A 121,896-nucleotide genomic window follows, 5' to 3' on the forward strand; every position below is an offset into this window, starting at 1 on the left:
TGTCAGACCGCAATTATTTAGAGCTTATCTCTCTCACACACGAAATGACGCGTTTGTCACGCTTTTGCTCCACGCACAAACACACACATGCAGAAACACACACACACAGGCCAGGCAAGGAGCTTTAGAAATTCCATTGATGCCTACTCGCGATAGGACCTGGTGCCCCCATTTCACCCTCCACCCCCCGTCATCATTACTGCATTGATTACCTTGGTTGGCTTATCATCTCCACATATTCAATCTCATCAAGAGATGCCACACACATGCACGCTGCATATTGTTTACGCGTAGATGAGATTGCATTGTTGTTTATCCCCCGAGTTTGTTTATTCTATTGGCTGATTTGTGTTTAGTAATGTCATCTATCCCCCTCCGGACTCGGAGCCAAGCAGTGGAAAAGAAAAGAAACACAATCTCTCCATTCAGATTGGCTGAGAATAGGATGCATGATATTGGGTTTCTATGATCTTTTGTGAGCTGTAATTTGATGCCACGCAAAGTGTTTAGCGGAACAAATACAGAAATGTTGTTAAATTATATCATAAATTAGTGATCAGGAGGAAACGGCGGAGAGAGGGAAACGGAGATACGTATGTATTTACTCCCGTGATTGGGTTACATTTGCCATAACAAGACCAATGTTCCACTTTTTTTTTGACACCCCAATTTAGTTAGTGTTATTTGGAGAACAAACCAGCCATGTAATACACATAAAAAGTTGGAGTAATGATGTTTTTAGGCAATAAAGCCAATGGATGTGGCTGTTATTAAAGCATCTTTACAATTGCAAAACAATTCTTATCGTCTGGGAAATGCTACATTTTCCGAGGATGAGGAAATGAGGCGGTGAACAAAACTAGCCATCAGATAACGCGCCTCCTTAATTCTCTCATCCCCTGTTAAATAATATCATTATCATTGCCTAATGACGATGGTGCAGCAGTGCTTATGGAATAAGCCGATTAGGACAGAGACAAACAGCATGGGGCCAGGAAGCACGGCGAGGCCATTTACTACTTCACACAGGACAAATGAGAGTTTCCCTACCATCTTTCCTTCTCTCATTCCCTTTTTCAATCTCACATCCCCTCCACATACTTCCCATCTATTCCTTTTTTTTTTACACCAAGTCATCATGAAGTATTTGATTTCCTCTCCTCCCTCCTTCCCTCTCTCTATTCCTCCTCCCCCCCCTATTTCTCCTTTGTGCGGAGGTAATCGTAGATGCAAAGGGAAGGGGGCCGCGGGGCTCTTATCAGCCCATAACATCTGTTGGCGTGTCAGGTGATGAGATGGAGCGCTCGCGGCCTGCCGGCGGCCTGGACGGCTCCTTTAATGCAGAGAGGGGAGTGTGCAAACAAACAGCGGCTGATAGGGTCTATGCTTGTCACAATCGCTCAGGACCGTGATCTATCTTCCCCCTGCCTTTCCCCTCTCTTTCTTTCCCCCGCTCTCCCTTTCTGTCTCCATCTTCCCCTCTCTTGCTCGAGTGTTCATCTTCACTTTCCACCCCCAAAGACCTCTCACTCTTCCATGTTTTTATTTTTAAATCAAATCCTTTTCTCATTACATTTCTATAATTTACCCTCCTATGTTTGTTTCATGATTATGGATGCGCGCCCGGCCTTGATCAGGTTGTAATAATGGTTTTCGGGGAGCCTGCAAACAGACATCAACTTCCCTTTCCTCTCCGACAGTGAGATGAATAAGATAAGATGGTCAGCGGGACGATCAGTGTAGACTTACAGTACTGTTATCAGGAGCCATGCATGCTCAAAGAAAATGTTTCAGGCCTTATCAACATGCTCATTTCCACAATCATCAGCAGCATCAACAGGGCCAGCACCATCACTGGGAGCACCATCATTATCATCATTACCATCATCATATCCATCATCATCACTGTCATTATTAACAGTATTGGCATTGTGATGGAGAAAACCATCAGGATCATTATCGTCATTATCAAGGTCGTACATTTTCCTGTCATTTCTGCTCGATCTGCTTCAAACTCCAGACTTTTTCTGAAACATGACAGGTTCAGCCAAATTAAAAAGACCCTTTAGTTTGTTTATCGACAACCTTCTTATGTATAAGTAAAGATAGAACAGATCAGATTTTGTCAGGATACAACTACATCATGAACATCGAATGTTTTCTATAGTTTGTCTTTTGTTTTGTCTTATTGTCTGTTTTATTTGAATGACATTTGGTTAAAGGGTGCAGCATGGACCAAGAAGACACAAGTATCTGAAAACACGCAGAAGATACACACATTATCTAATGGACACGGCAGTAGTGGAAGTCTAAAAACTGATTACTCTCCACCAACCTTAAACATGATAGAGAAAGTCTTTGTAAGACTAGACACATTAATTGCAGCTGGTTAGCGCTGAACATAAGAAATGGTGAAATGACAATGTGTTCCATGATTAGCTGCAAAGCATACAGTACATTAAGGACACGTCCAGAACATGAACACAAAGTTTCTTTAGCGAAGAAAAGGAAAGACATGGTCAAGAAAAGTGTAAAACTACAATTCTTGCTCTGAGCCACAGTGTATTTCAAAACAAAATGATAAAAACTGAATCAAATTGGAACTTTAACCCGCAGCCAGCAGAAAACCTTTGCTCTGTATCCCATCCCCAAAGAAATAGGATTTCATCCCCATGTCTAAGTGCTTTGCAGGGACAACATCAGCCCTGTGCTCCACTGTACTGCTGCTTCTGAAGCTACACAACTATAATGTCATTGTCAGATGGCTTGTGGCAGCAAGATCAATAGTTAGTAATTCCTTGGCCGGGGGTCTGAGAGTCCTCACCCTCTCTCCCTGTCTGTCCCCCCCTGAGCTAGAATGTCCTCTAATGGAGCAGGCCAGATCTAATCACTGCAGTAATTGAAGTTTACTTTGAAGCTTTCAATCTAGGGGAATATTTAAAGACAAAGCCACCATGAAACACTATCTACTGTCCCAGGCCTGATGTGATCTGGATCTAGTGGCTTCTTTAATAATAGATGAGAGTCTCAAACATACTTTTATCCCTCGTTCGTCACATGTGTGTATTAGATTTTACTTAATTCAAGGTTCAAGGGTCTGACCGTCATGAGCTTTATTGAAGGCCAACAGTAATGCATCCCTTGCAGCTTGCTTGATTTATGCTTTAAAGAAAGAAAAAGAAAACGGGAACAGAGTGTGGACAGGATCAGGAACATGGTGAATGATGAGTTGTTTTAAGATATAATATACTGGTCCAGGGTTAGTTAAGAGGTTGCTGTGGCTCAGGAAAGTTTCTGAGAAAAATGGAAAAAATACGAAAGTAAAAAAATAAATATACTCCTAATAAAGCTAAATACAATCAACACAAACATCAGTGCAATTGTATGACATATCTTTGGATGGCGGACATTCATTTATGTTTATGAGTTTGAAAGGAACACAAAAATGCGGTTGTAGAATTATACTGCATAAAGTAGTTGTCTGATTTACTCTTGCACTGATTTCAAAGCCAAAGATATTAAGAAATGTGTTGCCACATACAAAGATCTGAACCTTAACAATGAAAACCATAACCTAACTATGTACAAACAGTACATTCAATGATCTTATTCCAGCTATAAACAACTATTGTTGTTGTTTAGAAGTTGAGAAAAAAAGCAACTGACATGGAAAAGATAAATCAAATCAACAAATGAACAGAATACATAATTGTTTACTACAACAAGCTTTGCACAGCAGACTGATGATAATATTCCCTCCAGAAATAAGATTCTGAGCCTACAGGTGCATGTTGGGTAGGGGGGGACTCCAACAGCAACAATCAGAGCAAAGGCAACAACAAGCAGCAACACAATTCAGACATTATTGATTATGTAAATCAATATAGAAAGAAGCATCATATTGCACATGAAACAACCAGAGCAAAATGAGATGGTACACCTTATCAATGCAATATAATAAGCAGCAGCACAACGGCAATTACCAGCCAACAGAACCAAAATATATTAAAGGCTATCACAAGCAGATCTGTAAGACAGCAATGAAACAGCCTAAAGCAGTGGCAATACACAAACATCAGCTGAAACAACCAAAGTGACAGCATCAATCTGCAACAAATATCCCATAACACTCATGAAACACGATGATTTAGATTTCAACACTGGGTAAATCAACCGTAATGCAAAAAAAAACATCCCTCAAGTGCCATACATCTTCATAACTATTATTATCACAATCAACAGCAACCACATTCAAGCAGAAATTAGCACCAAGTATATCCCTTTAATAAACAGCAGCATCAGAAGCATCAAACAGGGACATAGCAGAAACAGGACATTAGGGGAATAAGCTCTTACCTTTATGAAGTGAAGCAGTCTTCCCCTGGCATCTCAGCAACACAATTTGCATGTGACATTTTAAGTTGTGTGACAAAAGCCATGTGGAGTGTCACATGAGGATTGCATTACTTCAAAACATCGATGTTTACATCCTTAAATCAGCATCAACAGCGCACAACAAAACAACAACAACCTGCAGCACAACCAATTCAGCTCAACTCAGACATGATGTGATTCACATTTGAGCAACATGTAACACCAATGACTTGAAGGCCTCATAATGCACAACAAGCTCAATATACATTTTTTAAAAGTTCATGAATGGCAAGATTTGCAGTTAATGGTTTTGCAAATACAGCACATTGCAAGATGAAAGCAGATAGAAGCAGCCAGAAAGCAGAACGATAACCACAGCAGTGGTAGCAGCCAAGCACACCAACAGCCAGTTCAGATGCAAGACATGAAAAATTCAAGTGTAAGTAAAAGCAGCTCTTACTTTGTTGTAGCGTAGCTCTCTAGCATTTCAACAGGACAGCAAACTCTGAAGTGTTGCAGGCCGCACAAATGTCCTCTTCATAGATGTGCTGATGTAACATAGAGGCACTTTTTGTGAATGGTTGGCTGGCTAGCAAGCTTGCTAAAATGTGAAATACACATTTCAAGCATCAACCCTTTCAACAACAACTTAAAGAGACAATACATGTTGAAGATAAAGGTTAGCAAATGTTAACAACAGCAGCTCTGAACCTGCTTGTTGCCATCCAACAACACAGGAAACTCTCAACCGAAGATGGCCTGAAGTAACATGGAGAAACTGTTGTTTGATAGTTGGCTAGCTACTAGCTACTAAAATGCTAGCTAGCTAAAATGTTTGATGAACATGTGCATCTTCAACAACATAAGAGACAATGTTAGCATGTTTGCAAAAGCAGCTCCTACATTGCTTAGGTGTAGCATTTAGCTCTAGCAATTATGCAGTAAGAAAGGCAACGTGGTAGCCACCCTTATGCTATATTATTATCAGCCAATTACGTTTTTCCAGCAACAACAATAAGATTGCCGTTTTTTGCTGCTAGCCGTTAGTTTAGCAATAATCATGGACAGGTGTGCTCCGATGAAAGTCAGGCTGACCAAACGACAGACTTCTGACAGGTTGATTAGCCCGCCTTTGTGCATCAGGGATGCGTATGATATGTTCCTGCAGGCAGCCTGAGAGGCAGAAGACATCCAGGTTGTTCTCCAGGAAGACCTATTGATATCAAACTTCTTTAGTGTAGCAACCATACAATATCACAACACATTAAAATGCAAGGAACAACGATACACGGATAGATAATTGTCATTGTAAAACAGAGGGTTGTGTGATAAAATGCATTAAAGTCCCATTTTGCTACGTAATAAAAGTGTATTTCGTATCCATAATGTATATTTACAAATCAACTAGTTATAAGTGGACCCAGAAGGGCTCCACTTTTACCAGTTACAAATTTGAATTCAATAGAATAATAAATATTATTCTGAAATGAGCCATAATGAGTATTTTTACTTCTATTAGATCTTATTAGTTTTTTAACTTTTGCTCAACTTGGATTTTGAATTCAGGGCTTTTACTTGAAACTTGAATATTTTTTACACTGTAGTACTGCTACCACTAAACGATCTGGGTACTTCTTCCACTACTGTATGCCAGTTGCATATCCATGATCTTCCAAATGTCACTATACGAAACCTTACAGTATATTATCCAAAACCTGTTTCTGTATTTTATTATACTGACTGAACAAATGTTAATTTTGTTAGCTATGTTGCCATATTGTGCTAGATGCGAGTTGTGTCAGTGGGTGTGTCGGTGGCATCTGTCCTGGCAGTGGCTCTGATTGATAGGCCTGAGCACAGAGGGGCAGTGGGAGATGAAGAGAGGTCTGATAGCAGGCCGCTAGATACTCCCTGATTCACTGTGTGTCAGATACTGATAACACTGGAGGCTCAGAGAGAGAAAGGCAGAGAGGGAAGTGAGAAGAGAAATAAGGGCCTACATGAATACTTGGAAGGGGAGAGGAGGGAAGCGAGAGGAAAAAGAGATGCTTTAGATGTCACCTCAGTGGAGAGTGTGGAGTATGGGATTGTGGTCGGTCGCTTATTTCATCACACTGACAAATCGAGGTGTGAGTCCCATTGCTCTCGACTTCACGTTGTCAGGTGGACAAACCTCCTCACAACATGATCTCCCTCCTTTGTCTCTGCCTTTTCGACTCTCCATTGCTCTTTCTCATCTATTTTTTGTCGCTGCGTGTGTGTGCTCGCCCTGGTTTTTATTAATAACTATCTGTGGGAGATGAAATAAAGGCTGTGTGGTTTTTTTTATGTGCTTGGCGTGGACACAGTCCTGTCATTGTAATGTATGTCTTCCGATAGCACTTTGAGGATGAAAAAATGGAGTGCACCTTCCTCTCCTCTTTCTGCAGCTTCAGTGTATCAATAGCATCACTCTCCCCCCCCCCCCCCCCCACTTCTTCTTTCTCCCTCTCTCTTCTGTCGCAATCTATCCACTTTCCCATTTTTTTTTCTTTTTTCTCAGATGCCCTGACCTTATCTATCCATTTTATCTCCCCCCAGTTTTCGGCGCCATTTCTCCTCTTCTCCGCCTGTCGCTCATCCTGGTGTCACTAGGTTTTCTGTCGCCGGGGGAGGAAGGCAAAAGGTTTCTGGAGGAAGCCAACGCAGTCAGGAGGTCACCGATGACACATGTGCACACGAATGTACAGAGCAGAGCGCCTGATGGTCACGAGTCATTTCGTTTCTGAAACAGATGAACATTTTTGAGGCATACCTGTACATCACATGAGGAAGCATTCCACAAATCACAACCACACCTTAGGGTGTCACATGCTCCTCATCCACACGCAACCACTGCAGACAAAAGTATGCAAGTCATGTAGCTATGTGGTTCTAACCTTTGACATCTTTTCTGTCATCAGCTTAAACTTTGCAGGATCCTCAGTGTCTGAACCAGATATCAGCACTAGTGTGTGTCTTTGCAGGTCTTCCTCTAATAGTATATTACGTGAAGGTTTAGGAAAAAGACATTTTGAGTGTCACGGTCCCATTGTATGGAAGTTAATAAAAAGTATTGAATAAAAAAATATTGATATTAAATAAAGGAAGCATTCAAATCCAAGTTGAAGAGGGTAGACCTTTTTGTCCAGTGTAGTGATTTATTTAAATGTTGCGTTTGAGTTGAGTTGCTTCGTCATATTTCAAAGAAATAAAAACAAGCAGTATTGAATTTTGAATTGTGGGGTTTCATAACAGACATGAAAATATTATAAAACAAGCACTGGAATCTCATATAAAGTGATGTGTCCTGTATAGTGAATAATGAATATTAAATCTACCCATTTCTCCTTATACTTCTATAATACATAATGTGCATATAGTGGCTTCATACATTTCAAGGGCCTTTATAATAAACCAGTAAAACCTAACCAAAAAACGGGCCAACTGTTTTTGCCATTTGATCACATTTGGTGTGAAATATTATGGTTTGATGGAGCAATAAAGGAATAAAAGACCATTTTTGAGCACCTCAGCAAATCAGAGTTAGTGATATGGAAAAAAAGAAGAAATTAAATCTCCTCCTATAAGTTTACATTGTTAAGTTTCCAGAGAAAAGGACAGTAGATATAGACATTACCTTATGTGTCTTTGTTTAAAAGACCTTTAAGGAAACACCAATTATTAATAACCAACTGGTCTCAGCTGTTAACCTTAACAACAGAAATGTATCACAATCAGCATTTCATAGTAACTTTGATTTTCAAAAGAGTCTACTTTAATTCCATCTGGATTCTGCAGAAGGAACATTAGTTTTAAATACAAAAAGTGGATGAACATATTTTCAGGATTTGGTTTCAGGTTGGAAAGAGGATTCCATTGTGGAGATTATTAAACCAGGAAAACTCACAGATGTGAAGAAATTGTCCACAAGATCCTTTTTTCTCTGTGTCAACCATTGAGTGTGAATGCCTCACAAAGCTTGTGTTATCTATCAGCAGAAAGAAAAAGCAGCTCTGGACTAAAGATTCTGTGGAAATTACATCAAATGACCAGCCGGCTCAGATTATGATTTTTTATTTATCATTTGGAAACCATTGTGTGGGGCTTAAATGCAGCTTGGACTTAAAATATGATAGAACATTTTGCCTTCTTAAAGATATTACTTCGGTAATCATTATATATGGATTGAGTTACACACAGGGGATTTCAGGATGTGCATTCAACTCCTGCTTCAAACCACTTAATATCCGCACCACTTAAAGTGTACCACAGGTCGACTGTTGAATATCCGTTTGCCAATATATGAGGATTGTGTCTAAATACTGTATGTGTATTTATGAATATGATCAGGCTTGTTTCATTACATCGTTTTTGTATTATTGATCAATTCGACCTTGTGTGTCTATGGGAGGCCTTTCATTTTAGATCTAGGTTACATCTGCTTGAAATGTTATAATACGTATGCTTCAATTACTTCTTTATTGATTTTTAAAGTACTTGAAAAGTCAGTTGTTAAATCAAATTTGAGCCAAGCATATCTATTAGTTTAAACATAAATGAATATACATATCAACATTTTTGACTTTGTACATGAATAAATTAAATCTTCAGATTGTTAGACATCAGTCTCCAGCATCCTCTTTGTTTTTTTTCAAGTTTACTGCTCCAAGAATTTCCTTTACAGCAGTGACTAAATGTCTTTAAGCCATTCAGGTGTATCGTTCCATGTCCATTATACAAAATTCATGTGAACACAAGTTACAAATAGAAAATACTAGTACCCTAGCAAACCTGAAAGTTGGAAATAGTAAAAACCTATGCAGCAGCAACAACAGATTTAGCTTTAATCCTGACTAAAACAATTGCTGAGCTCCCGGTATATGTATATACATTCTGCAGGTGAGGGTGGGTACAGTATATGGTGGTTGAAGCCCAGAGGATGTGCTCTGTGTTTAGCATCGATCAGCAGGAGATGGAGGTCTGACTCGCAGCCCGGTGTTGTGTCGGCCTGCCCTAATTGATGTAATGAATGTGATTAGGTGCTATCTGAGGGATCGCAGTGCCTGGCCCTCTGCCCTTCTTCCTTATCTCCCAGGGCTTCCTGCATGGGCCCTACTGTGGACCAATAATGCATGAGAATGGGGGGAGATGGGCTGACAGGTCTAAAGATGGAGGGGTTAGCAGACACATACATCAGCATGGCGGAAATATACAAAGATCCTTGCAATGCAAAGAAAGTCTATTGACCACCATCAGCAGCCTTTTACAATTAGAAATTCAGCGTTAAAGTGTTATTTATAATAAAACACCAATGTGTACATTTATTTATTAAAAGTTTTATGTATGTATAAATATTTGTATTTTATTTTGTCGTTTGGACATACAGTATTTAACTTTTATAGTATATGTTTTCTTTTATTGCACATTCTTTCTTCAACTATATATTTACAAAATGTTTTACTTGATGTCTTTTTCTATAGCATTCTTAAATGGTGCAAAACTGAATGACCCCCGGAATGAATAAAGTGTTCTGATTCTGATTCTGAAAGTAATTTGTATTTATTGTCAAGACGGACTTTCGATTTGAGAAAAACTTTGGCTTTACAATATCTGTAAAATGCTGGGCTAACTGTTTCATTTTGCTTTGTGTTTCATATTCAGAAATACTTTTACCCATTTAACCTTTTTTATTTTATCTCTTGTGTCAGTCACCTATGTTGGAGGGCGAGGAGAAGAAAAGAGGCAGAGTGAACACAGTGAATTATCTACAGTGCAACACTGGCATCTTGTGGAGGACTGGAGTCTTGCAGATGTGACACTCCTAAAGACTCTTCAGAAATAATAATGATCAACCTCCATACATGTCATTTGGTGAGGATTTTTGAATGATTCTGGCTTCATCACAGTTCAATACAAAATACTGCAAAGGCCATGGCTATAAGATATGTGAATATATATGTGCAGCAGCCCGCCATCCATATAAACACACTATACTGTATGGGGTATTTTCGTTTGAAACTTTTCTTTTTTTGTGGAGAAATAAATGTCAAATAACACAGTTAATCAATTAAATGTGTATGAGGATAGACATTAAAAGGTTGCATCATTGCTGACTGCAGATTACTTTTTGCCGCTATCTTTTTATTCCTTCAGCAATTATGTGCACCATACGCATATAGATAGATAGAATACACACACAGTGAAATTGGTCCTCTGCATTTAACCCATCCTAGTACTAGGAGCAGTGGGCAGCTATTGTGCAGCGCGCGGGAGCAATGGGGAGGGGGGATTGGAGGTGTCCGGTGCCTTGCTCAAGGGCACCACAGCAGGGCCTAGGAGGTGAACTGGGACCTCTCCAAGTAGCAGTCCACTTTCCATATTTCAAGTCTGTTCGGGGACTTGAACCAGCGACCCTACGATTCCCAGTCCAAGCCCCTACTGACTGAGCCACTGCTGGACAATAATATAAGATGAGGCAGTGATCCAGGTAAGTTGTTTTATTAAACATGTGTTTAACATATTTTTGAGAATGTGGAACATTTGCGTGACTGAATTTCCTTGATCAGAATTAGACACTAGATGGATGGATAACGGTGATGTATCTGTATTCTCAGCAGCTTTGCATAATGTAACAGCCTAAAGGCCTCATTATTTAAAATGGCTTTATTCAAACCTCATTTTTATTTTTTCTTGGAATACGTTTTGTAATTATGAGAGGAAACCTGGTGCATAAAGTTAAGCATTTTCCATCATTTAATTATATATCCATCCGGATTCTGTAGACATTTGGCTCTTGGTTCTCGAAACCGTTTTCATCTCACGAGTTGAATTAACCAATTGATCAAGTTTTCCCTCTTTTGACTCAGACATGCAGCAGTTTTTGCTCTGGATTTATTATTGGCTTGTTCTGATCGAGCTGCTGTTGAATGTTTGGAGTTGTGCATTGCCAAAGATGAATTTGTAGTAACAGAAAAATAGCATAGTTTATTATTTTAGACCTTTGACCTCCTGCCACTATAAAGTAGGGACTTGAAAATTCTCTCTAACCTGATGTTCTATGAGAAATCTACATTTAAAGCAAAACTACAGATTCTTGGTCCCCATGAGTTAATAATAAGGGCATTTTCAGACAGGGTAAAGATATATATATTTGCACGGTTTTTGTGTAAATTCTATTTTCATGTGAACTACAGGGTCAGTTCAGTGCATGATCCTTGGTTCTAATATGAAGTAAAGTTGACAGAAAGATAGCATCAAATGAGAAAATGAGTGATAAATGCATCGTGTGAAGACAATGTTGAGAAATACACACTCTTTTTTTATTTTACGTATGTCTATAATTAAAAATACAAAGAGCAGCTTTTTGCCATGAACAAATAGTGAAATTTTCCAATTTTTAATTGTCAAATAGCATCTTACAGTAATAGTAACTAAACAGGTATAATATAAATAATTTATCTAAATAAAAGAAAATAAAAAATCTAGAGTTTAGATTTTTTTTTTTTTATGTTACAAACTACTTTGTGATTGGACCCCAAATTGATTATAACTTCTCAGGATGTCGCAAAACATAATTTTTCTCCAACTTAATTCATTTGGTAAAATAAAATGGTGGTCACATGTATTGGATAACATACTTGTGCTCTTGTGTGTTCTATGCCATGTCTTCCTACAATAACTCAAACCATACATACGTATATGCTAAAGAGGGCAGTGTTACACAACAAATACTCCCTCTTTCGTTCATGCCTGTTCCTACCTTGAGAAAGAACATTATTCCTGTATGATTGAAAAGATTGAACCTTTCTTTAATATAATCACACTGGAATAAAAAACACTGAAAGCCGTGCAAATGCTGTGTAGACAAGGCAAGGCAAGGCAATTTATATAGCACCTTTCAACACAAGGCAATTCAAAGTGCTTTGCAAAAATGAAAGACATTAAGAGCATTTAGAAGTAGTGCATCATAACACATTATAAAAAGGCATTTAAAAACAGTCATTTAAAAGGAAATACAATCAAATAAACAGGTATAATATATATGAATACAAGTTATAATGCAGAATAAAAGCTACAGTGCAATGTTAGATAAGAACAGATCAATTAAAAGCAGCAAAAATAAATGTTTTCAGCCTGGATTTAAAAGTAATAAGAGAAGTAGATAGAGAGCAGAGAGTCTATATCCTATATCAGCAGATGCTTGTGTCATTTTCCCGTGTTGGAGTCTATTGAATGGTTTCTAAGGTCTTTTTTTGTGTATTTTGTAAATGGTGTGCTCCTTGTATATATTTTTGTTGTATCTTGGGTGTGATATTGTTAAGCTGTCTTTGGCTCTTTCTGCTGTACAAACGAAAATGTGCCCCTCTGTTGGACGAATAAAGGTATTCTGATTCTGATTGACGTTCACAGTGATGCTGGTGATTACAGCTTTTCATGCACATTGATCATAAGCCACCCCACCATGCACTAATGCTATTAATTACAGCAAAACACCACCGAGATTTTATATCATCAGAGGCCAACTCCAATCATTAGATTACTGTGTGTTGTGAAAATGAACTGTGAAGGTCAGTACGTCTCTCATCATAAGACCATTTTCCTTAGGGGTTTAAACACAAGCACAACATTTTCATTTCAAAGCAAAGCTTGGGACATTACAATTGCTGAGTTTTAAAAGGCCTTTGTTGAGGCTCAAAGTGACTCAACATCATGTGGTACAGATATGAAGTTGATAAGGCTTTTTCTACATAAGATAAAGAGTATACTTTCCAATATTCTGTATTTACCAAGCCTCCCGTATGAAGCAAGGAGCTATTCTGGGCTAATGGTGTGATAAACTGATCCGCAAAAGCAAACAGATACAGTAGGTGACACAACAATGTGTCTGTCTGGAAAATGTCTCAGGCTTTAATGTATTTCTTGTAATGGCTGAACAACGTGATAAGTGGGCTCTATGATTCTCAGAAAGTAGGAATCTTCTATAAAGGTTTTTATGTCCTGGGAAAGATTATCATTGTTGAAAAACTGCACTCTCAGTGAGTGCAAATAAAAACATTAATAAAAATAATGTGTGATTTTGTGGGTTGTTTTTTGTGACAGTTGTTCCATTTAAAAAATAAATAAATTAAAGACAAATTAAAACAATAGAACATTTGTAATGAACCTTATAAAATCAACTACAATGTCCAAAGACAAATTATTATTATTATTATAATAATAATAATAATAATAATAATAGTAATAATCTCTATGAAAATAGGATGTTAAAGTAATTGTTGAGTAAAAGACAAAAATAAAACAAAATACAACATCTTCATTTTAACATCTTTATCTTTATAAGGATCCCCATTAGCCCTAAAACAATTATCATTGTTTCAACCATCATTAAGGCAAATTTAAATGTAAATACATACAGAGATATATGTATATCACAACATATACACAACAAATACACTGGTTTAGCATTAGCATTATGGATTTAAAGGGTTTGGCTGCTGATGGTAAAGTGCCAGAGTTGTAATACTAGGATTTCTCCTGTAGATTGTACCTATATGACCCTTTGACAGGTGTTGTGCAGCAGCATGAGGAACGAAACAAAAGAAGTGCCATTAATGAGGCAGGGTGAGAGATGGGATGGAGAAGGAAAGGAAGGGAAAGTGTCAATGAGCAGGACGGAAAGAGCAGATGCATGTTGGACTGCGAGCTGTCGATAGCCACCCCGACATCAGTTGTCTTGTCTCCGTGCAGCTATAACAAGCTGTGGAGCCTCCACCCCCACCCCTTTTCGCTTCCCCTTTGGCCCCGGCTGGGCCTGCTGTCTGGGGCCTAGGTGCCTGAAATCCCGGTTATAACGGTTGCATTGATCTCTGTGCCTGGGATGGCCAATTACACCGTCCATAGAATCTAATGAGGAGAAATCGCTCCGGTGGCAATTACTGGGGCTGGTCATCGCCCCAGAACTGAGATGGAGAGCTGCAAACACAGGGAAGTGCAAGTGAGACAAATAAAGAGCGGCTATTAGGCTACTCCTGCACTCATACACACACAAGGAGAAGATTCATATATAGAATTAAAGCAAAGTATTAAAAAAAAATCTTATTAGTTTAAATCAGAAGATTGAGGCCCCAGATGAGTAACTGTGTAGAATTCTAAATTGAACCTCATATTTTAGTGTATGAGATCCAATTTAATTGCCTCTATGATAGATACACTCTCTATGAGCATGGCTGTATAACATGAGGAAACAGATTATATTTGTACGGATTTAGGGGTATAACCTGAGATTATGTATTTGCTGTAAACAAAATGTAAATATTAGTTTACTTTGTTGTACAACTTTGTAGGTACAACTCAATTCAAAGACAAAAAAGTATTAGACGTTTACTTTGAAAAACAGGCAGATTTAGTTAAAACAGGGAACCTCACTGCAGTGCTTCAATTACCTGACAGAAAGTAGGGCTACTCCCTGCAACAAATGAAACGCACATTTGAAACGATGCCAGCTATTTAATTTGTTGTTCTTTTTTACAATACGGTGCTGTTTGTTTTTTTGCTAACCCTAACGAAAATAACATTTAATAGCCATACTGTAGATGTAGTGTTGACAGTCATTTAACATGTTTAGCTAGCCCTAGATTAGCCTACAGGTAGTACAATTAGCCATCTTTGCACCTGCCTCACTGACTTCATTAATTAGTTAACGTCTGAAGCACGTGCTGGAGTTTTCCTGATCGCTGTCGGCTAACATTGCCTTGGACCAACTCCAAAAACTTCCCAAAGGATGAACACCATGGACTCCCTTCAAAAAAGTAAGAGTTGTTTTAGTGTGTCCACATTTGCTGCGCTGTTTGTGCTAATGGCTATTTCATGCACAACTTGCTATGTGATGTAGCATCATTTGTTTAGCCTTCTCCTTTGTTGCTGTTTGGCACGTTTATAACAGTGCCTTTTATCTAGCAGTGTTGAAATATAAATACCCAGGGTTGGATGTTTTGAGTTTGTTGATTTGACTGTATGTTGTTAGTGTTTTGCTTATTGTTTGGTTCAGTGTAAACTCTGACTACTAATGTAGAGTATGCTAATATTGTGTTTGCTTTATGGATGCATATGGCCCCTGTTTTGCACACGGACCTTTCACGTAGCTTTATTCCTTTCTTCATTTGAAAGCATAGCATTGTTTTTGTTACACTACAGACATATTGGGTGTTATACAGCAACAATTATTCATGCCATGAATCTATTTGGCTACCTTGTTTCAAGCTTGTGCAGCCATGAGTGTTTTGTGAAATGTGTAGCCTATGTAAAATGAATCTGTTGCATAACATGTGTGGAATTGCTGCTGCTGGTCCTATACTCCTCATGTAGATATAGCTCTGTGCTTTAGGGTTGTATGTTTATTGATGTCACTGCTCAGTTTCTGCTGTGTTGTGTTTAATGAACTGGAGGGGCCTATGCTTACACTGCATTAACATATTTAAATGTACCACGTGTGAGATAATGGACTAAATGGACTACATTTCTCAGGCTGTCTGCTGCTTTCTGTACATCTCCTGTGTTGTCTAGAAAGTTCTGAAACACACCTACGGTTGTTGGGCTGACAGCGGCTCATTGGAAGTGGCAAATGGCTTTCATTAGAGGGTACATTTTAAGGTCTAGTAGATTGGTTTATTACTGGCCAATTAGACACTTAAAGCTTGTAAAATATGTGACCTAAAAAATGTGAACTTAGGTTGGCTCAGACTACACAGTATGTATTGACAGCTTTATCCATTGTGTTAATAAGATTACAGTAAGGGTCAGGAGTCAAAGACACAGAGACTAGTCAACACCTTAGCAAAACATGAGTGTGACCAGCTTTGCAAACTAGTGTGCAGGGTGTTATTATTTGTTGGTGTGTTCGTTGTACTAACACACTACATTAAATGGCGGGGATCTGGCAGCAGTAAACCCGCATGAAAAAAATCGAATGTTATGTTAGCATCGCTTCCTGGTCGTGGAAGCTGTCTGCAGATCTAACCACAACTCAGAGTTTGTGATCTGTCTGCTGTTTTTGAATGTCTGACGTTCAGAAACGACTCCTTTTTTTACTCTCCCACACCCTGCTTTCTTTTCTTCTGTTGTGCATAGATCTTCTATCATCTCTCCTCTTTTTCTCGCTGCGTCTTTGCCGCTGTGTAACTTTAATATCTGAGTTTAGAACAAGGACAGAGGCAGCAGCTCCGTGACAGTCAGACATGGGGGAGCAACACAAACACCCTTCAAAGCTCTGTTTTTCTAAAAGCGAGGGATAAGAGAGAACCAGCGCATAGACACAGCCGTGAGAGTGTCTGATTTTAGGCTTTGGCGAACAGAGGCTGTAGCTTTCATTCGAGAAAACACACACACGCACACACACACACACACACACACACACACACACACACACACACATTGACGTTGTTAGCTAAGAGGTAGCGAGGTGTGGAGAGAGGGGTGGAGAGGTTACAAGATAATCAACACTCCCTCTCCTCCGTAAACCCACACAATAAAGACTTGACATCAATATGCCAGTGCAGTGATCTCCACATAGCGCCTGGCACCGGAGGGGGAAAGGCCTCCACAGTACATCCGCACTGATTAAACCATGATGAGTGTCTGTGTGTGTTCTCTGAAATGTAGTGTATAGTTTGACTTCTTTTAATTAGCAGAGAGGAAGTTGGCTGTGTTTTGTTTTGGGCTTGTTTGCGAGTGAGTAGGTGTTCGAATATAAGAAAATAATGGACTGATTATTATTCCGGAGGATTCCACAGGTCAGAATGCATTACACTGTTAATGCCATGATCACTATTAATCTGAACAGGACATGAAACATCACTTTTTCAATAACTGTGCTTAAACAGAATTGAATTTTTTACTTAATTGACATTGTTGTCGAAGAAAATGTTATAGTTTAATTGCATTTTCCGGCTACATTTGCTCTCTGTCTTAATGAGCAGTGGCTCAGTCAGTAGGGACTTGGTCTTGGGACCGAAAGGTCGCCGGTTCACGTCCCGATCGGACCAAAAAAAAATATGGAGTGAGCTGGTAGCTGGAGAGGTGCCAGTTCTCCTCCTAGGCCACTGCCGAGGTGCCCTTGAGCAAGGCACCTAACCTCTATCTGCTCCCTTGGCGCCGGGTACCTGGATGCCTCTCTGCTCTGCCACCTCTCCTCTGCATGTGGTTGTGTGTGCATGTATTTCCTTTGTATTTCCTCTGTGTGTCTAATGTGTGTCAACACAACAGAGTAGAGAAAGCAATTTCCCTGTAAGGAATTAATAAAGTATGTCTTCTTCTTCTTCTTCTTTCTTCTAATGTCATCTAAGATCATTGTTTTCTTTCTCCATGTACTCCGTACCATCAGACAGACATTCATACCTTAGCATTGCTGGGTAATACACTGTCAGACATTCTTTCTTGGATTCAAACCTGGTTTTTACTTTCATTGTTAACTTTAAACAAACTTTAGTTCAACAAGTGGGAAGAGTTGTTTCTTAGTAACCGATGAATTTTCTTCAACAACGTCAAAGCTGTGTTCTTATCTAAAAATAAACCATCAACCAATCAGTGTTCTCTGTAAGGGCGTTAGGACACGTGATGGATAAAGATGTGTATTGTTGCTATGGTATAATACACTGCACAGTTCATCTTGAACATAGAGGCCACATTAATGTTGGTATCAAACTGAATGACTCTGTTTGATAATGGGGTATTTATCAGAGGAGGTTTTTGCACATCCAACCATCTCAGATGCAGCTGGTTTTGTGTTCTAACACAGCTGCTGGACGAGGACTGCACAACGATCAAATGTTGTCAAAATCACAATGAGAACAAGAGGAATATTCAAATTGCAAAAAAACACATTATGAATAAAGTATTTTGGAGACTTAACAAACAGACTTTACAAAACATATTTGTTAGGTGCAGATCCTCTTTAAAAAATGACACGATGATAATTTAGATACATTTTTCAATGATAATGAGGCAAATAATGCAAATATGATCAGTCCCCCATACCCTAATCACAATATCAGTCATGATTGTAGTCTAGAGTTTAAATTAGTGATGCCGAGCAAAAGCAGTGATCGTTTCTCAGTCAAGTATTTTATGTACCATATTATTTCTTAACACAAATAGGTTGTATAGAAGGTATGAGCTCGGTATAATTACATTACCAAACGTGTGTTTGTCCAGCAGTTCTACCGGACCGGAGCCTACAAGGGATTACAGCGATATGACTTGGTGTTATGCCTGTACGTTGGACACAATAGCAATATTTGTCTTATTAAACCCCTCTCATTGGTCCTTCTCAATCTTCCAACCTCCCACAGCCAATCAGATTCACCTCAGTGATAGGAGGCACTCTGAAGCCTGAAGATGTTCATTCACATTTTACACAGGTTGAACATTGTGTCTGATAAACCTGTAATTAAGTGTTTCATAGTCAGACACACACCCCATAGAATAAGTGGTCTTCCACCTTTAGATGGCAGCAGCATGCCACTCCATCACTGAAAGAATCAGACACAGAATCTGATGGAAGTCTGGAGCAGAGCTGAAACAAAGAGGGACAGTTGGAGCTCATTATTTCTTTTGATTTCTTAAAAAAATAAAATATTCATCTAAATTGTTGTTATTGGCAACAGGCCTACTGTTCTAGAGACTGAAAAAATTAAACTTTTGATAAGAAAACCTATTCCCAACCCCTTTAAACGATGGCTGCTTCGCTCGTCTCGTTGTCTGAGTTTGATGTCTCTCTATGGAATTGAACTTGATGAATGTGGCATGGTTTTCTGCGAACACGCTTTGTCCTTTCAACCCCGCCTGCCGTGTTTGGGCCGGATGGTTGTTTTCCATCCGTCTGGAAAAGAGCTATGGTTTGATTCTTGTCCTGAGAAAGTCTCTTGTGATCTCTGCTGCAGGATTAAATGCTGATAGTTGGTAAAAGATTCAAGAAAGATGATACTCGATAAGCATTTCAGCAGATGGATGTGTCAATACATTTGACACTGAAAAACAGTAAACTATTGAAATAAAAATATTCAGAAAATGTTTGAACTCGAATATCTAGGTTGTATTTCCATTCCATGGTGCAGCCATTGATTTCATTTAGTAAACTCATTAATTTCTTTGGCCAATTCACATTTCATGGCCATGGCCAGGATTTCTGAAAATTAAATCAGCATAGCCCAAACAAATGTTTGAATATAACTCTATGCATATTCATGTTGAGTGATTAGTCAATGTACAGAAAAATATATCTGCAATATTTTAATCATCTTATAATGATTTTAAAGCAAAAATGCCATATGTTTACGTGTTGCTCCTTGGGTTTTGAACCAATGGTCAGAACAAATAAGGAATATGAAGATATCAGTGTGAGGTTAAATATGGCAGTTTGCCTTTTTCAATATATTTTTAATATTTCATGGACGAATGATGAGTTAAGATAATCCAGAAACATGACTGTTTATTGCAAGTATGCGGCCACAATTTCATTTCACTGTTCATTATATTCTCTGTTAATGTTATCCCCTATAGAACAGCCTACATTCAGTAGCAAAACATTCTTCACACGCAGCGAGATAGTTCTAGTTATTTTATTTAAGTCCCTCGCACATTTAAAGACAGTGAAGGACATCAGAATAAGCCTTAAGACCCATTATGTCTGCATACTCTTCCTCATATTCCTAGATTCCCAGAAAAATAATGAATACTTGTCATCATTGTCTAGAACGGTGGCTCCAGCCCTGATGAGATTTCAGTGTTGAGGTGTTGCATCTTTCTTTTTTCTAATTCCTGTCTTTGCAGAAGCTGTGTAACATTAGGTCAGCTGAGGCTCACATGAACTGGTTAGACTGTTATTTCGGGCTCTCGGTAATCTAATGAAAAGTTTGGAAGACTGGACACTCAACCTACACCTCCAAAAAGAAAGTAAGCGAGAGCGGGAGAAAAAGGGAGGGGGAAACACCTATGAACTTAATTACCCAATGAATAATTAATGTTTGATTGCACCGTTCCCCCAGGCTGTCAACACAAGATAATTTATCATAAGATTATAATTTATCACTAATTGCTTTGGCAAGAGGTTTATGATTAGAATAATTTGCTTATTAAATGCACAAATTTTATTAAGCGGCAAACTTTTGTGTAAAGTACGTATCGATTCGGCTGCGCCCACACCGTCAGAAAGAGTGCCGTTAATCAAGTCACACGTTCAGGATTAAAAATAGTTGTTTGCTCAGTCATAATGGAGTCCATAATTTAGTTAAACAAAACAGGTGATTATTCTAATGCAGCAAGATGCACACGACCCAGGGAGTCATTTTTAGCACGGAGAGGTGCCTCCGATATCCTCAAAGCCAGAAAAGCACCACAGCATCCCAAAGACTTAAGCTCCTCTGTGAATCCTGTTTACTCCTCTAAGCTGTAATGCCTATTTAGATGAGGGGAATTTGAATTGTTTGTCCCCCCGTATAATGAATGTTTGTTTTCTGGCATGGAAATCTTTGTGGAGTAGTCACAGTATCGCAGCTGTGGGCAGGACAGGTGAAGGGTCCGCGCATTCTTATACGAGCACTCAGTCTGTGCTTCTGTCTCGCGCTGAAGCAAAGACTGTGAAATGTTGTAATAAAACAGAGGAATGAGAAGGAACTGGTAAAGCAATGGAAAATCTGTGCTCAAAGAAATATAAGAACCCCAGTAGGTCACTTTCCAGTGCCAGAAGGAACATTCAAACATCTAGTCTTGGATTATGTCCACATAAATCGTGTATGGTAAATGTCCTGCTGACAACATCTCTGTCCCCTGAAGCCCAATATACGGTATGGATTTCTGGATGTCTTGGAGAGGACTACAATATGAGGGGAAATCATTTTTTGCTGTGCTACCAAAGACTTGTCAGATATATTCACAGCCTCTTATACTATACTATAATGCAGGGGTGTCCAACTTTTTTCACTGAGGGCCACATACAGAAAAACATAGGAAGGTCTGGGCCCCTCACTAGAGGTGAGGTATATTGCCTCATAAGTTAGAAAAATCAATCAAATGTAGGTAAACGATACTTTAAGAAAAAAACAGCCTACATCAAAGCTCTTCATAGGGTTTTATTTATTTAGTTAGAAGCTCATTCCTTAAAACAGAAGCCTCTGATTGCTTATAATAAGGGGAAATATGAAGGGTATATTTCAAGCTTGTTATGTAAATAAGTTATTAGTGTTTTTCTTATCAACTTAGATTTGTTAGAACAGAAATCACAAGTCAAACCTCACATGAAGCGCGACCCTGAACACCAAAAAATGCTAAAGATCCCAACATTACAGCCTTAAAACATACCACAGATTGTATCTAACCCTATGATACTTTTCAGTGAAACGTGTTTGAGTTTTATTGTTGCTGCCACTTGTATCCAATGCTCATATACACTGATTTATAAGAGGAGCGCAACAGCATAAGCTCTGAGTGAGTTTAGCTTTCATGTTTCTTTCCTCCATTCAAACAGATTTATGTACAAAACAATATAAAAATGAGTATAATAACCAACAGCCAGCTGTGGAGGATCTGTTCTATGATGGCAGAGTCCACTGGGAGTCATCGTGTGTTTTAAAAAAGGCTTTAAGAGCCAAGGATTAAGAGGTCTAAGATGCGCCCAGATGCCACCTGTATGAGCTCAGTGACAGGTTACTGTGGGCGATCCCTTCTGTCCACATTCAGCTTGAAGCCTTTTCAAAACCACCATGTATAACACAGATGTAAGGAGCTATAATGTATAAATCAACACTACCATTAAGCTTTGATCAGGCTACAAACCAGCAAACCCCCCCCTTCCCCTAGCGGTCTATGCAATAGGGTATTTTCCTTTTATGTATTTTAAGGATGTTTTTTAAACTTCAGTTAACGTTTGGAACCTCGTTAGAAAGCTTTTCAGGGACAGCAATTGGTTAAATATCAATCAAACAGTAAAATAATCTGTGTTATCACTTTTCACTTTTTAAATTCTTACATTTACATTTTTGTTCTGTGATTCTTTTATCACAGAAACTATTGCCCCTTTTCCACCAAACCGGATCCGGTTCAAGATCCGATCTTTTGCTTTTCTGACGCTTTTCTGGTTCAAGCCTGTAGGACAACCATCTAAAGGCCTTCTTATGAGTCCGGTGATATCAGCAGTGGCCATTTCCCACGTACTGTCCAACTTTCTTTGTACCTATTTCGCCCAAATCCTGAGGAGGTAGTGTGTCTCTTCAGTGTTCCACTGCTGCTTCCGTGTGGTGGCATCCATCATGGTTCGTCATTGTCTGTGTTGCTAAATAACGTTGTTGTTGTTCAGGTTAATCCTGCCCCGCCTGCGACGTAAGAGTGGTGTATTTTGGTTCTTGGATCTTACCGGGCAGCCGAGTTGGGTCAACTATAATCCGGTTTTCAGCGCTTAAAGCCGGCGGCACTGTGGTGGAAACACGAAGAAGCATATCTTTATCAGCTCCGGCTCCGGGTTGGTGGAAAAGCTGCATATGTTGCCCTGACTTAATGCTTCCATCAGTCTATTGCTGCCCCATGCCGGGCCCCATCAACAACACAAATGTATCCATCTAGTGGAAACCCAGTACTCGTAGCAATAAACCAGTTGCTGGATTTCATCTGTACACCGTAAACGTGCAACAGACTGTCTTTCAGCTTGCGAGGACCTGCCATTATGGGACCGTCTAAAGAGCATTTATTTATTCAGTAAGCTGTGGCACGGGGTAAACGGGGTGACATCAGAGGGTCGGTGTTGATCCCCGGTCCTTTCAGTCAACATGTCCAGCGTCCCAGGGCAAGAAACAAAACCCTAAACTGTCCACGGTATTGAAGTGGGTGTAAGACCCTCTGGATGCCATCAGCGTGAGGACATGATGAATTGTGTTATGGTTTTTGATGCAATATAATTTTTCCCAGACAATATTAATCCTGACACACACACAGACACACACACACACACACACACACACAGACACACACACTCACACACACACACTGAGTCTTGGCATTTAGAGGAAGGAGAAGAGTGGAGTGGGCTTTTGGAAGCGATGTGTGTTCCTCGTCCTGCTGTCCAATCAATGTGAGAGGACAGGGGAGGAGGGCTGAGGGCCAGTATAGCACTTTGTAACACTCTCACCTCACACTGTGCACACGTCACTAAACCTTACCCTCAACACACACACACACACACACACACACACACACACACACACACACACACACACACACACACACACACACACACACACACACACACACACACACACACACTTGCACTCAGACCTTTTGTCTCACTGGAGGAAAGATGGTGTGTGTGTATCATTGCAGGTGCTCTTATCAGCCTCCTGAGGATGCTGGACAGATATCAGTTCTGGTGGCATAGACATGGACTACATATGGCACAGATAGCACTCATTTTGACACACACACACACACACACACACAGTAGGAGACCCCCGTATTAAAGGGTTTGGCAGGCGTGTTGAAAGCTTCAGACAGCCAATCAGGAGATCGATGGCAGCCGTGACTTGCCCAATGACCCACACGGTTATCTCCGCTGGCCATCTTCCCACCCTCTCCCCCTTTCCTTTTGCTTTTTTTGCCTTAAACCCCCCCCCCCCCCCTTCAACACCCTCTTCACTTCATCACTCAGTAAAAACTTCTTTCATTTGCAGCGAGGTTCCCCCCCCTCCCTCCTTTCCCTTACTGAACTGGCAGTCTGGTTTTTCTGGTCTAATGAACCTGGGGGGTCTCAGGGCAGCCTCCGCTGGGTTGATTAGGATCCTCATTAAAGAGAGGACCAGACCACAATCCCCCGCCACCATCTCTGTCCTTCTCCGATCTCTCGCCTCCTCCCCCACCCTGCCCTGTCACACAGAGTGGCATTATTTAATTACTGCTTCTCATCATAAAACATATCAGTGTGTGTCCGTGTGTGTTTTTGTCCGTCCTTTCCTCTTTCTTTCTCCACTGATCTATTGTAATGAACTCAGTGTGTGGTGTAAACTCCATGGGAAGGCTCATCATGGAAACAGACATCACCGGCCAACTAGTTGAATACACACATAAACAATGTGGTCTTTAATGCCGTCTTTAGACTCACTTTCATGCTTCCAGAAGGCAGTAATGAGCTAAAAAACAACTTGTGTGGAGGAAAGGAGAAAGACAGAGGCATAGAAAGAAAGGACAAACATAAATGAGGTTGTTTAATAAAGTTTAAGGAAGAAAAAGATGGAGTTGTTGATATACAAGGGTGGAAGGAGCAGGAGTTTAGGATGGAGGAGGGCAGGGTGAGTCTGGGTTTTTGCTGTTGTGCTCATTGACGGGATCAGATCAGATCAGCAATGCTCCAGAGGATGCTCAGGGCCAAAAACTAAATCTGATTATGTTGCCTGAGAAGACTAATCTCTCTTGAATCTGTCTTCGTCTAATTCCAAAAACAATACTGTAATCTGTGTGTGTATGTTAGCAGCCAACTAGGGTCATAGACTGACACGTGGTGTTCCTGTCAGATCTTCTTATGTCTTGTAAGATGTCATGAGATGTCGATTGTACAAAACATCTTTCAGCCTTTGTCTTTTTAAGGTAAAACTAAACTTAACACAATTTATGTAGGATATCAGAGGCATTTTGACACTTTTATTGCTTCTTTTCCTGCATAAAGGTGAATCTCTGCTTAGCTGAGAGGCTTTTTGAACAACGGAAGTTGTCATTAATGAGAACAATGAAACCTATTGAAATGTTAGCTGAAATAAACAATGACGTAATGACATCACTTTGGGCCCTGGGACTGTAATACGGTAATGTTTCAATCTATATACAATATATTGGTAGTTACAGTCTGAATAAGGTACAGTATATACTTTCTTCATAGGGTCCAGAAACCTTTCAAAAAGTTCAGTTATGTAGCTCTCATAGACATGCATGCAAGAACACACACACACACACACACACATATTGTGTCACAAATCATTAGGTATCCAAACTGTTCAGTGAGCAATCGGATAAGCAGCACACACACATGAGTGCTTGTTCTGCTCACTGACTCTCCGTTAGCATACCCGTCCACTAATTAGATTCCATTAAAGGTGGCGTTCATAACTCCGGAGGTTTCTTTGGCTGACACACCACTCCATGTTAAAAATACTGCCAATTAGACACAGCTTCAACATCACGTCCGACCACCCGGCAGGATGAGACCTCGCTCTGCCTCGACAGGCGTTCCATCACCCACCAACGGCCAAAAAGTTCCTCTCCTGTCTGTAATGGTCTGGCAACTCCTGGAAATTGAGGGTATAGATAGAAATCATCCTCACACGGGGGGCGTAGAAGCAGAAGGGTTTATCAACAAAAGCAGCGCCTGGGGATTTAGTGGGCAAATGTTGGACTCCCCAGGTGCCTGAAGGGAAAGCGGAGCAGGTGCTAAATATCAGTGTAGCCTTCTGTGCATTTGTGTCCCTTTGGTCTTCTTAGGTGCCATCTTTACCGCTTCATCAAGGCGTGTAGCATCTTTATTAGCTTGTCCGGCTAACTGCTGATAAAAGCCTTGTGACAGCATCTCCACCCTCTCTCCACCCTCACCTCCTTTTCATCTTGATGAGAAAGAAGAAAGAGTTGGTGCACTGGTATTTGGGGTACTTTCCCCCTGTCTCTACAGCTCCGTCTGTCAGCCAGCCAGCAGCATCTAAGCTAACCCGGGCTGCCGTCGGAAATGTCACCCGTTGCATTAGCATTTAGCCACCGCACTCTGCTGTCAATCTGGGTTTATCTTTGACACCCCCTATGGTCTCTCACCTTAGCTTCCCATCCCTCCCTCCCCAGTTAGTCATTGTACTAATAAGGCAGGGGGACAGTAGAATTTATCAGGCCTAGACACTCCCGCCCCGGCAGCCATTACTCATCCACAGACCAGGACATGCCAACAGTGGCTAATTGCTTTCTTTAACATTGGCACGTGTGACATTCAGCACCGTCTTCACTGAAGGAGGATGGGCTTTTCCTCACAGCAACCATATTGCTAAGTCCAAATGAAGATAGAAAAGTAGTTTTGATTTGTGAACAAATGACACGTTCAATTCAATCAGAACTTATTTCTATAGCACTATATCCCATAAAAGCAGTTCCAAGGGCTTGACGTACAACAAAAAACAAGCAAAATTGGCAGATCAATACATAAAATGTTCATATACAGTATAACAATGCATAACAATACAATCACTGTAGAAATAGGGTTTATTTAAGAAAAGTCTCCAGTGAAAAGGAAGGTCTGTAGTTTGCTTACAAAAGAACACGGTGTCAGAGCAGCTCTAAGATCAGCAGGTAAACCGTTCCATTCCTTTGGTGCATAAATACTGAAATACATCTCACTGGACTTGGAAAGTGCTCTAGGCACATGGGGGATATTTCCACCTTGTGACCAGAGGATCTGCCAGGGTTATAAACTGACAGCATGTCTGAGATGTACCATGGAGCCCGACCAGCTAGTGTTCTGTAAACCAAGTGGAGGATTTTGAATTCTAGCAAAAGCTACCGATAAGGTTTCAGAGGGCAGGAGTTAAATGGCCTTACTGTTTTTGTCCTAGTTAGTATTTCTACTGAGCGGTTGGACAAATTGAAATAAAAAAAACATTGACATATCAATTGACACTTGTTGGTGCACGTCCATAGAGAAATGCAATACAAAGTTTGTTCCAAAACAACCTGATGCAGTTTAACATAAGTTACACTAAACCAGCATTTTATTGAAACATTACCAAATATGAAATAAGAATTGGCCAATTGTTACATTGATTGAGAAGGACTAAGTTTCCTCCATTAAGTTTTTTTGTGCTGACTATGAACTTTTTGTGTTCTGTTCTACAAAAAAGGTATAAAAGGGATTCATATGACACTGCTGAGGTGACCAGGGGGTAAAATTAAAAATGATTTATGTTTAAATTTAGTTTGATAAATTGTAGATGTTGTGAAAATATTCATTATGGTCCCTGGAAACGCTCCTGCATGGCTTGTTCCGTATACCTCTTCATATAAAAGTACAGGTAGGCACAGAGGAGTCTGATTTAGGAGGCAAAATTGTACAATAAGCGATTTCCCTTTTTGTTGTGAGCAGAGGGGGATTATTCATCAGAGCGATGGAGGCAGATCCAATATCTAACAAAGCTCTTTGTTTTGTTTGGTGACAAAAGATTAATGAACAGAGTGGACTGACATTTCCAGCAGGAAGGACATTGATCTGGAGGTCTTCTGAAGATCCTCTTTGTCCTGTTTACCCTGCAAACAATAGATGACAGTGAGGAAATATGTATGCAATCTACACACCGAACGCACAGTATGAACACACACACACTGACACATTCACTAATCTAAAGGGCAAACTCAGAATGTCATAAGCTACTTTATTTGTTGTTAATCAGGAGTTCCTTCATATCATCTGAAGACATTTCCTCCCTGTTGTTTTTCTGTGCTTTATATAAGAAACGGACTGGCGCCTGCTGATAGGATTTTAATGTTTGGCTTCACAAGAAAGTCAACAGGGACCTAAACTATTTCTTTTGGAAATCAAACACATTCTAGCCATTTGGTTTTGTGACCTACAGTAAGGGTAGAAAGAAGTAACAGAACTTTTTGTGGGAGAATTGAAATGAGCCAACTGTCTCGGCTCCCTGTTGACTTGATCTAGTATTGCTAACAAATGCTGAATGGAGGCTGTTGCCAATTTCCGATTGCAAACTTTTTAGATGTCCCCTGCTTTTGGCATGCTGAAAAAAACTGTTCAGCCCATTCTGCCACGATGCGCTCTCTTTGACTTATTTTATGTGGGCATCAATATGGCAAGTTTGGGCATTGAACATGTTTTTGTCCAGATTCATCTTGATTTGAGTTTTTTAAGCAAAAACAAACCATAGTGACGGTTGGTGGTTTTGCCAGATTTGAACCCATGATATGTACGTGTGTCTTCATAGGACATTTGCATAATTGTCTAATGTCAAACTTAAGCACTTCATTGTATCAAGCCTTGGAGAGTACTAACTACAGCCGGGATAATCGGGTTGCTCCGCTCCCTATATTGTGCAACATTTTACAATGTTGGGTACACTGAGTAAAAGCATAACTCCAACAATGAGTTTTCTTTCCCATTTTTCACAAGTTGAAATAAGCGATCTAACACTTTTTTCGTTGCACATAAATTCCTTATTTTTGTCCCATAAGGTTCAGGAGTTTCCCTCCTTTTTATTGACAATACCATCACCTGAGATCTTTTGTAAACCACCAGATAGTGAGGATACATTTGACAGACTAAAGAATAAAAAAATATGTAGAGAAGGACACACATTTCTTTTCATAATGTATGCAGGATATTGCTTTATCTCTTCGTTTATATTTTGTGTACATTTTTAGTCCCAAATGTATATTTTTTCACTTTCTTTTAAAATGCTATTTTATTTCTATTGTAATGTACAATGCCTTGTTTTGATGCTGCTGCAAAGCAAAAAATTCCCAAATCGGGATCTCTGTCTGTCTGTCTGTCTGTCTGTCTGTCTGTCTGTCTGTCTGTCTGTCTGTCTGTCTGTCTGTCGCTTTGGTTAGGGAGGACCCACTTGTGGTATCTTTGTTATATTCAAATGACCCAAATGATAATTATAAATCTGTCCTGTAGAGCTGCACGATTAGGTGGGAAATTATTTTGAAATCACAAAGAAAAGTATCGTAACCTGCTGTAAAAACTAGCAGTTTACAAGTTTTTTTGGGTAAATGACATCAATATATCTACCCAGCTGTTCTTAATAACCAGAATGGGTCCATATTGGCTCCCTCAGAGTGTGTCTCAGGCCCGTTACATCAGTGAATGGACTGTAGTGAAGGAGGCCAACGTACAGCAACCGTCTGTGTTGTGTCTGAAGACGAGGGCCAGAGACTGTCTGACCCCCAGGCTGGGTTAATGGCTCCTCGCCCTGTGCCACTCATATTAACATAACACAGTGCTGTCTGATTACCATGCCTAATGCGGGCAGATGAAAGCCCACTGTTGCTCTGCCAATCAGAATAATGTCATTATAGAGGAATAATGGCTGCCAGTAAAGCCACAGAAGGGGGAGAGATGAAGGGAGGACGGGTTGTTTTTATTGTCCCCGAGAGGCCAGTGAGATCCAATCAGCAGGGTGTGACTTACAGTCTGGGAGCCCAGAGCCCATCCACAGCACCTCCCCTCCTATCCAACTATCACCCACACACAGGGGGGGGGACAGCCTCCATAACGAGGAGAAGGAACTGTACATAAACATGCTGAGAGTACAATGGCCGCTTCTCTGTTTTGATATTTGTGCTGTATGAATTAATAAGCGAGGGTAGATGATATGCATTATTGCTTGTGTAGGACTTTTCACATTCAGCTGATACTGTGTGCTTGTGTGTGTGTCGTTGAAAGTGTGTGTGTGTGTGTGTATTTGGCCAGCTCTCCAGTTATTGCTTTTGAAGTTGTTAATTAAAACCTCAACCATCTGGTAGCTCAATGAAATTACACTGAACTTCTCAGCCATGAAAAAAACATGACTGACTGACTGACTAAATGAATAAATAAATAGATTAATAATTTAATAAATGCTTCAAATATCTCTTGTCTAAGTGAGGGAAAAAACAAGAAGTCTTATTAATGTAAATTCGCTGATCTGTGCTGTCACCCCTGTTGTGGGAGCTGGTGTGTAAGTGTGCCTGTGTGTGTTACTGGCATGAAATCCTCAGTGTGTGTGTGCATACGGAGGCTTACAGGTGAATCAGAGACAGCTGTCAGTGTGTCAACCTTTGATCCCTCTCAATGTCTTCTTCTTCCTCTCCGCCACATGCAGCACGCCACCCTGCACCTTGAGTAGATTTCTGCGTGGATGCATCTCTTTGTAGAACATGAGTACACCCTTTCAGCGAGTGAAATGCTATAGTGTGCTTAATCTTTAATAGCCTGCTTCTGCATTCTGCCGCTACGGTAATGATAATGCAGTCTTCCACATGTTATATTACACTGATGACGTTTCCCATTGGCTCGCTTGCTAAATAATTGAATTTCTGCTAATATCGATGGTGATTAAATCCCCCCTGTAAATGAAGTATTGGCCAGGATTGAACATTGCCTCTTGTGTATCTTCAGCGAATGATAGTTCAATACAGGGAAAGGAAACCAGGTCATGACTGCAAAGTGGACACAATAATTGAATAAACACATCTATTTGGAGACCCTATGAGGGAGCAGCTAATGGCTGGCTGTGTGTACACTTGAGTGTTAGGACCAGAGGTGCTGCTTTTCCACCAACCTGGGGCTGGAGCCGGAGCCGGAGCTGGAGCTGATAAAGATCTGGTTTTTCGTGTTTCCACCGCAGCGATGCCGGCTTTAAGCGCGCGAAAACCAGATTTTAGCTGACCCCACTCGGCTGCCTTGCAAGAGCCAAGAACCAAATACATCACGCTTGCATCTTAAGTGGAGACGGGATTTACCGGATCAACAACAATAAAAAACGCAAGTTTAATACATTAAGTATTTTGAGCTTGGTGCATGCAGAGGCTAACAACAGCTAAAGCTCGGCCTCTGAGCGGCGGAAACACAGGGGGTGCTACAGGATCTTGAACTGGATCCAGTTTGGTCGAAAAGGGGCAAGGGAGACTCATTCTCATACTGCAGCTGAAAGAAATAAGGACTAGTGGATGATGGTTTCAACGCCCTAATAGAGATTTAGGAGATATTTCAGTTGTGTTTCAGGGGGAATCCAAGGAGCTGCAACATTAAAGTTAGAATAGGCCTCAACAGGAAGTGATATCAGAACACATATCCTTTTTTCCATCCACATGGCGTTAGAAACCAATGATGTTTGGGATTTTCACTAGAGGTTAGGTATATTGCCTCATAAGTTAAGTTATAAGATAGACAAATCAATCAAATAGGTAAATGATGCTTGATACTTGAACATGATTTAAGAAAGATAACGCCTACATAACAGCTCTCCGTAGGGGATGTATATATTTTCAGATTTTTATTTAAATAAGTTATTGGGCTTCTTTCTTATCAACTAAGATTTGTTAGAAAATGTTTTCATTTTAATTGACTGAATTTATTTTAAAAGTGCGCTTATTGACACATGAATACTACTGTGTAATATCTGTTTACATATTTATTTAAGAGGGGACAGTATAAGACAAGCACACGTTTAATTTGTGGGCCATATTCCATTATACTTTCTTAATCGACTGAATTCAAATTGGCCTGCGGGCCGTAGTTTGGACACCCCTGCAGTAGTGTGATGTCTTGCATTCACATGTATGTCTTCCGTCCGTCAAACTCTTCCAATAATAGCCATCCATTCATAGCAGTTACTGGTTTGTGGTTCTGGTGTATTCTATTTGTCTGTGGCTGCAGTGAAGAATGAGACGCACAGCAGGGTACATGCTAGGGGCCGTACAGCCTCTGGTCCTGCGACTCACACACTATTGTCTGGTAAAGTGACAGTAATAACAATGTCTGTTGAGCTAGTGTTGGAAAATGGAGAGGTAGACAGTAAGAATTTATTTACAGTAACTTGGAGATGATCAGTCAGGTCACTGTGTGGATGCAGTTATTTCAGAGTCTTTCTGTACATGACCAACGACAGGACATTTTTTTTCCCAGCAGAATGAATTCCTCAGAGCTTCGCATTTCCTACACTTTATTTGTAAGCGTGTCTAAAAGCTTGGTGGCAGCAGACTACCCATTTATGCTCTATATCTCGTCCGTGCCCTTTTGTACCTTCGGATGATGATGACGGGTCACTTAAATCTTCCCGGTGAGCAACAACTGCCTGGATGCGCGTTCTCCTGCGTGTGCATTTGCTCTGCGAAATAGCCGGCTGGCATTTAACCATGACCGCTGACACTGCAACAACCTGTCACTTTTAACTGTACTGAAGAGGCACATTTCAAGATGCGAGTGGGTGGCTTGAACTTATAGCAAAACTGAGAGAGAAATATAAGAAGGCTGCAGAGGGAATTAAAGCATATCAGAGTGAAAGAGTTAGAGATGCTGTCATGTGTTGCTTTAAAAGGGAATCGCAGGAAAATAGTGATGAGAGAAAAATACATAAAAAAACCACTGGAAGTTTATGACTCTATGCATTTGGCTGGCGGGGTTTTAATCCAGCATATTTAAGCATAGGGGCGGACTTGCTGCGGATGATAATAATAGGCGTTGCCAGTAGCTAATGGCGCAAAGTTTACATTGTGTCTTTATTTTGCCTGTTGATTGCATTACTTTATATGACATGGCACAAAAGGAATACTCAAAGTATGGTAAACTGGACCAGGGTTTGTGTTTCAAGACCGTTGGATGAGTTGCCAAATCAAATTCCAATACATTTGTGATATAACAACTTACTTTGACTTATTTCTTCAGTAATAGTGGTAAATAAAATTCTAGGTACATAATGGCTTCCAGTATTAATGATGAACAATCCCAATACCAACTAACAGTATAACAGTAACACTAAAAGAATAAAGAAAGGGCAAAAAGTTCCCTGTGATGATGGAATAGTGTATTTGTTGAGCTGCCTGTCCTGAGCTGTATCCATTGGATTCATGAGGATTGAATGTATGTCAGCTCAGAAATGAGGCTAAACCTTTTAATGCACACACATAAAAATATGCGGCAAATGTTTTATATAAAGTATCATTCAAAAAGGTAATTGCATTGACGGAATTAAGGGCTAACTGCGACACAGAAGTATGTGGAGACATTAGTCAGTGCTCCCTCTCTCTGTTGTTCTGTGATGAGATTCCATTAGACGCCATTAAATCTCTGCCTAAGAGCCCTCTGAAGCTTCACAATTACAGAAATAAAAAAACCACAATCCTCATCGAACGCTCTCCTGCATTAGGGGCTGCCTGGAGTCGCGTGGGAGCTGTTACACGGGGCCCCGGCACAGCCCGAGTCAGAGGCTCTGCAGAGCTGCAAAGAACAGCTCATTAGAATGACTAAGAGCCCCAACGAAGGCCCTTATGTGGACGCCATAATGGAGCGGGGCTCTTGTGCGGGAGCCGTAATGGAGGCTCTTGTGCAGTTGCGCTCGTCTCCCCACCGCACAGCCGAGGCTTGAGCTGAAACTGCGCGGCTGGAGAGGTGACCCCCGCCGAGGGGCCGCTGAGGGGCTCCAAACACAGCGGGGCTTTTGTACTGGCTTTGTGGTCGCAGAGCAGAAGGCTTTCACTGCATCTGTCACTCAGTGAAGTGTGCGGAGGTGGATCAGTAAAGGAATATGTGATCAGGTATAAGGCTAGGTTGAAATATTATTTTTCTTTTTTTGAAACTACCACCGAGGGGGTTAAAATAGGTCATTTTTTCAAGTTCTGCTGTATTTTTGGGACATTTCTCTCCCGAACTGCACAGCTTTTCCACTTAAATTTTGATAGCCTGCCCATATATTATTTTTTTAAGAATAGTTTTTAATTTTACTATATTTATATTTCTTGTTAACAGTACATTTTTTTTTTGTTTATAGTACTTCTGTTTTTGCGTCCTTTAAAAAAAACAAAACATAATTCCACTCACTGTTTATGTATGCACCATTATACACCAAAAAAAAATCAGTTGTGTGTGTGAACCTACTGAAACCTGATTCTGATGCTATAGATTTTGGCTTTAAGGTGAGGGCGAGGTGTATTGAAACATCCAAAAATCTCAAGTTCTTACAGAAAGTAACGCAGGAACAGATATAGATGGAGTGTTTGTTGGTATAATACATCAATAAACTGTGATAGATGATAGGTTTTGGCTGTAGCATTGCCAATTTTCAGAATACTGCTTTGGTTTCTGTGCCAAATATTGCGCCTCCACTGATTTGGATGTTTAACTGATCCATGTTGCCAACTTCCTTGCATCTCCAAATAGCAGTGAGGATGGTCCGCAGCATGAAGCCAAAGATATAGTGTATTGTTCTAGTGGATGGCAGAAATGTGCTGGTAGCAAAGATCAGACTTTCCCTTCAGTCATTCAGTTAGAGTCCCTATGATGGTCGTTGGGGACCACTAACTGGACACTACTTTCAATACAGTGGGATAGGTGGATTAACAATATAGGAAGGAGTAATTCTCAGTTGACATTCTCATGAAAATGGCAACACATTATTAACTGTTTCATAAAAAGTCAGTGATCTTGGATAAAGTTGAGAGTATACTTTCCATATTTTCGAATGTCAAAAGTTTAATTAAGGTTGTTTCAAAAGCCTTTCCATCAACGAAAATAACATTCTGGTGCAAAACAGTGTTTATTCCACTGGCTATTTTTTAATTTGGTTCTTGGATACACAATTATTCTCCACCTCCGTGTAGAAACTTTTCATGACATGATTCCTCATCACCTCGTTAAGTGAGTGTATCTGCGAGACGCCTCTTAATTCAGTCAGGTATTAGCTGTTGCCATAGATGTCTCTTTATAAATACATCCATGGCTCTGAGGGTGACGAGCAGAGTGTTCTCACAGCCTCTCTAATTCCTCTTCCTGTTAAATATCACTCGTCCTCCTGCTGCTTAAATGCAACCCTGTTTTTGGCGGAGTGACATTTAAAAGAAACACAAGACCTTTTGCAACACAGGCGCAGTGGAAAATGAAACTCGGGAAATCTCCTGCATGAAATGCTGATGCTCGGCTTTAATTATAGCCGAGTAAAGTTAAAACTCATATTCATGTCAGCGGAGGTGGGGAAGATTAATTTGGGCAGTCTTAAAATGGATGAAACATTTAACTTGTGAGGGAGCGATGTGTGTATCATTCTCGCTCGTTCCTGTAATATGGACGAGATTGTTGGCAGTCTTGAATGCCAGGTCATCTCACTCTTTACTTTAGTGTGTGTGTGTGTGTGTGTGTGTGTGTGTGTGTGTGTGTGTGTGTGTGTGTGTGTGTGTGTGTGTGTGTGTGTGTGTGTGTGTGTGTGTGTGTGTGTGTGTGTGTGTGTGTGTGTGTGTGTGTGTGTGTGTGTGTGTGTGTGTGTGTGTGTGTGTGTGTGTGTGTGTGTGTGTGTGTGTGTGTGTGTGTGTGTGTGTGTGTGTGTGTGTGTGTGTGTGTGTGTGTGTGTGTGTGTGTGTGTGTGTGTGTGTGTGTGTGTGTGTGTGTGTGTGTGTGTGTGTGTGTGTGTGTGTGTGTGTGTGTGTGTGTTCCTGTCTGCATCTCTAGCTCAGTGTGTGGGCACAGGAGCCGCAAAGCTGTTGCATGGCCTCATCGATTTCATGCCCTCTTCTCACATCTATTCACATCTCCTCTCCGACTCTCCTCCTTCCTCCCGCTCCTCCTCCTCCTCCTCTTTTTGGTCCGTTGCCCATGGCGATGGTTCACCTCGGTAACCGGCGGCTGTGCAGGAAGTGGGAGGCGGCCTGGAGAGAAGAGGACCTCCCGTGAGTGTTGTGTAAGGCGGTGACGTGACGGGGGGGCCTTTGATCTGCGCCGGCGGGTGCGGTGAGGGGTCGATGGTGAGGGGCTTGTTCGCTGCAGGCTTGAAAAAGCGGAGGGAGTATGTTAAACATCTTATCGATTCCTTCGTACCGCGGATAAAGAGAACACAATCAAAAAGCCTGTGCACACAAACTCTCAGATCACACGGAGAGATGCGGACAGAACTCGTTGCAGAAACAAGAACCACAGACTTTGAGGGAATAAGAGCTTTAAAAATAAAGCAGGGGCTCCTCAGAAGCACCTTTACAGGGGTTTCATGTCTCTGCCAGATGTGAGTGCATCGGGAAGTAGGCCAGACAGTGCATCCTGGTGGGAGGCCGGGTTATTTTCAGCCAGGGTATTGTTCCAGATGAAGCCTTCAAATGTTGTTGGCGGGGGGCCGTCATACACGGAGCAATTCCTCTGGAGAAAAGCTAACTGTTCTACTCAGAAAAAAATCAATGGTTCAAAGCTTCTGAAGGATGGCTTCTGTTAGGGGTCGCATTTTAATGCACTCACACTATTAATTGTATTGAAACATGGCAGTATACCTCAGTGGAGCTGGCTGTACCTTTGTCTCTCTACGTGAGATTCTGCAAGCCTTTTTCTCTATCCTGTGACCAAGCATGCCCCCCATTATGTGCGTGTTTGTGCACACATGTTGCTAGGGGCTGCACGGGGCTCGGTGCTTACGCAGTAATTCCCCGGTCCCAGGCTGTGTATTAGCGGCTGATCCGGCCGACTGGGCCAGGCGTCCACATTCAGTCGGTCTGGGATGTGCGGCTCAGAGCGGGATGCTGCCCGGTTCTCTGATGCCTCCCTAAGCTCTCCAGCACAGAGCAATTTACTGGCACCATATTGGCACAAACACTGTGTGTGTGTGTGTGTGTGTGTGTGTGCCGAGTGTTTGTGCCCATTTCAGTCTGCTCCTTCTTTTTGTCATCTCTGTTCGTTTCCTCTGTCATTGGCCTGTCATGGCGTGGCCTGGCTCGGTTTGCTAGCGCAGTGCAGTATCCGCCGCTCCTCTTTCATGACAGGCCAAGCTGACTGACACTGAGAAGCAGAAACATCAGGATTCCTCAGCCCAAGCTCAGCCTCTGTGTTCTAAGATGCTATTCTCTCTCTGGCTTTTCTAATACTTGTGTGGGTCCATGCTGGTTTCTGTTAACTTGTTGATTTTTCTCCTTCGTTTTAAAATATCTGATAATAGCATGACCTCCACGGCCATAACTTCTGGATTAAGAAATCTTTCTGCATCTTTGCAACATAGTAATGTGTTTACAGGCCCCAGTGGACTGGATTATGTTCTCTGTTATGCCATTTAATGTGACTTTCTGTCAGAGTCCATCCATGTCCGTGTGTGGGTACCGCAGCCAGTCGGTCCACTTCTCTGAAATGCAGCTAAATTGGCTCATTTATGTGAACATTCAGTCCAGGGCTGTCTCGCCCAACCTCGGCCTCAAACAACAAGTCTGCAGGGGGAGCTTTGGAAGGCTCCATGTTGCAAAACTACAGACATTGTTAAAAACTGAAACAAAAGAAGCATTGTTTGTCAGGACATACTGTATTCAGGATAATGACACATTTGACCATTATTTTTGATTGTATAGCATTGTTAGACAATCAGGGGGAGCAGTAAGTAAGGGTCATAAAGAGCAACTGAAAAACAGAGCAGCAAAGTCCACTCGTATTACACAGTAGGGATCGCAGGACTCTCAAAATCCACGAGTAAGTATCGCTGACTGCAACGCCGTTATTAGACGATGGAGTCTTGATTCTCAAAGATTCCCCGACAACATTTCATTAAACATGTTACAAATACTTTCCCAAAAAATACATGGTTTATCGCGTTATGTGCCATATTGTTTTTGGAGTGTACCACACTAAGGCCATTTGGCATTTCTCTGTGATGTCCGACACAGGACAAGGCTTAGTGTTTCCCAAAGTGTAGTTGTGGGCTACCCATAACATTAACTGTGTTGTAATTTGAAATCTTTTATCTTAAAAAATATATATTGTGATATCCCTGGAGTAGTGCAGTGTTGATGTATTTTTGTGGGATTTTTCCATTGCATTTCTAAGTATTACACCACGATTATGATCTTTTGAAGCGTAAATGCAATGGCCAGAATCAAAAGCTGACCACATGACAGATGCATGGCTTCATGTCAACATTGCTAAGCTAAAGGAGGCCAATAATTGACGATTAAAAGTCTCATTTATACACTTTTTAGCAAGCGCTGTTGTTATGACGCAAAAGAACTTCAGACATTGAGCAGTGGGGTATTTACTGACATACTTTATGTTGAATAATACTTTGGAGAATCTCCATCACCTTGCTACCTAACCATCTCAACCATACTGTAGTTAGCTGGCACACATTTTTTAGGCAATTCCCCAAAACAGCGAGCTTGCTGTTAGTTGCAATGACTTCTGGAACTGTCAGACTTACATTTTTAAATGCCAGAAATTGTGATTGAGTGTGTTTAATTTCATATGGCCTGCGTTGTTGATAAGACATTGGAATTGCATTAGCATGTGATGTCCCTTTTTGTAGAGAGAGATTGAGTCATTGTGAAGCTTGCTCCAGTCCGATGACAGATCATTACTTATAGCCAGCTGGTGTGGCTTAAAGTCGACAGCAGGACTGAAATCCAGTCAAATTTGTAGAGTTTAGTGGAATTGCTGGATGATACCCTAGTTTCAATCCCCTGGTCCTTATTCATAGCTCTTGAAAATAAACCGAGTTTAGTGCATTTTGCCGTATTTATTTAATTCTAGATTGTTGTTAATGCCAGTGGTTGATGCTTTGAAAAATAGGAGACAGATGTATATTTTATTGCGCATGATACTGAGTTTCCTACATTCTTTACACTGTTTACACACTTATCTATCCTCAGTAGACTTTGCTCTCCATTCATAGCACTAAAACTCATTTCAGAGCACAAGCCAGTTTCATCTGAGAACGATTTCAGGAAGTGAAAACAGGGAAGTCAATGATGCGGCATTGTTTTAAAGCTGCTAATCTAAATTGTTTTCTAACCTGAATGTTTGGTGAGCAACTCACTGTAAATGGCAAACACGATCAACAGCTACTACATCGTACTGTAATAATATGAAACAGTTTTACCCTATTGAAGATGTCACAGTATGCTCTGAATAAAGTTGAGTGAATATGATTTTGAAGCATGACTGGGAAGTCAAATTTAAATCATTTCTCTCTCAGATTAAATAGGATAATTTGTTGTGTTCATTCGTGTGCGCTTACATGAGCAGCACACATACTCTGTGTTTTCTTGTATGATAGATCAGATGTAATAAAAGCCCAGGCAGTCATGGAATAATACACTTTTCTGATTTAAAGTCAATTAAATGTACAGATGCAGGTTTTTCAATAGACTGAGCCATTAATTCATGTGTGGTACATGAAGAAAGGCGTACGTCAGTCCACTCAAAACTCGCCCTTTTATTTAGTTATATACTAATGGGTGGCTATCTTAACCTTCCAAAATCTCATTAAAGAGAGACTCATTGATAAGCCTAGCGACAGAAGATGAAGATGCAATGATTAGTCATTTGACATATTTTGGTTATCAAACAGTCAAATTAAATGTTTTATGCAAAAATGGCATCAAATGAAGCCTCTCAACCTGCTTCACATAATCTTGGAGTGAAATTCTCCTCAGGTTTTTGATTTCTGAAACAAGACATTTAATACATTTCATAAATATGTAGTCTAAAACCATTAATCGGGAACATTTTCAGCAGATCAATGTATAATTAAAATAATTGTTGCAGCTCCAATTTTGGTAGACAATTGCCATTTGGAGTCAGTTTTAAAGCAAAACTAACAAGATGTGTTGGTCTCAGCCTCTGAATTGTGAGGCTCAAAGGCTTTTCTTTGATTTCTTCCTTTTAATCATCACTTCTTTCTTCCAATTCTTTGATATTTTATAAACTACACAATCGAATGGATGAAAAATTAATTGACAAATGACTTTGTAATGAATGGTGACTTCCATGGAATCATTGTTTGACTTTGACACCATTTTCCTGGCTCTTCAATTGGCTGACAGTCTGCAGCCCTCACACTCACCCTCTGGTTAAAAAAACAATGCTGGATATTATTTTTCATTATGTTCCAGATTCATTTTTTTCTTCTTCATCACAAGAGCCAGCAATTCCATCTCCCAGATTAGCTCACTTGACATTTGACGGATCAGAATATATTTGAATATATCTTGGCACAGGTTTTTGCACGTGGAACATGTGATTGTTTGTGTGTTTGTGGCCCTGGCATCCGTCAGGCCCCAGCTGTGTTGGTGTCGCCTCCATCACAGCAAACTTAGCTCTTTGTGAGTTAATTAAAGTGGAAGCATCTGTTCCAACTCTACACATCTCACACCTGAGCTGCTACTAACCCGACCAGCAGCCAGCAGCCAGCCTTTCTCTCTGAGGCCGGGCACAGGACATCAATGGCCGTTCATTCTTTGGGGTTTTTATTATCAGAAAAAAGAGGCTCCTGGTTTGTGCTGGCCCTACTGATCAAGTTGAGTGTTAGGATAATAAGTCACGTCTGTATTGCACCCTTTACCACAGGACCAGTGTTACCAGGAGTTCTTGTGTGATTTTGAAATTACCCCCCCACAATTATGCTCCTGTGATAAGTCTTTCTCTCATATTAACTGACATGATTCTGCATATAAAATGTCAAAGCCCTGACCTCTCGTTCCAAATGGTACTAGCGCGATGAGCGCCATTTTGTTTTTCATTGCTAATAGTGGCACAGGATTGAGTCCTAAAACCTGGACGTGAGTTAGCATTTTACCACTTCCGGTTCCCTTGTCTCAGAGTCAATGGGATTTCTCCATGGGAATTTGGAAAATAACTTGAAATAAGGTCTGTGGTTGACACAAATTGAAGAAATGGATCATGTTTTGTTCGTCGACATTAATTATGACTGTACTCGTCTGAAGTTTTAAATCTTCTGGTGATTAGATTTATGATTAAAGTAGGGTAGACATGTGGAGATTATCCAGCTGAACAAAAAATGCATTTATCAAACATGTTCGTTTAACACAGATCTTATTTTTTACAAAATTCCAAAATCCTTTGCCTTAGCTTTTTTGGCTTTGTAAAAAGAGTTTGCACCTTTTTAACTCCACTTTGTGCGTGCTGTGCCCCTTGCTTTTGTATTCTGGTGTGGAGGATTGAATTTCCACCAAACAAAGAGCTTCAAGTGGTGGAACAATTATTTAATCAGGAAGGACAGGAAGAACATTTTTAGTTAAAGAACATTTATTGACAGAAATTTGAATGGTCTTTGGCGATTAGACTTCGATCCTGATGTCGTATGTCTTAAGGGGGAATCTAGCATTGGTATATAGGTAACCCCCCGGGGTCTAGGGACTGGTGGTGGTATTGAAGATCTGGATTTGATGAGGAGATAGTAAGAAAAGGATGCTGAAGATTTTTGAGGAGATGTGGTCATTGGATTGGCCTCCTTGGCACTTGATATGATGACCGATGGGGGGGAGGCGGGCCGCAGCAAAACACCTGAAATCACAGCTGACTGCAGGAGAGAGGAGAGCAATGTTATAGTTTGAGTGCAGGACGATGATTGGCTGCTGGAGATTTTGGTGAAATGTAATTGGTTCAGAGAGGACGAACGCCCATAATTAGCTGATTATCAGTCAGTGAATGTATACCCAGTGTTCCTGCTCGAACTTGTGCTGAGCTTCTTATGGTTTACTAACTCCCGGCCTACTCATGCGCTGACGTCACAGTCAATGATTACAATCTTGTTCTCCATGCAGAGAAACGGTAAAAAAACACATGTTCATTCCTTGTCAACATGTGCACGATAACAGCAAATTACACCTGCAGAGGAAATAACTCGCCATTTCCCTTCCAGTCGGAAAGCCGAGTTGATCTGGGAAACTTCCTTTAACTGTAGATTGGGTAACTGTGGGGCCCCGACTCTAGACGCAGAGCCAAGTGTCGGAGCCACAGGTTGGCTCTGGCAGAGTGGGGGTGTGTTTGTGACAGAATGTAACAGTATGTTTCTCCATGTTTGAACAAGAACCCTGCCCTCCCTATCCTTTCCAATCTCACACACAGCAGTGGACCTATCACTGCGCAGGTTTACTCATCAACTCACCCGTGGAGCCCCTCCATTTGCAGCAATGCTACATTAGTTCTAGCAGCGGAAATATACGAGGAGCCGCGGGGCCACACTGTGCTGACAGCCTGCTGTATGGAGCAATTTGTTGTAAAAGACTCAGCATTGCACTTTTAGTCACCTCCTTCAGATATTTCGAAGATTACTTTCAAATTAACTGTGTTTTTAAATCTATTCATAGAGTATACAGCATGTAAAAGACACTGACTATATAGTTTCAGCCTCTATGATGTAGAGATGCACCATTTAGAAAAAAGTAGAAAAAATGGGCGATTATTTCGACTGATATTGCGATATGATTCATAAACTAAAAGGGATTTATATCTCTACATTGTTTTCAATGTAATTGAAAAATATAATAAACTCATGTGATTTTTGTTTTGTTTAACAGGAATCTGTAGCAAACAAAGAGTTTTTTTAAAGAAGTCCATAGAATAGGATTTGTAGGCCAAGACTTCTTTGCAGCACACAATAGTTTATTCAGAATAATATTGAATATTTCAATATTTGCTTCTTTTTTTTTGGCAATTTAATTATTGCACTAGCCCATAGTGAATCTCCATATGAAAAATATGTTTTAATTACTGCTGAAAGCTAAAAATAAGAGAAACCACATATTAAAAAATACCTTGCCATCACGGCGACAGGTCATATTAGCAGTCGCTAATTAATGTAAATTCTGGTGTGAGTCGATAACGGGTCACAATTAAACTTGCCTGGTGTCAATACTCTCTGCAGCTGGGTTCCTGTTCAGCTGGAGAAATAATTGAGTGCCATTTCTATTCGACTTATTCCTGTGTTAAATGTTCTTTTAATTCAATTTCTAAATTGCTAACCAATACAAGTTACCCTGTTAGTATAGTTTGAGTTATTGGAAATTGACATTTGAGTGGGTTTAAATCATAAGATTTCTTTGTTTCTCAAACAATGTTTCAGTCATACTTTTTTATAACAACATTGCATGATGATGAAGTGTTCGTGACGCTGGTTCCATAACGTCAACATCTTGTCTTAGTCATGATTGAAAGCTCATCGAGAAACATTTAGTCATAGCCATCCTTACAACATTCACACTCTTTGACTATCAGTACTGGATCTGATTCTGCACGTCTCATATTAGGGACCAAACTTTTGTTTTTCTTTTCCTCCCTTTACGGATGTCCAGGGCTCGAGAACTCAGCAGTTGCCACGGCACCTTCTGTTACCTGCCACCTTCTTTAGCTTTCATTAAAACATCTGTCATCACTCGGAGATGCATGATGCCTCTGCCCTTTGATATCCGCCACCTAGGAAATAAAATAACGCCTGGAAAGTTTCTCACAAGGCACGCTGGCATCACTAGGGCCAGATCACAACCCTACGCCACCTTCAGGCTCCCTGATGTCTGAAAAGACTCCTTCCATCTGCCGTCTGATCAAAAATCAGAGGCCAGCTCTATTCATGCTGCTGCTTGTCCTTGGGACAGACCTTTTAAAATGTTGAGACGGGAAATATTTGTTAGCAGAATGAACCCCCAGAAGTTCCGTCATTACCAAAGTACTTTGTGAACAAATGGAGGTGTGTGTGTGTGTGTGTGGTGTGTGTGTGCACCTGTTTGTGTGCAGTCTTAACACAAGTCACTGTACTCTCAAAAGGCTCATTAATTACAGTTGGAGTCATTATGGAGATAAGTGTGAGCCAGCCTATTGGTGCAGACGATAAGAAGAAGAATTACCTGTTTTGGTGCTTCTGCTCCACAATCAGCGGCCCATTAGAGATATCAAGGGACTTCTATTATCACGCCTGTGTTCTTCCATATCTCTCTTTCTTTCTCTGTTCGGCGTTTCTCCGTCATTCAGTGCTGCATCACCACCCTGCGTCTATTCGACCGAGGGCTGTGATTGTGTGTTTCCCATTATAATCCTATGCCCATCATAATAAGCCAATAATCAGGCAATCTGCAACACTTGTGAGGATATACCGTCAACAGGAGTGTGTGAATACAGAAACACATCTAATGAGTACAGCCTAAACATCATGCAGAATCTGTATGAGTGCATTTCCCGCTAGCGATTGGCAAAAGATAAATCTGAGCTAGTGGAAAATCCCTCGCTGATTTCTTGCTGATTCTCAATTATGTTGATCTTCCGGTTATTTAAAATGTAGCCAAGTGTAAGTGAGTCGAATAAGAAAGTAAATACAGGGACACAAATAATGCAGAGTTTATTTGAGAAGTATTTAGAGTCAAAGCACAGCTGACATGTCCCAGAGCTTTCCCCCGGGGCTGCTGGTTTGTGCTGCTGCTGCTGCTTCCGTTGGGAAAGCAGTCACCACATATTTAAAAATGTCTTTGACTGTTAAAGAGTTATTTTTTTGTAAAAATGCCACTTTATCCAATGGGAATCAATGATGTACTGTACAGCTCTGGAAAAAATGAAGAGACCACTCCAAATGTGTCTTAAATCTTTATCTCTACACGTATGGAGGCCATCTATCATTTAACTCAATGACAGTGCTATAAATAATAAAACTGTATATGAGGACGAGCAACATCTTGCAGCTTGTTAACAAGTTTTGAGCAATTAAAGTCAAATATCTAAAACCTTCTTCAGGGTGGACTTCACCTTTGAATGACTACTGGAAAGTTTGGGAGGGAAGTGCTCCTCTGGACTGTTTGAATATTGGCCATGTAATGTGCGTCGCTGTGATTAGATTCTTTTTCTGTGCTGATGTATGCGGATTGACTAGTTTTTGATGTGCTAATAAAGGTTTCAGTGTGGCAGAGGCACAGGAGCCCCATGACAGCCTCCAACAGGCCTTTGTGTTGTGCAGCCAGTAGAGGCATCCCAGCGCTAGCACCTGCTATGAGCCATGTGAATTTAATTAGCTTAGTTTAGAGCCTGCGTCCACATAGTGTCTCTTTCTGGGAGAACGGCGCCAGGCACAGCCTCCTCCAAAACTTTCACCAGAAAAAGATTCCATTTGCTTCTTTTATTGTGTCTGTTGGATGCATCTCCGCTGTTGTATGACAGCCGTAGAGCCACGAGGACGATCCACTTGTGGCGGTAACAGTCCAAACCGCAACATGCAGTATCCACCTGGCTTTCGTCTAATTTATCATAGTTTCTGGATGACATGATCAAACACAAGCTTCTCCTTAAATTTCCACTGTGACGTCCACGGTTCTCTAAAAAAACTAAATAATTTCAAGTGTTCCGATTGTCCACAAAAAAAGCTTGTACCACTGAAAGGAAAGGCGCTGGGTTCAGAGCTTTTTCTTGTGGTGGCTGCATAAAGATAAGATGGACTTTATTGATCCCCAATGGGGCCCAGTAGAAGGCGCTATGCGGATACAGGCTCACTGCTAAAGACCCTTTATAAATACATTTTCTCTGGTCTTGATTTCTTATTTTTCTCTTGTTTTGCTCTCATTATGTCCACAGACACACTGCTTAGATGTGCAGATGAGTCACTGAGGCTAACAGGGCAGGGACTAAAGTAATGATAAAGTCTGCCAACTAATGGCCAGTTTAGGATCTAAACTGTCTGCAGGAGATAATGATGGCAAATTAATCACCAAATCAGAGCAAGAGGAAGACAATCAAACGAGAAAGAAAGTTTAATTTTGAGATTTTAATCCAATCTTAAAAAACAAATCATTTAATTCTTGTGATGTTTCAATGCTAATATCGCCTTCCTTTTAGCAATGTAACCAAACCATCTATACGTCTTTTGCACAAGAGATGCCTATCACCGTGTGTTGTGTTGTGTTCAATACAGTCAGGGGTCCACAACTGTAAGCCTGGACTGCTGCGCCGCTGTTGCCTGGCACCACAGATATAATCGATTAACGTCAGACGACTTTTGTCTGAAGAGTCACTGCCTTCCTCCGATACACACACACACACACACACACACACACACACACACACACACACACACACACACACACACACACACACACACACACACACACACACACACACACACACACACACACACAGCGTGGCCAACTTCACAAAAACACACTCAAATGTCAGGGGTTGAACCTTTTTTGTGAGTGTAAATGTTGGCAGTGGACATCCAGCGGCGATGGCAGGGAGTGAAGCGGCCTTAACGCAGCGAGAAAACGAGTTCTGAGGGGCAGAGAGTGACTGAGAGGAGTCTGAACAGGAAATGCTGTTGTTAGATGGCGTGCGTCTCCAGTGTGTGGTACCTGTCACTAATCCATCACACCTATTGATCCTCAGAGAGGGAAAGAGCAGTTGGACACAGGAGGGAAGGGCGGGGGAGCACTAAATCTCTCACACACATGCAGACACACACTTACACAGGTCTCTGTCCTGTTCAGAGGTGTCTTTGTCTGCCATTCATCTGTCTGCACCCATCGATCCTCCGCTGAAATGTACCACTGTTTATTCACATTCAGGCCACAACAGCAGCCTGCTGGAGGACGGATCGATTTTGCATGGCTGTGTGTATCCGTGTGTGTATGTGTGTGTGCATGTCCATGCATGAACGTGGGTGTTACTAGGAGGGTCAGGACACTATATTTGGGTAGTTCTAGCTCTGTTGTGATGAGTCGCAGTTACAGAAAATAATGATTATTTCTTACATTCATTTGTGATAATCTCACTGTTACACGTTTATGAAAATATTTGTTCTTATTAAATGTTTCCTCTTATTTTTAAAGTTTTGTAATAGTTTTAATATAGTTCTTTATTTATTAGTTCATATATATTTACCCCTAACTTCTCCTACTGTATTTATATACACATCGTTATACACTGAAGCAAATTCCTCATGTGTAAACCTACTTGGCAATAAACCTGTTTCTGATCCCGATATATAATAGCTTTTACACAAATTCTGGGTATGTTCAAGTCCCTTTTATTAATTTAATACAACATTTGTTCTTTTATTCTTCAAATATCGTCCTTTTCACTTCATAAATCACAACATGTGGACTCATAAAGACCGTATGCGTTGTTACACGGAAACAGAAGCAGTGTGATCCCATGCTGCTTTGCATGTTCAGTTTTAGAGCTAATGTTGGCATGTCAAAGGTTTGGTATTGGCATTTTAAAGCCTTTTCTGAACCTTTTCTTTATCCTAATGCTTCAGGTAGAACTACTGTTAAAAATACCACACTGTGGGGTTCTTTTAAATGATCTCTTTGGAGGTTGAGGGTCCAAATACTGGCCAAACCGTCACCTTATCACCTTCTGGAGATATAAAAGTGATGTAGCACACTAAGCAAGTAGGTGGTGGTAAGACTCTTTTCATAACATGTATTCATTGTTTTCATGTGGTGAAGAAAACTCAAAATAACCCCCTCGCAGGGAATGCTGGGAAAAACCAAAGCGTTGACTTCAGGGGATGTAAAGGAAGATGGAGAGGCAGCTGAAGCAGAAGGTAGAGGCAGGTCAGAGGTCAGTGGGTTGATGTACGCCCACTGTGTTGTGGTTAGACCCCCACCATCTCTTCATCTCTGTGTCTCCTCACCTTCACCCCCCACCTCCCACCCTCTTTCTCCCCTGAGGGTCTTTTGTACGGTTATTTCCGGCCTGGCGGAGCCCCTTGTTTCGGCATGTTGACCTTTTAAAGTGAGTGATGGCGGCTCCTATTGTCTGTAAGGCAATAACTGTCTGGACACTCTTCACTTTGTTCCTGTCCAATCCAGTTTCCTGCATGAGACCCGGGATGGCTTCGCAGCACTCTCAGAAAAAACACTACACACACACACACACGGTCACACATTTGAAACACACAAGTGAGCACATGCTTGAAAAACAAAGAGCGCATTTTGAACACATACACAGAGATGTTAGAGGGTTCCACTCCACAGCTATCAGAAGCTCTCCAACGCAGCGGGGAGGTGCGCGGTGGAAAGGTCAGAAATCTCAGCACCTGCATGGAAAGCTTAAAGGCAGAGCTGGAAATAACCCCGTCGCAGTCGTCACAGTCACATGACTTATTCCATGTGATGCTCTCTCATCGCCGGTCATGTCACATGACTCTCGCTGTGGCTTGCATTGCTTATCGTAGTGTAGACGGAAACAAAGAATCAAACCCGGGGCTGGGAGAGTTACTTCCTGCTCCGGATAGGGAGCGAGCGAGACGAGGTGTTTTACTGACGGATCTGAAGCCTGTTCATATGATGAGGAATGTTACATGCTTAGTTTTGGTCAGGGTAGGGGGAATCCAATTCCTCTACGCATACTAGAGACTCATTAAGTTGTCATGTAGGAATGAAATCCAGCTGCTTCAGAGACAGCGGTGGAAAGGTTTGTGTCAGATTTTATTTTTGTCTCCAAATGGGGCTTAAGCAACAATATGTTTCTAACTTTTCCTTATTGAAAGTAAACTCCAGATGCACCCAAACATTTTTAGGGTGAGGGTTAGCCGAACTTCTGATTGATGCTCTTGGAGCTGGATATAAGATCGTTCCCACTAGATCATAAATTAGAGGAATTTGCTCTAATGTTATTATGAGCAAAATAAAGTCCTGAATGGGAAATTAAAATATAGTCTTGAATGGAATGTTAAAGAAAATATAAATGTACTTTACATCGTACATTACTATTGTATTTAATATTCCATTTATTGCACTAATATTTATGTAAAATCCTGCTTTGTATTTGTCAATTTCAACAGTGTTTACTTGTTTGACAGTTTATAGATTATTTATCTTCAGTCAAATTGATATGTCTTTTCTCTAATGCCAGTTTATTTTGATTTCTTCTTTGAGATGTCTACACTTAAGCATCGTTTATTTATTTTCTTTTTATGTCTAATTATTGTCTATGCCTTGTATTGTACTTTCTGCTGCAACACAAACATTTAATAATATTTAAAGTAATTCTTATTTTATCTTGTAATTGTCGTTGCTATTTGAAACAGTTTTGCCTAATTGTTCAGCAAGTCATCAGACAGGCGACACCAGGCAGGCAAACCCGATCAATTTCCTCATGTGGAAAATGTGCTTCTTTTTTTGGAGTAAAATCAATTTATTGCAGTATTTGCCTGACAGAGCGAGCGGTTTACAGATGTCAATTCAGCTTCTGGAAAAATTGTGATGGGCATTTTTCAAAGTCTTTCCAAAACAGCATTATCCTGAGCCCTCTCGCGGTGTCAGTGTTACCGCTCCGCTCAAGGTTCACCCTTTTCTTCTTCTTCCTCGGAGTATTTACCACTTCCTCCCCAGCTGCTGGTATATCTCTGTTAATCTCGCTGTTGAACTTATTTCACAGCCGGGTCTCCGACATGTCAACCTGACTGAGGAGAGGAAAATGAACGTGGCACCCGTTCCGGAGAATCTGCAGCATCTCCGCTCTGACAAAACAATCTATACGCGCTCACATCACCTTTCATTTACCTCCAAAAGTCAGCTCCGGCTGCGTTGAATCGCTGTGCCTGTTCTCATCAGTTCTGCTCGCTCGATGACTGCTGGGTGTACGGCGTGCCGGAGACAATTTAACGGGTTACCACGCACGTTATCTAAATAGTTGTGATTTGATGCCTAATGTTGTACACCAACCAAAATATTTATCTTGGATTCATTAGTCAAGCCTATATTCAATGCATCTCTAAGACATTTTGTGCCGCATCAAATAGTAACCCTGCTGCTCTGCTCTCGACCTGCTTTTGTTTCTTGATAAGTAAAGTCCTACAATCTTCAATGCAATGAAACTTTATCAGCCAGTGCGCATACCCATAAGGCTCTTTTCCTAATTTGCTCCCGTGTCGTGTGGCCATCTTCAGATTATCTTTATTGTCTCTTTCCTGACCCTGCTGTCTCAAAGCCTGAACACTTTTTATCCAATCCAATCCAACTTTATGTATATAGCACATTTAAAAACAACAGAGTTGACCAAAGTGCTGTACATCAATAAATATATAAAAAAGCAGCATAAATACAATTAGACAAAAAGAAACTAATGTAACAGCACGAGACAATAAAACCTTAGAGCCACAGACTGAAAACCCTGTTTGGTGTGGATGGAATAGATGATGGCTTAGAATGAAAAATACCCTTATGTGCTTTGCATGTCTCGACCATGTGAATTTTAAACTTTGAGCGTATGCAATCCTGTGTCACTTTTATAATATAATGTGTGACAGTTTTAGCCCGTTCAGATCTAGCTGCAAATGGTCTGTCATCGTTTTAAAGTAGACTTCCTGTTACTGAAGCTCCACTTGGTGTATGTAGTGCATGTTCTTGCTGTCCCACGCTGGATGATAGTGCAACATTAGAAAAAGCGGTACCACTTTTCAATAAGACTACCCTTATAAAGGATTCATAAAGGTTTACAAGTAGGTTATTAATTAGGTTGTAAGCACTTTATTAAAGTGTTCACAACTTATTTAATAAGGGTAGTCTTATTGTAAAGTGGTACCGAAAAAGCTTTACCTTGGCTGTTAGAGCACAATAAACCAACAAAGAGGGAGAGCATAAAAACAGCGGAGTGAAATCAAGGCCAGCAGACCACACTACAAGAAAGAGCCTGTGACGAAACATCAGCAAGCAGTTAAGAATGCAACAGCAGCACTTTTTAAAATCCAGATCAAGAGATTGCCACTGTACTCTCTATGAACTCAGACACAGAGCTGCAGTCTGTAGAGAGGAATAGATCCTTCTGCTCCATATTCAGAACCCGCTCTGTCAGCACAGAATCAGGGACATTTATCCTCAGGCCAGTAAACTTAGTTTGCAGAGCCACATTTGTTGGTTTGACGAGCAATGTCAGTAAACTCTGTGGCTGGTTGCTACTGTAACATCTCTGCACGTATTAACTGTGCCTAATATGAAGGGATTCAAACGCTTGTCATGATGGCAAAGGTGCATTTAGTGGCAACTTTTCAACCTTGGTTGTAGCCTGAGATCCTTCAAGGTTGCAGGTCATAGATTTATGCAAATGGGCTAAAATAAAAGATGCATTTCAATTTCTAACTGAAGAACATAGGATTTCTGTTGCGTTGATGCAAAACTGAAAGAAAGATTCAATGTCTCAGAGTTACATCTCACGCAAAAAAGAGAAGCTTTCAGTTAGTGAGTGAATCAATAGGATGATACATGGTGGAAGATGGCGTTAAAGATGAGTTGCATTCACTCTCAGTTTGCAATGTTGTTGACAGAGATAATTCTGGTTATATTCAGAGAAGAAAGCTGCACCTTTTAAGAGTCTTTCAGGTACTGAACCTTCTGTCTTTGACTTTCGGTCTTCCTTCCTTGTCACAGAGTCTTTGGCTCTCGGCTTCATAAAAGGAAGTCTCTGCTGCCTGTCTCAAACTTTTTTTTTTTAACCTCTTGTCTCTGATCAAGCTCCTTTCATCTTTCGGCCCTTTTGAGCGAATTGCATACTCTACGCTGGGCGCGGCGTTTGCATGCACACATACCAACACACAAACATGTTCAGAAAAGGTCATGGATTGGGCCACAGCCATCACACACCCCCACCACAGATCTGTCTGATTGGCTGTACTCATGAAAGGTACCCCGCTGCCCCCTGAAATAACCTCAGGCTGGTTTTTCAAAGATGGCTCAATACTGCACAGAGGAATCATCATAATAATAATAAAGCTTTATTTATATAGCACTTTTCATACATGACATGCAGCTCAAAATGCTTTACAGAAAGGCATGCATCACAGATTAAAACAAACAAGAACATATGTTTAAGACCAATTCAGATACATACAGCATAGCAACAAAGTATAACATTTTAACAGATTAAGAAAAACATTCTAGCAAAGGTATGGTGATATAATGATAAACAATACCATTTTTAAAAGACCAACTTAAAAGGAATGTTGCTATTGTTAGCTCTTACATAAATCTTACTAATGAAACCCTTTAAATCCAATCAAACAATATAAAAGTAGGTAAATAATAAAGACTAAAAGACCATGTAAGAGGAGTGCGTGGCTAATTAAAAGCTAATCTAAAGAAATGTGTCTTAGTGTAGTAGTGTATAAAAGTGGCCTCACCCATTTTATTTTATAGGTGAGGAGGACCTCAGGGCTCGTCTAGGGACATAAAAAGATAGAGACTCGGTGAGATACGTGGGTGCCACGCCATTAAGACCAGTAAAAGACACTGGCAGCCAATGTTCAGAGGACATTAGACACAATGCTCATTAACACATCTTTGCATCAAAGTAACAAATATGTTTCTTCCCTTTTTTCCCGTTTTGTCAATCTGTTCTGTGTGTTGCTCTTCTGCCTCAGAAAGCAGCCGCATCATTCAGGAAGTTTACTATGGGGGGGAATTAATTTGACATTGAATCAATAAATCAATAATTGTCATACCATTGTGGCGAGCAAAAATGTTGCACACAATTTGAAACCTTCTCTAAGGACAGCAGTGATTGGCGCTGTTTGTTTGAAAGCAGCTGCAGAAAGTTGAAACCACAGGGGTCCCCACACACTTCCCTGTCTGCGACAAATGAAAACAAGGCAAGATGTGTTGTTACACCCCCCCCAAACCACACACCCCTACCCTACCCTGTGACTGATGCCTCGCCTGCCTGCTCAGCCAACAAAGTGAGGCCTTTGCGTGATAAAGTTCAAAGCAGGATTATTAAATTAGAGAAAGACAGAGAGACACCGACACAGACATCAAACAGAGAGAGGCCTTGTGAGGGGGAGGACTCAGCGGAGTGGAAGTGATGCCAACTTCTGAATCTACGCTCTGAAGAAAAAGAAACAGTCGCCATTCCCTTGCCCACACACACACACACACACACACACACACACACACACACACACACACACACACACACACACACACACACACACACACACACACAACAACCCCCGTCACCCTCCCCGCCCCACCTTTGTGATGTATCTGCCATGATGAAAAAAAAAACAAGACACAGAGAAGCTTTTTAATCTTCTGTGACTGTTGGCATTATAAAAGCCTGTGTTTTTCAGGCTCTGTACCACGTTGGAATAACTGGGCTTGTTTAAAGCGAGTCTGTTTTTTGTTCTGAGGAAAAGCGTGGCAGGAAGAGAGAAATGTAACAGTACCACTTTACAATAAGACTACCCTTATACAGGATTCATAAACGGTTTAAAATGAGGTTGTAAACACTTTATTAATCATTAAGAACCATTTATAAACCACTTCTAACATAGTTTTCACATGAACATAGGCTCACTATTTGGCAAGATGACTAAGCCTTATATTGGCTGCCTAGCTTACTCCGTCCTCTTCATCAGCCAACATCCTTATAAATGGTCATAAGAGATGGCAAGAAACATCAAGATGGAAGGGGGGAGAATCAACTCCGTGAATAACAGATACAGAGGATGTTGACTGATGAAGACAAAGAAGGTAGCAAAGTAGCCAATATAAGGCTTAGCAGTACAAATGTGGGCTCACTATTTGGCAAGCAACAGGTCACAGTTGCCTTGTTTATCTCTTGTCTTATAAAAGCGTATTAATGATTTATAAAGTGTTCACAACCTTATTAATAAATGAATTACAAACTATTGGTAAACCCTTTATAAGGGTAGTCTTATTGCAAAGTGGTACCGAAGTAACTATGCTGATAGCTTGAACATTTTGATTTTAGGAGGATACATCTCTGTTTTGGTAGTGATTGGCCATTAAGTCCACTTTAGTGTGCAATGAGAGAAGAGTCTATTTATCATGCATCTATTTAGCTCTGCCTTTGATTAGTAGGGCCTGATGGAAATGGGATTTACTCAGTGCACATTAAAGAATAGGTAAGCACAGACCATTAGCTCTTAACACAACTCAACTTAGTCCCCTAAATTGAGCACAAATGTATCATTAGCTCTAATGCAGATTTAAGGAAGCAGTGAGTCAAATCGCATATTGCCCAACTTAATGGCTTTGATTCAAATCTGGCACTTAAACTGAGGCACAGATTTAAATCATACCACAGGAAGTGCAGTATGCAGATGAGGCAAAACTGCAGGCTTTTACTAAATGAATACGCAGCGGCTGAGCATTCGTGGTCATTGTCCTCTGTGACCTAATGCTGGAAGATTTGGGGATAAAAATAGCGTTCAGAGGCAGGTTTCTAAATGTAGACCTCACATCTCCTTGACAGCCCTAAACAGAATGTGAGACATCTAGCACATGTTTTTTTTCTTTGTGCTGGCTTGATCTAATGCTAACTGATGTGGATCAGAGTGTCTGTCACCATCCATCTCTCCTCAGAGTTAAAAGAGACAGGCAAGCCAAGCAGGCATCTACCGAGATAACTGTGCTCCACACACTGCGGCTGCTCCTCTATACTATACCCCCAGGAGCAAGAGGGTAGTATATTTCGTTTGAATCCAACAAAGTAGCCCGTGACATCTACTGGCTCCTTTTTGAAGGGAATTGCACGCCGTTGCGTAGCTTGGAGTGAATCTTGGGAGGCCCCCCCTCATTCTTTCGCTTCATAGTCATTCCTTGAGTAAAAATGTATTCTGGGTGTACACTTAGTGACAGAGTGTTGAATGTCACGGCGCATATGTTGCTGCAAGATCTATATACTTAAAAATGTGCAGAACAAAAAGCATTTATTGTAACAAGAATGCACAATGTTACAGTCACAAGGTGAAGAATAGAGGATGGATACGTCATCAGGAGACTATGCATTGGCTTCCAAAATCCACTAGGGGCCCTTGAAATGAACTATTAGCAAGAGGGGTGGGGGACTACAGGTGTTGGAGGCTTCAGTGTTGAGAAGTTAGAACCCACAGAATATTTACAAAATAAGTCAAAAGCAAAGTTGTGAAGTTGCAGAAAAAAGTTGCTAAATATAAGCAACGGGAAAAAAAAACCATGTTACAAATCAAGTCTATAGGATTTCAACATTTAGACACTAAACCAATCTTATAAGGAGATATAAAGCCATCAGGACCAAACAAAGAATGAACAAAAGGTCTAAACAATGTGAACTGCTGCTGCTAACATTAAAGAGACAGACTGCCACAGTGTCTGCCTCCTCTTTGTTGGTTTTCCCCTCAATCAGGCCAGACAACAGAAACCTTAAAGAGAACACAAGCATTTGCACATCATTATGGGAACTGACAATATCATCAAGAGATCATTTCACTCCCAGGCTCTAGGTAATCACTTGCCTGCCTGGAAATGTTCCTAAAATGTTCAAAAACAAATTCTGATGTTAGGGAGTGACACCTAGGGTTTCAGTGTCATGTTTATGTCATGCAAGCACACATTCAACATAATATAATTCAACATGTGTTGATGATCTCTGTGAACAACAGTATTGGGCAAGTTACTTCCAAAATGTAATACAGTACATATTACTCAATACTGCCTTTTTAAAGTAATAAGTTACATTACATTATTAGGTAATGCGTTACACTACTTTTGAGTTACTTTCACCAAAATAACCGCAAAAGTATGGCTTTAAATGCAAAAATGTAGTTCATTGCAGCTCATTAATTAAAGCTATCTATCTATCTGGCAGTACATGAGGATAATTAGGAAAAGAGCTAGATTTTAAACTCAAGCTCCGTTTAGGTGTGCTAAATAATATTTGATTCCGGTAACATGACGTCGCTGTTTGTAATTAATAACATGTTAGTGCAGCCTCTGCACGGCCCTGTGACCTGCTGTATATGAACGAGTCTCTATGGCAACGTTGTCATTGGTGTGTTAACAGGGATTTTGCTGACAAGCTTTCTAAAAGCCGGTGATTCCACAGAGGACAGAGGCTGCAGATCTTCAACCCTCCGCCACGAGACCCTTAGCTTCTCGGGGTTCAAGCGGCATGCAGCCCGAGAGAGAAAGTTACCTTCTGTTGCTTTGGCCTGTGCGCACTTGTGTCTTTCTCTTTTCTTTTCTCCGAGCCTGCAGCTCTGCATTGCGAATCTGTTTCTGCAGCCGTCTTAACCAATAGTAAACAGGCTTACTGAGATCCTATTGTGCCCGAACAATTGTTTCTCTGGTGTCGGAATGTCTAGCGATGTTGTTGAATTCTTAAAAACAAAACACACATCATTTCGGGTTAACATTTGTTGTAACTGCGTTACTGAGAATTGTAACGGGTATTATATTACCAAAATTTCAGAAGTAATGCGTTATATTACTGCGTTACAGCAAAAAGTAATACATTACTGTAACTCCGTTACTTTTGTAACGCGTAGCACCCAACACTGGTGAACAATGAGCCTGAATCTGTTTCCTCCTGACAGTCCGTTGTACCACAAAAATTTACTAACAGCAATTACAATATTCCTTTTTCATCTGGTCGACAGTCACATTCCCATGTTTGGAAGCACACAAACCTCCAACACAAAGTCCCTGTTGCTGTATCGAGCTTTTTACATTTAACATTCTCTTGTGTAGCTTGCAACTCGGTAGCAGCAGTGGGAAATGGAGCCTGCCATGAACAGCTTTTCAAGTATAAGTGTTACTTAATGGCTTTCTGATCTAGGTCTAACGTTACTGCTGCTGAATCTACCAAGGTCTTGTTGTACTGATTGTTCATTGGCTTGATTTGATTGCTCACCACTTATAAAAAGCAGGACACATTCACACAGTACGTTTAAGTGCTTGCAGTAATATGCTGAAGTCTGAATTTATTTGAACAGAGCTTTTACCTGGAGCAGCTTGCAAAAAGAAAGAATCAAAGGATAAGATAGCATCCAAAGCTGGATCAGAGGGAGTCCACTGGAAGATGGAGGCATTATCTAAATGAGCCATTGTCTTCAGCTTTAGCAAAAGAGATGAAGAATTGGAAAACTCCAAGTTCAGTGACCCAAAACCTTGCTCAGTGATATTTGTATTTGGAGTTTTATTCCCTACCGTGCAAAGCCCAACTTCAAAACATAAAAAAAAAGGTAGATAAGGACGAGGGGAATGTTTTTTGTATTTGACGGGAGAAGGGAAGCAGAGGGCAACTCGATGGTGGTGCTTAATGTCAGCCTCGTGTTTGTGTCCAGTTGAGAAAGCACAGCAGGCACAAAGGCCAAACAGTGATGTGTCTTCCCAACCACAGTGGATCCCAGTTACCTGCCACCACCGTCCTCTCAGCACAAAGGGGAACTGGAACGGCAGCTGGTGATCAGGCGTGGACATCGAGCAGCAGGAGGAGGAAATAGAAATGTATGAGTCCATATCCCTCACATTTTATTCAGCGTTTTTGTTTGTGGCCATTCAAATACAGCTCCAGAAAAAATTAAGAGACCACTTCAGCGTTATAATTCTCTCTTGTTTATTATTTATACCTACGTCTTTGAGTTAAATGATTTTTTATTGTATTCTATAAACTACTGTCAATTTTTCTGTGTTGGAATTCAACAGACATTGGAATGGCTGCCACACATGTAGAGATAAAGATTTAAGAAAACATTTGGAGTGTTCTCTTATTTTTTTCCCGAGCTGTAATAGCCAAGACTGTAAGAAATCCAAAACAAGGAAAGCTTAATTACAAAAAATAAAACGCCTCACTCCAATACTAGAGGTCTACACCGGTGAGAGGTTGGAGCTGATGCTTTAAAGACCCGAACCTTATATGCATAAATTAACTTAAATCCACTAGAGCTAGAGGAAACTTTTTACAAAGTAACTTGTGAGTCTTATGAGAACCAATCTAAAATGTGATGGGCCAGAACTGACCCATGTTGAGAATAAAACACCCGTTCTGAGAGCAGCACCACGTTCCACCGGTTAATGAGCATAGGCAGTCCAAAAAAGACTACTATAGTAAGTCCTTTTTCGCTCTTAGGTCTCGTTATGATTCCTCTTGGTGTTTTCTAGACCTAAGACTTCCTATAATGGGACCAAGTCAACCTGATTGGATTGGGTGAAGTAATAACTAAGTACATCTTCAAAAGAAAATCATTTTCCAATTTGCTCCATAATTCACCTTCTTAGCAACTGGTTTCAAATATCCTGTATCACCTGTTCAGTTCAGTCTGTAGGTCGTACTGACTTATGGAAAGAGACTTTAAAGAGACTAAAGAATTTCTTGATTCATGTGAAGTGACCTTTTAACTGGACAGCAAGTAATGTAGATGAAAGCCGGGGTTCCTTGGCCTGCTAGAGATGATTAAATGTAACCACAGAAGAAGAAGCCCATTTGGCCCTGTCCATTAGTCAGACAGCGAAGGAGCGACCGCTTTCCTCTGCCGGCAGTCCATAACAAGCAGAAATGAGTATCCTCGGGCCATCAAGCCTCCATTCCCCCACCTCCCTACTCCACCCCCAGCCCACCTCCACCCTCCTGTACTCCCCTCTCTATGTCTGTTAATGGATATTTAAAGGGTATGTCGGAGATCAGGGAGAAAAAGTGTGTTGAGAGGTCCGACTAGACACGCAATATTCCCCCTCTCCCCCCTGAGAAAATGAAACGCGCATTAAACACATCTCTCTCAACGCCGAAGCCCCCGCCGCATTCACAACCGCCACCATACACTCTACTCCTCTGCTCCACCCCCACCGCCACCTCTAATATCTTATGGAATTAAAGCGGTGACAGGTTATCATAATCCAATTTCAGAGACAATCGCACCGAGCACCTCGCAGCGCACCGAGAAACCCTGGATCGGAATTGAATATGCACTCGGCGGATTAAATTACGCAGGGAGAAATAATTATGGCCTACATTGGGAAATCTCTTTCTGTGTTATTGTGAGTGCCGTACTGTATTGTGTACAGTGCTCACTCCGGTGCACTCCACAAGATATCCAATCCTGGGTTGTCAACAGCAAGAGGCTGAGGTGGGAGGCGGCGGCGGGTGATTGTTGTTATTGTGTTATTGTACACTCTGTCTCATAGCGCAATATCTGTTCTCAAAATAATGTCACCCTCTAATGAAGTAAGGCTCCTTTTATTATTTATCATTTCCTGACACAGCGTATGCCTCGGAGATGTTTTTAAAAAGGCCTCTTTAAATGAACACATTTGAATTGTAATGTGATTTTATTATTTATTTTTTTCCCCCGCTCCTTATTTTAACAAGGAAGGAATAATGTATTTTCTCTGGGGCTGCTGTTTGGTTTCAAGAGTTATGGGGTGCAGTGACTTGAAGGTTTTTTTTTTTTGCGATCAGGATTCTCTGTCAGTTTTGGTTTGTGTTGGGATTGCTCCACCTGCTTTACAATGGTTGTGTATCGCTCAATGTCTGACTCCCCAGGTCGACTACATCTGGAGTATCTGTTTTTAATATACTTTATTTTTTAAATGAGATGTCAAACTGGAAAAAAAATCAGTTCAGAAGAACTCTCTTGCGCTAAATATTGCCTCACCTATAACCTACCCTTCTCTCAAACTAATTATCCATTTCATCATACAGGTTTAGGTGGTTTCTTTAAATAGTTGGCACACATACAGTGGGGCAAAAAAGTATTTAGTCAGCCACCAATTGTGCAAGTTCTCCCATTTAAAAAGATGAGGCCTGTCATTTTTATCATAGGTATACCTCAACTATGAGAGACAGAATGAGAAAAAATAATCCAGGAAATCACATTGTAGGATTTTTAATGAATTAATTGGTAAATTCCTCGGTAAAATAAGTATTTGGTCACCTACAAACAAGCAAGATTTCTGGCTCTCACAGACCTGTAACTTCTTCTTTAAGAGGCTCCTCTGTCCTCCACTCGTTACCTGTATTAATGGCACCTTTTTGAAGTCGTTATCAGTATAAAAGACACCTGTCCACAACCTCAAACAGTCATACTCCAAACTCCACTATGGCCAAGACCAAAGAGCTGTCAAAGGAGACCAGAGACAAAATTGTAGACCTGCACCAGGCTGGGAAAACTGAATCTGCAATAGGTAAGCAGCTTGGTGTGAAGAAATCAACTGTGGGAGCAATTATTAGAAAATGGAAGACATACAAGACCACTGCTAATCTCCCTCGATCTGGGGCTCCACGCAAGATCTCACCCCGTGGGGTCAAAATGATCACAAGAACGGTGAGCAAAAATCCCAGAACCACACGGGGGGACCTAGTGAATGACCTGCAGAGAGCTGGGACCAAAGTAACAGAGGCTACCATCAGTAACACACTACGCCGCCAGGGACTTAAATCCTGCAGTTCCAGACGGGTCCCCCTGCTTAAGCCAGTACATGTCCAGGCCCGTCTGAAGTTTGCTAGAGGGCATTTGGATGATCCAGAAGAAGATTGGGAGAATGTCATATGGTCAGATGAAACCAAAATAGAACTTTTTGGTAAAAACTCAACTTGTCGTGTTTGGAGGAGAAAGAATGCAGAGTTGCATCCAAAGAACACCATCTACTGTTGTCTCTCATAGTTGAGGTATAAATTACAGGCCTCTCTCATCTTTTTAAATGGGAGAACTTGCACAATTGGTGGCTGACTAAATACTTTTTTGCCTCACTGTATATTCAAGGACTCATTTAATGTATGCATGTGTGATGAAAGGAAATGAAGCAGTACTCAAAGTATTTACCTCTGTGAAAAAGTATTGAGAGTTCTGCCGTCTGCCGACTCTTGAATCGTATGTATGTTTAACCTTTCTGATCCTCCTACATGTGCCATCCCCGGTTATTAATATATAGTTTTCCTGCTCTGTGGCATTTGCTAATGAAGCAAGAAGAAGCTCAAGAACATTTTTTTCGTTTGGATGATTGGATTCCTATTCGTATATCTTTTTTTAAATCAGTCATATCATCTTAAGAGAAAATAAGGAGGATAGCTTCACTTTAATGGGTTGCATACCAACATCGACTGTAAATGCTGTTGATTATTAGTCAATAATAACTACTTCTATTAGGTGAGGTAAATACATATATGGTAGCATCTTTTTAAATGTGAATGTGTGGCTCTGATCAATGAACTTTCAACCGTTTTTTGATGTGAGCAAAACTATTAATCGAGATGATAATAAGAACTTTATCACTCATTATAAGCCTATGCAGGTCTTTGAATTGTGCATCTGCTTTGGGGGCTTTAAAAAACCCCACCTCAGCTGAAATCCACTCTAGTTTTGCCGGAGAGGAAAAAGAAGGGACTGGGGGTGAGGACAGTGACGGGTGTATCAGGGAGACAAAGGACAAATGAATAACGGGATGGGAGATGTAAAGGTATGAATGAAGGGACTGGGGGTTGACAGGGTCAGATCATGCCCCTCTACCCCCACATCACCCCCGTCACTGCATCCCTACCAATGATTTTTGTATCAGCCGCGCACCCCGGAGAGTACTCCCTCCCACCTCCATCCATCTCACGCAGGGCCTGGGCACGCTTTCAGCCTCACAAACGCACATAATTGTGAGCACGCAGATACAGCCGTGCATCAGTGCGTGGGCCAAAGAGGCGAGGGCTCCACGCACAGAGCGAAAAGAGACGTCTTTTATGCCATCATGCGCAGGAGGCGAGACATAAATGCACTGAAGCCATTTGTTCTGGCTGAATAAATACAAAAGTCTGGATCACTTTAGCACCTATTTCCTTATGTTGCTCTGCGCTGATTGGATGCATGAACTCGCCTAAATGAGGAGCTCTCTTCCTGTTTTCTTCAATTTGCTCCCCCACTTTGTACATAGTATCCCTTTCATTTTATTGATGTGTTTGTCCATCTAATTATTTCCCTGCTCCTCTCTTGGCTCTTTGATTGCCCCACACTCGAAGCCGGAGATAATACCCCCCGAGTTCAACCAAATTGTTGCTTTTGGTTAGTCAACACTTAAATATTTTTAAGGGAAAAGGCTTTGAAATTGCCACAATGGGACGCAGCTGGGAATTTAAATGATGGGAACATGAATAAAGACTTGTAGGTTTGCAGCTTTCATCTGAGCCGATCGCTGGCTGGCCGAGACTGAAGCAGAAAATGACTATCATAAATATGGTTTTGATTTTCTAACCAGGCGAAACAACAAAGTTACGGCGAGAACATTAGCGGCATTGATCCCGTCTGGTCGATGGAATAAAGCAGGCTGTGACCTTTCCCTCATTTGGAGGCATAAAATTCCTTGTTGAAAGTCTCCGAGGGCTCTGGCTGAAAGCATTAACACAAATTACCAGCCGCCATTAAAGGCCTGCATCAATTCCACCCTGCGCCATCATTACCAAACGGCCGATAAAATGCTGGGAAGCCATCGTCGTGTGCCTCGGCATGCCTCGCACACACACACACACACACACACACACACACACACACTCAGCTGAACATGTGCAGACGCTATCACACACTCGGCCCTGGAGACCGCTGCGAAGCCTATTACACACAGTCTGATTTACAGCTGAGCTGCCTGTAGCCAGCGCCATCAAGCTACCGGCACACCAATCTGCCGTGACTGTGCAACTAATTGAGCACAGATATAACCCACCCCCCCCTCCCCCCCATCGTCCAAACCTGGCTTTGAAAGGGTGAACACGCCTACCTGCACAACACTGCATGTACATATTTTACAGCACAAGAAAAGAAATGCAACATGAGGCTCCTCGCTTCACCCTGGGATGTTCAGTCTGAATGAGGCTAATTATATTACACACCAATAGCCCCTGAAATGTATATTCTAATCAATAACATTTATTTGTAATACACTTTTTTTAATGAATCAATAATATATAAATAGTGATGAATAAATGCTGTTGAGTTAAAGGCTCACGTCACATGACTAAAAAAGACAAAGCTGATCACTAATGGAGCTACAATGAGACTAACAAGTTATTTGATAGAAAGTAAATGATCAGGTCTTGGATAAAGATCAACTTTGGTTTTATTAGTTATCTAACTCTTGATATGGTCACAAAGAACTGCATTGATCTTTACCAGAAACAGCCCATGCTTTTGCTGTCATCTTATTATCATGAACATATTCAGATGCACATTCCCCTAGCACGAATCTAGTTTTGAATAATGAAATATTCAATAAAGTAGACACTTGTCAGTGGCACACGTCCACCTACACAGGGACCTAAAACCCACGCATGCTGTGTCTTGTTGCTAGGCTCTGAGCTTCTAACAGACTCCAAATCAATGTCATTAAATTAGGTCTATGCTGAGTGGATAATAAAGAGACTGTCACCTTATGTGTGCTCTGATAGCTCTAATCTCATTACAATTACAACACTACCAAAGACTGAGAGAACTGGGAGGAAAAAAACAATAAAACCGCGATCCAAGAATAATGGCGATAGCTCCATAAAGAAGCAGGCGGGATTTTAATGTGAAAATACAAAGTCATATCAGAGCAAAGTTTATGAATTGGAGCTACAACAGAGAACAGCATCCCACCCCGCCTAATTAAATTTGATTGGACTGCTGAGTTCAGATAAGGTCTCAAACAGGAAAATGTTACGATAAACTATCTTCAGAATCCTTCAGAGAATATTTGTCGTGATGAATTGTAGTGAATGTACAAACCAAAACACAGTAACTCGGAATCTACAATTACAAAAGTATGTTGGATATGATTATTAGTGGTAGTTGTGTCTCTTGAGTTGGTTCCATCCAGTCGCTTTTTGTTTTGGTTGATGCTAGGAGGCGCCAACGTCAGAAAATCTAGTTGTTTTTTAAATTGTATTCACCATGAAGGTGCAACAGAGCTTTAACGTGAAGTATTTGGAATCCCAATGACGAGTTTAGGATCCAATTTTCTTAAGGGAAAAGAATGGATTTGGTGCCTCCAGAGTGAGATTAAGGATTCATGAAGGCTTCGACATCGCCAGCCATCACCATCATATTGCATAATTACTAGGGAGCAAAGTCCCTGGGCTTTTAAAAAATTAAAATTATTGCATCATGCTGCCGATTGGGACTGTCAGTGAGACGTTAGCTGTTGGATTTTAAGATGACATGTGTGGTGATGCCTCTCTTCATTCTCCCCCCTCCATGTTTCTACCTATGTTCCATCCGACATGCCCTGACATGTCTAACATTGAAAAGTGTGTGTGTGTGTGTGTGTGTGTGTGTGTGTGTGTGTGTGTGTGTGTGTGTGTGTGTGTGTGTGTGTGTGTGTGTGTGTGTGTGTGTGTGTGTGTGTGTGTGTGTGTGTGTGTGTGTGTGTGTGTGTGTGTGTGTGTGTGTGTGTGTGTGTGTGTGTGTGTGTGTGTGTGTGTGTGTGTGTGTGTGTGTGTGTGTGTGTGTGTGTGTGTGTGTGTGTGTGTGTGTGTGTGTGTGTGTGTTGTCGGCCCTCAGCAGGCCCCTGCTGCTCTGTAACCTTCGCAGAGCTCTGTGAGAGCTCAGGATGTCCATTTTTCTCTGCCCCCCCGCCTCCCACTCACGCTATAGGACAATAGTGAATTTTATTTGCTGACACTGACAGGTGGACGGCGGAGGTCAAGTCTTGTCAAATTAACGTCAGTGCAAATACTGTATAAAACAGGTTCCTGCGCTTTCACACCCCGGAGCAGTCATTATTCACAAAGGAACAAGCCCACCTGCCGCTGTTTTCTGTGAGAGGAAGGATTAGACAACAGTTGGATGGAGCGATCACGGGACACTCGGATTAAAATCCATTCTGTACGGAGCTTCAACCCGATGCTGTAAACACAAACAAGTTTATGGCGATACTGACGAAGGATACGCTCTGACGTCTGAAATACCTGTCTAAAAAACAGTTTAAGTGCATAAAGACGTTTTAAAATGCTGAACAAATGAAAGACTCTCTTACTGTTGCGTCAGTTTTCACTTTGTTTAGAGTACACTCGCCTTCAGGTAATTATGAAGGGACAGCTGGTTCCCCATTGATGCCTACACAAAGGATGTAATGTTTCTCAGTTAGGGTTGTTTGTCTGTTTGTCAGTAGGATTGTGCAAAGCTTTTAGGCTGTTCCGTACGCGTCGTTTTTTACTTGTTGGAAGAATACGGCATTGGCCAAAGGAGAATCTGTTGCATCTTATAGCAGATAACAAAACTCACTTCCATCTTCTTAAGTTAATGAAAGTGAAAAACAGGTAATATACGCGTTTTGTAAGTTCTCAGGCCTCTCTCTACTTCCACAGTTTCCAGAAAACTTTAGCTCCACTTGGTTTAAAGAGAGAAGCTCTACCTGTTTTGTGTTCTTCAGGGGACTCTTCAAAGGCATTAGGTTTGAAATGCACTTCAGGGTACAGTACATGCTGCCATTAGTCAACACAGTGTTCTAATGTTTGAAAGGGAAATAGCATACACTTTACAAATGTGTTAAAGTCAAAAATGCTCCATGGTAACAGTCCCAAGCTTATTTGACTTTGGACATTTAAAGAAAGAAGAAGAGATTTGTTCTGCACTTGCACATTAGAATATTAAAAATAGAGACAGCAAGCGGTTTCATTGTCAGTCTGGCCTCCAAATAATACTTCTCCGTTTCACACAGAACTCAACCTGTGACTCTTGGAAAGGATTTCAGACCAGCTGTCAGCACAACACACACATACACACGCACACACACCCATGTGAGGCATAAGACACGGAGGCAAAGATGTGAGGGTCGGGAGGCGCTCCATGCCGGACTGTTCTTTGAACAAAGCTTTGTTTTTTGCCTTTATCCGCCGCCCCATCCTCCCTCTCTGTGGGTTGGTATTTGCGAGTGCGGAGAGCGGGTCCAACCTTTATCCTGGACGCCTGCCCTTGGCCGAGGGGGATGATGGGAAAGCGAGGAGGTTCCAAAATTCCCATGATGCTCGTATGGAGCAGATTCTGAGATAATCGAACAGCAGGAAGTAGGGACGGCTCAGGGCTCAGGACAACATATACCAACGAGTGCTGATATGTGTGTGTAGTTTGGGTTGTGTGTGTGTGTGTGTGAATGTTTCTGAGGAGCTGGCATCAGGACTGCGAGTCTGTTGCCAGACTGCCTCCATATGTCCATACCAGTCTGTCTGGGCTCACTGGTATGCAGCACTAACAGGCTAAAAGGCATTACTGGCTGTTTAACTGGCCGTTACAGAAGGGATCAGAGGAATAAAGGGAATGGAAGTGACAGCACTTGAATGAGGCTGACTGTCCTTAAGGAGCTGAGCTACTGTAAGTGGAAGGGATCTCATAAATTTGACGTTTTCTTGGCCCAGTACACCCTTTGATATTCAATATGCAGCCTTCACAGTGCATCTTTCCCTTTTTTATTCATTTACATGAGAAGGGAGAGAGAAGAGATCGAAGATTAGATGCTGAACGGGAGAATTTTGATCATTTAAACTTCAAATGTTTTTATTAAGACTTTTTGTCCTGGTTTTAGCCACACTAGCAGCACGACTCTAGGATTCACTATAGGTCATGTAGGAGCCAGAATGTTTATGTAACCTGTGAATAGATTATGAGGGATTATAATACTGTTTTTATAATGCACATGCTGCGTCTTGTTGTCACTTCAAGCACCTGTCACCTGAGGGTTGTTTTAGGGTACTGAGTACACCTGTTCATAAGAATGTGTTTATTTTGAGACAAAGCTGGTGATCAGGTCCTGCATCAAATATTTGGTACAACTCTGTATAGTTTCCTGATGATGTGACCTCCTGACGTCGGTGATCCCTTTTGCTTTTTTTGCTTTTTCCGAAAGCCACAATGGATTGACAGTTTTAGTTTTGTATGAAAGTTCTCAAGTATTGAACGGATTCAGTGCACATATCCATGCCTCTCCAGCTTGAATTGTAATATATTTTTGCAAACTTTCCATATAGTGCAATTATTAGTTTCCAATTTGAATGACTTTAATGCTTTGGTATAACTCCAACTACCTGGAAAACTTATGCCATTCCCACAACTTTCAGATTGGCTTTGTGTTCGGCGCAAACGTTAGCACGTTAACTCATGGTTAACCTTGTAGTTAGATAACATCAGCATGTGAGGATTGGTCATTTTGAGTTATCTTTCACAGGGATTTGTCTAAACCGGTTAACGGGTTTAACCAAATACAGATTTTCCCCATAAAATGTTAAACTGATGCAAAAAAGCAATATTTTTGTTTGTTAAAAACTGTATAATTACTCCAAAAATCTCAGAATCGTGTCCAAAACAACGTCAGGCAGCAGAGACGGCTGGCTTTTTACAGCGCCCCGACGTCGTGTTGTTGTTTACACGGCCCCATCTTGTGTACGGGCATCATGTTATCGTGAGATTGATATACGTTATATACAAGATCAGCGCCCCCATACCCCTCATACTATATTTGTGTTTCAGATAAGACAAGATTAGCTAAGGATAGAGAAAAAGATAGGATTAGCATAACTATAGAGATGTGTTAGGATCAGGATAATATAATGATGCAATGAGGAGAAGAATAAGATTAATGATAAGTCTAAGAATAAATTGAATAAAGATAAGTATATGAATAGTTAAAGGATAAATAGGTTAAAAAATGAGATAAAGATAACAGCAGAGATATTGTATGGTGGAAGGCATTTAGCTTCTTAATGATCCCCATGGCTCATCAGCTCAGTTAAGCAGCCAAATTGGTTATCTAGACATATGCAGATGGCAATTCAGCGTGTCAAGTACAGTCTGCAGAAACACACACTTACTGTAGACACACTTCTTCACACACACTCACTTACTGTGCTTGCTCATAGGGGGCTGCAACTTGATCTTTCTGACAGCTGCAGAGAAGAGCCTGAGGACCTATTATTCCATTTAGCCCTTTGGAGGAAAAGAACATTAGTTTTAGGTTGCAACTCTCTGTTTGTCTCTTGCTTTCTATACACAGCTGCAGTGGCTCTGTAAGTAGGGTAAGGGGGTCCCCAGGGCTCCTAACCTGGTTTCTGGGAGGCCCCTAACGAAACAGAAATTCAATTTAATTCAATTTAGTTTAAATGACCAGAGTAACAGAATGTATACGAATGAGTACACTTCTTAGCCCGGCACCTACACTGTCTGGAATTCAATACCGAATCAACACAGATCCTCCCATATGGCTGGCTTTGGATGAAATCTTATAAAAAAGGGGGTGGAGGGGGAAGGTGGTTGTGGACTAATATAGAAGTCTTGACAAGAAAGGGTTTGAGAAGAAGAGTGGAGGAGAAACGTAGAGAAAATCAAATGTGGAGTACTTCTCCGCACAGATGGCAGTCGGCTCTGGGGGAAATGGCACACGGTTGGTAAAGGGCCGAAGACGGTGGGAGTAAAGGGTGGTGGCATTTTGAGGAGGGAGGAGGCGGAAGGGGCTGTAATGACTGAAAAAGCAGCCCCAATCACTTCCCCTACTTTTCACACCCCCTTGCTGTCCAGTCAGACCTTGTGCTCCTTTTTAGATTAGCAATGTTCATCTTCCTCAGTTCAAGAACAGGCAATATATTTAACAAAAAAAAAGGATGGAAATTTGGTTAAAGCTTCAAAAGACAACAATCAAATAGTAAAAGAATCAAACCTCAGATATTACCAGCTTGTATCCATCTGTGATTTTCCATGAGTCATGCTCACGAGTGCTATCACAACTTCATGGAAGCTGTTGTTTGTTGAAGGTTAACAAAATAATGACTACATTTTTCCACGAATCCCAAGCTTTTACATTTGTATTATAGTTGTTGCAACATTAGTTACAAGGGCTGCCCCCCCCCCCTTTAGTCAGGTAGTCATTTGTACATGTACATGAATAACTTCTTTTGCATGATTGTTTGGGAAAAACTACAAAATCTGTTGACAAAATCCACTTATCAATAAGTTAACATGTTTTTGATGGTAAACTCTTGAAACATGTTTCAGTTTGTCAGGGAAGGCTTTTGGAAAAGGTTTTATGATAAAAGAGAGGAACTATCTGTCGTCTTTTCATCTTTCAACACACGTTACCTTTAACATACATCTGTCTTTGTCTTTTCAGAGTAAGTCATAAAATAGGTCTGATAGATGTTGCAGAGCAGAGTGGGAACTTTTGATGAAACAGAAGGGAAAGAGACAGGCTTATTCACCTTTTCCTCAGCGTTTGAACTTCAAATATCTATAAAGTATCGTATAGATCAGGGTAATGTAATTGCTTTTTCATACTGATGCGTGCCTTTCGCCAAATATAGTCCATTGAGTCTGATATCATAAATACATTCACAGGTCACTGGAAGGATTCTTTCTGAAGAACTGTCCCACTTAAGTTGTTACTTCAACACATTGACAACATGAAACCCTTGCATAAAAACTGTCAATAATCTCCAAATACATCTCTGTATTTCTTGCTGACCCACTTTTGTCTATTTCTGAACCAATCGCAATAATTGGTGTCGTTGGCTTGAGTCAGCAGAGCATATGGATCCCTGAAGGCATCTTGGGGCATCATCCCTCCCGTCTTACCCTCTTACCCCATCATCTCTCTCTCTCCCCGGTCCATCTGTAAAGCTCCAAGGGGTGACGGGTTCTCTTCCCCCCCCCCTTCCCCCCAGGGCCTCCCAGGTGTGGGGCAATATGGTGCTCAGAGACGGCCTGCAAGGCAAGGTCAAGTCAACGCTCCTCCTCCTGTCTCTACTTCTAAGAATTCAGGGAAGAAGTTGAGCCCAGGCAGGGAAATGTAGTTCAAACAAACCATCAAATGTAAATTGAGAATGTGAATGATTAATTCACATAAGCAGCCGATCCTTTTGTGCAATTCAGCGTAAATATCCTATTACTGCAACTAAACGGCTGCGTATTTTGTGGTATACATCTAACATATAGTAGAACAATTGACATAGTTTTACTCTAACTTCTTACATTTTTATTCTATAGATCATTTTATTTTGTATTTTATTTTACCTTCTTGTGTTTATATAAATATATTTAAAAATAATTTCATTGATTTCATATTTTTGGGTAATTTTACTTTAACCTTAGTTTATATCATTATCTATTTTTTAAAAGCATTTTATTGCATATTCCATTTTTATACATTTCTTGTTCTATAACTACTATTTTATTCTTTCTCAGATCCGTCACAAAACCGTATTTCCCTCGGCATTTATGAAGTATTCTGGAGCTTTTGAAGTATTGCAATCATTTCCCAAGTACTCATGGAGAAAACGAAACTTTCGTAATTGAAAGTTATTTGACGGCTGTTCTCAAATGCTTCCCACGGCTGACGTTAGTTTAACTTTGGTTCTTAATGTATTCATACGCTATGAACTGAGAAGTAATGAAATAACCAGTCTTTCTTTTCTTCCTATTGAACTGTCACACATTACAGAAAAAATGTCTACTTACATTTCTTATTGAACATATCTGGGATGTAGTCATGAAGACTTTACCACAGTACTAAAGACGTAGCGTGCAATTTGAAATATGTAAAACAGGTTTTGCATTTCAGCATTATTTACAACCACGTGTGAGTCGTTTCAAAGAATACATAAATCAACTGTAATGCAGCTCGGGCCACCTGTATGGGCAATCAAACAGCTCTATTTCTTTTTTATTTGCAGTAATAGTAGTGTTAGCACTGTAATCATCATTTCTCTCTGGATAAATGTGTTGCTGCTACTTGTCAGCTGAAGCAGGGGAAGGTATTGTTATGGCTTGACAATGAGAAGCACCTAAACCATCATGTCTGATAAAACTCAAATTTTGTACACTACAGCATGGAGCCTGGATTTGCAGCAGTACGGTAGTGCAGAATGAAAATGTCTCCCTCCCCTCATCATGGCTATTTCTGGACCCTGTAGAGACTTTTTTCAACAGAGCTTAAAGATTTTCTGTTCTTTTAAGCAAACAGTGGATATACCTTCAGACTGAAATGCAACAGTCAGTGCAGAAGGAATCCAAACATGAGAACAGCTGAAATGGCAAACTCTGCTCTTTGATTTAAGTCTATGTAATGCTTCAGCAGACTCATGTGAACTTAGTTTTGGTGAAATACAATTAGATTGAAAGCTGAAGTGTGGAATAGATAGTTCCTCTTAAGATTTGGGTTCAGAAATCCTAAAACAGATGTTTGTTTGTTCTGAAAAACTCTCAAATCCAATGGATGATCATTGAAAAAATCCCATCTTTATGAATTAAGTACCCCACCTGAGCCTGAAAACTGATAATACTCACTACTATACTAACTGTGTAATCAAAACCCAATGGAGAAAACACTGTTACGATACATTAAGTTTAATTTAATGCCATAATGCAGATTCCATTCATCGCATGGTGTTTCTTCACATGGTATTTACTCTCAATGTGCCTTCACAGCAAATCGTTAGGTAAAAACTTTAAGCCAAAATTCCTGCAATCATCATTTTATCCAGAAAGGATTATTCTTGTGTGTGTGTGTGTGTGTGTTTTCTCTATTTTTTTCCCTGGTGGAGAACAGTGAATCGACGTTCCCGTGAGGTGGAGATAAGATTGTCTGTCAGTGACAGAAAGCGAGATAGCAGCAGCACAGAGAACACTGCATTGCTGTCGCTCCACATGTCTTCTATTTGTGAAAACAATTACATTACCCATGTTTTTCTTTCTTCTGAGTCTTTAAAAAAAAAAATACCACGGCGACAAGACAAACAACAAAATGCAACGGCAGAACATTTTGTCTCTCTTCCCCTATCCTCCTCCTCCTCCTCCTCCCGGATGCAAATTCTCGTTTTAATTGCGTCAAACTGTTTTTTCTCACATCTGAAAAATGTGTACGTGTGAGGGTGTTGATTAGAGAAAGTAAAAATACAGCATGTAGGATTTTTATGCTAATTACCCTTTAAACCTCACTCACGTCAGTCGGCTTCCCTAATTAGCATGTTTCCGACAGGAGCGAGGAAAGAGTGAGAGAATGGTGCGATGGGGCTCTGCACGGCTAAATTAACGGTGTGAAACCCCAGACATTTGAGTATTTTTCCTCCCCTTCCTCTCTTTCAGTCTTTCCTCCTCTTCCACCCACCCACGCACACCTGTGAACAAGTCTGTGAAGGCTGGAATTAACTGTAGCTCCGTCTATCTGCCCGTCTGTCTGTCTATTTACAGTATGTATCAGTATATCCATGACCCATTCGCTGTACTGTCTGTCTCTCTGTCTGATCATCTTTCTCTGTTTTCAGTGTCTCCTCCTCATTCTGTATTTCTCTCCATCAGTGTATCTCTACTCATCTCTTGTCCATCATTCCCTCCGTCTCTGTCGATCTTCTCTGGCTTTTTCCCTCTTTATTCTTTATCCATCTCTTTATCTACAGTATCTGTTATCTCTTTTTCTCCATAATTTTTTTGTTATTGTATTTCATTTCTATCAATCTGGCTGTCTGGTTCTTTTGTCCTTTTTTTTCTGTAGCTATCTATTTCTTTATGCATCCACCAATCCATCTCTTGCTATCACTGTATCCATAACACACTTTTCCTTTTTTTTTTGTCCATTCCACCAACTCATTTATATCTTTGTGAAACCCGGGCTGCTTTCCATGGCTTTACTTCCTGTTATAGAAATAGTTTATGATCCACCATGCAGTAATGTTTATACAACAGTGTTTTTCTAGCTTTGCGACATTAGAACTTCCATACTTCGCCGCAAAATAACCTTTTGTACATGAAAAACTCTCCCAGTGAGACCTATGGTGTGTCCTAATTTACGTACTTCTCTATTTACATGTGCGTCTCAAGGCGTAGTATGACAAAATGACACTGAGTACCTGGATGGTGCTCTCATGCCAGTCAAAAAGAGTGTGGAATGCTGCGCACTAGCAATGAACAATCCCTATCTTGGCTACGTAAAAGAAGTTGTGAATCTACATTGGTTGCTCTGGTGAACACAGTACTATGGGTAAGTTTCACTATCTAGTTAACAAAGCCACAAAGCAGGTGTTGAAAAGAAGACACTGTTAACTTTATTGGGTTGAATCAGCAGTCTAGAAAGATTAGTTACCCCAAACAATAACATTGCTATCTGGCTAGCTAACCAGGTAATAGCAGTGATCAAGTGTTCATTGTACTAAGGCAATTGTCTGAACTGAGACACAGTGCTTGAATTCTTCAGTAAACCATTGTTTTTCTCACTTGTATCCACGCTGAACATGTTGAGCTATGGATGTTCAAGAGGACGCTTTTTATAAACTCTGACAGAACTCTCGCAGTATCTCTTTTATGCAGTCGTACCTTTTTTCCTCAAACACTTTCTCGTAAACAGTCCTGAACTCGACTGCACACAAAACCTGCTCAAATCGACCAGCTTCAGGGGTCTACTACACTGATGCACCTGGTGAAAGCCTTTCTGAAAACCTTGTGGAAACAACCAAACACCCATTGGTGTATTGTTTGGTTCTCTCCATACTTTTGACCATGTAGTATATAACTACTTCTGTTTCTCTTGCTACATTCACTTTCATACATTTCTTTCTTTGCGTTGGTCTTATATTTTTGAATTGATGTCCAGTCCTTGAGTTCACTCTGTACTCCTTGAGTTGTTTTCTGTAACTTCTGGTCACAGACTGACTTGACTGGACTTGATATCCGCTGAAGGTTTGGTTAAAAGCCATCACTGTTTTGGCTCAATTTACAGCTTGAGTGCCCTCAAGGTCTGACGCTTTACTACCATGCTTTCAGAGTAGGAGCTTTATGGTTACACCTGGCTGATGGAAGCGTCTTTTCAGAAGCTGATGTAGTGAACACATAGAAATGCACCCATTCTTTTTCACTGTTGTTTTTGTCTCTAAGAGCTCAAAACCTTACACAAATTAAGTTTAGAAACTTCAGTTTTGGTCCTGTGTGTTTCCCAGGCTAAAAGCTTTCAAAACATTTAGATTTTCCTGGCCTTGCAGAATGCATAATGATTCATTTATTTTTCAAGTGGATTAACATAATTGGCTCAAGCACAGGTGCAACCTCTAATTGAGATAATGTTGGCTTACACTGCTCTTTTTCAGTTGTTGGTGTGCTCAATAGGTTGGAAAGTGTCTCAGGACACAAAAAAGACCTGCAGTCTGTATTATACACATTGAATCATCAAATTATGGAGTGATATTGAGTCTATGCTTTCACTGTACCTCGCTCATCTTCACCAAAAGTGCTGCTAGTTTTGGTATAAGACTGTTTTATTTCCACGCTCTTTTCTCACAAGGTGTAAATGTGGAGGTTGATCATTTCCATGAATTTAAGGTGTTACAGCCAAAGATGAAGGTGTATAAAGACGTATGCCTTGTATTATTTTAGATTTGTGCTCTGAGAGGACTCATTTCCTGCTCGCAGTGGTTGGAGGTAGTCATTCCAATTAATTAGCCAGAGGAACGGTAAGAAAATCTCCATGTAATTAGCTAATTTAGCCTAATGGGCTAATCCCTATAACTCCACTTAAGGCAGTTGTATTCTTTATCAGCGTACTGCTGTGATAGGCTTGTCATCAGAGAATACATCATTACATGGAAGCAATCCCCCTTTCATCACAGTTGTGTGACTTCATGTGTTTAACGCCAATTTCTGAAATGCATGACTAAATTTGTACCTTCAGATCTAACTTATTAGCTGAGATTCGAGACAAAGATTAACTCAAAGTGGACAGTAATCACTTCACTTCCAAATTATTTTCTAAAAGTAAGCCTTTTCATATCCGCTGCTTTTCAGATTGCCTGTTCAGACCAACCTCAGACATTGGCTTTTGTCAGACATTACACACAATGACCAAAAATCACACATCAAACAAAGGAATTGAACAATTAGATATATTTATTTTAATATTATATATGTGTTTGTATACAGTACATACACATCCAATCACATTCATACACAAGTCAAGCATTATTTAGTACCAGCCTTCAAGTTGAAAGGATGTGCTGCTTTTCTTCTTCTTGAATGCAAAGTAAATATCTGTGGGTTTTGTGCTGTGTTTATGTTGGTCAAATCAGTCCATTTCATAACATCAATTTGGGCCTTATGAAGTTGTTATTTTTTCTTAATTGTCGAAATTTAATGGACAAAGAGAGGGATCAATAATGCAAATTATTGTAGCACAATTCCTAATGCATGAAGAACACTCGGCTCTTAAGAAAAATAAGACGACATTTCCACGTGAATTTATTGATGTGTCACTGGACCTTTTAAACTTAAACACTTCCATCAAAGATATAGTGTTACGTTATTTATGTCCACATCAGACCGGTTATTGTAGAGGGTTACTGAAGTATAAAAGCATACATTTATATATCACTAGTCCATTTTTTCTTGCAGTATTTGGCTATCCTCAGTGCTGCTGCTCGGCAAACAATGCTTTATGCTGAAGTGTGCCTTCCCTTTATTTCTTTAAACAACACATTGATTCTTCGCTCTTCCTGCTTTTTCCTCTCAGTGTGAGCAGTTATTATATCAAGTGGAGATAGAGAGGTTCGGTGTGCCTGCGATGCTGATATCGAGTGCACTTTGCACCTTCATGCATTATTCTCCACACTCTAAGTTACAAAAGGTTCATGTTGGATGAAACCTTAAGGTGTTTTCTTTTTGAACCCCGATAGTCCCAGCAGATTAATGGGACTCCAGTTCGAGGAAACGGGGCATAAACAAATTGCTGTGTTATTGATAATCAGTCAGATAAACTGTGGTCAGCTGAGTGTTTAGCGGGGAGCCGTGCTCTGTGGCGCACACCTTGTTTATCCAGGGGAAAGTGTTATGTCCCCGAGCTTATAGGCCTTATGAGGAGACAGATGGAGGTTGAACGGACCTGCTTCTCCTTCTCCCCTGTGGGGTGGGGACTTTAAATGCATCTTGCTGAGATCTCTGGGGGCTGGATGTACTGTGTGCATTAGCAGGAGCGTGGGCTGCTTTTGTGTTTCCAATTAAACATCTAAAACAACGGATGATAGCTGTGGGCAATTGTTGCTGCGTACGATACGAGTGCAGGCGTAGTGTGTGAGCCTGTGTGTTGTTACAGTAAGAAGCTCAGCGGGTTATTATTCATGATATTGATCTCCCTCCATAATCCACACATTCAAGCTCAGCAACAGATCTCTGGATCCAAACGGGCGACCGTCCAATAAGGCTTGTGAAGTATTTCCGTCAAGGCATGAAATGTAGGCAAAGATACCGGCTCAGGACGACAGAAACTGAGGCACTCTGTTAGATGGAGAGTGGAAATAAAAGGGAAAGAGAGGGGTCAAGCTGAGGTATAGAGAGTGGTGTGAGTGTGAGCGTCGTGCCGAGCAGGAGGATGGTCTCCAGCAGCTCCATTGATTTTCCTCCATCTCCTCCGCCGGCCTCCGAAAAGCTCTCCGCTTCCCCCCGCAGTCACTCAGAGAATGGGTTTTAACAAAGACCTCAGCAGACACCCCCTGGCCATGACCGCTCTCACCACTCTGCAACCTCCATGCCAGACCTCCGCCGTCAAGCTAAAAGCACCCCCCACCCTCGGCTGACATTTGACTCGACACGAATTACTGAGTTCACCTCCGTCCATCCTTTTATTTCTGTGTTTTTTTTTCCCCCGTTGTGTTACTTTTTTTGTGGAAATTTTGTGCTCAGTAGCTCCAGTGTGTGTGCCTGGGCCTATCAGTGGGCAGCTGATCTGACACGCCCAAAGAAATCAGCATGAAACTGTGGGTTTTTAGCATATTCATGAACGGGTGGAAGAATTTAGACTAAAACTCTTCACTGAAACCTCAGACCAATCCTCCAATTACTGCTTCTATAGAGGAAGACATAGAATAACCCAAAGCTCTGAAATAAAATGCAACACTACATTCTTATACATTATATCTGATTTATAGAGGAAACGCTCTAGCTATTGAGGTTGGTAGTTCTTAAAAGTGTTTTTGTTATTTTGTGTATTTTAGATGGTGACATTTATTCTGTATTTCTTTGCCCCTGTGACCCAAGGAGTCATGTATTATGGTTTCATTCTTTTTGAAAGTACTTTGTAGCATATTTCTGTAATGTGCATTTATTTTGGGACCTTTGGGTTTTGGGACTCGACACCAGTATGTTATTATTAAAAGTTGTTGATTTTATTAGTGGTGGGAAATAATTATAATTTTGGTTGTTAATCCTCAGGCTGGTTTTATTACATACATTTTACAAGGACAAGGTGAACACAATAAAAATAACATTGCAAAAAAGAGTGTGGAAGGCTGACAAAAAATTCCCAGTACACAAAATTTAAAAAAATGAAGAAATGCAGGAAAACACCCCCCTAAAATATTTACATTCCAGAATAATATTTAGCTTTTATGAATGATTCCCAAACCAACTAAAGACACATGCAAGTCGCAAGCAACAAACACCTGTTACACAATAATTAGCTAAATAAATAATGAGTTGTAATGATTAAAAAGTACCCGTTCAGCTTGTGTCTCACAGGTGACCCCCCCCCCCCCTCCTGTTAATTCAATAAAGAAACCATGTCTCCATTAAAAAAGCATGTTGGATGTTTTGTATGAATCAACAGCAATTAGCCCGCACCACGCCTTGAGTAAGCCATCTGCTGAGCGAGCATTAGGTAGTAACAGGTGGGGCGCCGTCGCCACGGTGATCACAATGTCCCAACACCGTGGCGTCGGTGAAATGATTAATAGGAGTTCCTAAATATCTGTCCGTGTAGGGATGTTGCATCGTGTCACAAAGACATATTTCCCGCGCACACACTCTTAAGAGCACATTAATTGGCGGTTTTAACTCATAGTAACGCTAATTGGTGCTCATAATGATATTCGATTAGGGAATCAATTGGCTGTGGTGCCTTGCCTGCTTTGATGGATGCGGCCTCGGGCAGTGGCTGTGAAAGCCTTACACGGTGACGGAAAGCGTGAAGAAAAAAATAAAATAACTTAGAACAAAGAATTAAAAGAAGAAGCTCTGCAGGGAGAAGATGAGTAACACTGGTTAGAGCTCAGGAAGGACTCCAATATAGACACCTGGCTCTCAGACCCGAAGGCCTTTTGAAAGCTTTCCAGATCCTCAGAAAACTTCCCATCTCTGCCACCAGCATCTCTGAACTGTGTGTGTGTGTGTGTGTGTGTGTGTGTGTGTGTGTGTGTGTGTGTGTGTGTGTGTGTGTGTGTGTGTGTGTGTGTGTGTGTGTGTGTGTGTGTGTGTGTGTGTGTGTGTGTGTGTGTGTGTGTGTGTGTGTGTGTGTGTGTGTGTGTGTGTGTGTGTGTGTGTGTGTGTGTGTGTGTGTGTGTGTGTGTGTGTGTGTGTGTGTGTGTGTGTGTGTGTGTGTGTGTGTGTGTGTGTGTGTGTGTGTGTGTGTGTGTGTGTGTGTGTGTGTGTGTGTGTGTGTGTTGTCAGAGAAGCCAGCAGCATCGATCAGATCGATTCCCAATGTGAAGTCCAAACAGCGTAGAAGAGTGTGCTTGTTGTCCACATCTGTGTGTCCCTGTGCACGCGAGTGTGCTCATAATCTGCCCTCAGAAGTTCAATGATCCATCCTGCCTCATGTTGCAAAAGTTTCTTGGAAGGAATTCAGCTAAAAGCAAAACCTTTTTGGAAGGCATTTTCGTTTTGCAAAAAAAAAACAGGCAAACATTTCTCATTTGTTCAAAGGCAGAAAGAGCTGTTGTCATGGAGGCTGAAATTCTTCTAGTAAAGAATAAAAGATTTTCTGATATTTCTGAAGTGAAGACATGACTTTAATATTCGTGCCAGAAAGTGACAGGGATAAAAGAAAGTGGAGACTGACACGTTAGAGTTGACCGTCATCACCGCACAGCTCTCAGCATCAAGACGCATTTTGTACATATTTTCTCTTAAGTGTATTTGTTGTTGTTTATAAACTCATCAGGCATATAGTTTTTTGAGATTCTGAAATTCCACCTCATTTTTCCTGCTATTTTTACCAGGCCTTGGAGGATGTTTTAACAACATAAAATGAGTCTTTAGTCGTAACCGATTTCAACCTAATCCAGCTCATTTCTGACTGTAAGTGAGTGTTTTGTTTGTCTCCAGGTCCCCGGGCCCTACCTGAGGCCATCTCACACACTCAGCACGTACTAATCCACCTGACAGCTTGGCAGCACGCCATTATTTATAGAGCCCGACACCAGCTATGCATGTTTTAGCGAGATGTAGTGCGTAGGTAAAGAGGGCGGCGGCGTGGACGGCATGAATGCACGGCGGAGTTTGACCCGCCTCACAGGAAGCTGACCCTCTCCTGCTTGTTTACCGCGCAGCTGAGATACAATTTGCTTTATGTCTAATTGCATAACCTCCGCCTCCTGCTGTCACACATGAGGTCACAGTGTGTGTCAGTGTCTTTTCTACGCTGTCATCACCTCAAGCAAATAATATAACCGCTTCTTCAATTTATATTTCCATACAGCACCTGTAGCACTGTACTTCACTGCTGTAATTGAATCAGCAGAGGCCTACAGACTCATCAGAGAGCGCTAATAACTGCCTCCGCCTCTCCGCGCGATAAGAGCATTTTGTTTTGTTCGGCACACACATGGAGAGACGACGAGGGAGCGGAGCACTGATGTGTTTGGTTTGAGTCAAGGCCAGCCGGCTCTGCGCTGCAAAAAAAGTGCCGTTCTGTTCCCTCACTGCCTCTCTTTCCTCCTGCTTTGCTGATTAGGAATTATCCTGATTAATATGATGGAACTTCTGTAGGGGATGTTACCTTTTTTTAACTCTCAGACTTCTGGTTCACAACCTGTTTGCGTTGCGAGCCCTTAAATTAAAAAATTAAGAGACCACTCCAAATGTTTCTTAAATCCTTATCTCTTGTCACGCACTACGTGTATGGCAGCCAGTCCAGTGTCTGTTGAATTCTAGCACAAAAAATCATTTAACTCAAAGACATATGTTTAAATAATAAAACAAGAGAAAATAATAATGCTGAACTGGTCTCTTAATTTTTTCCAGGGCTGTATATTGAGTGGGGTTCTATGAGGTAGAGTACATGGCGGCCTGAAGATCCCCGGTTATCAAAATAGTCCATCAGGGAAGCTGAGCAATACGCTGCTATGACGGGGGCTATTAGCAAAATATGTTTTTCCTCTGTTAAAAATGCCCATCTGAAGAAATCAATTTCATTTTAAGTGTTTGCTATATTTGGAATATTTGAAATGCTTTTAGCTTGCTTTCCAATAGCTCTTTCCAACGGATACTGAAACTTACGTCTATGCTCTCTTCAAAGTTACCGTACCCTGTTCGGAAATAGTTTTACCATTCGGGACACAGGACTTGCTGGTCTACCGCTGCTTTGTTTGTGTTAAGGTGTGTCTTTAATAAAAAGTTTGTTTGGATACACCAAAGTCACACAATAACACAAACAGCAAGTGTCACTCAAACGATTCTACGAATATTGAAGATGGATAACGTCTTTCATGTTGCTTCCTGAAAGCAATGTTTTGTTTTTCTGTCTATACGACATATCGGGGCTTACACCACCCCTTAGATCAATGTTGTTATACTTGAGGGGCACACAGTCTAGAGGTGGGGGAAATAATGAATACAGCATAGTTTCGCGATACTTTCCGCGGCGTTATTGTGTCGATGCACGGACGCCAAGTATTGACATTTTGTTATATAAACTATTGAAATTGCAAATCCAAATTAAAGTTGTTGGTAACAATTGCTTTTTCAATCCACTAGATGGTGCTGAGCTTTTTCTTGTGCGGTCATCGCCATGGGATTGGCAGGAAGTTAGTCAAAACAAAGATGGAGTCAGCGGAAAAGGAAATCAGAAATGTGCCATATCACAATACTTTCGTATCGTGGCTTAAGTATTATGATAGTTTCGTATCGTGGCTTAAGTATTATGATAGTTTCGTATCGTGGGGACCCTGGTGATTCCCACCCCTAACCCAATCCCATGTTCTTAGTTTTCACTGTCATGGGAAATGCCTTCTAAACAATGAAGCACAGGCAGTCTCTGGTGTATCATATTATTTCTATTTAAAAATACTTCAGGGTCAAGAGATCGGATATTAATTCACTGAGTTGAGGTCTCCTACAGTTTCAACAGTTTCTTGCGTCACCCTAGATTTCCAAACCTGCAGAAAAAGTGAATGAAGCAAAGGCAAATTCATGACACGTTATGTCACGAATCATATCTCCCCTAACTCGAGCAGACGGGTTCTAAAATAGGTGTGACTGCTGGCATTCAGCGTATCTCAAGATCGCTCCAAACTGTTCCAGAATAGACTAGGAATTTGAGGTCAGGTTGCATGAACAGAAACCCTAAGGAGTAAAATACTGTTATCTATAAACATTCAAAGATAATATTCTCCCCACACATCATTAGAAGTTTTATGATAAACAGTGCCAAGTCCCCAAACAGCAGATCTAAACACTTCTGCAAACTTCTTTGAAAAGAACTGCAGACCTTTCTACTTGGTTGGCTACATGGGCGTAATGTCTGTCGTATTTTTGCTATTTTGTCCACCCTCTGTAGTTGTTTACAAGGCTTGTTTTTCATTTATGTTGCCATATCAAAGCATTGCAGATCTAGATTTATTTACCAGCAGCTTCTCTTAACTCACATTTCACGGGCCTCCCACTGCTTATCCAACCAAGTGAACCCTGCATCATTCACCCTCAGCATGTGGTGGCTATGAATTGTAGGAATGCATTCAGCAGCATGATTAATAACAGCTGCTCTGCAAACGGGGGACAAAATGCAAAATTGGAAGCGGGATTGTAAATTGAAAGGAAACAGCTCAATCAAGTCCTGTGACCTACTGAGTTTCAACTGAGCCGAGGAACATGTCTCTGTCGTGTGTGAGGGCCGCGTTAATGGGGTATTTGATCATTACTAATGTGGATTCAATACAAGGGCAAGGATTTCTGATCAGATTCTTTTTTTGGGATCATTGAGACTCAGTATGACTGAAATAGTTGATGCATTGGTGGCCATTTTTTTTACGCCGTTGGTGCTTTAAGGCGTGATTTTTAGAATAATACAAGATATTAAATCACTGTTAACGACAATGAAGATCAAATCTTATGAACTGCCTTTTGATTTAATGGAATTTCAGTTTTAAGATTGATTTCTTTATTTTGAAAAACTATAATGTCTTTAGTACCAATCATCATTGTTGTTGCATCCAAGAGAATAAAAGGTCAGGTGGCAAAGATTCAGACAATTCCAACTGTGTTATTAGTTTGATTTTGGATATTAAATGGGTATTTTTCCACGAAACCTGAATAGAATCTTTTTTATTTTTAAACAAACATGAAAGTGTAGCATGAAACACGGGGAAATAAGAGCAATGTTTTCAACATGCATGGGATTTTACTACATCTTCTACGAAAAGAACCCACCGAAATCTATAGAACAATAACGAAACACATTCTAGTGTCATTTTAAAATCACTGGAGTAAGATTTCTTTCTATCGCTTAAAATTTCACAATAGCTCAGATTTATTACTCCTGTATGTATTTCCGTCAGTTTCTATAGGCGCCATACAACCCCACTTCCCCTCTTCATGTCTTTGTGCAGATGTTCTGCTGCGCTCGCCTACAGTTCCTGCCACATGTCACTGTAGAGTTAATAGGAGATGACAGCCGCCACCCGACACAACCCCAGTATATACAGGAGCCCCCAAAGGGGACAGACAGACCTAATACACACATCCCCATTTTCTCCCTTCGTTTCCAATCCATCAGTAAACAAAACATAATGAAATGACAGGTCCAGCAGTGATCAAGGTTCAGCGCCCTCTCTAAATAACTCTCTTCTCTTCGTTCAAACATCAAAAAAGAAGTTTCTGTCGCTTCACTTTCCAGGAACTATGACACTGTTCTCCTCTTGCTTCATCAACACTGCATTCATATCCTTAATATTATGACGTTTTGTGATATAAAAGGGTGTCTCACAGTATTGTTTGGCAAACAATTAACAAAAAGTAGATTTTTTATTTGTTTGTCAGGGTGCAGGACAATAGTGTTGTAAAATTGTATATTTCTAAGGACACTATAGATATCTGTACACCCTTTCTCATACTGCTGTATCACAATTGTATTCATAATCATCATTGTTTTTTAGGATTTTAAAAAAGGAATCTAATTGTTCGAAAGAAACATACAATTATCAAAAAGTAGGAGCTGCTGCTGGGGGTGGTGACGCATGCTGCAGGACTTCCTCCCTTCCTTTGGAGGCCGTTGTTTATTTGTGTATTTACTAAACTGCTGCTACTCCCGTTCACTTCCAGAAACTTACTGTCACTCCCCCCCCCTCTGTCTCTCTTAAAGGGATAGGCTGCCCCAGTCTGCATAATCTACTGTTTTGAATGACAGTGAAACATTGGCATGGGCAAAATGGTGACTGTAAACATCGGAATCGACTGAAAAAATCAAAATGGTGCAAAAATTGATGTTAATTGTTGATTTTAGATGATTAAAAAATAGATCTAGTCAGGGTTGGTCCGCTGGACACTAATCTTAAAATAAAATACGTACATGAAATAGGTTTTTATCAAATAAGCAACATCCTACTGGAGGTTGACACTGACTCCACATTTATAAACTTTGAACACTCTCATAATGACCTCCATTTGAACTGTCTACCCGTGCATTTGAGTTCACACAGTAGAAAGAATTATGTAATGCCGTTAAAGAGATGAAATGTTCCCAGTGATGTGTTTTGGTTGAGGGTACGGACTTAGGTTTGGCAATCTAGCCATGGCCATCGTCCCCCGGCCAAAAGTCTCGTCAAACTATCCACTGAGAGCCGGCCAGCTCCTGGAGAGCTGTACTCTGGCTGACTGTGACCTCTGACCTCCTTAGAGGCATCCAAGTTACAGCTCTGCATTGGATAGTCTGTTCAAATTAGGGCTCTCTCAACTCAATTTTATAAAATAGCATGAGGCATCTTTGAAAGAAATTCATAAAGTGCAAAACCCAAAACACAGAAGTGTCCAAGTTGTCTATTCCTGACCCCTTTAAAAAAAAACATAATTAAAAATATAGAAAAATATAGAAAAAACAACAGTAATATAACAAGTGAAATTAAAAATCAACAATATAATGAAGAGAAAATATCACATGAACAATTTAAACAATAATAATAAATCCTATTAAAATAATTCAGATGCATAAAACAACAAACTATAAACATAAGTCAGTCAAATGGATCCTGATGTAATGTAACTAAATACACACAGTCAAGTAAAAAGGTACATTTTAGGTACATAGAAAATCTATATTTTGATTTGGTTTGAAAAAGAATTACAGGTTTTGTGTTTCATATGTTAGAAATGGTTGCCATGTCCTACCTGCTGCAGCACCCAAAGGACATAGTATTAACTTCCTGGATACATTTTGGGAAGGTCCTTTCCTTTGCTATTTCCTGACAGAAAGCTGGGTTTATGAAGACATTTCTTTTTTCTCCCAGTTTGGTGCGGAAGAATTTGATTGGCTTGCAGAGATATCACTGACCTTTAACACCTCTGGGATAAACCGTAACGTCACCTCCGAGTTGGCCTCATCGACCAACATCAGCGGCCGACCTCAATAATGCTGCTGTGGCTGAATTGGAGCAAATCCCTGCAGCCAGGTTCACAGGTTACATCAGCTTTGAGATGGTTTTCAGAGAAGATGTTCCACTATTTCATAGAGGCGTTATATTCGGCTGTACCCATCATTTTAATGGACCTGCTTTTGGCTTAAAATGATAATAATCAACCCTAGAAACTTAATTAAACCGCTAGTGCTTTCTATATTGTAGCTCACATTCACACTCTGTTCCTCAGCTGTTCTCTTAAACACTCAATTCCCTGTGCTACCAGTCAAATAATTCCACTCTCATTATGCAGGACCAACAGTTTTTAAGCAGCAAACCTTGATGAAATTATTATTACGACCCATAATTGGATGAGGAATGAATGGTTCTTGGAAATCCGATGACCAGAAAAGCATCCCTCGCCGCTTTCCCTCTTCTACACCCCTCGCTCAGTCGCCCCCCACCCTGCCATTACCACTCACTCTCACCCACCCACTGACGCTCTCCCTCCCACTCCCTCCTCCTCCGAGCATTAGATGAGTGCGGCAGTCTAATTGCTTTCTTCAGGGAGAGAATTAGCATGAGCTGTCCTGAGTGCTCCGGTCTAATGCATAAAGAACAGGCAGCGAGGGCCCCAAAAATGAGGGGCCAGGGAATTGCAGACACTTCCCCCCCATTAGCCAGCCATACTTTAAGGTGGGGGTGACCAAAACTGCATCAAGTGGTCATACCTTAATAGGTGGTCAATGGTTATGTTTAGCGGGTGACCGAAACCTGCATGCTGATGGTCCCATTTAATTCGCTGCCGAGCAAAATCTCCATATTGATGATCAAAGATGATGGAGGACTTGCATAAATCTGCATGTGGAGCTCTGGTCAACTTCTATAAAGGACTCTACAGTTGATTAGAATGATTTTATATAATAGATTATATACTGTATGATATGCATAGGTACTTTCTCAGCACTCAGCAACTATCCATTTACAGCTCTGGAAAAAATAAAGAGACCTCTGCAACATTATCAGTTTTTCTGGTTTGACCATTTATAAGTATGTCTTTGAGTTAAGTGCATTTTCTTTTTTTAATTATTGTATTCTATAAACTACTGACAACATTTCTCTTTTGTTGGAATTCAACAGACACTGGAATGGCTGCCGTACATGTTGAGATTTTAAGAAAAAATCGGAGTGGTCTCTGTGGTTTTTTCCGGAGCTCTTAAGAACACAACTAACCACCAATTCAATGGTTGAAGTCTGCTTAATTTTAAGATGTTATCAGGCTTTTGCAATTATTTTTAGAGCCTCTTGCAAAGTCAAACATATGCCAAGTCCGTGTGCATTTTTTGTAGAATTGGAGAGGGTTTGTTTACCGTCTTATCTGACTCTTGTATTTGATTTATTTCCATTCTAAAGATGTGAAAGCAACCTTCATTGTGAGACCGACACATGTTTGGCTTGCTGCCTTCATCTGGGTCATAGATGAGTCAAAAGGCTAAAAATGTCATTGAATTATTTTTGCTGTAGATTTGACCCCTTTCCTCTGCTTCCTATCTCCTTGCACTGTGCACTTGCTGACTCGCTTTTGTAAAGGTTCCTTACAAAGAAATATTGCTCTGATAGTTAAAAGTTGAGTGCTTCTAGGAGACACGATGAGAACCAGGGTTAATGCTACATGCTAGAGACTTTGATTTCACCTGATGTTTATCCCTCTGCTACAGGGGAAGAAGAGGGAGGATATTATGTGCACAATGGGAAGGGTTCACTTGTCAGGAAAACATACAGATAAGTAGTGTTTCTGCTTTTGAATACATGATGGATGTTGTTTTTGCCGGTAAGGGCAGTCTGAAAATCTAATTTGGTCTGCTGTCTGCCCTCTTGATGATAGCTCCCATGGTCTTCAGCAGCAGTCCTGCTTTCGTGAGTGTGTGTGCTGGGTCAGATTTGTCCTGGTGGGTGATTGCTCTGTTTGGACCAGAAGAAAAAAACATGGTCAAAATAAAATGAAGAGGACAACCCTCACTAAAGCAGATGAAGAAATCTCAGCACATGTTCCACTGTAACTCATGTTGTTGGTTTTGGGACTAAATGCCAGTATAGAGAGAGAACCAAAATTAAATGGAATAAATTGCACATATTGGACGACAAAAACAAGTATTTAGCCTGCCAAGGTGTCCTTGACACTGGACCCCCAGAAAAAGCCACAGAAAAATGGCACCCTGTCTGCTCTCACACCCCTACATTAGTGCATGTGTGCATTTCAGGTCTAGTGTGTATAGTTCCTGTTGGCACATGGGTTTTTTTCAACTGTAAAAAATGAAAATTTCCCCCTATGGGATAAATTTCTTGTTCTTCTTCTTCTAGAACGCAGGGCACCATTACTTTACCAAATCTTTATATTGGAAAGCACAAAGTTATTTGCTGCTTAAAATGTAAACGCATACACTTAAACGTAACTTTTTCTCTCTGTCGTCCTTTCCAGTGCTTCAAACGCATAAGTATCAGTAGCCTGATATTCCCAGATTGGATTTGTTGTCCCAGTCTACTGCTGTGTGCGCGAACGTACTGTATGTGTGTGTGTGTGTGACATACAGGCTGACGGCTATGGGTGAGCAGCAGCAGCAGGGACACTGGTATCCAAAGAGTCTGGAGTTGTTTGTTTTTAATAACATGCCAGAACAGAGGGATGTACTGAGGGGGGAGGAGGATGACAGGAGGATAAATAACCTCAGTATACAGAACATCCTTCCTCCGTCACGCCAGACCCTCTGGGCTTACAACTGGACCCACCAATATACCGACTCATGACACCAGTCTTTGCCATTATATTTATGCTGCGATAGGAAGCAGACAGTGATAAGCAACATACTTTTTCCTGCTTATTTTGGTTCTCCAGATTGTATCCTGGAGTGGCATTTGGCCTATTGCTAGTCATTCTGGATTTTCTGTCTGCCATCTGCTAACTTCCAGTGCTTAATGCAAGGAAGCGCCCAATCAGATAAAAATGCAAGATGCCTTGTAGACACAAACATCATTACAAGAAAGACGGATGACTTATGATGGATCAAAATAAAAAGAAAGCAGGGATCAAATACCTTTTCCAAGATCCTTTCTTTTGAGTTAGATGCAGCTATTTCCAACATCAGGGTTCAACCGCTCAAAGCTCAAATATAGACACTCAAACACTTAATCCATTGTAATACTCAAGGATCCCCAGATGTTTTGAACTCTAATCAAGAAAGACAATGGTAGGAAATCTTGGTACGTCCTGAAGCAAGAAGGTTTAATCTCTTGGGTTCCTCAAAAGATAAATAATCACTTTTTCAAAATGTATTCCAGTTGTTGGCCAAAATATCTGTCCGTCACGTTGCTTCAGAATGTTCTAAGTTGCATTCTTATTTTTTTTAATTACGTTACATTTCATTTGGCTGATGCTTTTATCCAAAGGGACTTAGAATAATTGCAATAAACATAGAGAATCAAACTCCGAACAACAAGGAAAGTGCAGAAATATTCACTTCAAGCAAGTCATACCATTGTAAGTGCTGCAGAATTTGTTACAAGGCCTAAGCTAACTCTATAAAGTGCTTATTGTTTTTGTTACAAGTATTTGTTTAAGATTTATTTTAATAGATGCAGAGTTTCTGCTGTCCTGACGTCAATGGGGAGCTCATTCCACCATTTAGGAGCCAAGATAGCAAACAGGTGTGTTTTTGAGGGGTACCTGGGTCCCACTCGCAGAGACAAGCCGATTTGCTGATGACGAGCAAAGTGTACGTGATACAATCATAGAGTTCAAAGTTAGTAATTGTGAGTGACATGGATAGGCAGCACAGCATAGAGTTAAACTTAAATAAACATGTATTGTCAGCTTAAGTGACAAAGGTAATGAACCAGTATCCTAAAAAGTAACGTATATACCAGTCTTGAATTCTTTCCCTTTTATAAACTCTTTCTTTTTGGTGTAAATGATGATTCAAACCTTAACCGTGAAGTTCCATCTGAAGTGCAACATATCGACAATTTCTCTACAAAAAAAATCCACTCACCAATCAGCTGAGTCAAGATTGCCAATCATGTTTGCTGTACATTCACATCAGGCTACTTGATTTCTTCTTGAATTTGAAGTGTTACCTCTTTCTGTCATACCACACTGCTACAGAAAGGCAAAAATATGTGTGTAGATAAACCTTAATATGGGGAAAATGCTTCCGTTTTGCTCCTGCTAGGTGTGCATATTGTCGTAATGCATGCAGTTTTTATGTATTTGTGCACCTGAGGCTCTGCGGTGTTTGGTTGTTGTCGAGCAGAGCCTCGGTCTAATTGAGCAGACATCAGACTTTGATTAATATTGTTGATGAGTGCTGCCAGCAGGGGTGAAGATACAGAGAGGAAGAACTGTCAGACAAACACGCAGGTAACATCCTTCATCCCCCCCCCAGACCCCCCACACTCCTTGCGAGCTTCCTCCCCCCCCTCCCCCCCACGCCTCCTCTCTTTACTCACAGGAAAAGGATTCAGTGCCCCCACCGGTTCACTGTTGATTACACCATTGTCTGCTCAGACTGCTGAGTCTGCTCTGAGCCTGCCACCGCTTAATATAGAATCTACCTGCAGACACATGTGAGAGAAAGTCTTGCAGATAAGCTCAGTTATATATGTTCTGCTGGGAACATTAACAGAATGTATTTGACAAACAGTTGCATGGAAAAGAGAGTTAGGCCTGTATCATCATTGTACTGTAAACCCAGCTGGTATGAGTATTGCTGTTAAAGGAGCCCTTTTGAACCGCTTTGGGGTTTTCCCTTTCCTGTAGTGTGTTTATATAGGTTTCTGTGCATGTAAATGGTCTGCAAAGGCTAAAATCCAAAAGTTCAGAGTGAGTTTCTCTGCCACACTCTCCCCCCTGCCTGAAACACCTTGATTACTACACTTCCGCAACATAAATCTGTAACATTCACACTTATATTGGCTAGCGCTCCAACCCATTTTACCTGATAGGCTGAGGGGCGGGACATCTCTTAGTGGTTGACCAATCTGGACTTTTGTTTCAGACAGCACGTGAAAAGAAGTGCTGTACTAACACCCCCCATTGAGGCCATTAATCCAGTTTTTGAGTGCTTGCCCAACTAAACGTGTTTTCCCATTTGCATTACCATGCATACGTTAGATTAATACGTTACATTAATCCCAGAAAAGAGAAGGGACGATTAGTGCCAGATTTGAGCTAACAGGCTAATTTCCATCCGCAGTCCTTAAAGTTAAATGTTTTTATGCAGTACTTGTCAAAATAGGAACAGATTTGTATCATGTGGTCCCGTCTGTAGGGACTTGGACTTTGGACGCCGCTTCACGTCCCGATCAGAACAAGGAAGACAGACTGTGGACCGATACTGGAGAGCAGCCAGATCACCGGCTAGACTGGCTGCCTCTCCGCTCTGGATCCTCTCGTATAACTGTGTGTGAATTGTAGGTGAATATACAACTGTGTGCGTGTGTGAAAAAGAAAACTGAGTGGAAAACTGAATTTCCATAAATTGAAGATAATACAGCTCGGGAAAAAATTGAGAGACCACTCCTTTACATTTATGGCAGCTATTCCAGTGTCTGTTGAATTCCAACACGGGGACAAATTGTCAGTAGTTTATAGAATAAAATAACAGTTTTTTAAAAATTAATTTAATCAGAAGACTGCTGCAGTGGTCTCATCATTTTTTTCTGGAGCTGAAGAATATATATATATATATATATATATATATGTTTTTAATATTTTGACATTTATCCACTTGAGTCAAAGATACCCCCGTTGGAACACGCATCACTTGATCTTCCACAATCTATTTACTAGCATCTTCTGTTTTTTTCCAAACAATACATAAACAAATCAGATTGTTTACACAAAAGGACCCTTGAGATGCTTCACCTCGTCTTCAAGAGGGTTCTGGGAAAACATTGTTTCATAAATGATACTTCACTGCTGATTGTGCATGTCTGGAAACACAAGAAGGGACAATGATTAATCAGCGATGTGTGGTTACAAACAGGCCTTTTATTTTCAGCTAAAGTGCTTGTACAGTCTTTTCAGATGAGGAAATGTGATGCTATTACACTGTAAACATGCAGGACAAAAGTTTATTTCATGTACAGGAAATATTTTATTTAGTTTTGGACACAAATTTCATGCTGCCTTTGCCAAAGAAAGTTAGGCTTAGAGTCACAGTCAGTAATAAACTGTAGTTCTTGTAGATGTTTATGTTTACTGGTGTCGTAAACATTTAATTAAAGAAGAAAATCAGTATTTAAACCCCGTTATTATATCCCTATTAGCAGTTATTATGGTTTAATTTAATGTTGGTCATTACCATTCTGGTAGTCATGCTGCTAGAATAACATTATTAATTGTAATTCCTTTTAATATGACACGGCGGGCCTCTCTTTAGAAAGTGATTCCAGAGGGACTTGGCTAAGCCGTCTGAGAGCATGTATGGTGATTTATGGATGTGTTTGTGAGTGTGCGCGTTTATGCATGTGTACATATCCTAGCTATCTTCATCACCCTGTGTGTGTGAGCACTTTATGAGTCTTATCATATAATTAAGTGGCATTTAATAGACTGTTCTTAAACCCAGTGATGTCTCCACAAACAGGATAGGAGAGGCTTTACACTATATAATCAGTTAAATTGTCAGTGGATGTTAACATTATCTTCCCTCCTCTGTGATGTGATTTCTTTATTATGTTTTAAATTTCATTAAATGGCAATATCTGAGCAAGAATAATTAAGCTAATTTTGTCTCCGAGATCCTGCAACGCTTGGGTTTGTGACACCCAATAAAACACATTATTTAAGGGGTGATTCCTGTTGAAAGAAGGTAAACACAAAGCTGTGCCACACGGCTCTCTGTGGGGAGGAATGGAGGGAACAGCAGAGAATGGGGACGATGAAGACAGATTGTGTTTGATGGACGGATGAAAGGAGGGGAGAACAGCCTTGATGAGGACAGCTGAAGAGGGAAGGAAAGGTCACGGACAGACAAGAAACTGCGGCAATAATGACTGGATGATGACAGACCGGCTGATAACAGAGATTGGGAGGGAAGAAGGGATGGATGTAAGGTCGAGACAGAAAATATAAGAGGAAGGACGGAGGAAAAGGAAGAGAGGGTAGGAGGCGTGTGAAGGAAGCAAGAGGAAGAAAGGCAATGCATGTGAGATGAAGAGGATTAAGGGATTGCACACATCAAGGAAGGGGAAGAAAGATGTGTGGGGGATGAAGAATGAGTGATTGAAGATGGGAGGAAGCAAAAAGAGGGGGACAACAGAGGAAGGCCGGAAGAGGCCTGCTGAAGCTAGATAGTGGGATGGCAGGAGGAAAACGTGGAGGACTTGAGGATATCTAAGGTTTAATTCTCCCTATAGGTGCCTTCAAGATTGCCCCGGAGGGACCAATCGCACCAACATTATTCGGGGAGATTCACACAGGTCGGAGCGCGGACGTCAGGCCCACGGATCATGCTTCACTAGCTCCCTCTCTGACAGAACTATATGGAAGCATGGCAGCGGCGTTCAAGCCAATTAGAGGGAGCTCTGAGCCAGTTTTTAGTGTGAGATGAAACCGAGCTCTGCCTCTGCTGCCAGATTGGGTGATGGATTGCAGACGACACACACACACACACACACACACACACACACACACACACACACACACACACACACACACACACACACACACACACACACACACACACACACACACACACACACACACACACACACACACACACACACACACACACACACACACACACTCACACTCGACGTGAAGTGAGAAGGATAGTGAGTCTCCATCTGGACTGTCCGTCGCTGTCTTTCTTCCTCTTCTCTCGCTTCATCTTTTTTTCTTGCCTCTTTGCACACAGGGGTGTCTCCGTCCAAATTTGGCTGGAGCTTGGCTTCGCTCCCCGTTTAATAAAACCAGAGAGAGGAGAACCGCAGGATGGATGAATGGGTGGATGGGTGCATGTGTGGGCGGGTGTGCGAGACATCATCGGGCTTTAATATGTGCTCTTCCTCTCATATCATTGCTTGTTTTAATATGAATAGCTACTTGTGGAAGGGGAATGAATTCATCGCTGCACGCTGAGCACTGTGAGCGTTATTGGCTGCAGCCCTGAGTGGCAGGCTCCATATGTGCCCGAGCAGCTTTGCTGAGGATATAATAATAAACCCCTGCGAGAAGTAGCAAATAATAACAACAGGGATAAAAGTACATCATATCATAACCTGCTTCTCTGTGAATGTACCCTCCCCTCCCCTCCCCTTCCCAACCTCCTTTGAACGTTTTTGCATTCTCCTCTCAGTTTTTTGTACAACCACTTCCTCTTCTCGCGTATTCTTTTCTCATTCACCCTAACAAGCATGCATTTTCATCATGTCAACCCTCTTAAGATACCTCTCCATCCCAAGGGGGAGCGCCCTGCTTTTATCTGCCATCCTTTCCCCCTCTTTCCGTTATTGTTCATCTATTCTTTCTCCAATGCTCGTCCCAACATGCAGCAACTGCCTCAACTCCAATGGAAAATTACGTTATATTTAAGTCACTTTCACAGCCTAAATATAAAATTCCCGGTTGGATTGTTGATGTATTTTTAAAGATTTCCAGTCGCTCCAGCTGTGCTCACTGTGTTGAACATCCGCTGAACGATACAAGCAAGTTCAAATTAAAAGATATATTCAGCTGTGTTCCTGAAATGTGACCCAGCCCAGTGTTTTCACAGACTCTTCTTAAGTATTTGCCATATTAATATTCCCAGACTTCCCCAGATTTCTCCCTAATGATCCTAAAACAACATGGGTTCTGGTTACCTTGTTCATTAACACTTTGATGATGTAGGTTTTGTAACTAAAACATAGAAGAAAGTTACAGTGGGGCAAAAAAGTATTTAGTCAGCCACCAATTGTGCAAGTTCTCCCATTTAAAAAGATGAGAGAGGCCTGTAATTTTTATCATAGGTATACCTCAACTACGAGAGACAAAATGAGAAATCCAGGAAATCACATTGTAGGATTTTTAAAGAATTTATTTTCAAATTGTTGTGGAAAATAAGTATTTGGTCAATAACAAAAGTTCATCTCAATACTTTGTTATATACCCTTTGTTGGCAATGACAGAGGTCAAACAATTTCTGTAAGTCTTCACAAGGTTTCCACACACTGTTGCTGGTATTTTGGCCCATTCCTCCATGCAGATCTCCTCTAAAGCAGTGATGTTTTGGGGCTGTCGCTGGGCAACACAGACTTTCAACTCCCTCCAAAGATTTTCTATGGGGTTGAGATCTGGAGACTGGCTAGGCCACTCCAGGACCTTGAAATGCTTCTTACGAAGCCACTCCTTCGTTGCCCTGGCGGTGTGTTTGGGATCATTGTCATGCTGAAAGACCCAGCCACGCTTCATCTTCAGTGCCCTTGCTGATGGAAGGAGGTTTTCACTCAAAATCTCACGATACATGGCCCCATTCATTCTTTCCTTTACACGGATCAGTCGTCCTGGTCCCTTTGCAGAAAAACAGCCCCAAAGCATGATGTTTCCACCCCCATGCTTCACAGTAGGTATGGTGTTCTTTGGATGCAACTCTGCATTCTTTCTCCTCCAAACACGACGAGTTGAGGTTTTACCAAAAAGTTCTATTTTGGTTTCATCTGACCATATGACATTCTCCCAATCCTCTTCTGGATCATCCAAATGCCCTCTAGCAAACTTCAGACGGGCCTGGACATGTACTGGCTTAAGCAGGGGGACACGTCTGGAACTGCAGGATTTAAGTCCCTGGCGGCGTAGTGTGTTACTGATGGTAGCCTCTGTTACTTTGGTCCCAGCTCTCTGCAGGTCATTCACTAGGTCCCCCCGTGTGGTCCTGGGATTTTTGCTCATCGTTCTTGTGATCATTTTGACCCCACGAGGTGAGATCTTGCGTGGAGCCCCAGATCGAGGGAGATTAGCAGTGGTCTTGTATGTCTTCCATTTTCTAATAATTGCTCCCACAGTTGATTTCTTCACACCAAGCTGCTTACCTATTGCAGATTCACTTTTCCCAGCCTGGTGCAGGTCTACAATTTTGTCTCTGGTCTCCTTTGACAGCTCTTTGGTCTTGGCCATAGTGGAGTTTGGAGTATGACTGTTTGAGGTTGTGGAGAGGTGTCTTTTATACTGATAACGAGTTCAAAAAGGTGCCATTAATACAGGTAACGAGTGGAGGACAGAGGAGCCTCTTAAAGAAGAAGTTACAGGTCTGTGAGAGCCAGAAATCTTGCTTGTTTGTAGGTGACCAAATACTTATTTTACAGAGGAATTTACCAATTAATTCATTAAAAATCCTACAATGTGATTTCCTGGATTTTTTTTTCTCAGTTTGTCTCTCATAGTTGAGGTATACCTATGATATAAATTACAGGCCTCTCTCATCTTTTTAAACGGGAGAACTTGCACAATTGGTGGCTGACTAAATACTTTTTGGCCCCACTGTATATCCAAAGATGCTTTTTTTGGAGTTCAGTTACATTTTTTGTACCTGTGTCTTATAATTATATGTCCCTATTATTTCATCAATCTTCTTTCTGCAGTACTATAGCTGCACTGTATAGTGAAGCTAGTAACTAGCTAACATGCTAGCAAGTTTGTAACGTGATGGGATAACACTTTATTGTGAGTCTGGCATTTTTTCTTGCGTCACAGCAGCTCCATTTGCAACAAGGACAAATATCTAAGACAAGAAACAAGAAAAAACAGTCTTTAAAAATAACATTACAACCACTGAAGACAATATGTTCAAAACCCTTTAACAGACATCTGGTGGCTACACGTTATTTTTTCAAAAGCACTAATCTTCTCATGGAGCAATCTAAACTTACCTGGAAGAGAGCATGGATTTTTGTTGGTATTTTATAAAATATGGGATAGTGGTGCGCTCTGCCTCTTGTGGCTAAAATGTTCAAATACAACAACAAACAATGAAACATTCCTCTGGAATTAAGAAAGCACAAAGTAGAACATGTGTCAATAATTGTTTTGTACCCATTGTTTAATATAGATTTCCATCCTTTCTAATCCTTTGTGTATGCATTTCTTATTCTAGAATGTCAAGTACCTTTTTAAACCTAGCCACTGTAAGAGTTTTTCAGCCATCAATCAGATGGATTGATTTTGTTTACGGCATCTGTCATTGGCTTGAGATGCCTTAATAATGTAAGAAAGGGAGCCGTGAACCTGGGGGCCGTGCATTTTATATTTCTTCATTCTTTAATTAAAGCAGTGACTTCATAGGGACACACAAAAGATGGCTCATATCTGCACACCCACGCACAGAAAGAAAATATGCATATATTCACACACACACACACACACACACACACACACACACACACACACACACACACACACACACACACACACACACACACACACACACCTTTGACAGCATAATAATTGAGCCTACATCTCGTGAATCTGGGTCACAGGAACACAGCGTACACATCCTTTGATGTGTCATTAGGATTCCAGATTTCCTCGAATGCAGCGCTATTCACGCCGGAAATTTTAGGTTGGCCAAGTCATGCCAGGAGAATAATTTGCCATCGTCAAATGGTTATTATCAGCTTGCACAGGATCCTCGATGCAGTACAATGTTCGCGTTGTACCCAAATCTCCCAGAATGCCTATACCGCTTTATAGTTTTCAATCTCGATTAATTAAGAGATGCTAACAAGTGCCTTTTCATTCCAACCATCCCTCATCCAGTGTAATCAGCAGCGTTTTAACCTGCACCATCAAGGTACTGATTATAGACACACACACACACTATAAAGCCTATTCATCTAATCTCTGCTTCTTTCTTCCTGTTGTAATCAAACATCTTCATTCATAATTGAAGTAGCGATAGCGAATAAATATGAGGAAATTGAGACAAAGTCCATCGGGTCTCATCGTTATTATAAGTCCTGAGGAATTGTGTGTGTGTGTGGGTGTGTGTTTTACAATGTAGCCTCAGGACCAACTGAGTTAAAAGACTCATCAAATGCGAACACTAAAACATGTTTTAACTTCCTGCTCCGAGCTCTCACCCCTAAACAGCCCAACTTTCATGTGAATTAGTTTTTTGATATGATGATGAGATGAGGCTAGGATCAGAAAGGAATTGATATTATTCTCGAATCAATCGCATAAACACTCATAATTGCCAATTTAATTGCTAACAGAAGAGGAGACATTTAAAAAAAAAAAAAAAACATTAACTGAAGTGCCTGAATTATTTCTACTTCGCCCTGTCGCATCAAATTAGTTTAATGACTTTTTTTTGGGGGGAATCAATTTTATTTTAAAGTATTAAATTGTGCCATCGCCCTATTTAATGTCATTTATATGATGATTTGGGGTTCATTCGTGGAAATGACTGAATCTATTAGCAGGGTAGGGGGGCCCATCAGCGGAAAGCTAGCCTGCCTGCAGCTGCCTGGTGAGGCTACACACACACACACACACACACACACACACACACACACACACACACACACACACACACACACACACACACACACACACACACACACACACACACACACACACACACACACACACACACACACCTCATCAGAGATGGAAAAGATACTGTTGCTGCTTTATCCCTGCTTCTGGCCGCTTTTCAGCTCATGATGGCAACTTAACCAGCCACAGCTAACACCGGAAAGCAATAACGCTGATATCCTAGGTTAAAGGTGCCATATTTTGACAAGCTATGTCATCATTATCGGCCTGTTTTCTGTCTGTGTGTTGGGGGCTCAAGGTATTTTCTTTCACAATCCTTGTCTAAGGCGCAGCGAGCCCAGAACACTTGAAACTCACTGTGTGATATAGGGTGTTAGCATTAGGTTTTCTTCTAAATCTGCCTAAAGGGCAGAAATGCTCCATGATTCTAGCTGTAAGTCAAACACTGCAATCCTAATATAGCCAGGGGAAACAACAGCCTCCGCTATAATCAGAGCGCCGGCACGATAAGCCCTCAGAATCTTAAATGTGTTTCACCTCCTCTGCCACGAAATTCATTTCACAAACGCAACTATAAAGAGAGCAAAGGGCTTGCACAAAGGATGGGGAAAAAAGCATCCATCACTTCGAGGCTCTATCAAATCCATCTGCTGAGGTGTATTATTTGAGACATTCTCCTTATCCTCTCTTTTCAAGTGTGCCTCTTTGCATTTTTTTTAGCATGACCAGGTTGTCAAAGGATCAAAGAGGCAGCGGAGCAGCAATCCGGGGACTGTTTAACATCTTAACAGGTAGAGAAAGGATATTCAGCCCGGCGTGGAGCAGGGAGGGAGGGGCAGGCTGAGGAGAGGCAGTCGAATACCAGCGGAGTATACAGGCGCTACATGGAATATTATTTACCTTGCTTGTTCATTATAAATAATCTACAAAATACCCTCAGATATACCCTGCCTCTTCTCTACCCTCCTATTCAGTGCATCTCCGTTGACGTCAACAGGTTGTATGTGTAAGATGGCATCATTACAAGCCTTAAAAGTTCCCGTCTCTTCAATCTATACTTGGGTAAAAGCACGTCTGTCGTCAAAGGAGACCATGGTGTATATGGGATATGTAAAAAGCAGAAAATGCTGCTCCTTTTGTCAGCAGTCTGTGATAAAAGCATGGATTGTGGAAGAAACCTGAAAAAAGCGTTACCACTTAAAATGCTTCACAGTGAGGTGAGCCTGGATCTCTGGGACTATTTTGGGATCCGGATGACATGATTTGATGGTGATGCATTTCTTGCACAGCAGAGGCGGAGTACATTAATAGGAACATGTCTCAACTGATGAAGAAAATCAACAGTACTGTGAGCTTTTAACCACCTTTGGGAAAAAAACAACAACAGACGAATCTTTTCTGATCTATTCTGAGGGACAATTTTGTATCCGTCTTTGCATTGACTTAAATATCCAAAAAGTTAAATCTCTTTTGCTCGTCAATTCTCTAGATGTTAAATTCCAAAAGCTGGGCGCAAAACGTTTCCAACATTCTCCCATTCAGAGAAGAAAACATCAGGACATGGGTCAAGATTAAAAAACGTTTACATTTAAGTACATTGAACTTCATTTAATGGTTAGCTTTGAACATCAAACATGCAAGATATACACCGGTAAGAAGATCTAAGCGGATGTTTTTCTTTAAATCTAGGCGTAAACAGATTTTCCTGCTCCAAAATAACCTCTCCTCATCCAAACATGAAGTCAGATTTTCCCCCCTTCCATCACTCTGCCTCCCTGCCTCCCGCTCTCCTCCCTTTCTGTCTGGAAATCCCTTTTCCTCCATCCTGCCTCTTTGTGTTTCCACGTCTGTGTCTTTCTTTATCTTCCCGCTTTTTAAAAAGGGCCAATTCCTCCTCCTTTGTTAATGTGACAAATCTACTCTAATGACTCTGCCGTGGCTCTAGGCGTCTCGCGCTGAAAAACTAACCCTCTTTTTCTTCAGACCCTTCAGTCACTCCCGCACATTATTCCGCCCTCTCCCTCTTCTATAGTCTTTTTAAGTCGATCTGAAATTTTTGACAAACTCGTTCTCTGAAAAACAAAATGAAAAGATTGCCGTGGTCTCATTCATTTCCTCCCTACCCTGCCGCCGCCACCGCCCCTTACTACAATGGCAGACTTTGTGCATCACAGGCAGCTGTCATGTTGATGTTTCTGTCATAAAACGAGCTATTGTGACATGCATGCGTGACAACTCTCGATAAAGCGAGGTAGGGATGTTCTTTCTCTTCTTCCTCTTCTTCTTCTTCTGCTCATCGCCAGCAGGCTTTATTGAGTTCAATCTGTATCTGCGGGTTGAGCAGGTGGCCACACACACTCTCATTCTCCGTCAACACACTCCTACCACCTCTCCTTTTCTACATGGCAAAGATATGCATCAGTGCCATAGCAACAATAGCCTCCCACAACCCTAGGAGAGAGGAGAAGGGAAGATCTTGGCTGCGATCTAAGTTAGTCAACATCTCAGGGAGAGCAAGAGAGAGATATACGTGCGCGTGGATGTGGCTACATCCTGAAACCTTGGAGCAAGAAATGAGGAAAAGGTGGGAGAAAAAGAGGGGGAAGTAGAGAAGATCGTGGTCCTCCTTTCTGTCTCCCTGTCAGGGGTGGCGGTGAATTGCGTTTGATGCCTGCGATAAGACTGCGTTTGGCTAATGAGGAAAGTGCAAGGCACACTCATTAAACTCAGTGTATATGTGTGTGTGTGTGTGAGAGAGAGAGAGATTTAGAGAGAGAGAACGGGAGAAACTCATTAGAATTCTCCCATTCTCAAAGGCCAAGTTAGTGAGGAGAATGGAGCTGTGGCAAAGCAGCCTGTTGCACCTTTTGTCAGCATGGAAATGCACACACATTCATAAATATAAAGCTACAGCTACACATCCATGCAACAAGTAATCCCCCTAAAAATCCAGATTTGACTCTTATTATTCTAACCAAGTAACGCCTTTTTGCAACATCACGTCTAATTAAAACTCCCCATTGGAGCCAACAGGGGTCTTCATACATCCAAATGTCTGAATCAATTCTGCTTAGAACAAACAGTTCAGCACGTTGCCCATTGTGCTTGTTTGCCATCCTAATTGGCATCACTTTCATTTTGTACATTTTTAGCACTGAAAAAGACTGCAAGCAGGAGGAAACAGAACACGGCTCATGCTGATGTCTTGGTCATTTAGATTTTAGTTTTGGAGAAGTTTGGTTTCCACAAATATGAACTCTTTGCAATGCTTTTATGAAGCAATGGCATTACTTTGGTCAGAATGAAACCTTATGGTGCTGCAATTCTAAAGATATCGTTTTTCTAGAAAAATACAGCATGAGGGCGCTAAGGTCGCTTCTGTTCAAAATGATGGCCCCGCCCACTTTCCCGGCTAAAATGATGCATTAGAACAAAGCGGAAAATAATAATTTCTTCATTTCTTAAAGCTGCTGAGTCATATATTGCACCTCCAAAGAGAAAAATAGTTACGTAGCGTTCACACGGCTCCATTGCGTTGATGCTTGCCGGTGGGTGTGTCTGGTGCTTGGGGTTAATGCGACCAACAACCAATCACATTAAATCTCCCACCCTGGACACACATACACGCGGTTTGATTGGCTAGCTCTTGTACTGGCATATTGCATACGCGGGATTTGATTGGCTGGCGCTTCCGTCGACGCTTGAAAGGTTGAACTTTTTTCAACTTTCACCACGAGCAACAGAGCCAAAGCGAAGCAACGGATCCACGATGCAGTTCGGCAACGCTTGACGTCACCCCATTCAAAGTGAATGATGCGTCGACACAACGGAACCATGTGGACCGGCCGTTACGGTTTCTTTACTTCCTCTACAGAAAAAAGGACAACAAAATAAACAATGTCATTCAGAAATATTGTTTTCTGGCATCACTTTAACATTTTACTGGCACAATCTGTATCTGCCCATGTTACCCGGTTAAGACCAAACCCTGCTATAAGACATGTATTATTCATTATAGGGGACGTCCTTTAGCGTTATGGCCACATATTTAGTGCAACAGAAAGCATTGCGTGTCTTCATGAGTGAAGTAGCAAAAAATCTCTTAAACAACAACCTGCCAAAACTTTTCCCCCCACCTGTTTACACAGATGTAAAACTAAAGTAACAAAAAAAAGAAGATACTGGTAAAACTCCCCTCCCCCCTCCCCAATCTGTTTATAAGCATAGTGAGAATTTTAATCAGCCTTATGTTTTTATTCACTTACCGCAGGGATTCTGTCGTCTGCCTTGGTTTAAAAGTATTTGATCATATGTACTTTTAATAAACAACCCCCTGTGGGATGATTGACTCTAACAAACATATTTTTTGTAAAGTCAAATTGTACCGCTGTAGCTGACAAGCTCACATTTAATAGGCAAAATCCAATATGTTCAGTACTGTTTCAAAACTATTTATTACAAACAATGCCACAGGGCGTTAGGATGCAGTTTTAATATTCCAAGAGATGAACTTTGGAACAGTGTTTCTTTGAGGTGGAGTGTGTCAATTTTCTGCTGGTCAAAAGTGCAGAATCATGGGTCGAGGCTGTGGCAAGTTAAGCTCCATGAACTCATTCGATTAAAATATATATTTTCATGCTAAAATAAAGTAAACTATGGTGACTAAAACCATCTGACAAATGTAAAACAAAAATGCAGGTGAGGTAGTAGCTGCTTCTTATTCATCTTCATCTTCTTCGTCTTCGAAGCACTATGTTTTTTGAAATGAGTGTCAACGCACAATTGTCATTTGTTTTCATTGATTGTTTCAGTATTAGCAATTATGTACCTTCAGGGGAATTGGTCCTAGAGATATAAGATGAAACATATTAAAGATTCTGATTTTACAAGTTGGCTCTGACTGATTCCATGACGTGGGGACTTCAGTTGATCTTGAGTCAGAAACCCTTTTTGTTCATCAAAGTTTGTCTTCCCATGAATATACTGTACATATACACAAAGTACACATAAATATGCCTAAAGATATCTGTGGGACATGAGATAATGATAAGTCCTAAAATGATTAGTCACTTTTTTGGGAATGCCGTGTCCTCTTCTGGTACATTTTGTGTTTAATTTGCTTATGATAGAGAACATGTCTATGATCAGTATCATACTTATTCTATAGCAGGGATTATTCCTTACAAAGAGTAATGTTGGTAAACAGTCAAAGTGCCCCGACGCGCAACACTCGGCTCTGTGCTCAAGGAGCTCATTTGTAAGGAGAGATCACAAAGATATATATTTTTTCTTTCTGTGTTTCGGTTTCTTGTGAGTTGCTTCATAGAAAAAAAAGCAGCATGTTCCTAAAACACAAAATCGGTGTGATTCTGGTAGTCAGTGGGTGAGCTCCAAGATTACATCCCAGCAGATGTCTCGTATTTCAGTTACCGAATATTTTCTACTTTGAGATGTTTCAAGGTTCAGCGATCGCTAAGATACGATGAGAGATTGGACCGGTGTGGGGGGGGGTGCAGGGGCAGGGATTCGCCTCAGTTCAACTTTGTGTCGATGTCAAACAGTTAGCCTCGGAGAGCGTGGTAAGAGGAGACGTTGTTTACTCTGCAGCAAAGCAAAGCTCAGCAGGTCGTGCCAACAGGCGATGCATGGCATCGTGGGAGGCTTTTACCGGAGCGCGGTGTCGTCATCGGCTTGTACATCGCACCCATCCATGTGAAATATTAATGGAGCCGAAATAAATCTTTAACGCGCCTTCACTTCATCATCCTCCCACCTACCTCCGTGCGAGACAATGTGCCAGAGACATACAATGCAGCACTAATACAGAGCCAGACACACACACACACACACACACACACACACACACACACACACACACACACACACACACACACACACACACTTAAGCAAACCTGCCATCCTTCCACCTTTTTATCAGAAGAATAATTATCAAAAGAGATGATGTAAAAAGTATTGTGGCACACTTATAACGATGAAATCAAAGGCGCTCGGTGACAGAGTCGTTGCTCTGTTTTCGAGTGTGTGTTTGTGTGATGTTGTAAACTCAAGGTGTGATGCAAGGCGTTCTCACACACCCGCTCTGTGGTTTGATTCTCCCGTCGAGCGGGGTGACCTGGCATTTCGGTGACTTTTAGAGGTGCTACCACGCTGACATATTGCTCTCCCATTTTTCCCACAGTGCCCCCCCCCCTCCCCTTCTCACACTTTCTCGCAATGTTTCAGACATCTTTTGTTATCTGCATTGTTTACTTCACATCAGAGCTGGCTTTGGTTTATGTGATTTATTTTTTATATCTGAATTCAACACGAGTCTATGCTGCTAATAATGACTCTCTATTCTAGAGGGGGAAATCCCACTAGTTTTAAAATGATTTATACATTTTTTTCTGAATAAAAGCTATTTTGAGCCTTTTTGATGAACACCTCAGTATGCTTTTTAGGAAACCAATCACGTTTTTAACTTCCAGAAATACCCATTCAGTTGGGAGTTACAGAAAGATTTACCTTTTTATTTTGCAATCTGTTAACCCAATCTTGCTCCTTCTTTGATGCATGCTAATATCATGGCGACTAGTTTAGAGGTAGACATCCAACAACGTCTTTCACACAGGAAATAAAAAGACGTACAGGCTTAAAGCTGCAGATACAGACGACGCCATACATTTCTAATGGATTTTGAGAATATTATTTTTCTATTGGTTGGCTTTGAGGGAGTGCCGTCGTCTTTCAACCAGAAAGGTTGCGGGTTTGATCCCAGCCCGTGCAGACATGTCGATGTATCCTTGGGCAAGATACTTTACACTGAGTTGGTCCTGATGGCCAATGGTGTGTAAGTGTGTATGCAAGTGGTACTGCTCTGTATGAATGAGGGGTGAATGACTTGTATGTAAAGTGCTTTGAGGGGTCGAAAAGACCTGATAAAGCGCTTCAAGTACAGTCCATTACCATTTACCATTTGGTCTGTACATTGTTTTAGGAAAATCCCACTCAATGTCTGTAAAGGGCCTGTGTGTAGTTTCATATCTTTTAGTAAAAATGTTAGAAAAAAATGTAGGTGTCATCCCCTGAATGAATCGTTGTGTTTCGTTTACTTAGAATGAGTCCTCCGTGGGTGAGCATTGGGTGTTCAGTAGATTTCAATTTGCCACAAATCCTACACACTATCCCTTGAAGACAGCGCTTGGCTTCCATTCATTTCAGGACACTTTAAAAATAAGCCTATAGAGGCTTGCTGTTTTCCCTGGGAGATATTTTCTCCTGAAGTGTGGCCAACAAGTAAAATTCTTTGTGGAGGACTTGGTGCAGAAAGTTGCTGTTCAGTTCTCAGCTCTGTAACTTTTTACTTGAAACTGAATTTGGTTTGGATCAAGAATATGTTACGGATTTTAAAAACCACTAAGAACAAAAATAATCATGGTGGGATTAGCAGTCCTGAGAGGTTAAATAATTAGTCACACTTCAGTGGAGAGGTTTTGGCAAAAATTGGCATTTTCTGAAACAGAACGATGCGTTGAGGGAACAATGCCAGGGTTTTGGATAAACCGGGTAACAGGGGCGCGGCGCTCTCTTACTGTCCGCGTGCGCCCTCATACTAAAATGCCGATTTTATCCGTAACATGTTAAAGTGAGGCTAGAAAACAATATTTCTGTTCCTCAAAAGTGGTATAATTACTCCAAAATATGAAAATAGTGTCGAATAGATCATCAGACGGCAAAGACAGCTTTGTCTTTACGGAGCTCTGAATAAATAAGGGATGGATGTCCGGTCGGTCTGCCGGTGGACGAGTAACAGGCAGCAGATTCCACTGAAACTGAATTAGATTGTTTCTTTTACTCTCCTTTGAAGATTAAAGAATCCGTAACTCTGGATTTATTTGTTGTTTGAGGTGCAATATATGACTCGGCAGCTTTAAGACATGAAGAAACTATTACTTTTCGTTCGCTCTAATGCTTTATTTTAACCGGAAAGTGGGCGAGGCCGTAATTTTGGTCAGAAGTGACGCTAGCGCCCTCATACGAAACAAAGATCAAAACGTAGACTCAAGGGCTTCCTTTAGTCAGCCAGATACCTGCTAATCAGTTACAGTTATTAGTACAAATGCAGTGAAAGTACTAGATCATTTTGTATTTCATAAAGCCGATACTGGCCGTGGTGTATCAGTTTATATAGAAGTTGTTTCCTAAGTGCAGCAGCGCTTGAATGGAAGGAGACATGAAAGTGATTTTCTTTCTGCACTCCTAATTACTTGTCTTCCTCTATCTCTAAAAATAAATTCATATTTCATCACTACGCTGCCAAATTGTCGGTGTGCCACCCGGTGTCATTTTGATCATGGATATTTAGCAAAGGGAGAAGGAAGAAAATAGGAATATATCGGCCAATTATCCGCGCTGATGGTCTTTGCAGAGCCGTTGACCTCCACCTCCTTGTATCTTAGCAATTTAATTTAACCCCGTCTGTGTGTTGTACATGCTAATTAGAAAGCATTTCAAAGAGAAACTCACACCAGGAGCGCCAGAGAGAAAGAGACGCCGAGAGGAGGAAGAGAGACGGAGATAAACACTTACACATAAGAAGATGTAATAGCTGCGAGTGTTTTAGAAGAATATCTCAAATGCCTCAGTAACTTGGCGGCGGGCTGGAACTGAAAGGAGAAATGATGAGGAGACCTGGGGAGGAAGAATTATTCTTTCTAGTCACGCTGCAGCGAATGAATAGAGGTGGCCCAAGGTTTTATTACTAAAAAAGAGCTCAGTTTGTTGATCATTACCAGGCAATTAGGATGACAAAAAAAAGACAGCTATTTCCCAAAAGAGAGGACTGATGCAGGAGGCAGACCTGCTGATTCTGATTTTGTTCAATGTTCCTCTTTTATAAGAGCTATAATTGACAGCATACACAAACATTTCGTAGCTTTTTTTAATGGATAATTAAAACAGCTTATTCATAGAAACCATACCGAAGTGTTTATCATTCTGTATCTGTGTGTACATCAGTAAACCTGCGTTTTATATTTCATTTAAAGATTCCTGAGGCGACCTTTGAAAAAACTAGTGTCTCTCTGTTTGGAGTTGTACAGATAATTAATCTACCTTTTTAGTTTTGTATCTGTTATTCTTATTTTCCATATTTCTTCTGTTTCAAACTCAGAATTCCCTCTCATTTTGGAGCCATATTTGTCAGCTTAGCGCTTGCCTTTGCCATGTTTGCATTATTTTGCCTTTCCTTTCCAGGTGTGTTCCGGTGGAGACAAAGCAGAGGGCATAACATGTGAAGTAACGCATGGATGGGGAGGGGGGAGCTGTCCTCAATTCAAATCCATTACTGCAGTGTGCAGCGCTGAGAAGGTCCCACGTCCAATTAGCTGTTTCGTCTCCGAGTGGAAATGTGACTATAGGGAGACACTGCCCGGCAACGTTACCTCCTCTCCAATAACTTACAGCTATCAGGAAGGTGTGTGTGTGTGTGTGTGTGGTCAGATTGTCCCATTAATAAGCCTTGGCCTTTGTTACCACTTAGCAAACTGTGTGTCTTTCTGCTGAGCGTTCTTCTTATGCCGCCTCCCTTAAAGTCAAATCAGACTGTGTGTGTGTCCTGTTTGCAGAGCCGTCAGCGTGTCAGATTACTTTTTAAGGCGGATTGCCATATACATGACTTTGCATATTCACTGTCGCTTTGAAGTTTCCGTGAGCGTCTTTTTTTTCGCATCACCTACTGTAAGTGTGTGTGTGTGTGTGTGTGTGTGTGTGTGTGTGTGTGTGTGTGTGTGTGTGTGTGTGTGTGTGTGTGTGTGTGTGTGTGTGTGTGTGTGTGTGTGTGTGTGTGTGTGTGTGTGTGTGTGTGTGTGTGTGTGTGTGTGTGTGTGTGTGTGTGTGTGTGTGTGTGTGTGTGTGTGTGTGTGTGTGTGTGTGTGTGTGTGTGTGTGTGTGTATGTTTTATTTACTTATATATTTATTTTTTTGCGGCACTTTGTTTGCGGGGATTACAGACGGTGGGAGCTCAAGCCTCTTAGCCCCTCGCAGGCTGCCACAGCTGCCTGCCACTTCTAATGACACTTCACACTAAGACTGGATAAGTCCATAGGCAGGTTTATTAGTTTAGAGAATGCTTGAATGCATTCAGCCTCCTTTTTGGATGTGTGTATTGTACGTCGGTGTGGCTCCGACCGGGCCTGTAGAATTTAAACGAGAGCAATGCCGTACACGAAGAACATAAACGTCTGCTTTGGCATCAATATGTCCTGATGCATTCACACATTACCTAATGACGGATGCAAATCTCTCCCATTCTCTCCGTGATGATCCCAGCTAATTCCTTATAATAATGTTGTTTAATCGTGTCTCATTGTGTGTTTGAGAAGGCCTCCTTCGGGAGCCGTTAGTTTGTATTCTCCGTTTTAAGCATGTCCTTCACAAAACATGTCTTATAGCAACCGATCTGTCTTGTTTACCTTGTTTTCTATGTAGAGAAACATACAATAGAAGCCTCGTGAGCAGCACAGATGGATGTTTGGCTGGGTTTTCCCTCATTTTGTTCGCAGTGGCAGGTGTGAAAGGCCAGAAGGATTTTTGGAAGGGAGATGTGTTTGTGTACCTGCTAACAGCTGATCGCATTTTACCTCGGTGTGGGATAATGCAATGTGTGTGTTGTTGTGAGATTTTAATTTGACATGTACCTTTTGAGTAACCTTGTGCTTAAAAGATAACCAAAAATCGATGGTACATGTCATTAACATTCAACCTTTTTGGGGAAAGCAGAGTACCTCACATTGAAGTTGAAACAACTAGCATCAAATGAAAACCAAATTTAGCAATGCATTAAAGCTGTTGGATGTTAAGCTGAAAAATGTAACCTGAACTGAATTGTATTGTTTTATTTATTCATATAAATGAAGAGCTGAGGTATAAGCAAGCATTTTTTTCTAAACATTATCTAGCATCCTTTTTAAACTGACAAAATGTCCTATTGTCAAACAGATCACCCCAAAATACACCCAACAGTACCTTTAATGCACCATTTATTAAAAAAGTGTTGGGCTCCAGATAACATATTCCAAACCTCCATCAGTATTTCCTGCACTATTTCCCTGCATCACATCTTTATCAACAACATATCTTAAACTGAAGGTAAGAACACCGTTGCAGAATTCATGAATCTCCCCTGGGATTCTTCCATTACCAGGCGTTCTTTGTTTTTCAATACATCTTAATTCATATAAAATAGCCTTAGCATGAGGCCTGGCTAACTTGTGTGGTGTGTGTGTGTGTGTGTGTGTGTGTGTGTGTGTGTGTCTGTGGGGTGTCACATCTAAGTGCAGGGATCACAGGGAGCATGTTCCTGGAGGTGTAGCAGTAGTTTGATCTCTCCATATTAGCACTATTCCCTGCTATGCCAGCCTCATTACTTTCGCCGGTTCAGCAGCACCATGGCGGCGCACTGCTCTGATTTGTGTTGGCCACCTTCAACTAACACACTTCTTTTACTCCCGCAGTCAACCTCCGCTTTCTTCTGTCTCCCCTTTCATACATCATTCACGTGTGTGTGTGTGTGTCTGTGTGTCTGTGTGTGTGTCTGTCCATCCGTCCGTCCCCCAGCTGTGGCTCTGACCCAAGCTTTCATTTAGTCAAGACACGGAGCGGCACAGAGGTGGAGGTGGCATCTGCTTGCCTCTAATAGGATGTGCTATTGATTAACATTTACTGTACCCTGTGCACCCCCACCACCACTGAGAGGAAAGACAGACATGGGGGCCGTTTCTCACAAAGCCAGGAATTACAGGACATCGGTGTCCTCTGTTTGCAGCGCTGGGAAGTAACTAAGTACTTTTCCTCGGGTACTAAAGCAAAATGATGAGCTATTGACACTTTGGTATTTTCTTCTCATGCCACGTTTACTTCTACGCCGATATCATTTCAATTGAAGCAATGCACTTTTTACTTTACTGTTTTTTACAGCTTAAGAAACTAGTTACTTTAAAAGGCTGCATGAACACACAAGAGTTTATAAATAAAAATACTTTGGTATAAATTAAACTACCCAACAGTTGACACAAGAACAGGTTGTTCAATTAAACAATTTATCAATGGAATGAGAATTAATTGAATCATTTACAATTTTTTTAGTTTTTGCTGCACTCGATACATTTAGGTTTATTATTTTTAATGCATTTTCCTCAAAATACTTACTTTTCCATCCATCCATCCATCTTCTCCCGCTTGTCCTTTAAGGTCGCGGAGGTAACAGCTCCAGCAGAGAGCCCCAAACTTTCCTTCCCTGGCCAAATCAACCAGCTCTGACTGGGGGCTTCCAAGGCACTCCCAGGCCAGCGAAGAGATATAATCCCTCCACCTGGTCCTAGGTCTACCCCTCGGTCTCTTCCCAGCTGGACGTGCCTGGAACACCTTCCTAGGGAGGCGCCCAGGTGGCATCTTTACTAGGTGCCCGAACCACCTCAATCTCCCCTGTGTGTTTAGAGACTAACAAAGCTTCAGCAACAAACAAAAAAAGCCACTCAAAAAATGGTTGAGTTAGGTTTCAGGTTCATATGTGACGTAAAATTAATCTTGGAGTTATTTTGTGGATTTTCAGCTGGATGTCTAAGACGACGCTGGGCTGTTTTAGGATGCAAAAATCCGGCACCTCTGAGCCTCTGCTGGTGGACATTGTGAAACGCTTCGCTTCCTCAGTGTTCACCATTACCATGGAGCTGATCGGGTGGGGGGCGGGGGGGAGCCGGAAACATGTCTGCAAAGGGGCGTGGCCAGCAGCAGCATTTAAAGCTACAGACACAGAATCAGCAGTTTTTGGAAATGGCTATAATTCATGATCTGTTTGGTATTTTGAACAAAAAACTTCGGAGACATGTTTTGTATACACCTGACACCTATAATATATAGTTGAAATACAGTATAATACGTGACCTTTAAGTAAGAGATTTGAATACTTCTTCCGCCACTGTCTGTTTGCATATCGTCTCAGGATATTAGATGATGGCCGCTGGCGTAGACCTGTGATGTGACAATGTGTTTGTTGGATTAAGTATTTGTTTGGGAGCTCGTCAGCACTGCTGTTTTATTTTTATAGAAGTCCTTAACCCGAATGATTGATTCTAATGAGACATTTTGATCGGCTTCTACACAAGCATGAACGATTAATTCAGATTTGATTAAACTTTAATGATGCCCGTGGGGAGCTGGACTGTGAATAGAATATGATTTTATGAGAATAGAGAAAACAAATAGCAAAGACCCAGGCATGTTAAGTAGAAATTATAGTTAATACAGTCATATATATACCCTGTATTCCAAATTGAGTTACTTGACATTTACTAAAAGGTCATGTTGAAGTGCTGAAACGCATCTGGATATTATGTCGTGCTATTTGATGTCATATTTGTATTACGATGTTGTGAACTTATTGGGGCTTTTGCTTTAAACTTTCACTTGAACTCCACTTCTTCGTATTTGGGCTATAAAAAGGGGGAAATTCCCCTCACAAGAGTGCAAGTTGATTTTAAAATGGTTATTTTTCTCTTCTTTTTCCCCACCAACAGTCCAAAGAAAAACAGAGACTGGCCGTGTGACGTGTGTTGGAGTTTGGCTGTGGTCTCCGTTACATAAGGCTGTCGTTGTGTCTGAGGTAAGCGCCATTATAAAAGTTATGTCCTGTTTTTTTTCCCCAAATATCAGGAGCTGTCAAGCCCTTACAACAGAGCCAATGAAGAGCTCAACAGGCATCGGTCATGGCGGCAGCAGGTTTGGAGAGCACCTTCTCCGAACTGATGAATAATAAATGAAAAACGTACACGCAAGTTTCAGGCGTTCACTCACTGGTCAGATTTTTCAGCTTTTATCCAGTGTGACATTTGACAATCAGAGCAGATCATGATCTTGCAAAGTGATTGGCTAAGATGTCAAGATAATTTTTCTTAGTGTAATACTCCTTGTGTCGAAGGGACTTTGTTACGACCCGGGACTGGTTACATTTCTTACTTCATAAATGATGCGTTTTTTAAGTAAGTTTCGAACTGCTATTAATTGTCAGCAAAAGAGTAAATCTGTGCAATTATTATAAAAACATGTACACAAACGGAGCCCAATCTAAAAGTACTAGCATCTGCTTTTTAATTGTGGCAGACCATATGTCCATTTATCCACCTACAAATCATCCCATCTTTCCATCCATTCCTTTCTGTTTGTACACATACATGTCCATCCATTCATCACTCTGTCAATCACGCCACCAGTCAATACAACTACCCCCCCCCACCCATCCATCAATCTGCCCTTTTGTCTATACATCTCTCCTCCACCGCCTCCCCCCGTTTCAGCAAATTAATCCCACTCCGACTCCTCTGTCAGGCCCGATGCAGGAGCTAATGCATGTGACTAATGAGCACTAATGCTCATCCGCTGATAGAACAAATGGCATCAGATAGCTGCAGTATTCTAATAGCAGCATTTGATTATACGCATGAGTAGCTATCAGAGCCTCTGTCACTTCTCTGTTCTTCATCTTCTTCCTGTTTGTGGGGGGGAGGGCCGGGTAGAGGTAGGGTTTCCATTTTGTTCCGTTTTATTACCTCCAGTCCATCGTTTTAGGCACGGCGCTGGCAGCGGTCCACGGATGAAAGAGAAAATGTTGCTTTGACTGGGGAGAGTGGGGGGGATTTCAGTAAAAGTAGAAAAATAAACCTTTTGCTGGATGTGAGGTGTGCATTTTGTGTCGCCGAGGAAGACGGATACAGAGTGTGGAGGAAAGGGAGAGACAGAGTAATTGAAATATGAGAGCGCAACAGCAGCCGAGCAGGGGGGGGGGAGAGTGCTGCGTAGGTGTGTACCGCTGAAAGAGGCCACATGCCCCGGTTGTTCTAGTGTGAGAGCGAGATTGACAGCAGAGGTAGGGGTGCATACAGCTCTCCATAACTTGTGGCAAGTGCTTATGTGTGACAGGTTGTCAGGGAAACCTTTTCTGTGTTAGGTTTATGCACTGCGATAAGGTCAGCCCAGTAAAAGACCTCAGCGCGGAGTGTGGCCCCAGATCCTTTCAGCCTCTGGGTCGGTACAGAGCAAAAAGCCGCAGCTGGACATGAATTTGAAGCCAATATAGAAACTGCACGGGGCTAAAATCTCGGCCAAAGCCTGACCTGGCCTGATTCAGTCAGGCCCACGGCCCGGCAGAGCCCGGGCAGCTGACAGCTGACGGTCTGGCCCTGGCCAGAATCCAAAACTGTGAGGTCAAAACTCCTTCTCTCTTTGGTACCCTCACAGATACTGCAACCCGAAATGTGTTAACACACCCACTACGGTTTATATGCAATCAGCATTTTGTATTTTGAGCAGCGTGCATGCATATCTGTGCATGAGAACATCTTATCCTAGTTCCAGAAACCAGGATGAAAGATGAAGTTGAATATGCATTTGTCTTGTTTATACTCCCACCCCAGGATTTAATGTGACCTATGTTCCACACTTTAGTTGCGCTCTGGTTGGAAAGCTATTAAGCTGACCTCTGAGCTTTAGTTTCTGTGTTCCAATCAAGCTCCAACTCCCAAAAGCTTTAAAACGTAAAAGTACATTCAACCATAAGACAGTAATTGAAAAAAAGTGAGAATGGTGCAGGAACATAAGCCTAAACGTAAAGAAGTTACCTTTTTTTCATGATTATGTTCAGCTAATACAAAGTAATTGTTTAGAAAATGATCACTATTCAGGTTAAATATGAAAATACAATTTTGTCTTGTCAATTACAACCTAAACTCAGACTTGTAGCCCAAACCCAAAACACACAATCCTTATTTTCAGATGGCAGTCCTGAACTACACCCAGTATTCATCGAGTACTCTTTCCTGCTTGGCAGAGAAATGGATAACTTCCTCGATGTAATAAAACATAATTGATTGTTCAATTAAATGTGCAACATGTTGAAATAATATATAAAAGCCCGGTGCTGTAATACTAGTGTTCATATCTTTATTAAAGATGAGCCCAAACCAAGCGTCAATCCGTCCAAGCTGTTGCAGACGTGTAGGTCGCTTTCTTGGAAACACAACATCCGTGTCTGCCATCCCATATCATCATATCCATGCTCAATCAGGGGCAGTGATGCTGCAGGCGAGGATGCAATCATTGCTGATAAAGCCAGTTTAAAAGCGCCATAAAAAAGCATGAATGAAAATGCTCTTTTGAGGTATACTCCACAAAACATCAGTCTGCTGCTCACAGATGCCTCCTCTGCAGGGAAGCACTGAAGACTGCGGCGCCAAGGCCAATCAGTCATGGTGAACATATGCCAGCTGAGTGTTTATAATCGGAGGCTTCATCTCCACGCCTGTCAAGTCTTGCGTGGCCCTGATCACAGGATCCCTGCTATGGGAGTGAGGCCCAAAGGCCGTGCTTAAGACCGAAATCTTTTACAGGACCCGGTAATTATCCAACACGGTTCTGCAGGCATGCTCTCTTTGATCTGCACGTGGATCAATGGCAGGATCACAGGGTTTTGAGTCGCTACCCCAATGTGTGTGTACACTCTGATTACCTGTTTTGCATTCTTTTAATACCTTTTTTTTCCTCATAAACCTCATGGATATGAAGGTTTTAGTGTTCATTTATTCACAACAAACTATACTATTCAGTGTCCTCGTGAGGGAAACCAAATGAATATCAGATTTCCCCCGTGTAATCTTCCACCACCTCTGCTGCCGTCAGCAGAAACAATTCATGTGTTTCCATACTCTATAATCACCTAAGGTATGTAGATAATGTCCTATAGGTAATTCACTGTCTGTCTGGGGACTGCGTGTTCATATACACATGTACTACACTGATATGAGGCGGATATTGGCCTTGTATGGAAGGCTGTGCTGCAAAAAGGACAAAACTAAATCCTGCAACATCGCTGCCGACTAATGTACTGACAGTGAGCAGGCTTCTTTGTTTAATAAAAAAAAAACAATAAGGAAAGATAATAAGGAATGGAACAGTTAATAGCAGTCTTCACCCAGCTTTTATGTTCCTTTTTTGTTATGTTGACAGCTCAGAAAGTGCTTTGTGTAAGAGAAATCAAAGAGATAAAAGGACAAAATGCTATTTATTATGCATCACAATCCAAGTTAACAAAAAGTGTCTGAGTTATAATAATCACAGTAAACCAAGAAAGAATCCTGGATGAAAAACTGAGTGATTAGCCGTACCATATCACGTCCCCAAAGTTGCAGCTTCAAGAGTCGCTTATAAACAGCCTGTGTTTTCATTGGCCCTTTCAAACAAAACTTTTCTTTTACTCGATCTTCAATTACTTTTAAAAGCCTGCTTTACAACCGAAAACTCCATGTCAAGTTCAGACTGTATTCCAGCCATACAGTATGATCTCCACTAATTATTTAATTCTATTTATGGCATCCATCTTTGTACACCTTAACTTTTTCAGCAGTACTCTTGCAGCCACAATAGAGCAGAGCCAGTCCCACTATATAACCTTCCTTCAAGGGACAATCAATACATTTGTTTTATAATCCTCAACTTCAAACTCTTAGGCCTATAGAGTAAACCTCCGTCCTGCTGAAACACTAAACCGTTTGTCTAGTTTTTCACAGTGATTGGATTAAATGGCTCCCCAATCAATCAATATATATTTGAAATGCATTTAGGGCCAAATATATGTTGATATTATTATGAATTGTGAATGCTACAAAGCAACAGGCCTAAAAATCTACTTCTGCAGACTCAATAAAATATATTTGTTTGGTACAGATTCTCTTGAAAATGGCATCTTGATCCTTTTTGAATGTATTTTTCATTTATAATAAGGATAAGGATGCAAAAGTTATCAATCCCTACAGTTAGACATCAAAATCAAGCAGCCCGAATGTTACATACACCTTTGACTTATCCATTTCTACATCATGTTTAGTGCTGCCACATAAATAATGAACAAAGCTACATATAAGCAACGTTTGAATTAATGTACAACGTTATAAGGATGTTTTTAAGTTGACAGTATCTTGATTTATAGCCACCACTTGACACTGACTGTCAGGATGCAGGTAATTGTAATGCTGTCGTCCCACCTTCCTCCTCTTTGGTTCTTCATGTTCCACCCAAGCACCTGTCAATCATCGTGATGAGCTGTCAACCTCTGAGAGCCTTAACGAGTATCTGTCAGGGCCAACGAAAAGTAGGGAAGAAAGGCATTTTAGCGGAAAAAAAAACCCAGAAACATATATACAGTATATATATATATATACTGTTAGTGTCATATATATATATGACACTAACAGTCCTAAACCAAGAGAAAAACAATGCATTTATTGTTTTAATTTGAAACGGTTTTAGAATATCAGTGTTAAATATTGGCCTTTTTGTAAAAACTGGTTAGGGTTAAGGTAAACACACACATACCCCAGGCTCCTATAGTCCACTCCCCGTATCCCCAGGCTGTGGATGGCTGACACGCTGGATGCAGATATGTGTTTATTTAAGAACTCGGATGGAGTCAATAGTCTCTTTACGTCGGCCTCCTGATCTGCTGTTTGAGCAAACACAAACCGTCTCCTCTGACAGGGGAGATAAGACGAACACAGAGAACACGGAGCACTCCCGATGACTGACTGACATTTCCCAGTGTACTGTACGTGTGGAGAGAGGGAGGGAGGAGAACGTGCCTGGAAGAAAGGCAGAAGAAAATGTTCTTTTTCACATCTGAACAGTTACGGCAGAAGATTCCTCTGCTGTGTTCTCCTCCCCCTCAACTCTCTTTCTTTCTGAAATCTTTCTTCTTGTCTTTCTCCACTCATTGTCCTTATTTAATCTCTACTTCCCTTCCTTTCATTGTCTCCTTTTCATGTCCTTTTTCTCCCCCCTTTTTTTCCCTCTTGTCCCTTTCATCATGTTTACTACTCCCTTCCTCTTTCTTGCACTTTTGTTCCTTCTTTTTCTTTTTTTGTTACCCTCAATCTCGCCTTCACTTGTCCATCATTTCCTTCTCACCTCCACTTCTCATCTGATCTAATCTCCTGATTCTGTCCCTATCCTTTCCTCTCCCCTCGTCTCTTTTCTTCCCTTTCTCTCCACAGTTTTCTCACTGTTCTTTCTGTTTCTCATTTTGCCCTCTTTCACCTCCTCTCATCTTATCTCATCTCCTTTTTCTCGCATCCCTTCATCTCCTTTCCTTTCTGCTTGTCGTTTTCATAATTGTTCATTGCAATTAACTTCCCTTTCTTCACTAGCCTCTTACTTTTCTTTTATTGTCTCCCCGACTCTGTAGTCTCCTTCTCATTTCTCCTTGTTTGCTCTCCTCTCCTCCTCTCCTCTTCATTGAAATGATCGTCTCTGAGAGCCGTGTTGATGTTGCGGCTTATATAAACTCCTCTGCGAGTGGATGAGCTCAGTGCAGCCAGGCGGTTAGAACAGACTATCCGACACATTGCGCTTAACATGCACCAAATGAAATAAACATCATCTCCGCTTGTGACGCCGCAGCCAATTGGCACATGCTGGAAAACCCACCCCCCCCAACCCAATACATCGTTCTGGCGTCTGGGACTCTACAGCATCCCTGTGTAAACATCATTTACGTGGTATACAACCGTGCTGGGGTCAGAATCAGATACGGAACCTTTACCTCATTAAAAAAGTCACCAGAGAGAAGTAAGTGACAGAAAAGTCGCGGCTGTTCTCGGCGAGCTTGTTATGTCTAAGTGCGACATGGCTGATTGGTGTTTAGTCCTGAGAAGGCGGCAAAGGGCAGCAGCAACCTCCAGCATGCACCTCCATAATTGCCATGAAAATGCGTACGCATGTGTTGTACCCGGAGGTTTTTTGTCCTCTACCAAAATTAACTCAATTAGGTTTAGTTCTGAAAATTACACCAGAAGATGTTTTCTTTTCCCGTGTCATAGCCCATCTTAGGAGCTATGGCTAAAAAGAACGGTGTGTCTCATTTGAAAGTGTGGTGGCAGCGTGGGTTGCTGGAGACTAATTGCCAGCTCATGGCAGCTCCCCACTTGATTCAGCTCTGTATGTCTGGTAATTTCAGCTCGTCATCACTATTCAGGTAACAGCGGTCCTCTGCGTCCCTTTTTTCTCAAGGCCTCCATTTCTTTCTATTTCCTCCTCTAATTTTTTTTTTTTTTCCCAGTGTGACAGCTACCCCAGGAAGTGTAATTACGGTTCCGTTGCATTTGCTTTCTGTTTGTCAAACAAACCATAGAGAATAGCTGTTTCACACACATTCAGTGGAGCAAATGCATAGCCACACACACTGCATGCTGGGACTCGGATAGACTAATCATGGCTCACTCGCTGCTGCTTGATGTGGTGTGTGTTACATGCGTGGGTGGGTGCATGTACCCATTCGACTGTGTGTGTGTGTGTGTGTGTGTGTGTGTGTGTGTGTGTGTGTGTGTGTGTGTGTGTGTGTGTGTGTGTGTGTGTGTGTGTGTGTGTGTGTGTGTGTGTGTGTGTGTGTGTGTGTGTGTGTGTGTGTGTGTGTGTGTGTGTGTGTGTGTGTGTGTGTGTGTGTGTGTGTGTGTGTGTGTGTGTGTGTGTGTGTGTGTGTGTGTGTTACTCCGCTTGGACACATGTGTGCGCAATTTCCTGGCTCCTAATTGACAGGAAGAGGAACCGCTGTTGGAGTAGAGACGTTTTTTGATGCGGATGTCTAGCAGTAGATTAGACACTCCTTCCTATTCAGCATGGAACTGTCATTCCTTCATTGTCAGCAGCTCTGCATTCGTCTTCCTACTTTCCATCGCATCTTCTTTTTTTTACTTTTACCATTCCCGCTACCTCTTCATTCGCTGCCATACCTGTTCCTGCTAATGAGCAGTGTTTAGACAGAGGGAGAACTTTCTTCTTATCCCATTCTTTGCCTCCCTTTCTTCTCCCACTCTGTTTTGGGAGTGATCCAACAAGCTCTTGCGCCTTTGGTTCATCTGCCACCGGTATTCTCCAGTTTAATGATCCACTCTGGGACCAAGGCTTCTGAAAACCATTAGTGAAGCTGCAAGGCTCCTGGGCCTGTCGCCGTCTGATTGTGCCGGAGCTCTAGTGTGTCATTTGAGACTTGCTGGTATCAGGTGAGCAGCATCAACTCCTGTACTAGTGGCATTAGATTAACAATCGCTTAGGGACTGAGCTGACAGAGGAGGGAAATAGGGAGAAGAAAACCAGTTGGCGGAAGACACAGAAAGACTTTGAAAAGCTGCTTGTTTTTGCCTGTAAAGGGAAGTAAATGTTGCTGTTAAATATATATAGTAATCAATTCAAATCTGCCAATTGTACTAGCTAATATACATTATAAATATAGTTAAATGTCTTAGATTTAACTTCTGTGAACTTCTGTTCTGATTCAACAAGTTGCTGGGGGTGTTCCTCAGGGATCCTGGGCCATGCTGACTTGACAAAAATGTCTGCTGTAGATATTCTTGGAACACATCCCTGCAACAAAAGCCACATACAGTCTTTCTCTATATATATTTTCATTTGACAAGAACCTTCACTTTGCCATTTTTCCTGGGAGGTGTTACATTATCAACACATAGAAGATCGTTTATAAGGTCCTATGTGTCCAAAATATCACAAAGTCACTTTGTTGCTAGTCCAGTTCGTAACATGATTCTAGATGCTACTCATAATCACAATAGACAGTTAGCATCTGGCTATGTGAACCAATTAGCTTGGACTTGGAGATTGTGCCCTGTTTATAAGCATCAAAGTCGGATTATGTTTCCATCTTAAAAAAAGCTGCCTCTACATTTCTACAATCAAGAATGAGTGCAATTGTTTGGATCTGACCAGGCAGATTGTAACCAGATACATTTTTATTGAAAACACCCACATGTCATGTTACTTATTGTCCAGGAAAAAACATTTCTTATCTATACAGAGGGAAACAAAAAGTGAACATTGAGAATGGAGCATGGTATCATTTTAATACCCTATTAAAATGAGTTTGTTCGCTTGTCATTGAAGGTCACTAAAGTTGTCTATATGCTGTATTAATTGGCCATAGATTACTAAAATGAGTGTCTATTGATATCAGACCAGTAGGCAGTAGGTTGTCATCATAGCAGACATCAGTACTTCAGAATGAGTGATAATGTGCGAAAGAACAGACTGTTTTGCCCCAAAGGAGTATTTTCAATGGATTTGCTGCAATCCTGAGAGTACTGTCATACTTTGTGTGTGTGTGTGTGTGTGTGTGTGTGTGTGTGTGTGTGTGTGTGTGTGTGTGTGTGTGTGTGTGTGTGTGTGTGTGTGTGTGTGTGTGTGTGTGTGTGTGTGTGTGTGTGTGTGTGTGTGTGTGTGTGTGTGTGTGTGTGTGTGTGTGTGTGTGTGTGTGTGTGTGTGTGTGTGTGTGTGTGTGTGTGTGTGTGTGTGTGTGTGTGTGTGTGTGTGTGTGTGTGTGTGCACACTCACAGATGGGTCCTAGAGGATGTGTTAGGCAGTGTGTGTTGTGTAGGTGGAACCTTCTGGAGTGTTGGAGGAGAACCCATAGGAGGCGATGATGCCACTGTGCTGTAGCAACAGGCGACTGTGCCTCCCTGGGTTGCTTCTTCCTCACCAATGATTCCAGTTAAACCTCCTCTTCTTTAATGCTTCTTATTCTGTTTCTCATTTGCCGTCTGTCTTACTTATCTCTTCCCTTTCTTCCTTCTGTTGTCTATGGTTTGCCTGCCTTCCTACCTCTACCTGCCGTTTGTAATTCTCTATCCTTTATCCCATCCATCAAGTTTGTTTCAATGTCTCAATCGTTTCCTTCGGTGTGTAAGGGTTATGTTATGCAATTTTACAACACAACAGGAAACAAAATAGTTTGACTAATGGAAAAAAAAGACCTAGCCGTAAATTTACAGCAATGTAAACCCATAATGCACTATCACTGGTCATGGTTGCTCAGCTGACAACCGGCTGAACATTTTCTGGAGTTTTTGGACACCATGTTCCCAGAGGTATTCATTCCATTTATATCGCTGACAACATAGTTTCAATTGGCCTACAACAACCAATCAATGAACAGGATAGCTTTATCTTTATATTTAATAAACTGCATTACTCACCTAGTTATGCTATGTATAAAAAGCATCTCAGGAAATATTCACACTAAATGGCAATATTTTTAAATAAAATGCTATTACAATGGTATATTTTAAACCTCCAATTAGTCCTACTCCTCAGACCATGTTCTATGTGTGTGGGCAACTCTAAGTGTGTAAATAAGTGAGACCCCACTGTGTCCACACTGTTTTTTACTTCGCAGACGTAATGTCACATCCTCCACTAGCTTGTCTACACAGCAGCATGTCCATGGGCGGCTCCTAAACATTCTTCCAATTCTTTTTGACTTCTTCCTGCTGTCATTATGTGTGTGTGTTTGTGTGTCTGTGTGTGTATGTGTGTGTGTGTGTGTGTGTGTGTGTGTGTGTGTGTGTGTGTGTTTGTCTGTGTATTTGGTGTAGCAGGCAGGCAGGCAGGCAGGCAGGCAGATGTCTGACAATATTCTGACGTTCAGTCCTGCTGTCTGCCTCAAGGATAGTCTATACATACACACACGCACACACACGCACACACACACACTGGTGCTTGTTCCCAGTCCCACCAGGCCTAATTGGCCCAGCCTGCTTAGTACAGCACTATTATTCAGCACTTCTGACAATAGATATTGTGTGTGTGTGTGTGTGTGTGTGTGTGTGTGTGTGTGTGTGTGTGTGTGTGTGTGTGTGTGTGTGTGTGTGTGTGTGTGTGTGTGTGTGTGTGTGTGTGTGTGTGTGTGTGTGTGTGTGTGTGTGTGTGTGTGTGTGTGTGTGTGTGTGTGTGTGTGTGTGTGTGTGTGTGTGTACAGTAAAGCTTCCCAGTGACACTTAAAGAAGTCCCATGAGAGCTGCATGTTGTCTCATGCTCTGACACATCTGTCGCTAGCTGAGGAAGGAACACCTTTCTCGGTTTCACATAAGTCCAGAAAATTTTACTCTGCTAAGGTACTAAAAGAGGCAAAAAAATGGGAAGATATGGAGGGGAAAAAAAGAAAAGTTTTCTTTAACATCCGTCAAAAGCTCACACCACACAGCCGTGATTATGTTTTCCTCAGACGACTTATCAAAAATAATTCTTCACTCTCCTTCCCTTCCAGTCTCCAGATTGATTGCTTTGCCTTCCTTCAATAACAAACTAAACCCAGTGTGTTTGGCTTGGTTCCAGGCTACTGGAGCAGCGGCCCCCTGCTAGAAAGAAATCAGGACGGTGGAGTTCTCCCCCTCTCCGATCCTTCCCACACCGACTCCCCTTTACTCCCCTCTGTCTCTCCACCCCGATCATTACTCCAATCAGCGGCCCTGCACTGTAGGATGATAATTTCCCTTCCTGTGGCGATTCATTGCACAAGTCATCAGGCAGTTTGTTTAGAATAAATGTTTGACCATGGCGAAAGTTTTGTGTTGGCATTTATTTAGCAACCCGCCCACCATTCAGGGTGCTAGAACCTTAAACTATAGGCTGTGTAGGGTTGTCAAATTGCATATCAAAAATGTGTTTGAATTGTTTGTCATTTGGCGAAAATATATTTACATCTTCCCTTAAAGTTGCTTTTTATAGTTATTGGCCATCTGGCGGAGGAAAACCTCATTCTGAATAACACTTGTCTTGTTTTGTAGCAACTGATAAGTCAATATTTTCCTTTCCTTTTCCCTTTTTGATCTGTTTTGGCCTCCACCACCTCCTGAGACCAATATCCGGCTTTTTATTGCATCACCACCTAATTTAGTTAGTAAGTTCATCAAAAAAATGGATCCCCTTGTTCAGTGGAGCAGGTGACAGCAAGTGGAAATGTCAGACAAAAGAAGAACACTTTTGCAGATTTACAAGCGGTAAAGTCGGGTGAAGCGACTCCAACCATAGCTTTACGCCCTTTTCAATTATTCCAGAAATAGTTTTGATTTTGGAATGTTCTTAAAAACATACACGTTGGATAAATGCAAATGAGATATTTACAAGTGAAGTTACACAGCATGAGTATTTCTAAGCAGGTAGGTGTGAGCTTATGGAACTGATCAACATTCCTCCATCGTAGAGTAAAGAAAGAAACATCTCCAGCCATTTTGATTTCAATTGATTCACCTACTTCACCAGACATGTGGAATTAATAATCAAATATTAATTATGA

The 121,896-nt window shown here is 41.2% G+C and overlaps 1 long non-coding RNA gene across 1 annotated transcript; it reads left to right on the forward strand.

Moving 5' to 3' along the window:
- Positions 1–14,854: 14,854 nt before the first annotated feature.
- On the forward strand, positions 14,855–121,071 carry LOC134878870 (uncharacterized). Its single transcript, XR_010167746.1, has 3 exons — positions 14,855–15,203; positions 110,291–110,376; positions 120,936–121,071. It is a non-coding gene; the product is annotated as an uncharacterized LOC134878870 (long non-coding RNA).
- The last annotated feature ends 825 nt before the right edge of the window (positions 121,072–121,896 follow it).

Source organism: Eleginops maclovinus, chromosome 17 (genome assembly GCF_036324505.1).
Source record: "Eleginops maclovinus isolate JMC-PN-2008 ecotype Puerto Natales chromosome 17, JC_Emac_rtc_rv5, whole genome shotgun sequence".
Classification (NCBI taxonomy): domain Eukaryota; kingdom Metazoa; phylum Chordata; class Actinopteri; order Perciformes; family Eleginopidae; genus Eleginops; species Eleginops maclovinus.